This window comes from Nerophis lumbriciformis, linkage group LG28, assembly GCF_033978685.3.
Source record: "Nerophis lumbriciformis linkage group LG28, RoL_Nlum_v2.1, whole genome shotgun sequence".
Taxonomy (NCBI): Eukaryota; Metazoa; Chordata; class Actinopteri; order Syngnathiformes; family Syngnathidae; genus Nerophis; species Nerophis lumbriciformis.
Window position 1 is genome coordinate 5,817,894 of NC_084575.2, and position 144,179 is coordinate 5,962,072.

A 144,179-nucleotide genomic window follows, 5' to 3' on the forward strand; every position below is an offset into this window, starting at 1 on the left:
ATATAAGCCTGGTTGTGTTGTGGCTAATAGAGTATAAATAATTATTGTGTTTATTTACTGTTTTAGTCATTCCCAGCTGAATATCAGGTCCCACCCGCCTCTCACAGCATCTTCCCTATCTGAATCGCTCTCACTGCCCTCTAGTCCTTCACTCTCACTTTCCTCATCTACAAATCTTTCATCCTCGCTCAAATTAATGGGGCAATCGTCGCTTTCTCGGTCCGAATCGCTCACGCTGCTGGTGGCCATGATTGTAAACAATGTGCAGATGTGAGGAGCTCCACAACCTGTGACGTCACGCTACTCGTCTGCTACTTCCGGTACAGGCAAGGCTTTTTTATCAGCGACCAAAAGTTGCGAACTTCATCGTCATTGTTCTCTACTAAATCCTTTCAGCAAAAATATGGCAATATCGCGAAATGATCAAGTATGACAAATAGAATGGACCTGCTATCCCCGTTTAAATAAGAACATTTCATTTCAGTAGGCCTTTAATGTGACACTATGTGCACCTTATGTCTTATGTCTGTTCAGCACTTTGGCCAACTGAGCTTGTTTTAAATGTGACATATAAATAAATACACTCAACTCAACTCAACACATCATTGAGTGGCATTTACTTTGTTTTTACACTGGGGGGGACCAGACAAGCATTTAGTTTTTACACTGGGGGGGACCAGACAAGCATTTAGTTTTTACACTGGGGGGGACCAGACAAGCATTTTCTTTTTACACTGGGGGGGACCAGACAAGCATTTAGTTTTTACACTGGGGGGGACCAGACAAGCTCTGCTTCTTCCACTCATGTTGGACGCTTGATCACTTGAGCAAAAGTTGTGCTTGTAAAGTTTTGACATGTTCCAAATAAATACATTGAAAGTGAACATTAATAATAACATTTTAAAGTAATTTTTGGTTGTATGCCAACTTTGCGGAGCAGCTCTTCACAGCATCACCTCGCTAGTTAGCTTAACGTTAGCATCTTCCATGTTACATCATAACGATGTTGAATAAATGTGTTTGTGTGCCTTACTGTTACACCGCGGTGAGGGAAGTCTTGTCTTGGTTTTTTCTGTCTTGTGATTTACATGTTTTATTTTGAAAAGCAACTCCTCTTGTTTCAGATCACGGGTCCTTCCTCTTGTGTCACCAGTCTGACGTCATTCTGGACCCTTGATTGTTTCCACCTGTTTCCCATTACCCTCATGTTCTTTATAAACCCAAGCCTCCCCTTGTTCTGTGCCAGATTGTCTCGAGCTTTCGTGCCTGTCTTGCGTTCCATGTCCCTGTTCATGTCCATGCCTTGCCTTGTCTCATGTCTACGTCCTTGCTCCCAGAATATCCCACGCTGTAATTTTGAATTAACTTTTTTCCTCCCTCAGAGCGACTTTTGTTATCCTACCTTTTTTTACCGCAGTGGTGAGTTATAATTTTTCCTTAAAGATTTTTTCCTCAAAGTTTTTTGATTGATTTTTTGTTTACATTGATTAGAGTAGTTAAGTTTTATAGTCTTTATTTTCTTCCTCCTGTTGGAGCGTTTAGAGTTAAAGTTTTTTGATAACAGATACGGTGCTAATTATATCGTCCTTATTTTTGTATTCCCTCCCTTTTGGAGTGATTTTCGGTTTTTCCCTTTTGGAACATTTTGTCGATAGTATTTTTGTATTTCATAGTATTAGAATTTACTCGGCTCTGGAGGCTTAAAGAGTTTTTTCAAAATAAAAGCTTTATTTGGAATCACCTCTCTGCATCTGAGTCCCTTCCTACGTCCAATCCTGACACTTACAGACGGACTTGTTATTGGCTAACATATATACACATCATTTGTGGTCCATGTTTTTACTTTATTAGTACATTAACCTCCAGTCTTCACACAGTGAGCGTAGAAATGAGTTTAACATTGGGGGGACATCAATTTATATCCCAAAATAATGTTAGGACAAATAAATGATTACACAGTATCAGTATCAGTCTATGTTAAGCATTTTATGTAGCATTCCCATTTTACACTTTTTAGTCTACTCTTGTGAAATATCCACTGTCATGTTACTCTTTATAGTTTATTAATTAGTCAATTAATAAAATATTTACTGAGTCCTGCTGCTGTTTCGCTATTTTTGTGGTGTCATTTTTCTAGCTGTTAAGAGAAGTATTTGATTTTAAATATATAAATAATCCTCCATATTGGCAGCCATAGTGATTCATTTATTCAGCAGAGCATTAAAACTTGGATCTGACAAAAAGTAAACACAAATGTTGTCTTCCTTGCTGATAAAACATGATAGCAACATGCATCTGCTAGCTCATGATCGCCCCCACTTGTCAGTGTGGCGAGTTGGAGTACTACAAGAAGCACTCTCATACAGTGCTTAAATCTGTATTTTTAGTCTTATTATCAAGGAATAATGAGGTCACACTTATATTAAAACATTAATGCTAAGGTTTCGTCCAGTAGTGGCCCGGTGATGATGATGATGATGATGAAGATGTATCTGTGCAAGTGAACAATTGGATCCACAAGGGACAACAACCCTTTCCACAGACTACACACACACATCAGAAACATAAATGTTAGAAGCCTACAACAATATATGTGAAGAAGACTTTAGGATTAAAAGTGAAGATGTGAGGTGAAATAAGTACAAATGCAGCAATAAAAACAAGCAACTCCACTCACGATGGCTCTAAAGTTCAGTGATGTGTTGCTAACTTCAGCATTTTTCTTCTTTGTTGATGTTTTGCAGTAGTTAACATCCATGATGTAACAATGCTGCTAATCTACCAGAGTCCACATTTTGTTAACCATTTTATTCATTCATATTTTTAGTTGGATAATAACATCAATAAAATGCAATGGAAACAAATTGTGATTTTATTAGACACAAAAAAAACAAATTTAAATAAGATGCCATCTCTTTAAACAATGAGAAAATAGAATGAAATAGTAGCTACATATATAATATTCGATAAATGCACACAACTTAAAAAGTAAGTACAGGACAACATATAAGACTAGAAGATGAGAAGCACTACATACAACATCAAATATACATTCATATTAAACATGCTGTGTTTTTAAACTACATTTAGCACAATCACTGTTTAACTGTTTTTACATCCCTGCAGCTTCCATGACTGTTACACACTTGTGTCTACTGACCTGAAACTTAAACCTGAATGTTTTATCACACACAGTGCAACTAAACGGTTTCTTTCCAGTGTGTGTTCTCATGTGTGTGGTCATGCGTTCCTTTCTGGAGAAACTCTTCTTACAAACAGGGCAAGCAAAAGGTTTCTCACCAGTGTGTGTTCTCATGTGTGTAGTCATGTTAAGCTTTGTGGAGAAACTCTTCTTACAAACGGAGCAAGTAAAAGGTTTCTCTCCAGTATGTGTTCTCATGTGTGTGGTCATGTTAAGCTTCGTGGAAAAACTCTTCTTACAAACAGGGCAAGTAAAAGGTTTCTCACCAGTGTGTGTTCTCATGTGTGTGGTCTTTTCATTCTTTGTGTTGAATCTTTTAGCACAAGCTGAGCAAGCAAAAGGTTTCTCTCCAGTGTGTGTTCTCATGTGTGTGGTCATGTCACGCTTTGTGGAGAAACTCTTCTTACAAACAGAGCAAGTAAAAGGTTTCTCTCCAGTGTGTGTTCTCATGTGTGTGGTCATGTGATCTTTTGTGGAGAAACTCTTCTTACAAACAGAGCAAGTAAAAGGTTTCTCTCCAGTATGTATTCTCATGTGTCTTGTAAAATCACTCTTCCATCTAAATGATTTCCCACATTCAGAGCAGTCAAAGTGTTTGTTGTTAGTGTGATGTCTCGTATCACCTTTAGAGTCATTTTTACTCTCCAAAGGTTTTTGGATGTGGTCACTGTGATCAGAAGAGTGTGACATCATGTGGTCCATGTCTGACAGTGGAGCAAAGATGCTGTCTGGTTCTGACTTGATATCTTCACAATGCTCTCCATCAGCTTCTGTGATGTGTTGACTTACAAGCTCCGCCCCTCTGTTCTCCTCACTTTGACTGTGATGAAGCTGGAAGGACTGGGCTTCATCTTCATCGTTAGCCTCCTCCAACCTTTGAAGCTGCTCCCACAGTTCCTCCTCTTCCTCTTTAATGTGTGGGGGCTCCAGCTCCTTCTGTCCCACACTGGTGTGCCACTCCTCTTCTTGACTCTCTGCTGACACCCGCTGGACGTCTGCAGAACAAATGAGGTGTTACTGTATTGAAGTTTGCAGTATTCAAACTATTGACATGTGAGCTAGGCCAAATAGACAGTGATGGGCAAGCTACCTGGACAATGTAGTAAAAATAATAAATAACTTTTGTTTCATCTGACATCACATGGACAAAGATAAGACCTTCTGAAGGAAAGTTCTGTGGTCAGATAAAACAAAAGTGGAGCTGTTTGGCCACAATAACCAGCAATATGTTTGGATGAGAAAAGGTGAGGCCTTTAATCCCAGGAACACCATACCTACCGTCAAGCATGGTGATGGTAGTATTATGCTCTGGGCCTGTTTTCCTGCCAATGGAACTGCTGCTTTAAATGGGACAATGAAAAAGGAGGATTACCTCCAAATTCTTCAGGACAAGCTAAAATCATCAGCCCGGAGGTTGGGTCTTGGGCACAGTTGGGTGTTCCAACAGGACAATGACCCCAAACACACCTCAAAAGTGGTAAAGGAATGGCTAAATCAGGCTAGAATGAAGGTTTTAGAATGGCCTTCCCAAAGTCCTGACTTAAAGGTGTGGACAATGCTGAAGAAACAAGTACATGTCAGAAAAGCAACACATTTAGCTGAACTGCACCAATTTGTGGTCAAGTGGTCAAGCAGAAGCTTGTGGATGGCTACCAAAAGTGCCTTATTGCAGGTAACATGTAAGCAAATATTAACATTGCTGTATGTATACTTTTGACCCAGCACATTTGCTCACATTTTCAGTAGACCCATAATAAATTCATAAAAGAACCCGTCCATCCATCCATTTTCTTCCGCTTATCCGAGGTCGGGTCGCAGGGGCAGCAGCCTAAGCAGAGAAGCCCAGACTTCCCTTTCCCCAGCCACTTGGTCCAGCTCCTCCAGGGGAATCCCGAGGCGTTCCCAGACCAGCCGGGAGACATAGTCTTCCCAACGTGTCCTGGGTTTTCCCCGTGGCCTCCTACCGGTCGTACGTGCCCTAAACACCTCCTTAGTGAGGCGTTCGGGTGGCATCCTGACCAGATGCCCGAACCACCTCATCTGGCTCCTCTCCATGTGGAGGAGCAGCGGCTTTACTTTGAGCTCCTCCCGGATGACAGAGCTTCTCACCCTATCTCTAAGGGAGAGACCCGCCACCCGGCGGAGGAAACTCATTTGGGCCGCTTGTACCCGTGATCTTGTCCTTTCGGTCATATCCCAAAGCTCATGACCATAGGTGAGGATGGGAACATAGATCTTGTACCCGTGATCTTGTCCTTTCGGTCATAACCCAAAGCTCATGACCATAGAAGAGGATGGGAACGTAGATCGACCGGTAAATTGAGAGCTTTGCCTGCCGGCTCAGCTCCTTCTTCACCACAATGGATCGATACACCGTCCGCAATACTGAAGACGCCGCACCGATCCGCCTGACGATCTCACGATCCACTCTTCCCTCACTCGTGAACAAGACTCCCAGGTACTTGAACTCCTCCACTTGGGGCAAGATCTCCTCCCCAACTTGGAGATGGCACTCCATCATTTTCTGGGCGAGAACCATGGACTCGGACTTGGAGGTGCTGATTCTCATCCCAGTCGCTTCACACATTCGGCTGCGAACCGATCCAGCGAGAGCTGAAGATCCTGGCCAGATGAAACAATCAGGACCACATCATCTGCAAAAAGCAGAGACCTAATCCTGCAGCCACCAAACCAGATCCCCTCAACGCCTTGACTGCGCCTAGAAATTCTGTTCATAAAAGTTATGAACAGAATCGGTGACAAAGGGCAGCCTTGGCGGAGTCCAACCCTCACTGGAAACGTGTCCGACTTACTGCCGGCAATGCGGACCAAGCTCTGACACTGATCATACAGGGAGCGGACCGCAAAAATCAGACAGTCCGATACCCCATACTCTCTGAGCACTCCTCACAGGACTTCCTGAGGGACACGGTCGAATGCCTTCTCCAAGTCCACAAAGCACATGTAGACTGGTTGGGCAAACTCCCATACACCCTCAAGGACCCTGTCGAGAGTATAGAGCTGGTCCACAGTTCCACGACCAGAACAAAAACCACACTGTTCCTCCTGAATCCGAGGTTCGACTATCCGGCGTAGCCTCCTCTCCAGTACACCTGAATAGACTTTACCGGGAAGGCTGAGGAGTGTGATCCCACGATAGTTAGAACACACCCTCCGGTTCCCCTTCTTAAAGAGAGGAACCACCACCCCGGTCTGCCAATCCAGAGGTACCGCCCCCGATGTCCACGCGATGCTGCAGAGTCTTGTCAACCAAGACAGCCCCACAACATCCAGAGCCTTAAGGAACTCCGGGCGGGACTCATCCACCCCCGGGGCCCTGCCACCGAGGAGCTTTTTAACTACCTCAGCAACCTCAGCCCCAGAAATAGAAGAGTTCACCACAGACTCCCCAGGCACTGCTTCCTCATGGGAAGACGTGTTGGTGGGATTGAGGAGGTCTTCGAAGTATTCTTTCCACCGATCCACAACATCCGCAGTCGAGGTCAGCAGAACACCATCCTCACCATACACGGTGTTGATAGTGCACTGCTTCCCCTTCCTGAGGCGGCGGATGGTGGTCCAGAATCGCTTCGAAGCCGTCCGGAAGTCGTTTTCCATGGCTTCCCCAAACTCCTTCCATGTCCGAGTTTTTGCCTCCGCAACCGCTGAAGCCGCACACCGCTTGGCCTGTCGGTACCTGTCCGCTGCCTCAGGAGTCCTATGAGCCAAAAGAACCCGATAGGACTCCTTCTTCAGCTTGACGGCATCCCTCACCGCCGGTGTCCACCAACGGGTTCTAGGATTACCGCCACGACAGGCACCAACTACCTTGCGGCCACAGCTCCAATCAGCTGCCTCGACAATAGAGGTGCGGAACATGGTCCACTCGGACTCAATGTCTAGCACCTCCCTCGTGACATGTTCAAAGTTCTTCCGGAGGTGGTTATTGAATCTCTCTCTGACAGGAGACTCTGCCAGACGTTCCCAGCAAACCCTCACAATGCGTTAGGGCCTGCCAGGTCTGTCCGGCATCCTCCCCCACCATCGCAGCCAACTCACCACCAGGTGGTGATCGGTTGAAAGCTCCGCCCCTCTCTTCACCCGAGTGTCCAAAACATGAGGCCGCAAATCCGATGACACAACTACAAAGTTGATCATGGAACTGCGGCCTAGGGTGTCCTGGTGCCAAGTGCACATATGGACACCCTTATGTTTGAACATGGTGTTCATTATGGACAATCTGTGACGGGCACAAAAGTCCAATAACAAAACACCACTCGGGTTCAGATCCGAGCGGCCATTCTTCCCAATCACACCTCTCCAGGTTTCACTGTCGCTGCCAACATGAGCATTGAAGTCCCCCAGTAGAACGAGGGAATCACCCGGGGGAGCACTCTCAAGTACTCCCTCGAGCGAATCCAAAAAGGGTGGGTACTCTGAGCTGCCTTTTGGCGCGTAAGCGCAAACCACAGTCAGGACCCGTCCCCCCACCCGAAGGCGGAGGGAAGCTACCCTCTCGTCCACCGGGTTGAACTCCAACGTGCAGGCTCTGAGCCGGGGGGAAACAAGAATTGCCACCCCAGCCCGTCGCCTCTCATTGCCGGCAACGTCAGAGTGGAAGAGAGTCCAGCCCCTCTCGAGAGAACTGGTTCCAGAGCCCTTGCTGTGCGTCGAAGTGAGTCCGACTATATCTAGCCGGAACTTCTCAACCTCGCGCACTAGCTCAGGCTCCTTCTCCCCCAGCGAGGTGACGTTCCACGTCCCAAGAGCTAGCTTCTGTAGCCGAGGATCGGGCCGCCAAGTGCCCTGCCCTCGGCTTCCGCCCAGCTAACACTGCTCCCGACCTCTATGGCCCCTGCTATGGGTGGTGAGCCCATTGGAGGGGGGACCCACGTTGCCTCTTCAGGCTGTGCCCGGCCGGGCCCCATGGGGACAGGCCCGGCCACCAGGCGCTCGCCTTCGTGCCCCGCCTCCGGGCCTGGCTCCAGAGGGGGGCCCCGGTGACCCGCGTCCGGGCGAGGGAAATCTGGGTCCTTTATTTGTATTCGTCATGGAGGTCTTCGAGCTGCTCTTTGTCTGATCCCTCACCTAGGACCAGTTTGTCTTGGGAGACCCTACCAGGGGGCATAAAGCCCCCGGACAACATAGCTCCTAGGATCATTGGGACACGCAAACTCCTCTACCACAGTAAGGTGGCAGCTCAGAGAGGATATATATATATATATATATATATATATAGATAGATAGATAGATAGATAGATAGATAGATAGATAGATAGATAGATAGATAGAGAGAGAGAGAGAGAGAGAGAGAGAGAGAGAGATCGTAATAACTTGAAGTAAATATTGAAGATTGAAAACCAATTACAAAAAACTAAATCCAAAACAAATTTACAAAAAGCTTACCTTTTTATATTTGCATAGTATGTATGAATTATTATTGTTGTAAATATAAATCTTTATATATTGAAAAATGCTGGTACTCTTTCAGAGGTTGTCAAGAAGGTCACACATACAATAATGTGTGTGTGTGTGTGTGTGTGTGTGTGCGTGTGCGTGTGTGTGTTCTTGAGACATGAAGAAGGAAAAGTATCTTCCATATGAGGAGGTGTGAACAAGTGATGACAAAAATTATGGTCCCAATAACATTGCATCTATTAATCAATCAATCAATGTTTATTTATATAGCCCTAAATCGCAAAAGTCTAATACTAGAGTCCGTGAACATTGCTCCAAAGTCAGGGTTTTTTGTTGATTTAATGTGCATAAACAATGAACATTGACAGGTGCAAAGGCAGCAATATATGATAAAACAAGATGGCAGCTAAAGAAGGACTAAAGAAGGACTTCCCTATTCATCCCCTTCTGGTCAACATATGTAATAACAAGTGTGAGTAAGAAATTGAAATGTGCCTCCTTTGGCCAAAATGTATAAAATGCATATGTATATAGAGACATACTGTAATAACTTGAAGTAAATAATGAAGATTAAAAAACAATTACAAACAAAACATTTAAATGCACAACTTTATATATCTAGAAAGGGTGGTCCTAAAGAGGTAGGCACTGTCACATCTAATAGAGAGCCAAATACTAGAGTCTGTGAACATTGCTCCAAAGTCAAGATTTGTTGTTGATTTAATGTGCATACAAAAGTGAACATTGACAGGTGCAAAGGCAGCAATATATGATAAAACAAGACGGCAGCTAAAGAAGGACTTCCCTATTCATCCCCAAAAAACCTGCCAGGTGAGCAGCTGATTTGACCACTTCTGGTGCTGACGTAAGACAACCTGCGTCCCATATGTTTATTTGAATGAAATAAGTTTATTTCCATCATATAATCAACCATCAACCATTCTGTGTGACCAGTTTAACAGTACAGATGATACATATTTAACAATCATACACATTTACACACAAAAAGAAAAGAAAAAGAATGACGGGAAAAGGAATACGCTGAAGCCAAAGTTTATATTTGGGGGGGATTACCCCCAATACTTCTTAGACGGAAACACAAACAATGACAACATGAAGGAAGTAGTTGCAAGCTTCAATAATTACTTTGTAAATATTGGACCAAAATTGGAAGAAAGGATTCCAGACCCAGTTTCAATTGAGGACTATAATGATACCATAGAGCCAAATCCCAACTCCATGTTCCTCAGTAATGTGACACAGGAGGAAATAGTTATAATCCTGTAATCTAAGACTTCAACTGATTGTAATGGAATTGATATGGAAACCATAAAAAAGGTTCTAGAAGAGATCTCAGGACCATTCATGTATATTAGTAACCTATCATTTCAAATACCCAAACTAAAGGAAAATAGCTAAAGTTGCAAACACCAATTTAAAAATTATAGACCTGTTTCTTTCCTTCCACAGTTTTCTAAAATCATTGAAAAAGTGTCCAATAACAGATTACAGAGTTTCACAAACAAACATAGAATACTAGAAGAGAACCAATATGGATACACAGCTAATATTTCAAATTTGATGGCTTTAATTGAAATGACAGAAGAAATGAGCAATGCAATAGATAGTAAAAAATGTGCAGCAGCAGTGTTGTTGGATCGAACTAAAGCATTTGACACAATTAATCACAATATTTTCATCAAAAATCTAGAACGATATGGCATCAGAGGGTTGGTCTTAAACTGGATAAGAAGTTATTTAACCAACAGGAAACAATACGTGAAGCTAGGCCAACACACTTCTACAACACTAAATATATCCTGTGGTGTACCTCAGGGATCAATACTAGGACCTCAATTATTCAATCTCTATATAGATGACATTTGTAAAGTTATAAAACATTTAAAGTTAGTATTATTTGCGGATGATACAACAGTGTTTTGTTCAGGAGAGAACACACAGAAGATAATACAAATAATAACAGAAGAAATTAACAAATTAAAAGGATGGTTTGACAAAAACAGATTATCTTTGAATCTCAGTAAAAGTAAAATATTGCTATTTGGTAACAGGAGAAGAGAAAGTCAAACACAAACACAAATAGACGGAATAGAAATTGAAAGAGTAAATGAAACCAAATTTCTAGATATAATGATTGATGATAAATTGAACTGGAAATCTCATGTAATAAATATACAACATAAAGTAGCAAGAAACACGTCAATAATGAATAAAGCAAAACATGTTCTAGACCAAAAATGACTTCATATTCTCTACTGCTCACTAGTGTTACATATCTGACTTATTGTGTAGAAATATGGGAAATAACTACAAAAGTACACTTCATTCATTAACTGTGTTACAAAAAAAATCAGTTATAATAATTCATCATGTTCGATATAGAAGTTGTATGCATGCATGTGTGATGTATCATGTTGTATGCATGCATGTGTGATGTATCATGTTGTATGCATACATGTGTGATGCATCATGTTGTATGCATGCATGTGTGATGTACCATGTTGTATGCATGCATGTGTGATGTATCATGTTGTATGCATGCATGTGTGATGTATCATGTTGTATGTATGCATGTTCCAAACAAAGTCAAAGTCAACTCAACTCAACTCAACTAACACTTGGTGGACATTCAAGTATTGTTGGTGTATTTTTGATGGTTAGAGAGGACCTCCCATTGGCTCCATTGCAAGTGGACTTTTATTTACATGTATGAGTTAGAATTAGGGCTGGGTGATATATGGAATATACTGGATATATCGTGAGTTTGTCTCTGTGCGATATAGAAAATGACTATATGGTGATATTGGAGTATACGTTCTCACACAGTTGCTTTTAGCTGCAGGCATTACACTACAGGCTCTTCTCACTCTTTCTTGTCTCTCCTTCTCACAGAGACATAAAACAAGCGCACCTTCTTACATACGTCACATACTGTCACGTGTGCAACGTCATACGCTCTCACGGAGCAGACAGGTAGCGGCATGGTAATGTTAGCTGTGGTGCTAGTGGTAATACAAGAGAAAGAAGGTGCCAATCTGGTAACAAATGAAGGCAGAATTAATTACCAAAAAAAACAGCAGGGGGTCCATCGTCTGGCGGTGGTTTGGTTGGCTTCAAGTGGGTAGATAGTGAACAAGTATGCGGCAAAAGCGTTGCTACAAAAAGTAGCAGCACTGCTAATGTAGCATCATTTGAAAAGTCACCCGCTAGAGAATGAAGAGTGTTTGAAACTCTGCATGTCAACATCTCCGTTCAGTGCCACACCCACAAAATGCCCAAGCAACCATTTCCACATCAACACTGTATGAAACAAATAGTCAACAACAGAAGGAGATAACGTCCACAGGAACCTACCACATAGTGAAGGACATACACTATTTGATTTCCTATTATGCAGCTCATTTTTATTTGACACTTATTGAAATATCTTGTGTGACATCATGCACAAAAGTGCACTTTATTTGTTTTAAACTATTGTAGTGGCGTTCTGTACAAAAAGTGCACTTTAATTTAGTGTAGTTATGATATGTCATCTTAGTGACATCATGCACAAAAGTGCACTAATAGCTTGTTTAAAAATGTCTCTGACAATCTTGCACTTTCTATTTTGAAATGACATGAATGTTTGTGCCACTGCTTAATAACTGTTTAATAAATACACTTTTGCTAAATTGACTTAGTTGTGGTAAATAAGTAAATAAGATAAAAAGAGAATATAAATAGTTTTGGACTGACACTGTTAACACAATGACATTATTTGTGTTCTTCTGTGTGTAGTGTTAAAAGTGTGTAGCAAAACAACCAATAAAAATGCGGGAAATACCTCCTTTTGTCCTAGTCACTACCGTATTTTCCGCACTATAAGGCGCACCTAAAAACCACAATTTTTCTCAAAAGCTGACAGTGCGCCTTATAACCCGGTGCGCTTTATTACGATTAATTTTCATAAAGTTTCGGTCTCGCAACTTCGGTAAACAGCCGCCATCTTTTTTCCCGGTAGAACAGGAAGCGCTTCTTCTTCTACGCAAGCAACCGCCAAGGAAAGCACCCGCCCCCATAGAACAGGAAGCGCTTCACCCGCCCCCGGAAGAAGAAGAAAAAACGCGCGGATATCACCGTACGTTTCATTTCCTGTTTACATCTGTAAAGACCACAAAATGGCTCCTACTAAGCGATCCGGTTCATAAAAAGACGCAATCTCTCCATCCGCACACGGATTACTACCGTATTTCACAGCTGATATTCCTGTGAACCGCACTGTGGAACGGGAGCACGTACGGTGAATATTCGCACCACAGGGAATGAGAAGTCATCCTTCACTGTGGTTCTAGCTTGCCATGCTAACTTCCACCCATGATGATATTCAAAAGGAAGACCTTGCCAAAAGAGACCTTTCCAGCCGGCGTCATCATAAAAGCTAACTCGAAGGGATGGATGGATGAAGAAAAGATGAGCGAGTGGTTAAGGGAAGTTTACGCGAAGAGGCCGGGTGGCTTTTTTCACACAGCTCCGAAGGCGAACACACCTTCACTAAGACGGGCAGATAGCGCCGGTCGACATACGCCAACATCTGCCAGTGGATCGTAAATGCCTGGGCAGATAGTTTCGGTCACAACTGTGGTCCGAGCTTTCCGGAAGGCAGGATTCACAGAACTGCTGCACAACAACAGCGACACTGAATCTGATGACTTCGACGAGGCGGAGCCGGCCATTTTTGGATCCCACGCTTGCGCAACTTTTCAATTCGGACACCGAAGACGAAGAATTCGAAGGATTTACGAATGAAGAATAACTTCAGAAGGTGAGCGCTATGTTTATTTTGTGTGTTGTGACATTAACGTTCGAGCAACATTATGTTGCTATTTATTGCTCTACACCATTTTGAATTTTACTATGTTTGTGATTGCACATTTGCGTACATTTTGGGACAGAGTTGTTAGAACGCTGGTTTTCAATATATTATTAAAGTTTGACTGAACTATCTGACTGTTTTTTTGACATTCACTTTAGCGCAGCGTTTTTTTGACATTCACTTTAGCGCAGCGTAGGCGCGGCTTATAGTCCGGGGCGGCTTATTGGTGGACAAAATTATGAAATATGTAATTCATAGAAGGTGCGGCTAATAATCCGGTGCGCCTTATAGTGCGGAAAATACGGTACAATTAATTCAAAAGTGAGTACAAAAGCAGACTTGGAAATTAATGGGGGCAATTTGAAAAGTTTTTATAAGTACAAGGCAGCATTGATTAAGGCATTCTTAATTTTACACTTACTGATGTAAAGTGTGTAAATATTGTATTCTGTATACGGTCTATGACACCTAAACTTTATCTCTAAACTTAACCACAATCTTGTAATGGCATAGTCATTACCATCATTTCAATATCATGGAAATAAAAAATCTAATTCCAAAATCACTTAAAAAAACATTCATGGTATGTTTTTTTTATCATGCAGAATACTTTCTTGTGGTCATTCTGTTGGCTGGGCCAAAAGGAACTTTTAACAAAAACATGTTTTACTATGCGCTGTTTTATGGAGTATCTCCATCAACAATTCCTCTTTAGGAATTGGAGACCATCTACGACACGCTGAAGAAAAGTCAGTTACCTTTATGCTCTTTTAATAAATTAAGTGTTGACTACTTTGGTTATTGAAAATAAATGTTTACTTTCCCTTATTGTTGCATGTAAGTCAGAATCAGGAAGTGAAATTATAACTTTAATTAGATTTGATTACAGTATAACATGTATTTGATGAGTGTGTGAGTTTTGTGTAAACATGGTGATACAAGTTTACATCTTCTTGGGGACTGGAACACGGATATGTCCTGAAAGGATGCACCCATTTTTAAAACCTTGACTAAGCTGTGCCACCAACATTGTCTCACTTAACTCATTAAGCAAACTACCAGGGTGAGTGAATCCTTTTAAACCTTCATAGACCTCGTTGTTACATCTGACCAGTCTAAGATCACCACAAGTGGAACTACTGTATGCGGCTTAAGTGATCATTCCATCATTTTCTGTACCCATAAAAAACATAGAACCGAGGCTGACGGCCACAAAACAAGCGAAGCTACAATCCTTAAGACCTAGACTAGCAAGGCTTTCAATGACAAACTGGCAAATTAACACTCGCCTGGTACTTGCAAGTACACAGGTTTTTGGGTCAATTCCTAACCTCAGAAAAGTAGATAAATTCACAGTCAAAGTGGGTGACATTATAACAAAAAAAATGAGATTACCGTATTTTCCGCACTATAAGGCGCACTGGATTATAATGCACACCTTCAATGAATGGCCTATTTTAAAACTTTGTTCATATATAAGGCGCACCTCATTATAAGGCGCATAGAATAGACGCTACAGTAGAGGCTGGGGTTACGTTATGCATCCATTAGATGGAGCTGCGCTAAAGGGAATGTCAACAAAACAAATAGTGATTGTACTGACACTTCTACTTGCTGCTCTCTGTTCAACAACTCACTGTTCGACTTTGTCCTCCAACTGTAGCCATCTTGCTTTGTTCCCTCGGAAACTCTGTTTAGTCTTTTTTACTTGGCGCAGGTCATCATGTTGCTTACTCCTCTTACGCACCATTGATTCGTTTATGTTAAATTCTCTCGCTGCTGCTCTATTCCCGTGTTCTACTGCGTGACTGATCGCCTTGAGTTTGAACTCTGTGTCGTAAGTGTGTCTTTTAATAGGAGCCATTTTTCTTCTTCTTCTACGGTAAGCAGCCGCCAACTTCATTTTCCTCCATAGAAGAAGAAGCACTTCTTCTTCTACGGTAAGCAGCCGCCAACTTAATTTTCCTCCGTAGAAGAAGAAGCACTTCTTCTTCTACGGGGGAAAATGAAGTCGGCGGCTTCTTACCGTAGTTGCGAGACCTGTTGTGGCTCAATATTGGTCCATATATAAGGCGCACCGGATTATAGGGCGCACTGTTAGCTTTTTTTGTATTATGTTGAGAAAAAATGACATTGATTACCGTATTTTCCGCACTATTAGCCGCACCTAAAAACCACAAATTTTCTCAAAAGCTGACAGTGCGCCTTTTAACCCGGTGCGCTTTATATATGGATAAATATTAAGATTCATTTTCATAAAGTTTCGATCTCGCAACTTCGGTAAACAGCCGCCATCTTTTTTCCCGGTAGAACAGGAAGCGCTTCTTCTTCTACGCAAGCAACCACCCGCCCGCGTAGAAGAAGAAAAAGCGCGCGGATATCACCGTACGTTTCATTTCCTTTGTGTGTTTACATCTGTAAAGACCACAAAATGGCTCCTACTAAGCGTCAGGGATCCGGTTCATGAAAAGACGCAATCTCTCCATCCACACACGGATTACTATTTCACTGCAACTGATATTCCTGTGAAACGCACTGTGGATACAACGGGAGCACGTACGGTGAATATTCGCACCACAGGGAATGAGAAGTCATCCTTCACTGTGGTTCTAGCTTGCCATGCTAATGGCCAGAAACTTCCACCCATGATGATATTCAAAAGGAAGACCTTGCCAAAAGAGACCTTTCCAGCCGGCGTCATCATAAAAAGCTAACTCGAAGGGATGGATGAAGAAAAGATGAGCGAGTGGTTAAGGTAAGTTTAAGTTTACGCGAAGAGGCCGGGTGGCTTTTTTTACGCAGCTCTGTCCATGTTGATATACGTATGTTTGTGATTGCACATTTGCGTACATTTTGGGAGTGAACAGAGTTGTTAGAACGCTGGTTTTTAATATATTATTAAAGTTTGACTGACCTATCTGACTGTTTTTTTGACATTCCTTTAGCGCAGTTAGATGCGGCTTACAACACCGGGCGGCTTATAGGTGGACAAAGTTTTGAAATATGCCGTTCATTGAAGGCGCGGCTTTTAACCCAGGGCGCCTTATGGTGCGGAAAATACGGTATGTTGCGGGTCACTTTGACCCGTACTGTGTAAATGCACTCAAAACAGTCAAGAAAACAGGTTAAACCAATAACAACTTTATTTTAGGTTATATAAACATTTAGAAAAGTGACATACAATACATTTTTAATTCCAACACTATATTTAAGAAATACTTTAACTTCAACTTTCACTTCATCCCAGCGAACTTCAACATTTTCAATGTTCTCCAAATCTTATTCAACATTTTCAATGCTCTCCACATGATGGACAGAATGTTACTGTGTGCTTTCTGCAGATGTCATTCTTGCATTTCACACAAGAGGTACTTGTTTTACTGTCCTCTCGGGAGGGACATACCTGGCATCTTTTCCTTTTCTTTCCACCTGTGTCCACTGGATGTTGGTTGGGTGAGGTTGGGTTGGGTGACCTGAGTTTAACCTTTTCAATGACAGCTGCAGCTGCTGGGGATCGAGCTGGCCTGGCTCGCGTCTGGATCTTGGGAGTGACAAGTGCTTTGCCGAGTTCTTCCAGGAAAAGCCGACATCTGTACAATTTGCCAGCATTCCATTTCTGGTCGATTGCAGTCCACAGGACATAGGCATTGTAAGCAGACACGCCCACAATGTTGTAGAAAATCACCAAAGGCCAACGGGCTGTCTTGCGCTGGCAGCTGTATGTTGCTGTGACTTTGTCCAGATTGTCAACTCCTCCTTTGGTGGAGTTATAATCCAGGATCATTTGTGGCTTCATGTCTTCTCTTGTGCTCAGAGATGCATCTGTGTGCATTGTACTCATTACAAGAACATTATTGTTTCTCTTTAGGCAGTATGAAACAACTGTTGCTTTCTCAGTGAAAGCAAATATTGAGGAATGCAGAGGTCTGCCCTGCATCTTCAGAATTTCGGTGGGAAGTTCTGGCTTATTTCTTCTGACTGTTCCCAACATGGTCAGCTTTCTCTTCTGAAGTTCATCTCCAAGGCGGTAGGATGTAAAGAAATTGTCACATGTGATGTTATGACCTTGCAGCCCTTCACTCATTTCCAGCACCACACGCATCCCGATTCTTCTCAGATACACTCCAGCTAATAACAGAACTCCAATGTAAGCATGCAAGTCAGTCTGATCCAGTGGCTTCCATTTCTCTTGAAACACACGTCTCCCCTCCAAGTTGGTCATTTCCAGTATAATCCTCTCTATTGGTGGGGATATAAAGAGCTGAAATGCTGATTGAATCTCATCAACTCGTGTGACAGCAAATCTTGTAGGACAAGGAGTCATTTTGATCACATTGGAAGATGATAGTCTGCCTCGGCTTGGGTGTGGTGATGTTGACCATTTTATATTACCGTCCTTAGATGCCCATGTCCCCTCTGTGGATGATGATTGCTGCATTCCTTGGTTTTCATCTGTTGGAGGAACAACGGCAGACTCGTCCTCTGAATCCTCCTCATCGTAGGAAAATTGACAATCTGGATCAGCAATAACATTGTCCTCTGTCTCTGAAAAATCCTCTGTTTCTGAAATCTCTTCCTCTACATCACTATCCCAGTTAAAAATCAGTGATAAAGCCTCCTCAGATGTCATTATTCTGGAGCTCATTTTTGGTGAGTTTGTCAAAGAGATGACATGAGAACAGTGACAAGGACAAGTGTGAGAAAGTTCCCTCTCTTCACACACCTAGCTCTGGTCTCACAGGCAATCAAACTACAAACAATTGTACATCAAAGTAAAAAGTACATCATAGAGACATGTTTATTTTGGATCTGAACAACTGTTTACCCACATCAAAGCGTCTGGGTCAAAATGACCCGCAACATCATCTTTGTATACAACTCTAGACAGACATTCCACTACACATCAAAGTGTCCAGATTTTACACACCAGTTCATGACCCTAAATGAGGAAAAGTCACCAAATTTCAGCAAGAAAAAGAAAGGATAACCAGTACTTTGATCAACACAAAAACTGAAATGGGTCAAATTGACCCTTAACATAATACAAGGGTTAAGGAAATTGGAGGTTTTTAGGTGAGCCTTACAGTGCGGAAAATACGGTACCTATCTTGGCTGCATCGTAGAGACTAATCTCTCCAGTGAAAAAATGACTACTAAGGCAGTCAAATAATCAACTAACGAATTCTGTTCTTACTAGTGTTGTCCTGATACCAATATTTTGGTACCGGGACCTGTATCAAAATGTATTTCGATACTTTTTGATACTTTTCTAAATAGAAAGGACCACAAAAAGTGCATTAATGGCTTCATTTTAACAAAAAAATCTTAGGGTACATTAAACATAAGTTTCTTATTGAAAGTTTGTCCTAAAATAAAATAGTGAACATACTAGACAACTTGTCTTTTAGTAGTAAGTAAACAAACAAAGGCTCCTATTTTAGTCTGCTGACGTATGCAGTAACATATTGTGTCATTTATCTACCTATTATTTTGTCTACATTATTAAGGACAAGTGGTAGAAAATGTATTATTAATCTACTTCTTCATTTACTGTTAATATCTGCTTATTTTCTATTTTAACATGTGCTATCTACACTTCTGTTAAAATGTAATAATCACTTATTCATCTGTTGTTTGATACTTCACATTAGTTTTGGATGATACCACAAATTTGGGTGTCAGTCTGATACCAAGTAGTTACAGGATCATACATTGGTCATATTCAAAGTCCTCGTGTGTCCAGGGACATATTTCCTGACTTTATAAACATAATATAATTTTTTTTAAACAAAAGAAGATGTTGTGATGCCAAAAAATATTGATATAATCATAGAAGTAGTATATTTTACAGGCGGTATAGTACCAAATAGGATTCATTAGTATCGTGGTACTATACGAATGCTGGTATACCGTACAACCCTAGTTCTTACATAGTAGGATCACCCCGCTGGTGGGTAGAAATACACGTAAGACTAACACAAGCACTCATTTAACCCCACTTTGACTACAGAGTTCATGTTTGGTACCGTGATGCCTTAAAAGCCCTGAAAAACAAACTCCAGACAGCCAAAACAAAATGATTGGGCTTCTACTCAACCGTCCATCTCAGGCTCACCTTTCCACCAACCATTTCAGAGTACAGCTACTTGCAGTTGGTCTGGTGTACAAGATACACCATACCACTAAAATACCCATGTATTGCAACTACCCAGAGGTAGTTGTACAAATGACATTCAACCCAGATTTCATAACGAAAAAGGTTCTAAATCCTTTTCCTGCCATCCCACCAAAATGTGGAACTCCCTATCAAAAAGAGAAGATATTACAGGTTGCGGCTACTCATAACTGGGACTATACAAAGCCTTTTGCTTTTTGTAAATTATAATTTCATTTATTTTCTTGCAGTATATTTGTATTTTAAATGCTAATTTCTACATAGTAATGTGAGTTAAAAAAGATTTCAACTGAAACCATCTCAGGCTTTTTTGTAGCAGCAGGTTTTCCCGCAGCGTTTTGTTGTTAAGGCGACCGCCTTAACAACAAAGAGCCACTGCCAAAACTAACGTCTTAACAGGATCTCCAGCCACACGTGAGCATTTAAAGAAACTATTACTGGCCCCAAGCAAACGCATACACTGAGTGTCATACACATGCCAAAATACTGGGGGCGCTGTAGCCTAGGACTTAAGACCATTTTAGCCAATCAGAAACATCCAAAACGTCATTTCTGGAGGCGGCATATAGAAAAAATGGCGGGTCACGGCAACAAAGAATTATATATGTGGACTGACAGAGAAGTAGAGCTACTTTTAAGCATCGTCTTGGAGCTTAAAGTTAACAAAAGTCAACAAAGTGTTGACTGGTAAACTTGCCAGTCCAAGTCTGGTGACATTATTACCCTATTTTGGAACGGTACGGACTTGGAGGGACATCTGAGGAATTTCCTCATCGGAAAGAGGACATGACAAAAACTATCGACACTAAACTGAAAGTGATTTGTAGAAAGTACAGACAAGCAGTGGACGCAGGTGGAAGAAATGGTTACGCTAGAGTTGTTTTGCTGTACTTCCAACTATGCCAGCAGACCTGGGGTGGTTCTCCATCAACTACACCCATTCCATTTGGAATAGAAACATCACATATTGACACAAGCTTTCACAGGAGTTGGGATTCTCCATTCACCCTTGACAGCCTGGTCACAGACAAAGATATGCCCAACGATGTACAAGAGCAGCAAGATTCCAATAGGAGAAATCCACAATCTTCTGTGGTGAAAGAGAGAAGAGCTCTACTTCAGGTATGTGGGCGCTAACTTCATTGCTAGTAAGTAATATTGTTAAAAGGCAGATAGATGTGGCATCAAAACATTTTTATATGAACTGCACTGCAATTCCAAATGCTCTCAGATGACCACTTTCAACAATGTGGAATCATATTTGTTTGAATATGATCATTGTTTGACAACAGTGTGACAAAAATACTTGCTTTGGAATCAGAAGTCAAGATGGCAAGCATAAATTAAAGTTCAGCTGTTTTACATGTATTTAAATAGGCTTGTATTAAAAATGCTGTGAGTAGTTTCTTGTAATAAATAATATTGAGTTAAGTAAAACTGCAGTTGCATTAAATGTTTTTTTTCTGTCAAAATTAAAATACCTCAAAGTGTTTTATTGACACACATTGTTTCCCGACGATGTTGACGGCCATTTGAAATGTTGTAAATAACATGTCACTATCATACACCTGTGCTAAAGTGGCTTTATCTCAAATAATGCATTCATGATTGTTGAAAGTAATTTTGTAAAAATCCTCGTAATTTCTTTTTTTTTTCACTAGGCAAAACTCAACAGCCACAAGCAGGACAGACTAAAAGGAAAACTTCCAATGGAGACAAAGTTGCTGAATGCAGTAGAAGACGACGTCCAGATAAAGAAGAGACTTCTGGACATGATGCAGACATCAGAGAAGCAATCGTCTGACAATTTAGACAAACTAACCTCAAATTACTAAGTCAAAATATTGACTTACTAAGTCATAATAATGACATAATTAATATCTCAGGTAACTAGGATTGTTTTGTGTTTTGTTTGTACTTTACGGAAAAAATATGGAGGTATATATCGTATATCGCCATTCTGCAAATGGAGCGGAAAACACAACCAAAAATTGTAGGCTTCTTTATTTCTCTAATATTTTTAGTTAATATAAGATATTGTTATTTGGTTATTTTTTAATAAACAATGTGTTCAATGTAATCGGAGTCTGTAGTCTGACCCATCACCCTTGATCACCCCCTGGGAGGTGAGGGGAGCAGTGAGCAGCAGTGGTGGCCGCGCCCGGGAATAATTTTGGGTGATTCAACCCCAAATTCCAACCCTTAATGCTGAGTGCCAAGCAGGGAGGTAATGGCTCACATTTTTATAGTCTTTGGTATGACTCGGCCGGGGTTTGAACTCACAACCTACCCATCTCAGGGCGGACACTCTAACCACTAGGCCACTGTTTGACCATCTATTGAAGAAAGGTGTTAATAATCATATATAAAGTTAGTAAAGATGTGAGAGTAAGAAATCGGGGCGGTATAGCTCGGTTGGTAGAGCGGCCGTGCCAGCAACTTGAGGGTTCCAGGTTCGATCCCCGCTTCTGCCATCCTAGTCACTGCCGTTGTGTCCTTGGGCAAGACACTTTACCCACCTGCTCCCAGTGCCACCCACACTGGTTTAAATGTAACTTAGATATTGGGTTTCACTATGTAAAGCGCTTTGAGTCACTAGAGAAAAGCGCTATATAAATATAATTCAATTCAATTCAATTCAAAAAAAAAATCAACAAACCTGTTCTGTGTAACACAACTTGATGTTTCTTGAAAACAGCGTCCAGTAGTCGATTGTTCTCCTCCTTTGTTCTAGAAAGTTCCGCCTCGTATTCTGCTATCGTTCTTTCTAACACTACAAATATTTCTTCAACGGCAGCAGTTAGTCGCTGATCCACCAACGCTCTCAACATGTGTAATGTAGACATTTTCACACAATCACAACACTTTACTCTCACACTTGATCTCTACTTAGCGATGTGTTGATAACTTCTCTTAGCAGCTAACAAGCTAAGCTAACTAGCGAGCTAAGCTAACTAACAATAAACGAGCACGAGAAGCAGCAAAGTGCTTCTAGCGCATCGAGACCATTTTATCGTTAAAATAAAGAATCAAAGATGTATTTTATACGACGTAAATATTTCAAACTGAAGAACAAATAATAAGACTGACTTATTAGCGTCCTTCTGGCTTCTTTCTGCGTCAATGTGCTTTCACGACAGTTGGCACGCTTGACGTTACAAGACGGTTCTGCTCTCGTCTATGACTGCTCTGCTCTCGCGAGATGTGTCATGCGCAGAAGACTCAAAGCTTTGTAGTAAAACAGGAGCGTGATCACTTTTTGATTTTCTACATTTATTTTGCATTATTGACTTTGTTAAAACTGTTGTTTGTAATAAAATCATTAATTGTATTATTTTGTTGAAATTGTTTCACTAACTAAAATGATGATGTATATATTGTTGTATTACTCACCAATAAGTCCATACATTTTGGTCCTGTGTTTTATTCTGATGATAATGAAAAATGAGGTAAAAGGCAAAGTGAAAGTGAAACTAAGCTACTGCCTCTCGCCTACATGTCAATTTATCGTGCGGTAGCCAAAAGTCACCAGTAGATGGCAGTGCAGTATTGTAAAGTCCTACATATAGTACCATTGAAATGTTGCTGCTCATATTAATAAAACGCTAAATCCTTTATTTTTGACAAAATACCTCTAGTAGTGATACAAATGTGCTCTGGCAAAATAATCTTATTTCCTTTGTTTGGCTTGAAAGAAGCTATGAAAATAAACATGACAAAAAATGAGTAAATCTCCGCCATTTAGGTTTTTTTTATAAGTTCTCAGGAAGAAAAACAAGGTTGTAGATGATGTGAAAGGACCAAATCCTCTGTTTAAGAATAATATGAATAATAATAATCAATGTTATTTATAAGGTGCCTTTCTAGAGACGATACAAACATTACAACATTGAACAATATAAAACATAAAACGTCAGTTTAGACAAGAAACTAGAAATAGCTGAAATGAAAGTGAATAAGCATTCTGGAATAAGTGTGTTCTTGATTTGAAAAGGCTAAATGAGTCCATACTGTGGAAGTCTTGCTGTTCCAAAAATATGGAGGGTCAAATGGGACAAAATTAAACAAATAAATACATCTTTAAATAATTACTTAAATGTGATAATTCATTACAAATGGATTTAAATACATAAATGTATTTTATCTTTCAAACTCAGCCATCAAAGTCAGTGGGCGGGTCCTAACATCTGATTGGTTCCACCGACCAGAGAGAATAGCGGTTGATATCTTCGTCCGAAAGTGAGGAAATTGTTACATCTTTGTAACTGTTTTAGACGTAAGTTTGCTTGTTATCTGTATGTGGTATATAAGTTCCTGCCATGTGCCCATATTTGGTGTTTTTCACTTCCTCGTGCTGTTCACAGGCTTCCACACCAGCTGCCTGATATGCAAACGGGACACACCTGTACTATGTTGGCAATCAGTCTCCTATTTCAGTCCAGATTGTCAACCAGACAGCGTTGGATCATTGCTTCGCGTACGTGTGATGTTTCCGGTACAAAATTAGTTCCGTCTCTTGTGCATTTACTTCTGCACTCGCCTTCTTTTGTTTTTCTTCACTCCTATTGTGGTTGAGTTTTCTGTTCTTTCCTCCCCTCCATGTGAGTATTTTCTCTGCATCCTTGGGGTCACGTCGATAAGCTGCATTCCAGCTCCTGACAGAAATAACTGTATTAAATTCCTCTACTTTATTTGATACATGCAGGTCAGCATAGGTCTTACTTCTACATGTTGCACATCTACAAGCAACTCCCAAAAAGTATTTAAAAGTTTGTCCTTCAAAGACGTCATGTTTTCAAATACTTTTAAAGTTCCAAAGATATGAAGATATGACGGGGCGAGGTTGTGGATAATCTTGAAAGTAAGAATGATCTTAAATTGGCTACGGTCTTTGACGAGGAGCCAGTGGAGTTGCTGCAAGACCAGGGTGATGTACTGGACTAAGGGGGTTCTGGTGAGTATCCGGCTGGGGGAGTTGAAAGATTCAAGGAACTTTGTTTAAGACACATAAGATGGCAGGAAAACTAATAACCAAGGTTCTGGATTTAACCCAATGAGTACCACATAAAAGTATAGGCATGGGTTATTAAAGCATCATTTAATACAGCCAAACTTCCCTCTCCCACCAGCTTGGACCCAGAATTGGATTCAAAAGGACCCCTTACAGCCAGTACACCAGACAAATGGACCCACTTCAGGGACGTAGTAACAGCGACTGCACAAGCTGTGTTTGGCAAGAAGCAGATAATTAATCAAGACTTGTTTGATCAGTACAACATGGCTGTACAGGCGCAATTTGATGAAAAAAGAAGGGCCTATATTGACCTGTGGATCCCAACATGACAGATTCAAGTTTCAAGTTTTATTCACAATACCATATAACAAATACAATAGTAGTAAAATATCATCATTTAAAGATGTTGGTATGTGAAAGGGTCCCCCAAATAAGCTAGAAGAAGCTTTTGACAGGGGGTCCAGAGGATAGAATATACATGAAATGATGGAATGATGGAACATGGTAGCAAGTACAACAACAAAAAACAAAACAAAAAACAACGCTATATGATTAACACAAGATAATAGTACTAAAGCAAGCATACACATACATACATACATTCATTCAACCATGCAAATCCCAACAGTAGTCTACCCTACATGAGGCATTAAATATAGGTGGTTAATAGATAAGTTTTTAGTTTATTTTTGAAGTTGGAGAATGGATACAGCATCTTGAGGCTCTCATTAAGCCGGTTCCAAATCTTTGGTCCCCTGCATACAACACTTCGAGCGGTACAATCCAGTAAACGATGTTTCCCTGATATCAAATCTAAGTTACGAGTGTTGTGGGCATGCTGGGGATGGTAGATAGGAACCAAGCTACAGAGCCTTAAATTCAGCCTGTAAATGACTTGATAGGTTAAACAAGCATTTTGATAAATATTGAACTCTGTCAGTCTTAAGAGATGATAATTATGGAATAGATGTCGAGTGGGGGCATTAAACTTGGACCATGACAGGGCCCGTATAATTTTCTTTTGCATAGATTCTAATTTGTGGAGGTAGGTAGGGAAGGTGTTACACCAGATGACATTACAGTAGTTTAGATGTGGTTCAAAGAGAGTTTTATATAGTGTGAGTAGAGCATAAAGAGGAAGATAATGACGAAGGTGAAAGAACAGGCCAACATATTTGGATAATTTGTTTAACAGATGGCTAATGTGACATTTGAAATTGAGGTATTCGTCAATGATGACCCCCAGGAATTTTGTGGAGTACACTCTCTGTATTTCCTGCCCATTGATGTTGATATGGCAGTGCTCAGTATTTGTCCGGTTTTTATTAGAACGAAATAGAATAAAATTTGTTTTATTTACATTAAGTGAGAGCTTATTGCATTTGAACCAGGAATCTACTTTCACAAGCTCTGAATTGACAGTTACTTGTAGATCGTGTAGGCTCCTGTGTGAGGTAAACAAATTTGTATCGTCAGCAAAAATTATTTTATGAAAAGTTTCGGAGGAGTTTACAAAATCATTTATGTATAGGATAAAAAGGAGAGGCCCCAAGATGGATCCCTGGGGAACCCCATAATTTATGGTCATACAGGGTGAATTGTGATCATTGACGCATACACATTGCTGCCTTCCGTATAGGTAAGAGCGGAACCAATCGAGAGGTACCCCTCTGACACCATAGTGATATAGTTTATACAATAAGATCTCAAAGTCTATTGTGTCAAAGGCCTTGGATAGATCCAAAAAAATGCCAATACCGCATTTTCCTTCTTCAATACAGTCATTGACCTTTTCCAAAAGGTCGAGTATAGCCATACAGGTGGTGCTTTTTTTACGAAAACCATATTGGGAGGGGACAAGGATATTTAGTTTTTCCAGAAAGCCATTCAGTCGGTTATAGACCACTTTCTCAAATATTTTTGAAAATGTTGGTAAAATTGAAATTGGCCTATAATTGTTCATATTATTTTTATCACCTGATTTAAAAATTGGGATTATTTTTGCCACTTTGGACATTTTGGGTACAATGCCAGCACTAAGTGACAGGTTTATACAGTGACAGAGAGGATTTATGATCACATTTGCTATGGCTTTCAAGATTTTGCTACATATCCCGTCCACTCCAGCTGTATGTGATGACTTTAGGTCCATAATGATCGTATAAAGCTCATTTGATGATTCAAAGACTGTCAAGCCAAAGTCCAAAGAGAGCTTTGCTCTATGCAATACATTTGGTGGGAGTCAAAAACTGAGGAAATCCAGCGTTACGCAGACTCTATCTATTTCAAAATGCTCTTCAGCCGTCTCAAAGTCATCTTCGGTCCAGCCAAAGGGGAAACTGCATACCCTCTCTCTGTTGATGCATCCACCAAATTAAAGAGCAAATCTTGGATCAGTGGGCGTTGGGAAGAAATCTTTAGTCAGTTCCTCAACAGACCACCTTCTGTTGACCAAGAGGCATTACAACAGATACCACAGAAGCCAACTAAGGTGTGCCTGTACCTCCCTCCTACTGGGGGAAAGTGAGAACTGCCATGGACCAGACACGCTGTGGTAAAGCAGCACTTCAGAATGGTATACCTGCTGAAGTGTACAAAGCCTTGGGACCCACAGCCTTCAAGGAATTTCACAACATCCTGTTGACCATTTGGGACAAAGGAAATACGTAGCCTGACCTTGGAGATGCCACCATTGTCATATTATGTTTAAAAAAATGACAGAAATTCAGACTGTGGTAACTACAGAGGTATATCGCTTCTCTCTATCGATGGAAAGATTCAAGCTTGTGTCCTGCTAAAATAGACTAACAGATGGTATTCATGAGAATCACAATGTGGTTTCTGTCCGGGCAGAAGCACTGTTGACCTGGTATTTGTGATATGCCAACAAGTGTATTGAGCAACAGATGGACCTGTAGGTCTTTGTTGAACTAACCAAGGATTTTGACACAGTGAATGGTGAAGCACTCTGGTCTATGTTGGCAAAATTGGGTGGCCCAGAAAAGTTCACAATAATGATAAGTCTCTTTCACGATGACATGATTGGTCAGGTCCTCTCAAACGGGGACTATACTGGCAGCTTTGGGATCAGTAATGGTGTCAACCGTCAACCTCTTCTTCATGTAAGTCATCCCCCATTCTGTGCAAGGACCTTGGCATTGGCGTCTACTTCAGATACCAAGATGAATCCGTGTTTGATCTGAGATGTTTCGCTGCAAAGACACAAGAAAAAATCATCTTCAAGGCTCTTTCGCTGATGACAATGCACTTCATGACTCACAAGGAGGACCATCTCCAAGTCACTAACGACCGTTGTGAGACATGACATCAGACCAGTGATGTTCTTGTGGGTCATGCAGCCCTTCGAGGCATCTGTGCTTAAAGTCTTTATCAATGAATCTGTATACAATAGGGGCCTAGATCTTCTTGCAAAATAACACATTTCGAGTCCTCAGTGTCAGCCAATCTGGGTCAAGGCACCAATTGAAAGAATAGACTTTTATTTTTGTTAAAACACCACAAAGAATCAGACCATTAGTCCTAAAAAACAGACATTTTATTCTACAAGGTCACATGCAAAGGATACAGCGCTGGTTTGAATCTGCTAGTACAAACAAAAATGTCTATCTTACAAAAGGTGTGCATACCGTATTTTCCGCACCATAAGGCGCCCTGGGTTATAAGCCGCGCCTTCAATGAACGGCATATTTCAAAACTTTGTCCACCTATAAGCCGCCCCGTGTTATAAGCCGCATCTAACTGCGCTAAAGGAATGTCAAAAAAACAGTCAGATAGGTCAGTCAAACTTTAATAATATATTAAAACCAGCGTGATGTGGGCGCGCATGGAATCGTATATCAACATGGACGGAGCTGCGTGAAAAAAGCCACCCGGCCTCTTCGCGTAAACTTAAACTTACCTTAACCACTCGCTCATCTTTTCTTCATCCATCCCTTCGAGTTAGCTTTTATGATGACGCCGGCTGGAAAGGTCTCTTTTGGCAAGGTCTTCCTTTTGAATATCACCATGGGTGGAAGTTTCTGGCCATTAGCATGGCAAGCTAGAACCACAGTGAAGGATGACTTCTCATTCCCTGTGGTGCGAATATTCACCGTACGTGCTCCCGTTGTATCCACAGTGCGGTTCACAGGAATATCAGTTGCTGTGAAATAGTAATCCGTGTGCGGATGGAGAGATTGCGTCTTTTCATGAACCGTATCCCTGTCGCTTAGTAGGAGCCATTTTGTGGTCTTTACAGATGTAAACACACAAAGGAAATGAAACGTACGGTAATATCCGCGCGCTTTTTCTTCTTCTACGCGGGCGGGTGGTTGCTTACAGTAGAAGAAGAAGCGCTTCCTGTTCTATGGGGGCGGGTGCTTACCTTGGCGGTTGCTTGCGTAGAAGAAGAAGCGCTTCCTGTTCTACCGGGAAAAAAGATGGCGGCTGTTTACCGAAGTTGCGAGACCGAAACTTTATGAAAATGAATCTTAATATTAATCCATATATAAAGCGCACCGGGTTATAAGGCGCACTGTCAGCTTTTGAGAAAATGTGTGGTTTTTAGGTGCGCCTTATAGTGCGGAAAATACGGTAATTATATTGTACAAGTAGTATGACGGCTGGCACCACCATGGTGGAGACTTGTTTTGGAGACAGCAAGCCTGTGAAAGGGCACACTGAACCATCATATCATCATCACTTCTTAAATGTTAGCAGAAGTACAAAGTGATGTGTTAGTACACAATTAAAAATATTAGTAAGAATGGATAATAAATATAAACTGTTGTGTGGATGTTGTTTTCCAGGATGTGTAACTAGGAAACATATTTACATGTTTGCTATTGAAGTAATTGAAAAGTAACTAAAAGAAATGTTGGGGTTTGTTTGATTGTCATTTAGTTGGAATCAAAACAAAAAAAAGTATAGTCAGATGTTAATGAAACTTTCAGGACATGTCAGAAATGGGATAAGGAACAAGTGATTAGATTTTGATGTTGATCCTGATCATCATTTGGATTCTGCCTTCTTTTGAGGGATTATTTACTACTGGGAGATTTGGCCTGGTGGAGGTCTGCGGAGCACTTTTTGGAGGTAGCGGGGGTGTATATTGTAGCGTCCCAGAAGAGTTAGTGCTGCATGGGATTCTGGGTATTTGTTCTGTTGTGTTTATGTTGTGTTACTGTGCGGATGTTCTGCCGAAATGTGTTTGTCATTCTTGTTTGGTGTGGATTCACAGCGTGGTGTATATTTCTAACAATGTTAAAGTTGCTATACGGCCACTCGCAGTGTAAACTGTATCGCTGTTGATGAAGTATGCTTTGCATTTACATGTGTGTGTGTACTGAAGCTGCTCACATCTTGTAACTGCGCGGGCACAATGTTCGAAGGGATGAAAAGCGGACGTGACATCAGCTCGTAGAGGACGTTAAAAGCAGTGCCTGCAAGGCATGCCCCCAAAACTGTGGAATACGAGATATAATGACTGATGAACAACTTTGTTCGATAATGAGGGTTGCCTCAGCTCAAAGCCTGAGCCCCGACATTAATGAACTAGCATCCAAGAAAAGATGCCAGGTATCTGGCTTGGGCACATCAAATTAGATCAGTGTGTTGCAAATTGAGCAGTTTAAAGTCCTGAATGGTTGGTTTATTCATTATTTTACCGGTATTTTCAAATTTATTAGCCTGTGGAAAAAGTTAATGTATATATGTACCTCAGAAGGCTGCAAATAGAAAAGAAGCATTACATTTTTATTTAAATTGTATTTGATATGCCATTGATATTTTTTAATTATTATTATTATTATTTGAAACTGGATTTTGCATGTCACTATAAAGTTATATAAGCCTTGCTTGTTCAATATACAATGCAAAACTTTTTTGGGTCCCTATTAACAGGTTAATTTGTTCAACCTTGGCCCGCGGCTTTGTTCACTTTTACATTTTGGCCCACTCTATATTTGAGTTTGACACCCCTGGTTTACATGTACTTAAAATAACAAGTTAGTATATGAATTGGCCTGAAAACAAACACACTGCTGTTTACAACATTATTCACAGGAAAAGAAAATCACTTTTTACAAGGGGTGGGCAAAATGACCTAAAATCTATATTGCCATAAATTCCCTACTGCCCGAGTGCAGCTGGGATAGGCTTCAGCGCCCCCTGTGATTTTATTGTCAGTTACTGATGTATAAACTTGGAAAAATATGAGGTTGTTTACAGTGTAAATCTGTATTCTGTATCGTTGTCTCTGCTATGGCGCCATCTTGTGGTCAAGTTTGCTCACTGCGAGTGCTGTGGGTTGAAAGTGTATTTCCTTTTGCTTCGTGTCTTGAACCCCAAGTATGGTTACGTCATTTATCTCGCCAAGCAACGTTTGTAAGTGTAACCGGGGATTTCCACTGGATGTGGAATGGCGGTGCCACGGCGACAGACTCATTCCGTTTTTTGTTTTGAAGTCAACATGTCAGTTTCCACCGCCTGACTTCTATATTTAGTGGTCGACACAACAAGACGGTTCAATTGAGCTAAAATCTGCTCGTGTGGGACAAGAAGTCATGCATAAACACAAAATAAATGATCCAGTTTACTTTCAAAGTAGAATATTCTGTTTAAGGCGGATGGTATTCTACACTTTGAAAATACCTAATGGACATGAAGTCCACTTGTCAAAAGGTTTTCAGACCTAATTTCACCTCCTTGACACAAATAGACAAAGACATGCTGATTCTAAAAGGCCCAAAATGAAAGAATCATACAACAGGCATATCCCCCGGCAGCCATATGGGGGCATGTGTCAAATACCAGCTGATACGAGGACTTGAATAAAAATCATTCTCCTACAGTTTCAAAGCAATGTGTACATTAAAATTCAGCGTTGTATTAAAATGACTAGTTCCACCTCCAACATGAACACTAACACTACTAATACTACTGTACACAGGAAAACGTGTGGAGGAGAATTGCAAGTAGCCGAAACAAAGATTGAAAATGACTGACAAAAGGCTCACTTTGTTCATGTACCGTATTTTTCAGACTATAAGGCGCACTTAAAATACTTTCATTTTCTCAAAACTCGACTGTGCGCCTTATAGCCCGGTGCGCCTAATGTACGGCATAATTCTGGTTGTGCTTACCGACCTCGAAGCAATTTTATTTAGTACAAGGTTAATGATAAGTGTGACCAGTAGATGGTAGTCACACATAAGAGATACCTGTAGACTGCAATATGACGCCATTAAACAACAAAACTTTTTATGTTCCATTGAAAATAAAGAACGTTACACACACAAAAATCTGTCAAAATGTCCTTGCACGCTACACCGCTACAACAGATGACGGGGAGAAGACGCTGTCGAAGGTGAGCTACGTAAATAAGACCGCCCCCAAAATGACGCATCCGGAAGCGACTGTCAGATAGTGTAGGTATACAGGTAAAAGTCAGTATATTAGAATATTTTGAAAAACTTGATTTATTTCAGTAATTGCATTCAAAAGGTGTAACTTGTACATTATATTTATTCATTGCACACAGACTGATGCATTCAAATGTTTATTTCATTTAATTTTGATGATTTGAAGTGGCAACAAATGAAAATCCAAAATTCCGTGTGTCACAAAATTAGAATATTACTTAAGGCTAATACAAAAAAGGGATTTTTAGAAATGTTGGCCAACTGAAAAGTATGAAAATGAAAAATATGAGCATGTACAATACTCAATACTTGGTTGGAGCTCCTTTTGCCTCAATTACTGCGTTAATGCGGCGTGGCATGGAGTCGATGAGTTTCTGGCACTGCTCAGGTGTTATGAGAGCCCAGGTTGCTCTGATAGTGGCCTTCAACTCTTCTGCGTTTTTGGGTCTGGCATTCGGCATCTTCCTTTTCACAATACCCCACAGATTTTCTATGGGGCTAAGGTCAGGGGAGTTGGCGGGCCAATTTAGAACAGAAATACCATGGTCCGTAAACCAGGCACGGGTAGATTTTGCGCTGTGTGCAGGCGCCAAGTCCTGTTGGAACTTGAAATCTCCATCTCCATAGAGCAGGTCAGCAGCAGGAAGCATGAAGTGCTCTAAAACTTGCTGGTAGACGGCTGCGTTGACCCTGGATCTCAGGAAACAGAGTGGACCGACACCAGCAGATGACATGGCACCCCAAACCATCACCCAACCATGCAAATTTTGCATTTCCTTTGGAAATCGAGGTCCCAGAGTCTGGAGGAAGACAGGAGAGGCACAGGATCCACATTGCCTGAAGTCTAGTGTAAAGTTTCCACCATCAGTGATGGTTTGGGGTGCCATGTCATCTGCTGGTGTCGGTCCACTCTGTTTCCTGAGATCCAGGGTCAACGCAGCCGTCTACCAGCAAGTTTTAGAGCACTTCATGCTTCCTGCTGCTGACCTGCTCTATGGAGATGGAGATTTCAAGTTCCAACAGGACTTGGCGCCTGCACACAGCGCAAAATCTACACGTGCCTGGTTTACGGACCATGGTATTTCTGTTCTAAATTGGCCCGCCAACTCCCCTGACCTTAGCCCCATAGAAAATCTGTGGGGTATTGTGAAAAGGAAGATGCAGAATGCCAGACCCAAAAACGCAGAAGAGTTGAAGGCCACTATCAGAGCAACCTGGGCTCTCATAACACCTGAGCAGTGCCAGAAACTCATCGACTCCATGCCACGCCGCATTAACGCAGTAATTGAGGCAAAAGGAGCTCCAACCAAGTATTGAGTATTGTACATGCTCATATTTTTCATTTTCATACTTTTCAGTTGGCCAACATTTCTAAAAATCCCTTTTTTGTATTAGCCTTAAGTAATATTCTAATTTTGTGACACACGGAATTTTGGATTTTCATTTGTTGCCACTTCAAATCATCAAAATTAAATGAAATAAACATTTGAATGCATCAGTCTGTGTGCAATGAATAAATATAATGTACAAGTTACACCTTTTGAATGCAATTACTGAAATAAATCAAGTTTTTCCAAAATATTCTAATTTACTGGCTTTTACTTGTATATGTATTTACATATTTTTGCTCATTAGCGCATTAATTTCAAAAACACATCACAAAGTTCGTTTTTGTTTAACAAGATTACTGAATATTACACACTACAGAATTCATGAGAGCCAACAAACAAACAAAAAACATCACTTACTGTACAAGGTCTGCTGTGACTATGACACAGACTGATATAATCTTGTTATATTCCCATTTAGATAAACAATGATTCATAATCGTCGCACAGAAGAGAGGGGTGAAACCAAGCATCTTTTTGTGTCGTTCGCCATTGCCGGGTCTAAATTGGCTGTCAAACGGTACCAACTTGTCAAAGTACATCTTCATCCTTCTACTATCCAGGTGAGAGGCATAATTCATGATTTGGAATAATCTTTCACCAGCACCGAGGCGAGGAAGGAGCTCACCAGCCGGTGACGTCAACATAGACCCACAAGCTATAAATAGTTTGTCTGCGTTAGCACTTATAATAACAATATCATTAATACTTGGTTGGTATTCAAGCCACGAAATGCAAATGGAGTATGGTTGGCACTTTTTGGATGGTTATAGAGGACCTCCCATTGGCTCCATTGCAAGTGGACTTTTTTTTACAAACCCCGTTTCCATATGATTTGGGAAATTGTGTTAGATATAAATATAAACGGAATACAATGATTTGCAAATCATTTTCAACCCATATTCAGTTGAATATGCTACAAAGACAACATATTTGATGTTCAAACTGATAAACTTTTTTTTTTTTTTGCAAATAATCATTAACTTTAGAATTTGATGCCAGTAACACGTGACAAAGAAGTTGGGAAAGGTGGCAATAAATATTGATAAAGTTGAGGAATGCTCATCAAACACTTATTTGGAACATCCCACAGGTGTGCAGGCTAATTGGGAACAGGTGGGTGCCATGATTGGGTATAAAAACAGCTTCCCAAAAAATGGTCAGTCTTTCACAAGAAAGGATGGGGCGAGGTACACCCCTTTGTCCACAACTGCGTGAGCAAATAGTCAAACAGTTTAAGAACAACGTTTCTCAAAGTGCAATTGCAAGAAATTTAGGGATTTCCACATCTACGGTCCATATTATCATCGAAAGGTTCAGAGAATCTGGAGAAATCACTGCACGTATGTGACATGGCCGGAAACCAACATTGAATGACCGTGACCTTCGATCCCTCAGACGGCACTGTATCAAAAACCGACATCAATCTCTAAAGGATATCACCACATGGGCTCAGGAACACTTCAGAAAACCACTTTCACTAAATACAGTTGGTCGCTACATCTGTAAGTGCAAGTTAAAGCTCTACTATGCAAAGCGAAAGCTATTTATCAACAACATCCAGAAACGCCGCCGGCTTCTCTGGGCCCGAGATAATCTAAGATGGACTCATGCAAAGTGGAAAAGTGTTCTGTGGTCTGACGGGTCCACATTTCAAATTGTTTTTGGAAATATTCGACATAGTGTCATCCGGACCAAAGGGAAAGCGAACCACCCAGACTGTTATCAAGGCAAAGTTCAAAAGCCAGCATCTGTGATGGTATGGGGGTGCATTAGTGCCCAAGACATGGGTAACTTACACATCTGAGAAGGCACCATTAATGCTGAAAGGTACATACAGGTTTTGGAACAACATATGCTGCCATCTAAGCGCCGTCTTTTTCATGGACGCCCCTGCTTATTTCAGCAAGACAATGCCAAGCCACATTCAGCACGTGTTACAACAGCATGGCTTCGTAAAAAAAAGAGTGCGGGTACTTTCCTGGTCCGCCTGCAGTCCAGACCTGTCTCCCATCAAAAATGTGTGGCGTATTATGAAGCGTAAAATACGACAGCGGAGACCCCGGACTGTTGAACGACTGAAGCTTTACATAAAACAATAGAAAACAATTCCACTTTCAAAGCTTCAACAATTAGTTTCCTCAGTTCCCAATCGTTTATTGACTGTTGTTAAAAGAAAAGGTGATGTAACACAGTGGTGAACATGCCCTTTCCCAACTACTTTGGGACGTGTTGCAGCCATGAATTTCTAAGTTAATTATTATTTGCAAAAAAAAAAAAAAAAAAAATGTATGAGTTTGAACATCAATTATCTTGTCTTTGTAGTGCATTCAACTAAATATGGGTTGAAAAGGATTTGCAAATCATTGTATTCCGTTTGTATTTACATCTAACACAATTTCCCAACTCATATGGAAACGGGGTTTGTAGATTTATGAGTTAGAGTGTAAAATATATATATATCCATTGTCAGGTCTTTTATAATGATTGTGAACAACAGAAAACATTCCCCCAAAAAGGAGCAGTTCCCCTCTAAATTCCAATGATTAGATTTAAGACTTTGAAGTATATGAGCATGAAGTGATGAAGCCTACTTGGATGAGTCTTCTAAGACAAAGTGAACAGTCCAGTTGTGATGGATTGAATGCCCTGAGAATAAAATGATATGTGCTTACTTGGACTGTGATGAAGCTGTGAGGACTCAGGTGCTTTGTCTTCATGCTCTTCAGTCTTCACAGAGACAACAGTCAGTGGAAACTTGCTGACATCATCCTCCTCCTGCCCTACAACACACTCTCCCTCCTGAGTGATCCACACTTCCTCCTCTTCCTCTTTAATGTGTGTGTGTGGGGGGTGGGGACTTTGGATCCTCCTCTTCCTCTTTAATGTGAGGGGGCTGCTGGATGTCTGTAGTGTAAATAAGTAAATAAGATAAAGAGAGAATATACTGTAAATAGCGACTGAGCATTTTTTGGGAAGCTATTTTTATCCCCAAGTGAAGTGAAGTGAATTATATTTATGTAATACTTCCATATTTCAAACTATCTAATCTATAAATGAATGAATGAATGAATGAATTAATTAAATAAGTTTATTTCGGTCATATAATCAACCATCAACCATTAACCATTGTGTGTGACCAGTTTAAGAGTACAGACTATACATTTATAAAAAATTATACACATTTACACACAAAAGGAAAAGAAAAGAAAAAGTGTGACCATGACCGAAAAAAGAATAGGCTGAAGCCAAAGCTTATATTTGGCTATCCTAAACCTTCACTGAAAATAAGATTACCTGGAACATCAACGTTAAAAAAAAATGTAGGAGAATATTAACAAGATAGTTACACAAACAACAATGTCACACATGTTATATGTGCTGATGTTGTCAGAAAGTCAACATTAAAGTCTTGACAGTTTATTTCAAATCCTGCAGTTTCATTTGCTGCTGCTGTTCTCACCAGCACACTTGTGTTTCTTACACTGGTAGTTATAAGAGAATCTTTCACCACACACACTGCAACTCAACACTTTCTCTCCTGGGTGTGTTCTCATGTGTCTTTTCAAATGTTGACTTAGTGTAAAACCTTTACCACAGGTTGAACAGGAAAAAGTTTTTTCACCAGTGTGTGTTCTCATGTGTACTTTCAAATATTGACTTTGTGTAAAACCTTTACCACAGGTTGAACAGGAAAAAGGTTTTTCACCAGTGTGTGCTCTCATGTGTACTTTCAAATCTTGACTTTGTGTAAAACCTTTACCACAGGTTGAACAGGAAAATGGTTTTTCACCAGTGTGTACTCTCAAGTGTGTTTTCAAATTTTGACTTTGTGTAAAACCTTTACCACAGGTTGAACAGGAAAAGGGTGTTTCACCAGTGTGTGTTCTCATGTGTACTTTCAAATGTTGACTTAGTGTAAAACCTTTACCACAGTTTGAACAGGAAAAAGGTTTTTCACCAGTGTGTGTTCTCATGTGTACTTTCAAATATTGACTTTGTGTAAAACCTTTACCACAGGTTGAACAGGAAAAAGGTTTTTCACCAGTGTGTGCTCTCATGTGTCCTTTGAAATCTTGACTATGTGTAAAACCTTTACCACAGGTTGAACAGGAAAAGGGTTTTTCACCAGTGTGTACTCTCAAGTGTGTTTTCAAATGTTGACTTTGTGTAAAACCTTTACCACAGGTTGAACAGGGAAAGGGTGTTTCACCAGTGTGTACTCTCAAGTGTGTTTTCAAATTTTGGCTTTGTGTAAAACCTTTACCACAGGTTGAACAGGAAAAGGGTTTTTCACCAGTGTGTACTCTCAAGTGTGTTTTCAAATGTTGACTTAGTGTAAAACCTTTACCACAGGTTGAACAGGAAAAGGGTTTTTCACCAGTGTGTATTCTCATGTGCACTTTCAAATATTGACTTCCTGTAAAACTTTTACCACAGATTGAACAAGAAAAAGGTTTTTCACCAGTGTGTGTTTTCATGTGTACTTTCAATTTGTGACTTTCTACAAAATCTTTACTACAGATTGAACAGATAAAAGTTTTTTCTCCAGTGTGTGTTCTCATGTGTCTTTTCAGATGACTAGGATATTTGAAAGTTTTGTGACAGTGAGAACACTTCAAGTGAGTGTTGTCAGTGTGACATGTCTTATCATCTTTAGAGTGTTCATCATCAGTGTCAGGAGAGTGTGACGTTGTGTCCTCACTATCTGATAGTGGAGCTAAGATCTTGTCTGCTTGTGATCCTCCACAGTGGTCTCCATCAGCTTCTGTTGTCATGTGTTGTGTTGAGCTGCTGCTTGGAGGCTCCGCCTCTCTCTTCTCCTCACTTTCACCTTTGACCTCATCATCTTCACTCTTCACAGGGACACCAGTCACTGGGAACTCCACCAGTCCTTCAATATGATCTCCCTCCTGACTGATGCTGTGTTCCTCCTCTTCCTCTTTAATGTGGGGGGTCAGTAAGTCTTCCTCTTCCTTTTTACAGGGCAGGGTCTGTGTCAAAGAGGAAAAGGAGAAGCCAGAGGGTCCGTGGTGCCTGGTCTTCCTCTTTGGTGGATCCTCCTTCAACATCCTGAAGCTACTCTCCTGTTTTTCAGGCAGAAGTTGTTCTTCACAGACGTCTGCAGGACACAAAATGACAAACATGCTTGAGAAATGTCCAGATTTGCTCAGTCACATGAGGCATTCAGTAAGTTTACATGTACTTAAAATAACAAGTTAATGTACAAATTGGCCTGAAAACAAACACACTGCTGTTTACAACATCATTCACAGGAAAAGAAGACCACTTTTTACGAGGGGTGGGCAATATGGCCTAAAATCTGTATTGCCATAAATTCCCTTATGCCTTAGGTATGATGTATAAAGTTGGAGAAAAGATTAGGTCGTTTACATTGTAAATCTGTATTCCGTATTGTTAGCTCTGCTATGGCGCTATCTTGTGGTCGAGTTCGCTCACTGCGAGTGCAGTGGGTTGAAAGTGCATTTCCTTTTGCTACGTGCCATAAACACGAAGTATGGTTTCTTCATTTATTTCGCCAAGCAACGTTTGTAAGTGTAACCGGGGATTTCCACTGGATGTGGAACGGCGGCGCCACGGCGACAGACTCGTTCCGTTTTTTGTTTTCAAGTCAATGTGTCAGTTTCCACCGCCTGGCTTCTATATTTAGTGGTCGCCACAACAAGGCGGTTCAATTGAGCTAAAATCTGCTCGTGTGGGACAAGAAGTCATGCTTATACACAAAATAAATGATCCAGTTTACTTTCAAAGTAGAATATCCTGTTTAAGGCGGATGGTATTCTGCACTTTGAAAAGACCTAATGGACATGAAGTCCACTTGTCAAAGGTTTTCAGACCTAATTTCACCTCCTTGACACAAATAGACGAAGACATGCTGATTCTAAAAGGCCCAAAATTAAAGAATCATATAACAGGCATATCCCGGTCAGCTATATGGGGGCCTGTACTTCAGCATTGTATTAAAATGACCATCTCTAACATTAAAGTGAGTGTCATCCAACACTAGGAAAATGTGTAGAGGAGAATTGCAAGTAGCCGAACCAAAGGTTCGGTAAGTCTGCTGTGGAATTAACATGCTCAGGTGCTGAGAGCCATGCACAGAGTGAGACCTCTTAGTCCAGTTTAAAATCCAGAGACCAAGAAGGAAACACACGGACAAAGCAATGTATTGATGACGGCAACAATGAAGTTATTAGGTTTATTTTCATTTATATCGGTCCCGGCCTACGATTACATGAATATTTTAATGCCTCTGAACATCGTATTTAATGCTTTTTAATACCATTTAAGGCCTTAATTTATGCAAAGTCCATTCAATGCCTTTAATGACCCACAGAAACCCTCTTAAATTTAAAAAAATGTGGTCCGATCGACACAAAAATTTACAGTAACAATACCAAGTATAATATCAGTATAAGGTCGATACAGTGGTTTGATCGATATTTTGTATTATATATAGTTTGATGATTTTGTGATTGTTTACAGGAAATAAGTCTTTAAGGGCATAAACCAAATTATTTTATTCAGAGCCATCCTGTTTTTTTTTCTTATTCGGGTTATTCAAGTCATGCAACCACATGCTACTTGGATATCTTGCACTTCCGCCCACTACAGTTTCTATAGCTTAGGCGCCGATCTACATTTCTGCCAGTGGGTGCTCGGACGGGCGGTAAATCTGACGCTACTTTTCTGAGCATGCGCGGGTTTTGCTTGGTGGTGACTCACCACTGGTTTCACATTTCAAATGCAGTATTAAAGGCACTACCTAATCCACTTTTTATTTTTGATATAATGAAAACTGTTCTTATTGTTTTAGATAGATGGATAGTACTTTATTGATTCCTTCAGGAGAGTTCCCTCAGGAAAATTTAAATTTTAATGTATTTAAATAAATAAATAAATACATTTTAATTTTATTTATGATGCTAAGAATATAGTTTTATTCTAACTTTCTCATGTTAATTTTGAAATAATTAAATATATATATATATATATATATATATATATATATATATATATATATGTGTGTGTGTTTTTATCTCAAACATGTTATGATGGCAAAATGAACATTGATTACTATTATGCATGCAAATAATGCAATGAACTGTATTGCATTCTTAAAATGTAAAACTGTTGTCGTCATTATTAAGTGGTTTGTCTTTTTGTATTGTTTATGTATTGTTGGCAGGTTGAAAACAGCTCAGCGGATTTGCGTGGAGAAACCACCATTTAAACGGCACCGTATAATAATCATCAAAAACGCACAAGAGACAATTACTTTTTTTATGTGATCACACCACACAGCACATAGGGCTGTGAGCGCACCTGTTTTTATTAGCACACACAAATTGGCATGCATTTCAGCTGTGCATGTCAGCCTTCAATAATGAAAACAGGTGTTTAGGAAATAAGACAATTAGGACAAACGCAATAATAGAGGGCACATCTTAACATGTATAATTAAACCTTAATTCAGCAAAAATATTGCTCCGGCAGGGCTGCACCAAATGATAATATAAATCCATTTAATCAAGTCAAAATACAAATAAGGCAACAAGAGAAGTATCCCACACTTCTCTTTTGTAAAGTAAAATTGTACAGCCGACATCAGCATCTACATCAACAATATGATTTGCCTGAGAAGCTGGACCGGACAAAATATATATATATTTTTTTAAGCAAAAATATCCATCCATCCGGCGGAGGAAACTCATTTTGGCCGCTTGTACCCGTGATCTTGTCCTTTCGGTCATAAACCAAAGTTCATGACCATCGGTGAGGGTGGGAACGTAGATCGACCGGTAAATTGAGAGCTTTGCTTTTCGGCTCAGATCCTTCTTCACCACAACGGATCGATACAGTGTCCGCATTACTGAAGACGCCGCACCAATCCACCTGTCGATCTCACGATCCACTCTTCCCCCACTCGTGAGCAACACTCCTAGGTACTTGAACTCCTTGGGGCAAGATCTCCTCCCCAACCTGGAGATGGAACTCCACTCTTTCCCGGGCGAGAACCATGGACTCGGACTTGGAGGTGCTGATTTCCATCCCAGTCGCTTCGCACTCGGCTGCGAACCGATCCAGTGAGGGCTGAAGATCCTGGCCAGTTGAAGCCATCAGGACCACATCATCTGCAAAAAGCAGAGACCTAATCCTGCAGCCGCCAAACCGGATCCCCTCAACGCCCTGACTGCGCCTAGAAATTCTGCCCATAAAAGTTATGAACAGAATCAGTGACAAAGTGCAGCCTTGGCGGAGTCCAACCCTCACTGGAAACGTGTCCGACTTACTGCCAGCAATGCGGACCAAGCTGTGACACTGATCATACAGGGAGCGGACCGCCACAATCAGACAGTCTGATACCCCATACTCTCTGAGCACTCCCCACAAGACTTCCCGGGGGACACGGTCGAATGCCTTCTCCAAGTCCACAAAGCAAACTCCCATGCACCCTCAAGGACCCTGCCGAGAGTATAGAGCTGGTCCACAGTTCCACGACCAGGACGAAAACCACACTGTTCCTCCTGAATCCGAGGTTCGACTATCCGGCGTAGCCTCCTCTCCAGTACACCTGAATAGACCTTACCGGGAAGGCTGAGGAGTGTGATCCCACGATAGTTGGAACACACCCTCCGGTTCCCCTTCTTAAAGAGAGGAACCACCACCCCAGCGATGTTGCAGAGTCTTGTCAACCAAGACAGCCCCACAGTATCCAGAGCCTTAAGGAACTCTGGGCGGGTCTCATCCATCCCCGGGGCCTTGCCACTGAGGAGCTTTTTAACTACCTCGGCAACCTCAGCCCCAGAAATAGGAGAGCCCACCACAGATTCCTCAGGCACTGCTTCCTCATAGGAAGATGTGTTGGTGGGATTGAGGAGGTCTTCGAGGTATTCCCTCCACCGATCCACAACAGCCGCATTAGAGGTCAGCAGTACACCATCCTCACCATACACGGTGTTGACAGTGCACTGCTTCACCCCCCCCCCCGAGGCGGCGGATGGTGGACCAGAATAGCTTCGAAGCCGTCCGGAAGTCGTTTTCCATGGCTTCCCAAAACTCCTCCCATGTCCGAGTTTTTGCCTCCGCGACTGCTGAAGCCGCACTTTGCTTGGCCTGTCGGTACCTGTGTGCTGCCTCTGGAGTCCCATGAGCCAAAAGGACCCGATAGGACACTTTCTTCAGCTTGACGGCATCCCTCACTGCTGGCGTCTACCAGCGGGTTCTAGGATTACCGCCACAACAGGCACCGACCACCTTGAGGCCACAGCTCCAATCAGCCGCCTCGACAATAGAGGCACGGAACATGGTCCACTCGGACTCAATATCCAGTGCCTCCCTCGTGACATGTTCAAAGTTCTTCCGTAGGTGGAAATTGAAACTCTTTCTGACAGGAGATTCTGCTGGACGTTCGAGCAGACCCTCACAATGCGTTTGGGCCTGTCAGGTCCGTCTGGCATCCTCCCCATCCATCGGAGCCAGCTCACCATCAGGTGGTGATTGGTAGAAAGCTCCGTCCCTCTCTTCACTCGAGTGTCCAAAACATGAGGCCGCAAATCCGATGACACAACTACTAAGTCAATAATAGAACTGCGGCTGCACCAAATAATAAGATAAATCCATTTAATAAAGTCAAAATACAAATAAGGCAACAAGAGAAGTATCCCACACTTCTCTTTTGTAAAGTAAATTTGTACAGCCGATATGGGCATCTACATCTACTATATGATTTGCCTGAGAAGCTGGACAGGACAAAACATATATCTTTTTAAGCGGCATGGTAACATTAGCTGTGGTGCTAGTGGTAATACGAGAGAAAGAAGGTGCCAATCTGGTAACAAACGAAGGAATAATTCATTCCTAAGACAAACAGCAGGGGGTCCATCGTCTGGCAGTGGCTTGGCTTCAAGCGGGTAGATGGTGAACAAGTATGCGGCAAAAGCGTTGCTACAAAAAGTAGCAGCACTGCTAATGTAGCATCATTTGAAAAGTCACCCGCTAGAGAATGAGGAGTGCTTGAAACTCTGCATGTCAACACCTCCGTTCAGTGCCACACCCACAAAATGCCCAAGCAACCATTTCCACATCAACACCGTATGAAACAAATAGTCAACAACAGAAGGAGATAACGTCCGCAGGAACCTACCACATAGCGAAGGACATACAAACCCTGTTTCCATATGAGTTGGGAAATTGTGTTAGATGTAAATATAAACGGAATACAATGATTTGCAAATCATTTTCAACCCATATTCAATTAAATGCACTAAAAAGACAAGATATTTGATGTTCAAACTGCGTGGGTTCCCTCCGGGTACTCCGGCTTCCTCCCACCTCCAAAGACATGCACCTGGGGATAAGTTGATTGGCAACACTAAATTGGCCCTAGTGTGTGGGTGTGAGTGTGAATGTTGTCTGTCTATCTGTGTTGGCCCTGCGATGAGGTGGCGACTTGTCCAGGGTGTACCCCGCCTTCCGCCCGATTGTAGCTGAGATAGGCTCCAGCGCCCCCCGCGACCCCATAGGGAATAAGCGGTAGAAAATGGAATGGATGAATGGAAACTCATAAACTATTTTTTTTTTGCAAATAATAATTAACTTAGAATTTCTTGGCTGCAACACGTGACAAAGTAGTTGGGAAAGGGCATGTTCACCACTGTGTTAAATGGCCTTTCCTTTTAACAACACTCAGTAAACGTTTGGGAACTGAGGAGACACATTTTTTAAGTTTCTCAGGTGGAAATCTTTCCCATTCTTGCTTGATGTACAGCTTAAGATGTTCAACAGTCCGGGGGTCTCCGTTGTGCTATTTTAGGCTTCATAATGCGCCACACATTTTCAATGTCTGGACTACAGGCAGGTCTAGTACCCGCACTCTTTTACTATGAAGCCATGTTGATGTAACACGTGGCTTGGCATTGTCTTGCTGAAATAAGCAGGGGCGTCCATGGTAACGTTGCTTGGATGGCAACATATGTTGCTCCAAAACTTGTATGTACCGTTCAGCATTAATGGCGCCTTCACAGATGTGTAAGTTACCCATGTCTTGGGCACTAATACACCCCCATACCATCACAGATGCTTGCTTTTCAACGTTGCGCCTATAACAATCCGGATGGTTCTTTTCCTCTTTGGTCCGGAGGACACGACGTCCAGTTTCCAAAAACAATTTGAAATGTGGACTCGTCAGACCACAGAACACTTTTCCACTTTGTATCAGTCCATCTTAGATGAGCTCAGGCCCAGCGAAGCCGACGGCATTTCTGGGTGTTGCTGATAAACGGTTTTTGCCTTGCATAGGAGAGTTTTAACTTGCACTTACAGATGTAGCGACCAACTGTAGTTACTGACAGTGGGTTTCTGAAGTGTTCCTGAGCCCATGTGGTGATATCCTTTACACACTGATGTCGCTTGTTGATGCAGTACAGCCTAAGGGATCGAAGGTCACGGGCTTAGCTGCTTACGTGCAGTGAAGTGTAGTGAATGATATTTATATAGCGCTTTTCTCTAGTGACTCAAAGCGCTTTACATAGTGAAACCCAATATCTAAGCTACATTTAAACCAGTGTGGGTGGCACTGGGAGCAGGTGGGTAAAGTGTCTTGCCCAAGGACACAACAGCAGTGACTAAGATGGCGGAAGCGGGGATCAAACCTGCAACCCTCAAGTTGTTGGCATGGCCGCTCTACCAACCGAGCTATACCGCCCACAGTGATTTCTCCAGATTATCTGAATCCTTTGATGATATTACGGATCGTAGATGGTGAAATCCCTAAATTCAAACAGCTGGTTGAGAAAGGTTTTTCTTAAACTGTTCAACAATTTGCTCACGCATTTGTTGACAAAGTGGTGACCCTCGCCCCATCCTTGTTTGTGAATGACTGAGCATTTCATGGAATCTACTTTTATACCCCATCATGGCACCCACCTGTTCCCAATTTGCCTGTTCACCTGTGGGATGTTCCAAATAAGTGTTTGATGAGCATTCCTCAACTTTATCAGTATTTATTGCCACCTTTCCCAACTTCTTTGTCACGTGTTGCTGGCATCAAATTCTAAAGTTAATGATTATTTGCAAAAAAAAAAAGTTTATGAGTTTGAACATCAAATATGTTGTCTTTGTAGCATATTCAACTGAATATGGGTTGAAAATGATTTGCAAATCATTGTATTCCGTTTATATTTACATCTAACACAATTTCCCAACTCATATGGAAACGGGGTTTGTACACTATTTGATTTCCTATTATGCAGCTCATTTTTATTTGACAGTTATTGAAATATCTTAGTGACATCATGCACAAAAGTGCACTTTATTTGTTTCAAACTATTGTAGTGGTGTTCTGTACAAAAAGTGCACTTTAATTTAGTGTTGTTTTGATATGTCATCTTAGTGACATCATGCACAAAAGTGCACTAATAGCTTGTTTTAAAATGTCTCTGACAATCTTGCACTTTCTGTTTGGAAATGACATGAATGTTTGTACCACTGCTTAATAACTGTTTAATAAATACACTTTTGCGTAATTGACTTAGTTGTGGTTTCCCTCTCTGCATGAAAGTTTAAAAGTAGCATATATTAATGCAGTATGAAGAAGAATGTTTTAATGTAGACACATAGAATCATCATACTGCCGTGATTATATGCATCAAGTGTTCATTCAAGGCTAAGGCAACATATCCACATATATATGGTGTATCGTGACATGGCCTAAACATATCCACATATATATGGTGTATCGTGACATGGCCTAAACATATCCACATATATATGGTGTATCGTGACATGGACTAAACATATCCACATATATATGGTGTATCGTGACATGGACTAAACATATCCACATATATATGGTGTATCGTGACATGGACTAAACATATCCACATATATATGGTGTATCGTGACACGGACTAAACATATCCACATATATATGGTGTATCGTGACATGGACTAAACATATCCACATATATATGGTGTATCGTGACACGGACTAAACATATCCACATATATATGGTGTATCGTGACACGGACTAAACATATCCACATATATATGGTGTATCGTGACATGGACTAAACATATCCACATATATATGGTGTATCGTGACATGGACTAAACATATCCACATATATATGGTGTATCGTGACATGGCCTAAACATATCCACATATATATGGTGTATCGCGACACGGCCTAAACATATCCACATATATATGGTGTATCGTGACTAGGGATGTCCCGATCCAGGTTTTTGTACTTCCGATCCGATACCGATAATGTTTTTGCATTTCCGATCCGATACCGATACTGACCGATACCGATACTGGCCTATCCGAGCATGTATTAAAGTTTAGCGTTATTTAGCCGTTGTTTAGTTGTTTAGTTGTCAGAATCATGTTGAAAAGGGTTTTAGTACTCTTGATAACAACTAGCCAGCTGAATTAGGTGAGTTTGAATAACACACAATGGTTGGTAACAAGAAACTGACCTGTTTATTCAAGGATAAACACAAAATAGACAAAATTATACATGACAAACAGAAATGGCATCATTGAAACAAGGGCTGGGCGATATGGCCTTCTTTTAATATTGCGATATTTTAAGGCCATATTGGGATACACGATATATATATGTGCATATTTTGCCTTAGCCTTGAATGAACACTTGATGCATATAATCACATCAGTATGATGATTCTATGTGTTTTGATTGATTGATTGAGACTTTTATTAGTAGGTTGCACAGTGAAGTACATATTCCGTACAATTGACCACTAAATGGTAACATCCCAATAAGTTTGTCAACTTGTTTAAGTCGGGGTCCACTTAAATTGATTCATGATACAGATATATACTATCAGATATATACTATCATCATAATACAGTCATCACACAAGATAATCACATTGAATTATTTACATTATTTATAATCCAGGGTGTGGAGGGGGGCGCCGGATGTAAGTGTCAAAAAGACAGCCAAAAGAGTTTGATATGAGAATACATCTAAAGTTAAAATATAGGGTAGAAATGCACCCATTTGCAGGAAATGTAGTCTTGATTTTCCAAATTTTCTTTCAAGGCTTGCATGTCTACATTAAAACATTCTTCTTCATACTGCATTAATATATGCTACTTTTAAACTTTCATGCAGAGAAGGAAATCACAACTAAAAAAATCACTAATCTTTTCATACGGTGTTGATGTGGAAATTTTTGCCTCAGCGTTTTGATGGTGTGGACGTGTGGCACCGAATGGAGATAAGCGTCTCGACAGACGTCACAATATTTGAACATAGATGACGAAAACGGTTTTCTCTGTCGTGTCCGTGTGTCGAAAATTGTTATGCGCTTATTTTTTTATTAGATTTTGTGCGTGGCATAGATTTGCTATGCACAGAGGACGTTTAAACAGTGCGCAATTGCACAGGCGAGCACCTTAGAGAGAGCGTTGCTCGCACGGCTGCGCTAGCATCACAGCTAACGTTAGCCATGCTGCTACCTCTCTGCTCGGGGAGGACGTATACGTATGTGACGTATGACGTGACAGTATGTGACGTATGACGTGACAGTATGTGACGTATGACGTGACAGTATGTGACGTATGACGTGACAGTATGTGACGTATGACGTGACAGTATGTGACGTATGACGTGACAGTATGTGACGTGTGTAAGGTGCGCTCGCTGTCTGTGAGAGGGAGACACAGGAAAGAGTGAGAAGAGCCTGTCGTGTAATGCCAGCAGCTAAAAGCAACTGCGTGAGAATTCAAAGACGTGTGGATGTGTTGAAGGTGTGCTGGAAAATGCGGAACGGAAATTACGGAGCAGCAGAAAAGTGGAATGTATTATTTAAATAAGTGCGTTGGAAAACACGGACCGGAGTTTTTTTTAACTGGATCTGGATCGGCATTTTCCCATGCCTTGCCGATACGCAATTTTTGGCAAATATCGGCAGCTGATCCGATCCAAATATCGGATCGGGACATCCCTAATCGTGACATGGCCTAAACATATCCACATATGTATGGTGTATCGTGACATGGCCTAAACATATCCACATATGTATGGTGTATCGTGACATGGACTAAACATATCCACATATATAAGGTGTATCGTGACATGGCCCAAACATATCCACATATATATGGTGTATCGCGACATGGCCTAAACATATCCATATATATATGGTGTATGGTGACATGGACTAAACATATCCACATATATATGGTGTATCGTGACATGGCCTAAACATATCCACATATATATGGTGTATCGCGACATGGCCTAAACAAATCCACATATATATGGTGTATTGTGACATGGACTAAAAATAGAGATATTAATAAAAGGCCATATTGCCCAGCCCTACTTAGAATGCAATTTTTATATATATATATATATATATATATATATATATATATATATATATATATATATATACATATATATATATATACATATATATATATATATATATATTGTGGAGTCTCGCTCAAGCACCGCCTGACAGGTAGGCACCTCACAGGGGAGGAGCCAGGGAATGGAGGCAGAGTGGAACACGGAAGACAACGCCCCAGCCTTGGCCGCATCATCGAGGGGCGGTACATTCCCCTGTACCTACTCAATCAACCTGAAGTGACACCAGCTGTGCGGCAAGGTGGGGCCCAGCTACAAACCATACTTAACTCTGCCTCATTCAGGTCTGGCTCTCCTCTGTGTCAAGGCAGGTGCATCAGGCGGTGAGTGAGACATCCACTATTTCCCCACTAAAGACATTACTGGTGAAATGTTTTACTTATATTGTGTTTCTCTTGTTTTATAGGCAATAACCTTTGACCTTTAGAGAAGTGTGCTGTGTGAAGGACTGAGAGCCCCAGATGGGAGATATTTATGTTTATTAATGGACACTTTAAGTTTGCTACTTCCACACCCCGCCCTTCCTAAAAAGACTTGTACAATAAATGCCCTTTTCGGCTTGCTACAAACCCAATCCTGTGTCTTGGTGAGAATCAGGTACCACATATGGTGGAGAATGCGGGTACTCTGATTCACGTCAACCTCTGATGATGTCACACACGGAAGCACTGAGTGCTTTGTTAAAAAGCCAAGCTGAATTTCAAGGTGCGGTACAAGAATTAGTAAAAAAAAATTGCTAAAGATGTTGCTAGTACACGGCCACCCGCTGCAGTCCTAACTAAGTTATCGAGTGAGGATGATGTGGAAGTCTACTTGGAGCTTTTCGAGCGCACTGTGGCCCGGGAGAAGTGGCCGATAGCTGAATGGGGATCCATTCTGGCATCTTTTCTCACTGGAGAAGCCCAGCGGGTGTGTAGCGACCTGGCCTTGGCTCAAGACTTTAAGAAACTAAAGAAAGCCATTCTCGACAGCCAAGGGTGCAGTCTGCCTGCCAGGGCCCAGCGATATCACAACTGGACCTTCCAGCCCACACAACCCCCGCGACAGCAGGTAGCCGCACTGCTCCGCCTAACACACCGCTGGCTAACAAGCGAAGGGAATCCCCCCTCTGTAGATAGACTGGTGATAGACCGCTGTATCCGAGCCTTGCCGCCTGATGCCCAGAAGTATGCCGCACAAGTAAGCCCTTTAACTGTGGAGCAGTTGGTGGCATTATTAGAGAACCACCAAGTGAGCATGGAAATGCTGAGAGCCACCCGTATGGAAACGGCCAGAGCCACCGGGGAAGAGAAGCTAGGGCGCGACCGCCGAAGAGCGCCACCGCCAGCTCCGTCCCCACCCCGACATCAGGGCGCTGCCCCCGAGAGACCCAGTCGGCCCCCACATCGGAAATGTTATGTGTGTGGACACCCGGACCACATGTCTTGGGCGTGCCCGGAACGCGACCGTGATGTCTCCATGGCCACAGCCCCCAGCTCAGATGCAGGCAAACCATGCCTCCACACGGGGAGTGGACGACGACAACATGCCAGCCTCCCAGTAAAGATCGGAGGGACCGATGCACATGCATTGCTGGACAGTGGGAGCGCTGTGACCTTGGTACACGCTGACTTTGCCGGACCCCTCAGCAAAGACACCGTCCCAGTGACGTGTGTACATGGAGATGTCCGCCAGTATCCGGTGAGCCACATACACATTCAGACACCCCAAGGTGATGCACTGGTACCAGCTGGAGTGGTATCAAACCTGCCTGTCCCACTACTCATCGGGTCCGACTGCGTACTCTTTGGCCGTTACTGGACCCCGGGATTCATCCCAGGTGCCGTTCCACGGCAGCGTCGCCGCTGCAACAATGGACTCAAAAGTATGAGACCGCTTGCAGCCTGCCCCGCGTTTAGGCCCTCGTCAGGGGCCCCACAGAGTGACAGTTCGGCTGAAGAGGAGCGACGGGATAGTAGGAAGGAGGAGAAGGCAGAAGAGGAAGGGGACCCCTTTGTGGAGTTCCCCGTACCAGAAGAGAGCGTCAACCCAAAAACGGGCGAGTTTGCCACTGCCCAGTGGAATGATCAGAACCTCAGCTGGGCCCGACAGCAAGTCGTGGAAATTGACGGACAGAAATGTGAAGGGGTGAGTACACTTAATTCACCGTATTTTCTGATTAAAAATGGCCTGTTGTATAGAGGGGTGCTAACTAAGAGCGGGGACATAATTGAGCAACTGCTGGTGCCTAAGTCTCATATCTCCCGAGTGCTCTATCTTGCCCACACTCATCAGCTGGGAGCGCACCTAGGTGTACAAAAGACGTATGACCGCATAATAACCCGCTTCTATTGGCCCGGTGTGAAACGAGCCATAGAAGACTTTTGCAAGGGCTGTCCCGAATGCCAAAAGAATGCACCGAGACCCACCTATCGAAACCCCTTGGTCCCGCTCCCCATCATCAGCACCCCGTTCTCACGTCTGGCAATGGACATCGTTGGACCACTCCCAAAGTCAGCCAGAGGACATCGCTACATACTGGTAATACTGGACTATGCCACCCGATATCCTGAGGCTGTACCATTACGCACAGCCTCAGCCAAAGCTATAGCACATGAACTATTTATGATGTTTAGCCGAGTGGGAATTGCAGATGAGATTTTAACGGACCAGGGCACATGTTTCATGTCACAAGTGCTAACCATGCTCTACAAATGGTTAAAAGTAAAACGCATACGAACATCTGTTTATCATCCTCAGACAGATGGCCTGGTGGAACGTTTCAACTATACGTTGAAAAAGATGCTAAAAAAAGTAGCCGACGAAGATGGGAAAGACTGGGATCATCTTATTCCATATGTCCTCTTTGCCATCAGAGAGGTGCCCCAGGCGTCCACTGGCTTCTCTCCATTTGAGCTAGTTTATGGCCGACGTCCTCGAGGCGTGCTGGACATTGCAAAAGAAACCTGGGAGAACCAAACCTCGCCACACCGCAGTGTGATTGACCATATCGCCCAACTGCAAGCCCGTGCTCGCAAAATCTGGCCCATGGTAAGAGAACATATGGAAAAAGCCCAAAGAGAACAGGCAAGAACGTACAACCGAGGTACCACACTCCGAGAGTTCCAGGTGGGGGAAAAAGTGCTGGTATTAGTACCGTCCAGCGAATGCAAGTTTTTGGCCAGATGGCAGGGGCCATACGAGATAATTGAGAGAATGGGGCCCGTCAACTACAAGGTAAACCAGCCAGGCCGGCGGAAAGGTCACCAAGTTTACCATGTGAATATTTTGAAAAAATGGCACGCGGCCGAGCCGCTGCCATCTGCTGCTTTTTTAACTGCACCCTCTCCCCAGACCACTACTATAGGAGAGGACCTCTCCCCGTCACAAAAGCAGGATGTGAAGGAACTTCTGGGACGGAACCAGGACCGCCTCTCTGAACTGCCAGGAAGGACCAAGATGATCAACCATGACATTGAGACCAAACCAGGAAAGGTGATACGACAAAGACCCTACCGAATTCCCGAAGCCAGGCGGGCGGCTATAAAAGAGGAGGTAAAGAAAATGTTGGACCTGGGAGTAATAGAGGAATCCCATAGTCCATGGTCAAGCCCAATTGTCATTGTTCCTAAACCCGACGGGTCCCTAAGATTCTGTAATGACTTTCGTAAATTGAATGAGATATCACTGTGTGACGCTTATCCCATGCCCAGAGTAGACGAGCTGATAGAGCGGCTTGGCCCTGCTCGCTTCGTCAGCACCCTGGACCTGACCAAGGGCTACTGGCAGGTGCCATTGACGGAAAGGGCGAAACCTAAAACGGCCTTCTCCACACCAGAGGGGCTGTTCCAATATACCGTCTTGCCTTTCGGGATCCACGGGGCCCCGGCCACATTCCAGAGGATGATGGACAGAATTCTACGACCCCACCAAGAATATGCAGGCGCCTACTTGGACGACATTGTGATTCATAGCACCAGCTGGTCTCTCCATCTCTAGCATCTCGACGCGGTCCCAGGAGCCCTTAGACGTGCAGGACTGACTGTCAACGCTAAAAAGTGCCGAGTGGGTCTGACTGAGACGGATTATCTTGGTTATACTATAGGAAGAGGCTGCGTGAAACCCCAGGCCCGCAAAGTGGAGTGCATCAAGGAATGGCCCCGCCCCTTGACGAAAAAGCAAGTAAAATCCTTTATTGGCCTGGTATCCTATTATCAAAAGTTTATTAAAAATGTCTCCACGATTGCAACGCCACTGTATGAATTGACAAGGAACAAACTGCCCCAGCATGTCACCTGGACGGCTGAGGCCGAGACTGCCTTCCAGATGTTGAAGAAAGCCCTGTGTGAAGAACCGGTGTTGAAAGCCCCCGACTTCAGCCAGCCATTCATCCTCCACACTGACGCCTCAGGCACGGGCATTGGAGCCGTGCTCGCCCAGCTCGTGGACGGAGAAGAGCACCCAGTGACATTTATTAGTAGGAAGCTCCAGAGCCATGAGCGAAATTATGCCACAGTAGAAAAGGAGTGCTTGGCAGTCAAGTGGGCCATACACCACCTCCGCTACTACCTATGGGGTAGGACCTTCACCTTGGTGACAGACCATGCCCCCTTGAAGTGGATGTCCACAAATAAGGACCGAAACGATCGCGTCACACGCTGGTTCCTGGAACTCCAAAATTACCACTTCACCGTGGAATATCGGCCTGGGAAGGCGATCCCACATGCAGACGCCATGTCCCGCCTCTATGAAGAGGACAAAGAAGCTCCCGGACCGATCGACGAGCTTAGGGGGGGGATATGTGGAGTCTCGCTCAAGCACCGCCTGACAGGTAGGCACCTCACAGGGGAGGAGCCAGGGAATGGAGGCAGAGTGGAACACGGAAGACAACGCCCCAGCCTTGGCCGCATCATCGAGGGGCGGTACATTCCCCTGTACCTACTCAATCAGCCTGAATTGACACCAGCTGTGCGGCCAGGTGGGGCCCAGCTACAAACCATACTTAACTCTGCCTCATTCAGGTCTGGCTCTCCTCTGTGTCAAGGCAGGTGCATCAGGCGGTGAGTGAGACATCCACTATTTCCCCACTAAAGACATTACTGGTGAAATGTTTTACTTATATTGTGTTTCTCTTGTTTTATAGGCAATAACCTTTGACCTTTAGAGAAGTGTGCTGTGTGAAGGACTGAGAGCCCCAGATGGGAGATATTTATGTTTATTAATGGACACTTTAAGTTTGCTACTTCCACACCCCGCCCTTCCTAAAAAGACTTGTACAATAAATGCCCTTTTCGGCTTGCTACAAACCCAATCCTGTGTCTTGGTGAGAATCAGGTACCACAATATATATATATATATATATATATATATACGGTGGCAGAGGGGTTAGTGCATCTGCCTCACAATACGAAGGTCCTGAGTAGTCTTGGGTTCAATCCCGGGCTCGGGATCTTTCTGTGTGGAGTTTGCATGTCCTCCCCGTGACTGCGTGGGTTCCCTTCGGGTACTCCGGCTTCCTCCCACCTCCAAAGACATGCACCTGGGGATAAGTTGATTGGCAACACTAAATTGGCCCTAGTGTGTGGATGTGAGTGTGAATGTTGTCTGTCTATCTGCGTTGGCCCTGCGATGAGGTGGCGACTTGTCCAGGGTGTACCCCGCCTTCCGCCCGATTGTAGCTGAGATAGGCTCCAGCGCCCCCCGCGACCCCAAAAGGGAATAAGCGGTAGAAAATGGATGGATGGATATATATATATATCCACCATCATGTCTTTTATAAAGATTGTGAACGATAGAAAAATTCCCAAAAAGTGCAGTTCTCCTCTAAATTCCAATGATTAGATTTAAGACTTGAAGTGTATGAGCATGAAGTGATGAAGCCTACTTGGATGAGTCTTCTAAGACAAAGTGAACAGTTCAGTTGTGATGGATTGAATGCCCTGAGAATAAAATGATATGTGCTTACTTGGACTGTGATGAAGCTGTGAGGACTCAGGTGCTTTGTCTTCATGCTCTTCAGTCTTCACAGAGACAACGGTCAGTGGAAACTTGCTGACATCATCCTCCTCCTGCCCTACAACACACTCTCCCTCCTCTTCCTCTTTCATGTGTAGATCCTCCTCTTCCTCTTTCATGTGGGTGGGCTGTGGATCCTCCTCTTCCTCTTTAATGTAGGTGGGCAGTGGATCATCCTCTTCCTCTTTAATGTGGGGGGGCTGCTGGACGTCTGTTGGGTAAATAAGTAAATAAGATAAAGAGAGAATAGAAATAGTTTCGGACTGACACTGTTAACACAATGACATTATTTGTGTTCTTTCGTGTGTTGTGTTAAAAGAGTGTAGCAAAACAACCAATAAAAACACGGGAAATACTTCCTTTTGTCCCAGCCACTACAATTCATTCAAAAGTGAGTACAAAAACAGACTTGGAAATTTGATGAGGAGCAAGTTTTTTTATAAGTACAAGGCAGCATTGATTGAGGCATTCTTAACTTTACACTCACTGATATAAAGTGTGTAAATATTTTATTCTGTATACGGTCTATGACACCTAAACTTTATCTCTAAACTTAACCATAATTTGTGGTGTAGAATGATGTCTGGACCTCAAGATAGTTCCACATGTCTGGGAACGCCACCGACGAATAATCCTTGATTTTACTCAACAAATCTTTAGGGATTTATTCCGATTTTTTTCTCGTATCTGCTTTTCGCAGAAAGATCCAGGCCAGAGGTGTTTAAACTCATTTTAAATGGGGGGCCACATGGAGGAAGATCTACTCCAAGTTGGCCGGACTGGTAAAATGACGGCAAGATAACGTAAAAATAAAGATAACTGCAGATTGTTTTCTTTGTTTAAAAATAGAACAAACACATTCTGAAAATGTACAAATCATGTTTGGTTTTTTTTACATACAATAGTATTCTATCTTTAGTTGTCCTTTTTTACACTTTCAGAATCAATTATGTGATAATGTTCATCAGTCAACTCATTGGTGTTCATTTTCAATCTATCAAGATAAATAAATAATATCAAAATCAAATTACAGGATGTTATTGATGTAGTTTGCTCATTTTCCCCGACTGGTGCGCTAACATCATGTGTTTTAGCTGTGTTTTACATATGTAGCATCATCTACAAAGATACAAAGAATTGCTATTGCAACATCTAGAGACACATTTAGAACAGCAATTTCTTTCATTCAAAAATGTCAACTCATTTTTGTACTTAGCAAACTCATCCCGTCTCATTCACTCATTCACACACTAATGGCGAGATCTGCCATGCAAGGCGCTTACCACGACCCATCAGGAGCAAGGGTGAGGTGTCCTGCTCAAGGACACAACAGACGTGACTAGGTTGGTAGAAGGTGGGGATTGAACCAGGAACCCTCAGGCACGGCCACTCTACCAACCGCGCCACTAGCCTTCCACCATCGACCTACCTACTAGCCTTCCACCATTGACCTGCCTACTAGCCTTCCACCATCGACCTGCCTACTAGCCTTCCACCATCGACCTGCCTGCTAGCCTTCCACCATTGACCTGCCTGCTAGCCTTCCACCATCAACCTGCCTACCAGCCTTCCACCATCGGCCTGCCTGCTGGCTTTCCACCATCGACCTGCCTGCTAGCCTTCCACCATCGACCTGCCTGCTAGCCTTCCACCATCGACCTGCCTACTAGCCTTTCATCGGCCTGCTGTTTACCTCCAGCCATTGGCTTCTTCTACGGGGTTCCACCCATCGGCCTTGGTTGCTAGTCTTTAGCCCTGTCTGCTAACATCTTCAAAAGTGGTGAAACAAGTGGAACTTCTCCTCTCACTATGTCACAAATTATTATATTGTGTGTTATACTTTTGTGTGGTTTTACTGGTGTCCTAAATGGGTCTGGTCACCCCCACTCACGAGCTATGCTACTTCAAGATGCACAGTTTGACATATTTGATAATTTGACATTTCATCATAGTGGCAGCTACAAACTAACCTCGGCCTTATCTCAGTTGAAGATTTCTGTGACTTTGGACAAAACAAAATGGCTGCATACTATGGTAGAGTCCATTCATTCTTATTGTTTCCTTGTTTTGAGAGATCACGTCAACATTACTGCATCCTCCCCTATGGTGAGCACTTACCTTGACAGATTAAAGACCGACTCAAAAGATGGTAACTTTAAGCGCAAATGTTTAGTTATATTATTGTTATTGCTCTCAGGAAATGTTGAGACTAATCCAGGCCCTGATACACCTACACAATGTTTTACACCTGCGTATTTTAAAACAGGATCTGGTCTTGGGATTATTCATATCAATGTTCGGAGTTTACTCCCTAAACTGGATATGATAAAGATCTGGATAAACTCAACAAATGCTGATATTGTAGTCTTATCTGAAACTTGGCTTAAACAATCTGTGCTTGATAAAGATATTTACATTCATGGCTATAATGTATATCGTACTGACCGACAAAGAAAAGGTGGTAGAGTGGCCACATATATTAAGCAGAGGTTTGATGTTAAATTAGTGCTCTCTGAATCAGTAAGTAAAGAACTTGAACTGTTAGCACTTGAAATTGAATTAGCTAGAAATCACCACATTATGGTAGCGGGGTGTTATAGGCCTCCATCTGCCCCTAGTAATTCCGTATATTCTTCTGTGAAGCTTCGGTCTCAACTGAAATACAATGAAATAGTGATTTGAACTGGGACTCGCTCACATCTGTGTCGGACTTTTTGAAAGCAGTGTCAATCTCTAAATTTAACACAATTAATTAACTCAGCTACAAGACCTAATCCTAAATGCCCTCAAAAAGCTACACTCATTGACTTAATTCTAACAAATATACCCTTCAAATGTGTTGCATCTGGTGTTTTCCCTAATGATGTGAGTGATCATTGTGTGATTGCAGTAGTGCGAGACACAAGGATTCCTAAAAGCAAGCCTCGTCTTCTTGAAAAACATAATATGAAATTATTTGAGACGCAAGCTTTTTTACATGACTTGCATCTTTTTAATTGGGATACAATTGCTCTTTTTGATAATGTTGAACTGGCTTGGAAATATTTTCACGAAAACTTCTTAAATATAGTGAACAAACATGCCCCTTTTAGAAAATGTAGGGTTAAAGGACGTGACAATCAGTGGTTTACATCGGACCTGTCAGATGTATTGCATGAGCGTAATGCTGCTTGGGCCAGGGCACGCAAGTCAGGGTTAGGAACAGATTGGTTGAATTTTAGACAATTAAGAAATTAATTTACCTCTCTCCTTCGGAAAGTCAAATCAGAATTTTATTTCTCCACAACAACTGAAAACCTCAAACACCCAAAGAAGTTTTGGAAAATCATCAAATCTTTGTCCGCCTGCTGTAATTCAGTCAATCTCCCACCTAGTATACTTGTTGATGGTGTCAGAGTAAGTGACAGAAGAGAAATGGGTAGTCAATATAATAATCATTTTATTTCCTCTGGTTTTCTCCTTAATTCTGACAACTTTACTCAAGTTCTGCTAACTCCGGAAAGAACCGTTGAAAATACCCAGGTTATTAACGTTACGCCCTTTACCACAACAGAGGACATGAGGGCTCGAAAACAACTTAAACCTAGAAAGTCAGCTGGCTCAGATAAGTTGGAGCCGCTCTTCCTAAAGTTGGCAGCTGAAATTATAGCTGGACCACTGATTTACATTTTTAACCTGACTCTAATTTCAAATGAAATCCCCTTGGATTGGAAATCTGCCCTTGTAATCCGCCTATTAAAAGGAGGTGACCCTAGTAATCTAAATAATTACAGACCGATCTCTAATCTCTCTGTTCTGGCAAAAGTGCTTGAATCCCTTATCAGTGAACAGATAAAAGACTTTTTGGACACCAACTTTATTCTCTCACCATTTCAGTCAGGTTTTGGCAGAAATCTCAGTACTGTTACTGCTGCTATGAAGTTTATAAATGATGTAACTGAAGCTCTTGACAAGAGGCAGTGCTGTCTGTCCCTCTTTATTGACTTTTCAAAGGCATTTGATACTGTTGATCATGTCATTTAAATCAAACGTCTTTCAGCTATTGGTTTTTCTCAGCAAGCAGTTGGATGGTTTGCAAATGACCTCACAAGCAGAACTCAGGCTGTTCAGATAGAAAGTTCCTTCTCGTACGTACTGCAAGTGAAAAGGGGTGTCCCTCAAGGTTCTGTGTTGGGCCCATTATTAATTAATAATTAATAATCTTGGACAGAATATTCCGAACTCAACTTTCCATTCCTACGCTAATGATACTGTCATATACTGCACAGCACCCACTCCTGCTGAGGCCTTTAAATATCTACAACATGCATTTGACAAAGTACAAGAACAACTTTGCTATCTTCAACTGCTTTAAATGCAGAGAAAACAAAGTGTATGTTCTTTACCACGTCAAAAACTGTAAGATCAGCACTGTGTGAGAACATTTGAACAAGAAATGGGCAACAAATTGTGTTAGTATCTGCTTTTAAATATTTCGGATTTTTAATTGACCACTTGAGTTTTAAGGAGCACATTCAGTATGTTGTAAAAAAACTGAAACTTTTACTGGGATTTTATTATAGAAACAAGTCTTGCTTTTCTTTTACTGTGAAACAGAAATTGGTGGAAACAACCTTTTTACCTGTTATTGACTATGGAGATGTGTTGTACATGAATGCTACTGCTGGTTGTCTCCACAAGCTGGATAGTGTGTACCACGGGGCACTGAGATTCATCACCAACTTACTCACCATTGTGTGTTATACTCAATGGTTAACTTACTCACCATTTGGGGATTATACTCAATGGTTAACTTACTCACCATTGTGTGTTATACTCAAAGGTTAACTTACTCACCATTGTGTGTTATACTCAATAATTAACTGGACATCTTTATGTGCTCGACGCCTCAATCATTGGTACGTGTTCATCTACAAAACCATTCTGGGTATCACCCCATCTTAGCTGTCTTGTATTTTTACAAAGAAACAAGGAAGTCACAATCTTCGTTCAATGAATGTTCTGCAATTTGTCGTCCCCAAAGTAAGAACTGAACTGGGCAAGAAAGCATTTAGGTTTTCAGCAGTGAAGGCTTGGAATAACCTACAATCCAATATTAAACTTCAAACCCTTGTTACATTGAATGAGTTTAAAGCTTCTGTGAAAGGATTGCAGTCTACCTTGTCTATATGTACATGTGTTATGTGAAGTGAAGTGAATTATATTTATATAGCGCTTTTCTCTAGTGACTCAAAGCGCTTTACATAGTGAAACCCAATATCTAAGTTACATTTAAACCAGTGTGGGTGGCACTGGGAGCAGGTGGGTAAAGTGTCTTGCCCAAGGACACAACGGCAGTGACTAGGATGGCGGAAGCGGGGATCGAACCTGCAACCCTCAAGTTGCTGGCACGGCCGCTCTACCAACCGAGCTATACCGCCCCATGTCAGTAAGTTTTAATGTTGTATATTTAATGTTTTATGTGTTGTTTACTGTTTTAATGTAACCTTGCTGCTGCCCTCTTGGCCATGTCTCCCTTAGAAAAGAGACCTTTGATCTCAATGGGATTTTTACCTGGTTAAATAAAGAAAAAAAAAACAAGAAAAAAAAAACAGCTGTTTATTTGAAATCTTAAAGAAGTCAACTATGTGTGCAGTGCAAGGTGAAATGCAGTTATGTCATCTTCTTGTCAATAACACACACATCAAACTTCTGCGTGTTGTTGCTTCCTTATTTGTCATTATTCAAAGCTGATTTTAATGTGTAGCAGCGGCAGCTGAACTCAATGTGACAACGTGTCATAGTTACGTCAGTCAGCTGGAATTAAAAATACCAATAGTTGCGTCATTAGTCCAGAATCTTCACGGTCCTCATGGACGACATAATTAGAAACCAGTACTGAAAAAATGGTACTTGGTACACATCCCTAATCTTCACCACTAAACCTTTGAAATATGCTGACATGTGTGCTGCTAAAGGTAAATAAACAGTAGCCATATTGAATGTTTGCCTTCATTTGACCACGTGAGGTAAGGAGGACGGCCTCTAGGTCACATGGTTACACCCCAGCAATTACACTGTTGATGATTGATGAGCATTCATTTTTAAATGGTGGTGTTAAAAAGCAAGTATATCTCCATCTTTAGTCATAAATGTGGCCCCCGGATGAACATGTGTCACAAACATTGTATTAGATGATATGTGGATGTTGTGCTTACTTGGACTGTGATGAAGCTGTGAGGACTCAGGTGCTTTGTCTTCATGCTCTTCAGTCTTCACAGAGACAACAGTCAGTGGAAACTTGCTGACATCATCCTCCTCCTGCCCTACAACACACTCTCCCTCCTCTTCCTCTTTCATGTGTGAGGGCTGTGGATCCTCCGAAGTGAAACTGTCCCCCTGCAGATGAGGGAGACATTCTTCTTGGCGTCCAATCAGCTGATGGATGTCTACAGGACACAAACAAAACACATTTTAACTCCTACATGCTAAATATTAAATAATACATGAAATATAGGGCTGTGGCTATTGAAAATGTTATTAATCAAGTGTTCTACTGGAAATGTTTTCGATTAATCGAGTAACTGGATAAAACTTAATGTTGCCTGGTTAAAGACAAATTTAAGCGACTTTAAGACATTTCACTTAATAATGAACGGCCAATTGGTTTGAGATGGTATGAGATCAAGATGTCATCTTTAGATCAGGCTTTGTTTTTTCCACAATCACTGCCACATTAAAAAGTTAAAGTGCCAATGATTGTCACACACACACTAGGTGTGGCCAGATTGTTCTCTGCATTTGACCCATTAACCTTGATCACCCCCTGGGAGGTGAGGAGAGCAGTGAGCAGCAGCGGTGGCTGCGCCCGGGAATCATTTTTATGGTGATTTAACCCCCAATTCCAACCCTTGATGGGGGAAGTAATGGCTCCCATTTTAATAGTCTTTGGTATGACTCAGTCGGGGTTTGAACTCAAAATCTACTGATCTCAGGGCGGACACTCTAACCACTAGGCCACTGAGTAGGTGGATGTAGCAGGTGTTGTAGTAGGTTAATGGCTGCACCAATATGAAGGAAATAACAGGTCAGTATAGCTTTTACACACATAAATAACTTGTCAAACCTGCCAGCTAGCAGGCTAGGTTTACAGCGTCAGTTACCATGGTAACTGACTTTGTCTTACTTCTCTATATTTGGAGGTAAAACTTTCGAGGAGTTTGCACTTAACCTGCTCTCTGGAATATTCCCCCGGTGACTGTGTGAGTTTTGTGTAAACATGTTGATACACTTTGTTACAAACTGAGAGGAACATCAACCTCTCATAAATATTGTGTGTCTGAACATCCTCACATGACAATTCATCTTTCTATAGACAATCTATTGAAGAAAAGTGTTCATAATAAATATAAAGTTAGTAAAGATGTGAGAGTAAGAAGTAAACAAACCTGTTGTGTGTAACACAACTTGATGTTTTTCATGTTGTCGCTCCTTCTCCTCTTTTGTTGGACAAAGTTCCTCCTCGTACTCTGCTATGGTTCTTTCGCACATTTTCACACAATCACAACACTTTACACTCACACTTGATCTCTGCTTAGCGATGTGTTTTCATCTCTCTTTGTTAGCAGCTAACAAGCTAAGCTAACTAGCAAGCTAAGCTAGCTGGAGAAGTGCGCTCAGACTAATATACAAACAGTTATTATGACTCTATTTAATAGAGTGTAATAAAGGACATATATGTGTACATGGACGCACAGATTAAGAACACTGAACTGTGACGACTGCAATAACGTCTTCACCGTCAGACGCCATCTTGCTTTATCCTCGCCCTGTTTGCTTCGCGCGCAGTCTTGTCAGATCTCGCGAGAGAAACAAGTACAAACCAGCTCTTTTCCAGATCTCGCGAGAGAAAGAAGTAACAGCTCTTCCCCCCCACCCCCGGTACAACTATTTCAACATTCCGAAAATAAAAATAAACTTTTACATTTTCAAAACAAAGACATACAACTTATTTTGGTAAATAAACAGTAGCTTATATGACCCCTTTAAATCATAAGTTGCCTGATCAGAGCGAGACGAGTCGTGGCTCCTCAGCTTCATGCAGGACGGAGTGGTAGGAGGCGTGGGCGAGGTAAGGGACAAGCGGTAGAAAAATGGATGGATGGATGTCTCTCACCCCGTCTGTGAGAGTTTCATTTAAAAAGGTTGTTTTCGCCGCGTCTTTCGGCTTACGGCCATACTACCCTGAACATGTCCGATCTCGGAAGCTAAGCAGGGTCGGGCCTGGTTAGTACTTGGATGGGAGACCGCCTGGGAATACCAGGTGCTGTAAGCTTTTACACTCACGCCAGAGGGCGCTGTTTCTCATTTCTTGCAAAAGAAAACCAATTTCACTTTCAGTTTTACAAAAACACATGTCATTTTATAAGTTCACCAGTCACGGATAGTCCGTCAATATGTTCAACACCAGTTTGGCTGTTACTGCAATATAACAATATAACAATGTATCATAATTAATACACAATATGAGAATGTGTGCTGTATAAATGAATGAATTAATTACTTAATTTAATTATAACACAACATGAGCAAAATCATGACAGTAAATATGCAGAGATTACCTAAACTGATGTGTTGTGTTAATTTAGTAATGTTAAAGTGTAGTTGTTGTTGATTAATTTCATTTATAATGAATTGAACATGAATAGAAGACCACATGTGACAGATGTTGCTAATGTATTGTGTTAATTAAGCAATATAAAACATTTGACAATGATTTACGTCAATTGCTTTATTTCATCTTTAAAAGTTTAGAGCCAAAATGAAAAGGCATACAAGAGCCCAGGTATTTAAAAAGTATTAGTTTGCATTTCTCTTGAAGGATGAGTAAAGGCAGATAGAACAAGTTCAAATCATGTTTTTCAGACTGCTCGCCTGAAAAATGTGTCTGTACCTGGACCTGAAAAATACTCCTGACATAAAAATACTCATAAAAAAGAAAAAAAGAAAGTGTAATAAAAGAGCAAACAGGTGAAATGTAATAAGAAAAAGTTGCAATGTTGACTCTTATAACAGAAAGCTGTCAGGCAGGCTGTTTTTAGCTGCATAAAACAAAAACAAAAATAAACAAATATAAAAACTTATAATTGACAATCGTCGATTGCTTTATTTTATTTATAAAAGCTCAAAATAATGAATCAAAATCAAAATAATGTTATCGACCTATAGAAGGCTCCAATTACTACACATCAAATATTTCAGTTTAAACTATTTTTTTGGGGAAAAAATATTAATTTTTTTGTATACATATATATATATATATATATAATAGTTGCAGGCTTTCATTACGATACTTTGTCTTTTTTTGTTTTTGTTTTTTTTATTTATTCTATAAACCTTTATTTATAAACTGCAACATTTACAAACAATCAAGAAATAATAATAATCAAAACTACAAAGTACAAAAACAGTACAAATCAGCGCCAGGGGGTAAACTCCATAAAGTAACTAAAATAGAAAGCAAAAATAAATAAATAAATATATATATATATATATATATATATATATATATATATATATATAACAAAGTGCAAAGCCATAGGCTCACACAAGTTCAGTAAATAACTTAAATGTGGAACACAGCATCATCTTTTTGCTTGTTAGAGGTAGAGAGTGTTTTAAAGTCGAGTTCTAATTCTTTTTTAAAGGCACAAAAAACTGGTCGGGTATTGAGAAACTTGCTTTTATGAATATAAAACTTAGCCAATAGTATCATGACGTTGCAAAGGTCAAATTAATTTTCAAATTGTATTCATACAGTGTAAATCCAAATAGCACATCTTTAAAACAAAGCACACATTTGTCATGAATATTGTCCAGGATGAAGCCACAGATGGCTGCCATAGTGATGGAGTGCTTTCACAAGTCCAAAACAGCTGCTAAACTGTCTCTGGATGCATGGGACATAAGGTGCAACATGCATGGTACATAAGGTGCAGGTAACATAAGGTGCAACATGCATGGTACATAAGGTGCAGGTAACATAAGGTGCAACATGCATGGTACATAAGGTGCAGGTAACATAAGGTGCAACATGCATGGTACATAAGGTGCAGGTAACATAAGGTGCAACATGCATGGTACATAAGGTGCAGGTAACATAAGGTGCAACATGCATGGTACATAAGGTGCAGGTAACATAAGGTGCAACATGCATGGTACATAAGGTGCAGGTAACATAAGGTGCAACATGCATGGTACATAAGGTGCAGGTAACATAAGGTGCAACATGCATGGTACATAAGGTGCAGGTAACATCAATGTCCTTCTTGTATCTAAACATCACAGTCTTTACAGGGTAATAACTATAGACATCTTATAAGTAGACGCAGCATTGGCTGCTGTGACGCGAGAAATTCGGCCGCCATCTTGAAGAGGTGATGAGGAGCCGGCGAGCAGCCTAAACTGACAGTTGACAGGTAGAAAACAAAGATGCTAAACTGACAGTTGACAGGTAGAAAACAAAGATGCTAAACTGACAGTTGACAGGTAGAAAACAAAGATGCTAAACTGACAGTTGACAGGGAGAAAACAAAGATGCTAAAGTGACAGTTGACAGGTAGAAAACAAAGATGCTAAACTGACAGTTGACAGGTAGAAAACAAAGATGCGGACTGTTGAAGATAGGTATCGGGGGATTACTTTTCACAAGTAAGATTTAACATTAACGTACTATTGGTTGTATTTGTACTACAAAGACATGCACCTGGGGATAGGCCCCTCCCACCTCCAAAGACATGCACCTGGGGATAGGCCCCTCCCACCTCCAAAGACATGCACCTGGGGATAGGCCCCTCCCACCTCCAAAGACATGCACCTGGGGATAGGCCCCTCCTACCTCCAAAGACATGCACCTGGGGATAGGCCCCTCCCACCTCCAAAGACATGCACCTGGGGATAGGCCCCTCCTACCTCCAAAGACATGCACCTGGGGATAGACCCCTCCCACCTCCAAAGACATGCACCTGGGGATAGGCCCCTCCCACCTCCAAAGACATGCACCTGGGGATAGGTTGATTGGCAACATTAAATGGTCCCTAGTGTGTGAATGTGAGTGTGAATGTTGTCTGTCTATCTGTGTTGACACTGTGATGAGGTGGCGACTTGTCCGGGGTAGTACACCGCCTTCCGGCCGAATGCAGCTGGGATAGGCTCCAGCGACCCCAAAAGGGACAAGCGGTAGAAAATGGATGGATGGATGGATGGTTGTATTTAGTGAAAAGAATATTAGCACAGAGTTGAGAAGGAGCAAAGATCTTCAATAGCACTGAAATGGTAGCCGCTAGCAAACAAGAGTATGACCATAATAGAATTGCTTGTCAATGAAATTAATTAAATTAAAGAATGTCATACTTGAATAACATAAAGTTGAAATAAATGATGAAGATAAAGATTGTAAAAGCCAACAGGGGTAAAAGTTAGGACCACAGTCCAGATTGTGTAGGACATACATGCCAACCTTGAAACCTCCGAATTCGGGAGATTCGAACTGTCCTGGATAAACTGAAATTCTTGATTCCATTTGTTTTGGAACTTACAAGCGTATTTGTTCATCTTACTCGTCGTCGGCGTCGCCAACTCGCCATGGCTGTATCTTCCTTGTTCTTCTGCTTCGTCTCCTCGTTGTGTGCGCAGTTGTGCACTCTCTAAAAGCCCTAGATGTTATAACGTGATTGGGCAGGCACGCTGTTTATATTGTGGAAAAGCGGACGTGAGAACAGGCTGTCGACTCGTCACTCAGGTCCACGCCCCCTCCAGCTCCGGCTAAAAATCGGGAGAAAATCGGGAGAATATTTGTCCCGGGAGGTTTTCGGGAGAGGCGCTGAAATTCGGGAGTCTCCCGGGAATATCGTGAGGGTTGGCAAGTATGGTGTAGGGGGGGATAATATATGTTAGCTAGCTAGACAATCAGATGGACAGTGGCTGTACAGTATTATACAAGTCTACATTTAGTCTAGCTTCAAGTAACAATATTCAAATACTAACATTGTTGGGTAAAACAGAATTTGCTTTTATTCTGAATCCAGTGAAACAGATTGGTGGTTTTAGCTGATATAAAGACTTTCAGGTGTTTATATTTGTTTATGTTGAAGTATTTGGCAGACACTTTTATCCAAAGCGACATACATCAAAAATACATATAAAACAATAACTGTAAACATGATCATTTAAGGGAAGAATGTAATAGAAAATATCAATACAAAATGTCAAGAGAGAATAAACTCTGTGCTGCTGCAGCAACAGAGATACAGTCTATAAGATATATAGATATCTAATGTATTCATACATTGTTTATGTAGCATGTATATATAACCTCATCATATTCTTTCTTCAACTTCAAAATAGCTGACCCTTCTCTGGGATTATATTCCCAGTTTTGATCTGGGAGGTCTGCTCACTTATAGCATATAAGAATATTCTATTACTGTTAAGCAAACTATGAATAATAAAACATGTGTCCTTTATCATAGCTGCATGTATGACAAAAAAGCGTGTGAAAATCAGTGGTATTCAGTGAGGTAAGATGAATGAAATGTTCATTGCTCCTGCCAAATGAATTGCACTGATCACCACTCCAAGATGGCGGCCCCGCGTCTCGTCAGCGCCAGTAGGCAGTAGCGCTCCATGCTGCCTACCCTTAGAACATGTCTATGCTCCCCGGTACAACTATTTTATTATATACTATTTACTTATTCTGAAAATAAAAGTAAACTTGTCCATTTTACATTTTCAAAACAAAGACAAAGAACTTATTTTCGTAAAAATAATCAAATATTTAGCAATGTATTGAAACAACAGTAGCATTAGGAAAGAGAAAAATAACAAAATAAATATTACACTCATGATACTTTCCCATGTTTTCTGAGATTGATAATGTTTGAGGGATTCTAAAAAAGGGGGGAAAAAACAACTTTAAAAAACAATTGTCATGTGTAGTTTTTTAATTAGAAATGTAGATGATTAAAAACAAAACTATCCTTCATAACCTTCCACATATAATGTTGCCATTTTCTCTAATCTACATATTGCATAAAGGGGACATACATATAAAACAATATTCATATTACAAAAGAGAGTAATAAAGGTAATTAAAAGAATGGATTATTGAGACCCAACAAATGATTCATAAATTCACACATTTTAAAATTGTATAAAACACAACTGCTCAAATGATGTATAAAGTAAATAATAATATGCTTCCAGAAGATGTTTCACATGTGAACCAGTAAATATGAACTAAGAGGGATTTACGTGTACTCAAAAGCAAAGGTATGAACACATGTAAAACAAATATGTACATCATATAAAGGAGTTCATCTATAACATCATTAATAGTTAAAAAATATTTCTGAATATCTCCATACACATAAAAAGTATTTGTAACATGTTTTGTCCTGTTTATTCTCACCTTTACAGTCAAAGTGTTGTGTTCATTTTTAAATGAAAGTACACAATGTTCTATATTAAAACGTGTACTTGACTGAAAAAAAGCAATAATCTACAATATCTAATCTATAAATGTTAGAATATATGTGCTGATGTTGTTAGAAGGTCAAAGTTAAAGTTTAGACAGTTTATTTCAAATCCTGCAGTTTCATTTGCTGCTGCTGTTCTCACCAGCACACTTGTGTTTCTTACACTGGTACTTAGAAGACAATCTTTCACCACACACACTGCAACTACACACTTTCTCTCCAGTGTGTGTTCTCATGTGTCTTTTCAAATGCGGACTTTGTACAAAACTTTTACCACATACTGAACATGTATGAGGTTTTTCTCCAGTGTGTGTACTCATGTGTCTTTTCAAATGCGGACTTTGTGCAAAACTTTTACAACATACTGAACATGTATAAGGTTTTTCTCCAGTGTGTGTACTCATGTGTGTTTTGAAATAGTCCCTGCGAGTAAAATCTTTACAGCAGATTGAACATGAAAAAGGTTTTTCTCCAGTGTGTGTTTTCATGTGTGTTTTGAAATGCTCCCTTTGAGTAAAATCTTTATGGCAGATTGAACATGAAAAAGGTTTTTCTCCAGTGTGTGTTCTCATGTGTACTTTCAAATGTGGCCTATGTGTAAAATCTTTACCACAGATTGAACATGAAAAAGGTTTTTCTCCAGTGTGTGTTCTCATGTGTGCTTTTAAACTTTGATTTATTATAAAACTTTTACCACATTCTGAGCAGGAAAAAGGTTTTTCTCCAGTGTGTATTCTCATGTGTACTTTCAAATGTTGCCTATGAGTTAAACCTTTACTACAGATTGAACATGAAAAAGGTTTTTCTCCAGTGTGTGTTCCCATGTGTGCTTTTAAACTTTGATTTGTTACAAAACTTTTACTACATTTTGAGCAGGAAAAAGGTTTTTCTCCAGTGTGTATTCTCATGTGTATTTTTAAATGTTGCCTATGAGTTAAACCTTTACCGCAGATTGAACATGAAAAAGGTTTTTCTCCAGTGTGTGTTCCCATGTGTGCTTTTAAACTTTGATTTGTTACAAAACTTTTACCACATTCTGAGCAGGAAAAAGGTTTTTCTCCAGTGTGTATTCTCATGTGTATTTTCAAATCGTGCCTATGAGTAAAATCTTTACCGCAGAATGAACATGAAAACGTTTTTTCTCCAGTGTGTGTTCTCATGTGTCTTTTCAGCGAACTATGGTATTTAAAAGTTTTGTGACAGTGAGAACATGTGAAGTGAGTGTTGTCAGTGTGACATGTTGCATCATCTTTAGAGTGTTCATCATCAGTGTCAGGAGAGTGTGACGTTGTGTCCTCACTATCTGATAGTGGAGCTAAGATCTTGTCTGCTTGTGATCCTCCACAGTGGTCTCCATCAGCTTCTGTTGTCATGTGTTGTGTTGAGCTGCTGCTTGGAGGCTCCGCCTCTCTCTTCTCCTCACTTTCACCTTTGACCTCATCATCTTCACTCTTCACAGGGACACCAGTCACTGGCATCTTGGTGACATCAACCTCCTCCAGTCCTTCAATATGATCTCCCTGCTGACTGATGCTGTGTTCCTCCTCTTCCTCTTTAATGTGAGGGGTCAGTGGGTCTTCCTCTTCTTCTTTAATGTGAGGGGTCGGTGGGTACTCCTCTTTGTCCTTAACGTGAGGGGTCAGTGGGTCCTCCTCTTCCTCTTTAAAATGGGGTGTCAGAGGATCCTCCTCTTCGTCCTTAACGTGAGGAGTCAGTGGATCCACCACTTCCTCTTTAAAATGGGGTGTCAGTGGGTTCTCCTCTTCCTCTTTAAAATGGGGGATCAGTGGGTATTCCTCTTCCTTCTTAATGTGGGAGGGCTGTGGCTCCATCCTGAAGCTCCACTGCTGTTGCTCAGGGTGAAGATGTTCTACACAGACGTCTGCAAGACAAACACACCATCTCTGCTCAGTCACACAATGCATTCAGTACTTTTACATGCACTTAGGAAAAACAAGTTCTCGTATGAACTGTCTTGAAATCTCAGTGACGCACAAACACGCTGCTCTTTACAACATTATGCACAGGACAATAAAAACAAACCAGGACGACAGGACTTTTTACTATGGATAGACGATATGGTTTAAAATTGATTTTGCGATATATTATTTCATATAGAATTACTAATAGAACCATTTTAAAACAGGCTACACAGGCTCCTAATTTAGTTGCTGAAATATGCAGTAAAATATTACATCATTTGCAGTATTATTTTCTCAAAGAAAGTAACCAGATATTAACAGTAAATAAACAAGTACATTAATAATAATTGTTTTAACACAATAATACAATTAGAAATGACACAATATGTTACTGCATATGTCAGCTGCCAAATTAGGAGCCTTTGTAACCCGCTTTGAAATTCTTCTATTATCAATCATATACCAAATGATATATGGTGACATATATTGTTATTAGGATATAGATTTTAGGTCATATCGCCCAAACCAAACATTGGTTCGCCGAGTCATTTTGTTTGGCCCACCAAATATATTTATTTTTTACATTCTTCAGATGTGTGTGTACTTTTAAAATGTGGTACTCCTGTTCTATATCACGTGGAAGTGTCATGTCATGGGGTTGGTGTGCTATTAAACTAGGGGTGTGACGATACGGTCAGCTCACCAAAGGATATTCGATATTGGCTTTAGGAGAACGAGACGATATTCTGGTGGTTAACATGATTCTTACACATATGTGTACTTCATGTGTATATGAATGTACTTTCCCTTGTGTGCTTAGTTTTACTGTAACTTCATTGTGGATAATATCTATAAACAACCTTTTTCATCTTTAATTTGAAGGACTGTTTACTTATCTGACAAATTCAAAGGAAACTGCACTTTTTTAAAATGTCGCCTATCATTCACAATCCTTATATAAGACATATGTTTTTCATTTTCATGAATTATAATTAGTAAAAAAACGTAAGCAAAAATCAGCTAACATTGGAGTCAATGGGAGCTCCTCTATTAGACCCACAAAGTCCTCCAAATAACCATCCAAAAACTGCCAACAATACTCCATTTACATTTTGTGACCTGAATAATAACCAAGTATTAGCGATATAGTTATTATAAGCGCTAACGTTAAGGACCTACTTTTAGCGGTGCATTGATCACAGAAGTAACTAGCTTATGCTGCTATATTGACATACTGAGCTGCTTTATCGCCTCTAAGATGGTGAAAGCTAATTCTAGATTATAAATCATTCTTCTCATTTATGTAGTAGAAGGTTGTGGACATAAACCAAGAACTTGGTCAACTTTGACATCCAACTTAGACCTGAAGATGGCAAGAAAGACACGAAAATATGCTCTTTTGCACCCACCCTTTTTTAACCCTTTGTGAGGATTAATTCTTCATCTAAACGGGAAGATATGAACATCCCATCAGTCGGCATCCCAGTGAGAGCAGACATTGTATGCTTAAAATGAGCAAGATATGTAAATATGACATGTTATTAAGAATGTTACTACATTACATACTGTATATATGTACAGTGTGTATTTAAAATGTTGATGAAGGTTTTAGGATGTTATTTAGAGCACTTTATAGGCAGAATAGAGCGGCTACCAATGACTCAATTGTTAGCTAACTTTTGCTAAGGTTTATTTTCTATTGAGGATGCATTAACCATCGACCTGCTCAGTGGCCTTGTGGTTAGAGTGTCTGCCCTGACACTGGAAAGTTGTGAGTTCAAATCCTGGCCAAGTCATACCAAAGACTATAAAAACGGGACCCATTGCCTCCTTGCTTGGCACTCAGCATCAAGGGTTGGGGGTTAAATCACCAAATGATTTCCGAGCGCGGCCTCCGCTGCCCTCACCTCCCAGGGGGTGAACTTGGGGATGGGTCAAATGCAGAGGATCATTTCACCACACCTAGTGTGGGACTACCGTTGGGACCTGAACTTTAACTTACAAAGGGACTGTGAATGATTCCAAAAAGTGCAGTTCCCCTTGAAATGAGAAAATAGAACAACAAGATATCATGTGAAGTGAATTATATTTATATAGCGCTTTTCTCTAGTGACTCAAAGCGCTTTACATAGTGAAACCCAATACCTAAGTTACATTTAAACCAATGTTAACTGGGAGCAGGTGAGTAAAATGTCTTGCCCAAGGACACAACAGCTACGATGGCAGAAGCTGGGATCGAACCTGGAACCCTCAAGTTGCTGGCACGGCCACCCTAGCAACCGAGCTATACTGCCCCAAGTAACAAGAACAAAATTGTTATGATCCGCTGCCCGGATCATATTTTTTGTTTATGTTTTCAAGAGACTTGTGTTTTTGGTTAGTTTTGGACTCCTTGAGTACCTGTTTTGTACACCTGAGTTTGTTTTCATGCAACAGTTGACGACTTTTGTTCTGGCTCGGTACCTGTTAGCTTCCACGCTTATCTTCCTTAGTTTTGACCTTCTAGCTCCCATGCTAGCTCTTTTAGTTTTTGCCTTATGTGCTATGAGCACCCTTTTCTTTGTTCCAGTATAACTTATTTATTAAATAAATACCTTCTTACCTGCACGCTGTGTCTGACGCCCGTCTGCATTCCTGAGAGAACGAACCCCGCATCACAATGCGCCCCGGTCGTCACAGTACGAGGCAAGCAAAGAGTTCTTTCGCATCGGGCATGACTGAGGTGGATGAAGAAGGTGCGTGGATGGTCCTCCGAGCGATGGAGGCAGAGACGCTCCGCTGCAATCCAGATGACGAGATGATATGGGGACCTGGAGGTGTTCTGGTCCCGATCAACTCCATCTGGCCCGGGGAGGTCCGCTCTCAGCCCGCTCGCACGCGTCAGCGAAGGCGGAAGTCGCACAAAACGGCTTCAGCTCGGGACAGAGACGCGCCACCCCCGCAATTCTTCCCTCCGGAACACAGCCAAGCAGCCCAGGATTCCCCTCCGCCGATGTTTGGTAATCCCATCACTCACTTTGCCAAACAGTTCACTGATTGGGCTGTCAGTCAGCTGGAGACCCGCGCGGATGATGTCATCCTGTCCACTGGTGATGACGTCATAGACGAAGACATTTTTTTTAATTCAGTCAATTCTTTCTGTCAGCCGCCTCCAAATGACTTTAATTCAACAATTAAATACTATCAGGACATTTTTGTTAATTATAAGTCTAGTCAGTACCAGTCACATTCTGGTTTTCAAGCCCCACCCCCTATGGCTCAAGCTCCGCCCACTCCTCTGTTTTCTCCCTCCTGGTCGTCCCTACAGTCCACTATTGAATAGCAGAATAGTCAATTTGGACAATCAAAAGGGGAGGAGCCTACCCACCTCCTCACCTCCTCCCTCCCACCCCTAAAGACTTTTCCAGACTGCACAAGACGCGTCTGGGATCCACTTCTTGAGGGGGGGGCTAGTACTGGGTGCTTTGCTAGTGGGCGGGCACAGCTGCGCCCAGCCAAGCCCAAAACTCCATGCCGGCCTCCGCCACCAGACCTTCGGCATGCTAAGCCGCAACCCCCGGCCAGGCCACCTCCGCCAAAGTCACGCCCAGCACCTGCTCCAAGGCTGGTTCTCGCACCAGCACTGAATCCAAGTCTGGTTTCCGCACCAGCACCTGTTTCCACGACAACGACAGCCCGGACGCCTGCCACTCTGACGCCACCATCAACCCTGGTGGTCCTGCAAACACCATCCTCTCCACCTCCTGCTCCATCGCTGCAAAGCACACGAGACCCCGCAGTGACTGACCAAGTAAAAAGGGCATTGCACCAACAGGCCAAACAACTTGGACAACAGGAGGAACAGTTTGGCGTTCTTGGGGCTTGCGTCAATGCCATGGCGGAACGCCAAGACGCCCGCCTTGATATTTTGGAGAGACAGCTGGGCAGTATACTCTCCGCGCTGCAGGTGATGATTCCCCCTACGGCCAACCCAGCAGTCCAGCTGAGACATCCACCACCCGCAGATACTCCGTTGCCTGCTCCGCCTCTGGCTCCGCCCACGCCGACAGACGAGCCGCCTGCTCCGCCTCTGGCTCTGCCCACGCCGACGGAGGAGCCGCCTGCTCCGCCTCTGGCTCCGCCCACGCCGACAGACGAGCCGCCTGCTCCGCCTCTGGCTCCGCCCACGCCGACAGACGAGCCGCCTGCTCCGCCTCTGGCTCCGCCTCTGGCTCCGCCTCTGGCTCCGCCCACGCCGACAGACGAGCCGCCTGCTCTGCCCACGCGGACAGCGACGACGCCTTCTGTTTCCACGGCGACGATGCCTTCTGTTTCCACGGCGACGACGCCTCCTGTTTCCACGGCGACGACGCCTCCTGTTTCCACGGCGACGACGACGCTTCCTGTTTCCACGGTGACGACGACGCTTCCTGTTTCCACGGCGACGACGCTTCCTGTTTCCACGGCGGCGACGACGCTTCCTGTTTCCACGGCGACGACGACGCTTCCTGTTTCCACGACGACGACGACGCTTCCTGTTTCCACGGCGACGACGACGCTTCCTCTTTCCACGGCGACGACGACGCTTCCTCCTGTTTCCACGGCGACGACGACGCTTCCTCCTGCTTCCACGGCGACGACGACGCTTCCTCCTGCTTCCACGGCGAGGTCTGCTCTCTCCTCGTCGTCTCAGCGACCTCGGGTGTTCTGGCGGCGCAAGCGGCGCTCTCGGACGTTAGAGTATGGACGCCAGTGGCGCAAACAGCAGCGACACCCGAGACGTAGTCGCAGAACTCTCCGGCTGCTGAACTTCTGGCGCCACTCACGCCCACCTTCTCGGCAGCCACAAATGTGGCCTTTCCGTGGTCGACCGCCTCGCCTCCGGCAGCGGCGTTCCATTCGCCGCCGCCACCTGACTCGTCCCCGGTGGATTCGGGGACATGTGACCTGGCGACCCTCCGCCAAATCCTCCCTCCACCTTCCCTTGACTCTTGAACTTTGTTATAGTTGGGGGGGTTTTAGTTTTTCTAGGGGACATCTGGAATCTGTCCCTTAAGGGGGGGGTACTGTTATGAGCCGCTGCCCGGATCATATTTTTTGTTTACGTTTTCAAGAGACTTGTGTTTTTGGTTAGTTTTGGACTCCTTGAGTACCTGTTTTGTACACCTGAGTTTGTTTTCATGCAACAGTTGACGACTTTTGTTCTGGCTCGGTACCTGTTAGCTTCCACGCTTATCTTCCTTAGTTTTGACCTTCTAGCTCCCATGCTAGCTCTTTTAGTTTTTGCCTTATGTGCTATGAGCACCCTTTTCTTTGTTCCAGGATAAGTTATTTATTAAATAAATACCTTCTTACCTGCACGCTGTGTCTGACGCCCGTCTGCATTCCTGAGAGAACGAACCCCGCATCACAATGCGCCCCGGTCGTCACAAAAATACATTAATAATAAAATGCCTAATAGCAAATGTGATGAATTTATCTTATTACTGTCCTTTTTCGGGCTTTCCCTTTTAAAGGGCAAAGTCCTCGCAGGGTCTTTTGTCCTAATGACTGTCTGGTTAAAGTGAGGAGACTATAATTTAGGAAAACTATTTATTTACAAATGGACTAGAATAAGTCACTCATTTTTACAGGTAGCTAAAGTTGGGATATAATTAAGATAATGAAGGATGAAGTGATTAAGAAATGTTTAATATAGATTAGAATAGGCCGTGCAACTAATCATATGTCCTGAGTTCCAGTTGAAACTGGGTGCAAGTTCATGCCCACGCACATACACTCTTATCGCCCACATTCTTGCCACGGTTTACGTGGCTTCTTGGCCCAGGTCTGAAGGACAACACCAGATATGAAGTCAGAGTCCAGGGAGAAAAAAGCAGAAGGAACCTTCCTGGTGTTACCTGATGACACGACCACCAAGCTGCGACACCACTACAAAGGCTCCTCCATGCTCGTGCTCGTACCACCTGGCTTGGTAGGCTCGTACCCGCCTACCAAGCCAAAGACTTAGGTCCAATGACGAAACAGGGCGTAGCTGCCGCTGATTGGACCGACACGCAAACACCACATTTTCAACACTCCCAGTTGTCGGTTAAAAACATAGCTATGGGCTGCACTTTGGACACACCTGCTGTAGGAACTAGCAGCTACACAACAGCTAAGCTAAAACAGCACATTTAAGCATATCAAATAATTATAGTTGCTTAATACGTACACAAATTCTCCAAAACAGAAGTCGGATAGAAAGTATCCAGTAACAAAGGTGTCCGCATAGTTCAACTTTCTACGCCATGAGCTTGACTAATGAATTATTGTGGCCACTAGGTGTTGTGAAAGATCAAATCGAACAATTGCAAAAGCATCCGTCCTAAGGTTAGTGTTTTTATTATATTTGTGTCAATATGTATAAGCATCCTCAGCCTTCCCGGTAAGGTCTATTCAGGTGTACTGGAGAGGAGTTTAGACCGGATAGTCGAACCTCGGATTCAGGAGGAACAGTGTGGTTTTCATCCTGGTCGTGGAACTGTGGACCGGGTCTATACTCTCGGCAGGGTCCTTGAGGGTGCATGGGAGGTTGCCCAACCAGTCTACATGTGCTTTGTGGACTTGGAGAAGGCATTAGACCGTGTCCCTCGGGAAGTCCTGTGGGGAGTGCTCACAGAGTATGGGGTATCGGACTGTCTGATTGTGGTGGTCTGCTCCCTGTATGATCAGTGTCAGAGCTTGGTCCGCATTGCCGGCAGTAAGTCGGACACGTTTCCAGTCAGGGTTGGACTCCGCCAAGGCACCGATTCTGTTCATAACTTTTATGGACATAATTTCTAGGCGCAGTCAAGGCGTTGAGGGGATCCAGTTTGGCGGCTGCAGGATTAGGTCTCTGCTTTTTGCAGATGATGTGGTCCTGATGGCTTCATCTGGCCAGGATCTTCAGGGGGATGAGAATCAGCACCTCCAAGTCCGAGTCCAAGATTCTCGCCCGGGAAAAGGGTGGAGTGCCATCTCCGGGTTGGGGAGGAGACCCTGCCCCAAGAGGAAGAGTTCAAGTACCTTGGAGTCTTGTTCACGAGTGAGGGAAGAGTAGATCGTGAGATCGACAGGCGGATCAGTGCAGCGTCTTCAGTAATGCGGACGCTGTATCGATCCGTTGTGGTGAAGAAGGAGCTGAGCCGGAACGCAAAGCTCTCAATTTACCGGTTGATCTACGTTCCCATCCTCACCTATGGTCATGAGCTTTGGGTCATGACCGAAAGGACAAGATCACGGGTACAAGCGGCCGAAATGAGTTTCCTCCGCCGGGTGGCGGGGCTCTCCCTTAGAGATAGGGTGAGAAGCTCTGTCATCCGGGAGGAGCTCAAAGTAAAGCCGCTGCTCCTCCACATGGAGAAGAGCCAGATGAGGTGGTTCGGGCATCTGGTCCAGATGCCACCCGAACGCCTCCCTAGGGAGGTGTTTAGGGCACGTCCGACCGGTAGGAGGCCACGGGGATGACCCAGGACACGTTGGGAAGACTATGTCTCCCGGCTGGCCTGGGAACGCCTCGGGATCCCCCGGGAAGAGCTGGAGGAAGCGGCTGGGGAGAGGAAAGTCTGGGCTTCCCTGCTTAGGCTGCTGCCCCCGCGACCCAACCTCGGATAAGCAGGAGAAAATGGATGGATGGATGGATGGATGGATGGATTTGTAACACAACTTGATGTTTCTTGAAAAAAGCGTCCAGTAGTTGATGTTGTCGCTCCTTCTCCTCTTTTTTTGGACAAAGTTCCTCCTCATACTCTGCTATTGTCTTTTGTTTTTTCCTAACATTACAAATATTTCTTCAACGGCAGCAGTTAGTCGCTGATTCACCAACACTCACATCATTTGTAATGTAGACATGTTCACACAATAATAACACTTTACACTTACATTGGATCTCTGCTTAATGTAGACATGTTCACACAATAATAACACTTTACACTTACATTGGATCTCTGCTTAATGTAGACATGTTCACACAATAATAACACTTTACACTTACATTGGATCTCTACTTAATGTAGACATGTTCACACAATAATAACACTTTACACTTACATTGGATATCTGCTTAATGTAGACATGTTCACACAATAATAACACTTTACACTTACATTGGATCTCTGCTTTGATGTGTCGATCACTTCCGCTTCTCTTTGTTAGCAGCTAACAAGCTAAGCTAAGCAGCAGGCTAGGCTAGCACGTCAAAGTGCACTCAGACTAATGTATCCGCATACAAACAATTACCGTAATAAGGACGTTTACTCTGTTAAACGACATACATGTGCACATGGACGTTGTAATTAAGACCAAGAAACCATAATAACCAAAACAAGGTATTCTCCGTCAGACGCCATCTTGTTTTGTTCATCCTCCTGTGTGACGTCATCGAGGTGTTCTCAACCGCGGAACAAATGTTGTCCAAACACGTGTTTCACTGGGACAATAGTGAGTGGTGCACACTTCCTTCGCCCAGCCACAGAACAAGAGAAAGTGCCATTTAAGAGTTGCTGGTGTAACAATAAGAAGAATATATTCCACTCCTCTCTTGTACATGCGGCTTATGAGGTAATATACATTATATATGTTTATATTATTTACCTGATATGTTGTTCGAAGCTAACGTGCTAGCGTTAGCCAGCTAGCAGGCCTTTGTAGCAAATGCGAGCGTCTGAGGAGTGTATTTTATATGTTCTCTATGACAATTATATTGACTTATTTAATTCCTTAACTGTTTTTTTGCTGTATAGTACAGTCACGCTTAACATCATTAAATATTTGTTACTAGAAAGGAACGAACGTCTCGTAATTTAAGTCTGGAATAAGTCACATGGTATAATAATAATAATAAAACATTTTATTTGGTATAGCGCTTTTCAGTGTACTCAAAGACGCTTTACAGGATAACAATTTAAATTATTGGCAACACTAAATTGGCCCTAGTGTGTGAATGTGAGTGTGAATGTTGTCTGTCTATCTGTGTTGGCCCTGCGATGAGGTGGCGACTTGTCCAGGGTGTACCCCGCCTTCCGCCCGATTGTAGCTGAGATAGGCTCCAGCACCCCCCGCGACCCCGAAAGGGACAAGCGGTAGAAAATGGATGGATGGATTATTATGACAGTGTAATATAATGTATTACACATACATTGCAGTAGTCTACTTTGTGTTGGTGCTAACTTTATTAGCAATAAATACAAATGATGTTGTTTGCACGCACTTATATTACCTTGATAACATCCACCTATCCATTTTCCGACCGCTTGTCTTTTTTCGGGATTGGGGGGGGTGCTGGAGCCTATCTCAGCTGCATTCGGGCGGACATATGAAAATTCAATTAACTGATGCTTGTTATTACGAATACACTATTTGCACAATTGTAAATGATTATATATATATTATATATGTAAGTAAATATTTAATGAAATAAATGTTAAATAATAAAAATGGCTTTAATATACTGTACACAAATTGAACATGCATCAATATTTTGTTTGTAATCGAATCATGAGGTACCCAAATATTCTCAAAAAAATATATATATTTATATATTTATATACACTATCTTTCAAAAAGTATTTGGCCACCTGCCTTTACTCACATAAGAACTTGAAGTGCCATCCCATGGAATTGTCCAACATGTTTTGGTATCCTGGAGCATTCAAAGTTCCTCTCACTGGAACTAAGGGGCCAAGCCCAACTCCTGAAAAACCAACCCCACACCATAATTCCTCCTCCACCAAATTCCACACTCGGCACAATGCAGTACGAAATATAGCGTTCTCCTGGCAACCTCCAAACCCAGACTGGTCCATCAGGTTGCCAGATGGAAAAGCGTGATTCATCAGTCCAGGCGTCTCCACTGTTCTAGAGTCCAGTGGTGACATGCTTTACACCACTGCATCCCACTCTTTGCATTGTACTTAGTGATGTATGGCTTAGATGCAGCTGATCGGCCATGGAAAGCCATTCCATGAAGCTCTCTGCGTTCTGTACGTGGGCTAATTGGAAGGTCACATGAAGTTTGGAGCTCTGTAGCAACTGACTGTTCAGAGAGTCTTTGCACTATGCTGACCTCTCTATCAGTTTACGTGGCCCACCACTTGGTGGCTGACTTGCTGTTGTTCCCAAACTCTTCACTTTTCTTATAATAAAGCCGACAGTTGACTTTGGAATATTTAGGAGCGAGGAAATTTCACGACTGGATTTGTTGCACAGGTGGCATCCTATGACAGTTCCACACTGGAAATCACTGAGAGCGGCCCATTCTTTCACAAAATGTTTGTAGAAACAGTCTCCATGCCGCCTAAGTGCTTGGTTTTATAAGTGATTAGGACACTTGATTGTCATCATTTGGATGAATGGCCAAATACTTTTGGCAATATAGTGTATATATATTCTCACGCCAGCACATTTCTTAAGGTGTGAGTGAGGTTCAACCAACATACTATCGCACGGCCACACTCGCTGGCACTTGTTACACGTGCTTCGCTGCACTTCTGTTGTTTTTTTTGTTGGGTTTAAGAATGTTGCTTTCGCAGAAGGAAGAACGAGGAGAGGATATTGCGCGTAAAAGTAAAGCCAACCGATCACAGCTCTGCAGTCCTGGTCACCGTTGACGTGAGGTCGGACTATTTTGGAGGTGCACGTGACACGTCAAGGTTGGCTGGTAGGTTGGTAGTGGGAGGAGCGAGTTGGCGTCACTCGATGCTGCAGCACAATGAAACTTTTATACGTGCAGACTGACTTAATGCAGTCATGACGGTATTAAAATCCCAGCAGGAGGTTTTCTATAAGTTGTTACTTTTTATTAATAATTTATGCAAATGCAAAAAACAAGATCAATTACACAATTCATAATAATCAATAACTGATGATTATTCCATGTGTAGAGGAACATCACCAGAAAGTGGTGTCTGTCCACTTGGAAAATATTATGTTTGATAGACTAAAAAATATTTGACACATCTGAGCTGAAGTTTGTTTGTGTTGTCTTGCGGACGTCCAACAGATGAACGCTCGTCAAGAAGAACGTCCCCTTCAGCAGCAGGAGGATGCACAGCCCCCCCACATTAAAGAAGAAGAGGAGGATCTCTGGGTTACTCAGGAGGAAGAGTTTCTTCCAGGGCAGGAGGAGACTGATCTCAGCAAGTTTCCACTGACTGTTGTCTCTGTGAAGACTGAAGAGCATGAAGACAAAGCACCTGAGTCCTCACAGCTTTATCACAGTCCAAGTAAGCACATATCATTTTATTCTCAGGGCATTCAATCCATCACAACTGGACTGTTCACTTTGTCTTAGAAGACTCATGCAAGTAGGCTTCATCACTTCATGCTCATACACTTCAAGTCTTAAATCTAATCATTGGAATTTAGAGGGGAACTGCACTTTTTTGGGGAATTTTTTCTATCGTTCACAATCATTATAAAAAACATGAGGGTGGATATATAAAAATAAATAAATCACATTCTAACTAGGGCTGGGCGATATGGCCTTTTATTAATATGTGGATATGTTTAGTCCATGTCACGATACACCATATATATGTGGATATGTTTAGTCCATGTCACCATACACCATATATATGTGGATATGTTTAGTCCATGTCACCATACACCATATATATGTGGATATGTTTAGTCCATGTCACCATACACCATATATATGTGGATATGTTTAGGCCATGTCACCATACACCATATATATGTGGATATGTTTAGGCCATGTCACAATACACCATATATATGTGGATATGTTTAGGCCATGTCACCATACACCATATATATGTGGATATTTTGCCTTAGCCTTGAATGAACACTTGATGCATATAATCACAGCAGTATGATGATTCTATGTGTCTACTTTAAAACATTATTCTTCATACTGCATTAATATATGCTACTTTTAAACTTTCATGCAGAAAGGGAAATCACAAATAAGTCAATTTAGCAAAAGTGTATTTATTAAACAGTTATTAAGCAGTGGCACAAACATTCATGTCATTTCAAAACAGAAAATGCAAGATTGTCAGAGACATTTTAAAACAAGCTATTAATGCACTTTTGTGCATGATGTCACTAAGATGACATATAAAAACAACACTAAATTAAAGTGCACTTTTTGTACCGAACGCCACTACAGTAGTTAAAAACAAATAAAATGCACTTTTGTGCATGATGTCACACAAGATATTTCATTAAGTGTCAAATAAAAATTAGCTGCATAAAAGGAAATCAAATAGTGTATGTCCTTCACTATGTGGTAGGTTCTTGCGGACGTTATCTCCTTCTGTTGTTGACTATTTGTTTCATACGGTGTTGATCTAGAAATGGTTGCTTAGATATTTTGTGGGTGTGGCACCGGCCGAGATGTTGACATGCAGAGTTTCAAGCACTCCTCATTAGCAGTGCTGCTACTTTTTGTAGCAACGCTTTTGCCGCATACTTGACATATAACGGTTGTCTGTTCAACATCTTCCCGCTTGAAGTCAAACCACCGCCAGACGATGGACCCCCTGCTGTTTTTCGTGGGAATTATTTCTTCCTTCATTTGTTACCAGATTGGCACCTTCTTTCTCTCGTATTACCACTAGCACCACAGCTAACGTTACCATGCCGCTATCTGTCTACTCCGTGAGAGCGTATGACGTTGCACACGTGACAGTATGTGACGTATGTAAGAAGGTGCACTTGTTTTATGTCTCTGTGAGAAGGAGAGACAAGAAAGAGTGAGAAGAGCCTGCAGTGTAATGCCTGCAGCTAAAAGCAACTGTGTGAGAACGTATACTCCAATATCACCATATAGTCATTTTCTATATCGCACAGAGACAAACCCACGATATATCCAGTATATTCCATACATCACCCAGCCCTAATTCTAACTCATAAATGTAAATAAAAGTCCACTTGCAATGGAGCCAATGGGAGGTCCTCTATAACCATCCAAAATACACCAACAATACTCCATTTGCATTTTGTGGCTTGAATGTCCACCAAGTGTTAGTTGAGTTGAGTTTATTTGGAACATGCAAGCATACAACATGATACATCACACATGCATGCATACAACATGATACATCACACATGCATGCATACAACATGATACATCACACATGTATGCATACAACACATGATACATCACACATGCATGCATACAACATGATACATCACACATGCATGCATACAACATGATACATCACACATGCATGCATACAACATGATACATCACACATGCATGCATACAATATGATACATCACACATGCATGCATACAATATGATACGTCACACATGCATGCATACAACATGATACATCACACATGCATGCATACAACATGATACATCACACATGCATGCATACAACATGATACATCACACATGCATGCATACAATATGATACATCACACATGCATGCATACAATATGATACGTCACACATGCATGCATACAACATGATACATCACACATGCAAGCATACAACATGATACATCACACATGCATGCATACAACATGATACATCACACATGCATGCATACAACATGATACATCACACATGCATGCATACAACATGATACATCACACATGCATGCATACAACATGATACATCACACATGCATGCATACAACATGATACATCACACATGCATGCATACAACATGATACATCACACATGCATGCATACAACATGATACATCACACATGCATGCATACAACATGATACATCACACATGCATGCATACAACATGATACATCACACATGCATGTATACAACATGATACATCACAATTTCCAGTTTGTCTTTTCAACATGTTGGAAAAGGAGTAGGAAGAAGCAGAGCTTATTTAATCCTACCACTTTTCTTTTACATAACACTTGCTAAAACTTTTGTTCACTTCCTGTTCTCAATGTATTCACAATATACTCCATAAGTAATCACAATAAAAATAGATGCATAATAATGAGTGAAGTAAGTTATATTTCATATGGTGAGATGAGTAAGATGATGTAGAAAATGAATGATGGATGAAATAAATTGAGAATGTTTATCTTCTTCTTTGTACTTTGTAAACACTTTAAGTGTGAAGAGTTTCTTGAAGTGGATCATATTAGTACATTGTTTGATTGCTTTGCTTCATCCATTCCATCATTTAATTCCACATACTGATATACTGAAGGTCTTAAGTGTTGTACGTGCATACAAATGTTTTAAATTACATTTTTCTCTGAGATTATATTTCTCCTCTTTTGTTGAGAATTGTTGTACATTCTTGGCTAGCAGGTTATAGTTTGCTTTGTGTATCATTTTAGCTGTTTGCAAATTCACTATGTGGTGGAATTTCAGTATTTTTGATTCAATAAATAAAGTGTTTGTATGTTGTCTATATCCAACATGATGTATTATTATAACTGATCTTTTTTGTAACACAGTTAATGAATGAAGTGTACTTTTGTAGTTATTTCCCATATTTTTACACAATAAGTCAGATATGTAACACTAGTGAGCAGTAGAGAATATGAAGTCATTTTTGGTCTAGAACATGTTTTGCTGTATTCATTATTGACGTGTTTCTTGCTACTTTATGTTGTATATTTTTTACATGAGATTTCCAGTTCAATTTATCATCAATTATTATACCTAGACATTTGGTTTCATTTACCGTATTTTTTGGAGTATAAGTCGCACCGGCTGAAAATGCATAATAAAGAAGGAAAAAAACATATATAAGTCGCACTGGAGTATAAGTCGTATTTTTTGGGGAAATGTATTTGATAAAAGCCAACACCAAGAATAGACATTTGAAAGGCAATTTAAAATAAATAAAGAATAGTGAACAACAGGCTGAATAAGTGTACGTTATATGAGGCATAAATAACCAACTGGTATGTTAACGTAACATATTATGGTAAGAGTCATTCAAATAACTATAACATATAGAACATGCTATACGTTTACCAAACAATCTGTCACTCCTAATCGCTAAATTCCATGAAATCTTATACGTCTAGTCTCTTACATGAATGAGATAAATAATATTATTTGATATTTTACAGTAATGTGTTAATAATTTCACACATAAGTCGATCCTGAGTATAAGTCGCACCCCCGGACAAACTATGAAAAAAACTGCGACTTATAGTCCGAAAAATACGGTACTCTTTCAATTTATATTCCGTCTATTTGTGTCTGACTTTCTCTTCTGCTGTTACCAATTAGCATTATTTTACTTTTACTGAGATTCAAAGATAGTCTGTTTTTGTCAAAGCATCTTTTTAATGTGTTCATTTCTTCTGTTATTATTTGTATTATCTTCTGTGTGTTCTCTCCTGAACAAAACACTGTTGTATCATCTGCAAATAATACCAACTTTAAATCTTTTGTAACTTTACAAATGTCATTTATATAGAGATTGAATAATTGAGGTCCTAGTATCGATCCCTGAGGTACACCACAGGATATATTTAGTGTTGTAGAAGTGTGTTGGCCTAGCTTCTCGTATTGTTTCCTGTTGGTTAAATAACTTCTTATCCAGTTTAAAGGGGAACATTATCACAATTTCAGAAGGGTTAAAACCATTAAAAATCAGTTCCCAGTGGCTTATTTTATTTTTCGTAGTTTTTTTAAAAATTTTACCCATCACGCAATATACCTAAAAAAAGCTTCAAAGTGCCTGATTTTAACCAACGTTATATACACCCGTCCATTTTCCTGTGACGTCACACAGTGAAGCCAACACAAACAAACATGGCGGAAAGAACAGCAAGCTATAGCGACATTAGCTCGGATTCAGACTCGGATTTCAGCGGCTTAAGCGATTCAACAGATTACGCATGTATTGAAACGGATGGTTGTAGTGTGGAGGCAGGTAGCGAAAACGAAATTGAAGAAGAAACTGAAGCTATTGAGCCATATCGGTTTGAACCGTATGCAAGCGAAACCGACGAAAACGACACGACAGCCAGCGACACGGGAGAAAGCGAGGACGAAATCGGCGATCGCCTTCTAACCAACGATTGGTATGTGTTTGTTTGGCATTAAAGGAAACTAACAACTATGAACTAGGTTTACAGCATATGAAATACATTTGGCAACAACATGCACTTTGAGAGTGCAGACAGCCCAGTTTTCATCAATTAATATATTCTGTAGACATACCCTCATCCACTCTCTTTTCCTGAAAGCTGATCTGTCCAGTTCAGTTGAAAATGCATCTGCTTTGAGTGTCGCAGGATATCCACACATTCTTGCCATCTCTGTCGTAGCATAGCTTTCGTGGGTAAAGTGTGCGGAACAAACGTCCAATTTCTTGCCACTTTGGCATCTTTGGGCCACTGGTGCAACTTGAATCCGTCCGTCCCTGTTCGTGTTGTTACACCCTCCGACAACACACCGACGAGGCATGATGTCTCCAAGGTACGGAAAACAGTCGAAAAAACGGAAAATAACAGAGCTGATTTGACTCGGTGTTTGAGAAAATGGTGGATTGCTTCCCGATGTGACGTCACAACGAGAGAGCGAATATTAGAAAGGCGTTTAATTCGCCAAAATTCACCCATTTAGAGTTCGGAAATTGGCTAAAAAAATATATGGTCTTTTTTCTGCAACATCAAGGTATATATTGACGCTTACATAGGTCTGGTGATAATGTTCCCCTTTAAGAAACATGGAATTGGGATTTCTGTCTATGAGCTCACTCAAGTCCTCAACTGATCCATCATCTGCATTTGGAAATCTTTGTTCCACATTTTTTCCGATATTAACAAAGTAATCATTAAAACGTTCAACTATTTGGTTCATATTGTCATTTTTTGTATTTCCATGTAGAAAGTACTGGGGGTAATCTTTCTTAGCAGCATTTTTAATGATGCTATTTAGGATGCCCCATGTTGCTCTCATGTTGTTTCTGTTCTTCTTTAATAATTGTCTGTAGTATTCCTTCTTACATGTTCCTAGTATACCAATTAGCTTCTTTTTATATTTATTATACTTATTTTCTGCCTCTATAGATGTCTGTGTTATTAACATTCCATATAATGTCTTTTTTTTGTGACAAGCATTTTTCAGTCCTTTTGTCATCCATGGTTGGTTGTTTTTCTTTTGCTTCTTACTAACTTCTTTCCATGGACAACATAACCATTGATATTATACATGTGGGCCAATATATATATATATATATATATATATATATATATATATATATATATATATATATTTGATGTGGCAAGCTACTTTTGCAGTGTAGCTTGTAGTGTAGCGTGCTCCAATTCTCTGAGGATAGCTTAGCTCCATTTAATTGAGAGTAACTTGTAGCTTAGCTTACTACATTGTCCAGGTAGCTTGCCCATCACTGTCTATTTGGCCTAGCTCACATGTCAATAGTTTGAATACTGCAAACTTCAATACAGTAACACCTCATTTGTTCTGCAGACGTCCAGCGGGTGTCAGCGGGGAGTCATGAAGAGGAGTGGCACACCAGTGTGGGACAGAAGGAGCTACAGGCCCCCTCCCACATTAAAGAGGAGCAGCTTCATGATGAAGATGAAGCTCAGTCCTTACAGCTTCATCACAGTCAAAGTGAGGAGAACAGAGGGGCGGAGCTTGTAAGTCAACACATCACAGAAGCTGATGGAGAGCATTGTGAAGATATCAAGTCAGAACCAGACAGCATCTTTGCTCCACTGTCAGACATGGACCACATGATGTCACACTCTTCTGATCACAGTGACCACATCCAAAAACCTTTGGAGAGTAAAAATGACTCTAAAGGTGATACGAGACATCACACTAACAACAAACACTTTGACTGCTCTGAATGTGGGAAATCATTTAGACACAAGGGTCATTTTACAGTACACATGAGAATACATACTGGAGAGAAACCTTTTACTTGCTCTGTTTGTAAGAAGAGTTTCTCCACAAAACCTAACATGACCACACACATGAGAACACACACTGGAGAGAAACCTTTTACTTGCTCTGTTTGTAAGAAGAGTTTCTCCACAAAGCCACACTTGACCACACACATGAGAACACACACTGGAGAGAAACCTTTTACTTGCTCTGTTTGTAAGAAGAGTTTCTCCACAAAGCCACACTTGACCAGACATATGAGAACACACACTGGAGAGAAACCTTTTACTTGCTCTGTTTGTAAGAAGAGTTTCTCCACAAAGCCACACATGACCACACACATGAGAACACACACTAGAGAGAAACCTTTTACTTGCTCTGTTTGTAAGAAGAGTTTCGCCACAAAACAATGCATGACCAGACACATAAGAACACATTCTGGAGAGAAACCTTTTACTTGCTCTGTTTGTAAGAAGAGTTTCTCCAGTAAGCGAAATATGACCACACACATGAGAACACATACTGGAGAGAAACATTTTGCTCGCTCAGCTTGTGCTAAAAGATTCTACTCAAAGAATGACTTGATATTACACATGAGAACACATACTGGAGAGAAACCTTTTACTTGCTCTGTTTGTAAGAAGAGTTTCTCCAGCAAGCATCACATGGCCACACACATGAGAACACACACTGGAGAGAACCCGTTTAGTTGCTCTGCGTGTGTTAAAAGGTTCAGGTTTAAGAGGCAGGTGAGTAAACACAAGTGTGTAACAGTCATGGAAGCTGCAGGGATGTAAAAACACTTAAACAGTGATTGTGCTAAATGTAGTTTAAAAACACAGCATGTTTAATAAGAATGTATATTTGATGTTGTATGTAGTGCTTCTCATCTTCTAGTCTTATATGTTGTCCTGTACTTACTTTTTAAGTTGTGTGCATGTATTGAGTGTTATATATTTAGCTACTGTTAAGTTCCACTCTTCTACTCCAAAAAGGACCCAAGGACAACTCACGATTTCCAATTGATCAACTTTTTATTTTCCAACTTGAAGCATTGTTGGTTTAATATCCATTGATCTTCAAAATCATCAGTAGGTTGTAAACCTTTAAACCACAAAAACAGAGATGTTAACAATGTGATTACACAGCTATTTTCAAACAATGTTTTACAAATGCTTTTAAACCGTTGAATAATGTTTTAAACTTTGAACATTAAACCATAAGCTTTGACTTTTAACCTTTTGACTTTAACCATTTGCTATTTTAACTTAAGCTTCAAACCTTTTAACATTTTAACTTCAGCTTTAAACTTTTACATGAGCTTTAAAGTGGTCAAACACAGTATGCAATCAATGCTCAAATGTAATGCAGTCATTTAAGTTGAAGGCAAACAAAGTAGGATAGTTCAGTAAGCAATTTAACAAGCTTGCAGGTTGAAGTTAAGCATATCACACAAACATTTCCATGGTCATCAAATGAAGCATATTCACCGACCATTGGTGTGTTTGGAGAAACTTGTTGAGTGGATCTTGCGGTTGTGGCTGCTAGCTGTTCTTCCTTCCATGTAGTTTGTTTGGTGATTGAGTCTGACTGACCTCCTTCCTTTTCACCTGCATTCAATTAGTCATTTGGCGGCCATTTTACCCCGGCATTCTGGGAATTGTAGTTTTCACTGATTTTGACCACGTAGGGCTTGGATTACTGCCACTTCTGAGTTTTTAACTCCACAGCTACTATTTTATTGTATTTTGTCATTGTCAAAGAGAGGACGTCTTATTTTTTTCATTTGGGTATTTTTTCACACATTTTTTCCATTGCATTTTATTGATGTTATTATCCAACTAAAAGTATGAATGAATACAATGGTTAACAAAATGTGGACTCTGGTAGATTAGCAGCATTGTTACATCATGGATGTTAACTACTGCAAAACATCAACAAAGAAGAAAAATGCTGAAGTTAGCAACACATCACTGAACTTTAGAGCCATCGTGAGTGGAGTTGCTTGTTTTTATTGCTGCATTTGTACTTATTTCACCTCACATCTTCACTTTTAATCCTAAAGTCTTCTTCACATATATTGTTGTAGGCTTCTAACATGTATGTTTCTGATGTGTGTGTGTAGTCTGTGGAAAGGGTTGTTGTCCCTTGTGGATCCAATTGTTCACTTGCACAGATACATCTTCATCATCATCATCATCAGACGTTACCGGTCCACTACTGGACGAAACCTTAACATTAATGTTTTAATATAAGTGTGACCTCATTATTCCTTGATAATAAGACTAAAAATACAGCTTTAAGCACTGTATTAGAGTGCCTCTTGTAGTACTCCAACTCGCCACACTGAGAAGTGGGGGCGATCATGAGCTAGCAGATGCATGTTGCTATCATGTTTTATCAGCGAGGAAGACAGCATTTGTGTTTACTTTTTGTCAGATCCAAGTTTTAATGCTCTGCTGAATAAATGAATCACTATGGCTGCCAATATGGAGGATTATTTATATATTTAAGATTAAATACTTTCCTTAACAGGTAACAAAATGACACCACAAAAAGTGAACAAGCAGCAGGACTCAGTAAATATTTTCTTAATTTACTAATTAATTAACTATAAAGAGTAACATGACAGTGGAAATTTCACAAGAATTCACCAAAAAGTGGAAATTAGGAATGCTACATAAAATCCTTTAGTGATGTTTAAGATGCAGATGAAGGAGGTGGCACCGTGCAGTAAAAAAAAGGATATTTATTGATAAAAGAACAAAAAGCGAGAGCAACAGGGAACTATGAAGAAAACAAAACAAACTGCTGAAACCCAGCAAAACACTCACAGGAAATGTGGAGCAGACGGCGTCCACAAAGTATGTGCGTACTAGAGATTGTTATCAAAAAGTATAGTCGATGGTCACCCGTGAACAAAGAATAATGTCCCGATAACGAAGGTAGCAAAAGGATCAATTTAAATAGTCTTGATTGCAAACAGAAAGAAGGTGAGGGGAAATGCTCGGGGACAGAAGTGAAGCAGCCACAGGAAAACACCAACAAAACCGGAAGAGCCACCAAAATAAAAGCACAGGACAGGAAGTAAAACACTAACAAAAGGCAAACATAAAGCACGGCCTGGATAATGAGGGATAAGCAATCTAGTGTCATGTCAGCACACTGTGACTGGAAGGCAGGATTGGTGTCTTTTATGTGGAGGCTACAGTCTGCATCAGAGAAGTGAGTACTACTTCTATCAATACAACTACTGCAACTTCATTTAGATTCATTTTTTACTTACAAAATATATATTTTTTAATTTTTTACTGACATCCAGCATCAGACATTCTTATCCATTACATCATGTTTGCATACATCATACATCTATTGTCTGCCCTAAAGGTCAAAATATTATTTTTGTTTATATCCCAAAGATGACACCTCTCACCCCCACAAAAAGAGAAAAACAGCCAAAAAACAAAACAAACTAAAGTAATAATAATATTATCAAATAAATAAATAAAAAACAATAATGATATTAATAAAAAATTTGAAGACTCGAAGACTTCTATGGAAATGCAAAAACCGAGACTCCGATATCCCTCGCCCGGACGCGGGTCACTGGGGCCCCCCTCTGGAGCCAGGCCCGGAGTTGGGGCACGATGGCGAGCACCTGGTGGCCGGGCCTGTCCCCATGGGGCCCGGCCGGGCACAGCCCGAAGAGGCAACATGGGTCCCCGCTCCAATGGTCTCACCACCCATAGCAGGGACCATAAAGGTCGGGTGTGTTGTGAGCTGGGCGGCAGCCGAAGGCAGGGCACTTGGCAGTTCGATCCTCGACTACATAAGCTGGCTCTTGGGAAGTGGAATGTCACCTCACTGTGGGGGAAGGAGCCTGAACTAGTGCCCGAGGTGGAGAAGTTCCGGCTGGATATAGTCGGACTCACTTCGACGCACAGCAAGGGCTCTGGAACCAGTTCTCTCGAGAGGGGCTGGACTCTCTTCCACACTGGCGTTGCAAGCAGTGAGAGGCAACGGGCTGGGGTAGCAATTCTTGTTGCCCCCCGGCTCAAAGCCTGCACGTTGGAGTTCAACCCAGTGGACGAGAGGGTAGCTTCCCTCCGCCTTCGGGTGGGGGGACGGGTCCTGACTGTTGTTTGTGCTTACGCACCAAACGGCAGTTCAGAGTACCCACCCTTTTTGGATACACTCGAGGGAGTACTGGAAAGTGCTCCCCCGGGTGATTCCCTTGTCCTACTGGGGGACTTCAATGCTCATGTTGGCAACGACAGTGAAACCTGGAGAGGCGTGATTGGGAAGAATGGCCGCCCGGATCTGAACCCGAGTGGTATTTTGTTATTGGACTTTTGTGCTCGTCACAGATTGTCCATAACAAACACCATGTTCAAACATAAGGGTGTCCATATGTGTACTTGGCACCAGGGCACCCTAGGCCGCAGTTCCATGATCGACTTTGTAGTTGTGTCATCGGATTTGCGGCCTCATGTTTTGGACACTCGGCTGAAGAGAGGGGCGGAGATTTCTACATATCACCACCTGGTGGGGAGCTGGCTGCGATGGTGGGGGAGGATGCCGCACAGACCTGGCAGGCCCAAACGCATTGTGAGGGTTTGCTGGGAACATCGAGCAGAGTCTCCTGTCAGAGAGAGTTTCAATTCCCACCTACGGAAGAACTTGGAACATGTCACGAGGGAGGTGCTGGGCATTGAGTCCGAGTGGACGATGTTCCGCACCTCTATTGTCGAGGCGGCTGATTGGAGCTGTGGCCGCAAGGTAGTTGGTGCCTGTCGTGGCGGTAATCCTAGAACCTGTTGGTGGACACTGGCGGTAAGGGATACCGTCAAGCTGAAGAAAGAGTCCTATCGGGTTCTTTTGGCTCATAGGACTCCGGAGGCAGTGGACAGGTACCGACAGGCCAAGCGGTGTGCGGCTTCAGCGGTCGCGGAGGCAAAAACTCGGACATATGAGGAGTTTGGGGAAGCGACTTCCGGACGGCTTCGAAGCGATTCTGGAACACCATCCGCCGCCTCAGGAAGGGGAAGCAGTGCACTGTTAACACCGTGTATGGTGAGGATGGATGAGATCCGCCCGGAGTTCCTTAAAGGCCTACTGAAATGATTTTTTTTTTATTTAAACGGGGATAGCAGATCCATTCTGTGTCATACTTGATCATTTCGTGATATTGCCATATTTTTACTGAAAGGATTTAGTAGAGAACATCGACGATAAAGTTCGCAAATTTTGGTCGCTGATAAAAAAGCCTTGCCTGTACCGGAAGTAGCGTGACGTCACAAGTTGAAAGTCTCCTCTCATTTACCCGTTGTTTACAATGATGGCCGCCAGCAGCGAGAGCGATTCGGACCGAGAAAGCGACGATTTCCCCATTAATTGGAGCAAGGATGAAAGATTTGTGGATGAGGAAAGTGCGAGTGAAGGACTAGTGGGGAGTGGAAGCGATTCAGATAGAGAAGAAGCTGTGAGAGGGATGGAGCCATACCGCTTTGAACCCGACGCTGATGGTGACGGTCAGGAGGACGCTGCTGATATTGATGCTGGAGTAGCACACAACATAGATCTTCAGAATACAGAATGGTAAAATGTTATTTATTTATAGACTAGTTTTAGCTTGTGGCCTAGTCTTGCACTGTTACTGTTAGTGTTACAACTTACACCCTAAGCTCAGGCCTATCTATAGACTAAGTATCTATCTTTGACACAATGTCAAACCTAATTAATTACCCATTATTTCTATGGGCCACAGCTCCATATACCGGCAATACTAAAAATATGCATGTAGATTAATAAGATCCACAACAAGACAATGATAATATTAAGAGGTGGAGGAGAAAAAAAAAGAAACGGCAGATCAACTGGTCTAAAAAGGGGGGTTATTTAAAGGCTAGAGTATACAAATGAGTTTTAAGATGGGACTTAAATGCTTCTACTGAGGTAGCATCTCTAACTGTTACCGGGAGGGCATTTAACACTTACCGAAGCGACTCCTGTGCTTGGCGATGGCTTCCTCCTTGTCTGGCTTCTCCAGTTCATCGCAGAGGAAGGGAGGCACATCCACAGTGACACTGACTGGTGTTCTCTCGTCAGGGGTCTGTCTGCAGCCAGCAACAAACTCCCTGATCAAGTCATCTACGTAGCCTGCAAAATACAATTGTACATGTTCCTGCTCACAACATAATATACTCATGGAGAGTGAAACCTGACAATATTATTATCATGATACAAAGTGTTAAGTGTACATGTTTTGTGTCCTTTACACTTATGGTATGTTGGCTCTGTCGCCATTTTCTTGACCACATGACCCCCTGCTTTATACTTAGGGTAGCGTACTGCATAGCGCTCAGCACCCGCTTGTGTAGTGGCTATAGGGCGGCTCGAGTTTTCATTCCAGTGCAGCCCAGCAAGCAGGTTCCTAGGTGTGGTAACAGAATAATGTAATAATTAGTACTAAAGTATGGCACACACTAGTGACACTGAGATTAGTGTGGAAACATACCTGCACAGCATTCCGATGTATGAGAAGACATACATTTTTGGTGCGAACTGTATAAGATAAAAGACACTTTATTCAGTCATGCGTCCATACAATGTGTGTGTAAATGTATAAATTGTTTGTAAATTTGAATACAAATGTTTGTGTATTAAACTGTTTATAGTCAGCTATTAAAGCTTGATCTCCTGCAATAATGAAGCTGTTTTGTTTTTAATTTTAACACCACGCCAGAATTGTTTGCAATCTTTCTCACCAAGATGCCTAGCCACTATGTTGGACCTCTAACATTCTCTTGCTTACACTGACTGTATCAAGGCTACATTTAGTATGCTCTAGTATTTTGCTCCCTGGCCCCCAAAGTCCTAGTGGCAGGTGGTAACCACCGACGCCACTGGTCCTTGATGCTGGTCCTTCATCAAACAATGCAGGAGGTGGTCGTAGCTTGGCTTGCATTCCAGACGCACCTGGAGTTGCTATGCTAGTCTGCATCTCAAGGCTTTCAAATGGAGCTGCTACACTTGACGATGGGACTTCACTAACCCTGGTCGGCCGAGCTCTAACCCTCTCGAGGATCTCTGGGGTCACCTGGTGTCCTAGCAATAAAATAAAACACAAGTTGTTTTATATAATCTGTTAAAATTAAACTAGGATCACATACTAATTATTGTCTTTGAATCACCTAATTTATCTGTCTACTCTGCACAGGCAGCTGTGCAATGTGTACTGTGATGTGCAGAATCATGTTCATCACCGAAATAGACATACCCTTTGATCTATGATGTATTTTCCCTGTTTGGGTGCTCTTGCTACTAGTCATTGCCGTTGGTGCTGTCCTAATCGGTACCCAATCGGTCTGGCATCCTTGTTCTCTTGTATTTCCCTGGAAATGGAGAAACAGCTACATGTAATATGGATACCTCATTTACATAAATTATGAATACTTTCTCTATTGGGCTTGAACTGTAATCCATTTGAACATTGATTTGGAAAACAAATCGAACCTGATCTTGATCGCCCTCCTCATCAGGCAAATCTAGTGCCATTGCCATTGGTTCATTCACCGCATCTGCCACTGATGCCGTAGTCATACTGGCCATGATCTGATCTATTGTCTGTAAATGTACAAATGTACAATACTTTATATTATTGTCTATTGTAGTCTATTGACAGTATTGACACTATTGACAGTAATGTCAGTAAATGTACGATACTTTATACTGCAGAATAACTTGACCAGAACTTGAAGCAATAATTATCCATCCATTTTCTACCGCTTATTCCCTTTGGGGTCGCGGGGGGCGCTGGAGCCTATCTCAGCTACAATCGGGCGGAAGGCGGTGTACACCCTGGACAAGTCGCCACCTCATCGCAGGGCCAACACAGATAGACAGACAACATTCACACTCACATCCACACACTAGGGCCAACTTTTAGTGTTGCCAATCAACTTATCCCCAGGTGCATGTCTTTGGAAGTGGGAGGAAGCCGGAGGGAACCCACGCAGTCACGGGGAGAACATGCAAACTCCACACAGAAAGATCCCGAGCCCGGGATTGAACCCAAGACTACTCAGGACCTTCGTATTGTGAGGCAGATGCACTAACCCCTCTACCACCGTGAAGCCCGCAATAATTATATGTAGACTATTTTATTGTTAATTTATTTTGTTAATCATGGGGTAGTCCAAATGGGGGTACGCGTACCCCTGGGGGTACTTGAAGGTATGCCAAGGGGTGCGTGAGATTTTTTTTTGAATGTTCTAAAAATAGCAACAATTCAAAAATCCTTTATAAATATATTTATTGAATAATACTTCAACAAAGTAAATGTTTAGAATTAAGTTCATGAATCCAGATGGATCTCTATTACAATCCCCAAAGAGGGCACTTTAAGTTGATGATTACTTCTATGTGTAGAAATATTTATTTATAATTGAATCACTTGTTTATTTTACAACAAGTTTTTAGTTTTTTTTGTTTTTTTTCCCCAAATAGTTCAAGAAAGACCACTACAAATAAGCAATATTTTGCACTGTTATACAATTTAATAAATCAGAAACTGATGACATAGTGCTGTATTTTACTTCTTTATCTCTTTTTTTCAACCAAAAATGCTTTGCTCTGATTAGGGGGTACTTGAATTTAAAAAATGTTCACAGGGGGTACATCACTGAAAAAAGGTTGAGAACCACTGGAGTAGTCTATGACTTAGTGTGTGAGTATGACTATGGAAACTGGAAATCAAGATCCTTACCCTCTTCCTTTCCCTTTTGGCAAATGCAGACCTCATGTGCACAGTCTGTCCACTTGTGGAGGGGGTGGGGTGGTCTGAACGTGTCGAACTTGCACTGGGAGCACTAACAGTGACACTGCCACTGATGCCTGGCCGTGGTCTGTTGAAAATAGTTGGCCCCGCACCAGTCGACGGGTGGTGGCGATGCCCATCTCTGCCCTTCGCAAGGGACCCTATTCAAAACACCATCTTTCGATAAATGATCGCTGCATAATACACTGTACTTTGTGTGTGTGGTCCAATCCAACCGTGTTCGCTTGACTTTTCTGTTCCATAGTAAAGCTTGACCGCCATCTTTCGGGAATGTAAACAATGAAACCCCGGTTGTGTTTGTGTTGCTGCATCCGGCGGCAACACACCGCTTCCCACCTACAGCTTTCTTCTTTGCAGTCTCCATTGTTAATTGAACAAATTGCAAATGATTCACCAACACAGATGTCCAGAATACTGTGGAATTTTGCGCTGAAAACAGACGACTTAAGCTGGCCACTGTGCTGTTCCAAAATGTCTGCTACAATCCGTGACGTCACGCGCAGACGTCATCATACCGAGACGTTTTCAGCAGGATATTTCGCGGGAAATTTAAAATTGCACTTTATAAGTTAACCCGGCCGTATTGGCATGTGTTGCAATGTTAAGATTTCATCATTGATCTATAAACTATCAGACTGCGTGGTCGGTAGTAGTGGCTTTCAGTAGGCCTTTAAGGCCTTTGGAAATGTTCCAGTCTGAAGTGAGACGTTAACTAGATGAAGGACAAACTGCTCAGCACAGACTTTAGAAATCTAGTGGGTAAGTCATCAAGGTGTGTATGTTAATGTTACATATGGTGCCGTCTCCAAGCAGAAGAAAACTTTGACCTTGGCTCTTGGCACACTTGTTCTGTCCATCTGACGCTTTGTGCTGACTTCACCCATTTTATAGTTTTATTTCTGTTCGGGATAGTCAGTCACATTTGGCAGTTCTGCCTTGCATGAGTTAGATTCCAAGCCAGGGTTGGATCAGGAAGTAAAAACTAAAGCTGAAACAAATCATGTGACCCACTTGGGAGTAGATTTTTCTCCATGTGGCCCCATCTAAAATGACTTTGACACCCCTGGACTTTGACCTAACCTCCTCCATGTCCTGCAACCCTGAATAATGACGCTCGCTTGTAATAACGCAACTTTTGGCTCAGTAAAGTTAAAGTTAAAGTTAAAGTACCAATGATAGTCACACACACACACACAATGTAGTGAAATTTGTCCTCTGCATTCGACCCATCCCCTTGTTCACCCCCTGGGAGGTGAGAAAAATCATTTTTGGTGATTTAACCCCCAAATCCAACCCTTGATGCTGAATGCCAAGCAGGGAGGAAATGGCTCCCATTTTTATAGTTTTTGGTATGACTCGGCTGGGGTTTGAACTCACGACCTTCCAGTCTCAGGGCGGACACTCTAACCACTAGACCACATGACTTCTGTCACACTTCTGCTGTGTAAGAGTTATTAACTTGACTTAAATATGCTATATATGCTATATATTGTATGTATATATATATATATATATATACATATATATATATATATATATACATATATATATATATATATATATATATATATATATATATATATATATATATATATATATATATATATATATATATATATACAAAAGCCAAAAGCAGTGAAGTTGTGTAAATGGTAAATAAAAAGAGAATACAAAGATTTGCAAATCTTTTTCAACTTATATTCAATTGAATAGACTGCAAAGACAAGATATTTAACGTTCGAACTGGAAAACATTATTTTTTTGCAAATATTAGCTCATTTGGAATTTGATGCCTGCAACATGTTTCAAAAAAGCTGGCACAAGTGGCAAAAAAGAGTGAGAAAGTTGTGGAATGCTCATCAAAGACTTATTTGGAACATCCCACAGGTGAACAGGCTAATTGGGAACAGGTGGGTGCCATGATTGGGTATAAAAGCAGCTTCCATGAAATGCTCAGTCATTCACAAACAAGGACGGGGCGAGGGTCACCACTTTGTCAACAAATGCCTGAGCAAATTGTTTAAGAACAACATTTCTCAAGCAGCTATTGCAAGGAATTTAGGGATTTCACCATATACGTTCCGTAATATGGTAAATGGTAAATGGGTTGTACTTGCATAGTGCTTTTCTACCTTTTTTTTAAGGAACTCAAAGCGCTTTGACACTATTTCCACATTCACCCGTTCACACACACAAACACACACTGATGGCGGGAGCTACCATGCACGGCGCTAACCAGGCCCATCAGGAGCAAGGGTGAAGTGTCTTGCTCAAGGACACAACGGATGTGACGAGGATGGTAGAAGGTGGGGATTGAACCAGTAACCCTCAGATTGCTGGCACGGCCACTCTCCCAACTTCGCCACGCCGTCCCCATATCATCAAAAGGTTCAGAGAATCTGGAGAAATCACTGCACGTAAGCCATGATATTACGCTTCTTGGATCCCTCAGGCGCTACTGCATCAAAAAGCCACATCAGTGTGTTAAGGATATCACCACATAGGCTCAGGAACACTTCAGAAACACTGTCAGTAACAACAGTTGGTCGCTACATCTGTCAGTGCAAGTTAAAACTCTACTATGCAAAGCGAAAGCCATTTATCAACAACACCCAGAAACGCCACCGGCTTCGCTTGGCCTGACCTCATCTAAGATGGACTGATGCAAAGTGGAAAAGTGTTCTGTGGTCTGACGAGTCCACATTTCAAATTGTTTTTGGAAACTGTGGACGTGGTGTCCTCCGGACCAAAGAGGAAAAGAACCATCCGGATTGTTCTAGGGTGAAAGTGTAAAAGGCAGCATGTGTGATGGTATGGGGGTGTATTAGTGCCCAAGACATGTGTAACTTACACATCTGTGAAGGCACCATTAATGCTGAAAGGTACATACAGCTTTTGGAGCAACATATGTTGCCACCCAAGCAACGTTATCATGGACGCCCCTGCTTATTTCAGCAAGACAATGCCAAGCCAGGTGTTACAACAGCGTGGCTTCATAGTAAAAGAGTGTGGGTACTAGACTGGCCTGCCTGTAGTCCAGACATTGAAAATGTGTGGTGCAATATGAAGGCTAAAATATGAGAAGGGAGACTGTTGAACAACTTAAGCTGTACATCAAGCAAGAATGGGAAAGAATTTCACTTCAAAAATGTGTCTCCTCAGTTCCCAAACGTTTACTGAGTGTTGTTAAAAGGAAAGGCCATGTAACACAGTGGTAAAAACTTTTTTGCAATGTGTTGCTGCCATTAAATTTTAAGTTAATGATTATTTGCAAACAAATATATATGTTTCTCAGTGTGAACATGAAATATCTTGTCTTTGCAGTCTATTCAATTGAATATAAGTTGAAAAGGATTTGTTGTATTCTCTTTTTATTTACCATTTACACAACGCGACAACTTCACTGCTTTTGGCTTTTGTATATGTAAACATTTTTTTCAGTTTATTCTCATACACAACGTAATATTATTAAAATAGTTTGGTATTGATTTTTTCGTTATTATTATCTACCATTCTGTTTTAATATGCAAACAAACAGCAAGTTGTAATGATAGTGCACACTCTGCCACACTATGTATTTATTTTGCTATGAAAAGCAGCATTTTAATGTTGAATCAAAATATGTTGCATGATAATTACGTGTCTGACATTTAAATTCAAGCAAACGGCCTGAAAATCAGTTTAACATTCAGTGAGTTACGCTGATTTTAATCACTGATAGACCTCTGTATCCATCCATCCATTTTATACCGCTTGTCCCTGTAATGCAGTGGTCCCCAACCTTTATGTAACTGCGGAACCGGTCAACGCTTGAAAATTTGTTCCACGGACCGGGGTGTTATTATTATTATTTTTATATATATATATATATATATATATATTTTTTGTCATAAAAAAATACAATCATGTGTGCTAACGGACTGTATCCCTGCAGACTGTATTGATATATATTGATATATAATGTAGGAACCAGAATATTAATAACAGAAAGAAACAACCCTTTTACTCAGTGGCCAAGTGGTTAGAGTGTCCACCCTGAGATGGGTAGGTTGTGAGTTCAAACCCCGGCCGAGTCATACCAAAGACTATAAAAATGGGAGCCATTACCTCCCTGCTTGGCACTCAGCATCAAGGGTTGGAATTGGGGGTTAAATCACCAAAAATGATTTACGGACGCGGCACCGCTGCTGCCCACTGCTCCCCTCACCTCCCAGGTGGTGAACAAAAGGATGGGTCAAATGCAGAGGACACATTTCACCACACCTAGTGTGTGTGTGACTATCATTGCTACTTTAAATTAACTTGTGTGAATGAGTGTGAATGAGTGCAGGTTTTTTTGGGTAAGTGTACTAATTGTAAGTGTTTTTTTTTTTTGTTTTTTTTGGTACCGGTACCGGGCTGCACAAGAATTAGGTTGTTTTTTTTTTTTTTTTAGTTCTTGTGCGGCCCGGTACCAATCGATCCACGGACCGGTACCGGGCCGCGGTCCGGTGGTTGGGGACCACTGCTGTAGTGCACTAAATACGCAGTCAATGATTCAAAAGGTGGCCGTGATGACGCATCGTTTCTTTGGCTCTCCTGCGCATGACACATCTCGCGAGAGCAGAGTGGTACCGTCTTGTAACGTCAAGTGTGCGAACTGTCGTGAAAGCACATCGACGGAGAAAGACGTGAGAAGGACGCTAATAAGTCAGTCTTAATATTTGTTCTCCAGTTTGAAATATTTACGTCCTATAAAATACATCTTTGATTCTTTATTCAATGATAAAATGATCTCGATGTGCTAGAAGCACTTTGCTGCTTCTCGTGCTCGTTTATTGTTAGTTAGCCTAGCTCGCTAGTTAGCTTAGCTTGTTAGCTGCTAGCAGAAGTTATCAACACATCGCTAAGTAGAGATCAAGTGTGAGAGTAAAGTGTTGTGATTGTGTGAAAATGTCTACATTACACATGTTGAGAGCGTTGGTGGATCAGCGACTAACTGCTGCCGTTGAAGAAATATTTGTAGTGTTAGAAAGAACGATAGCAGAATACGAGGCGGAACTTTCTAGAACAAAGGAGCAGAACAATCTACTATTGGACGCTGTTTTCAAGAAACATCAAGTTGTGTTACACAGAACAGGTTTGTTGACTTCTTACTCTCACATGTTTACTAACTTTATATTGACTAATAACAAGAAAATGACATTTTAATGTATAATATAATCACAATGACCGCAAACATTTAAGTGTCTTGTTTGCAACTTGCTTAAAGTCAAAATCAATAACTAGCTTGTTACTATTTGTATACACACATATACAGGCCTCCAATTGGAACTTTTTAAGGTTAAGGAAAGTGTTACCTTAAAGGAGGCTAGCTAGCTTCAGGTTCAAAATGAACGTGCAACATCAAATATTGTTCTCCTCCAACAGCATTGTGCTCTTAATCGCACACCGACACTCCATGGAAGTAGAAGCCATTGAAATGAAGTGAAACGAAGAGATCGGCTCCGTTAGCTTGGAGGGAACATTTTCAAAATAAAGTGCATGAAGTCACCGCCATGTCTCCCGAGCCGTACGACTCTAGTGAGCATGAGCAGACGCTGCGGCGCTTCAGTGTTCAGGAAGTAAGCAGTTGCGTAAAATGCATTGATAAATGACGGTTTTTCGGTCATTAAAAATGTAAACGTGTTACTAAACATCTGGAATTTCACCGCTGTGTATCATTATACCGTTTATTGTTACATCCATAGTCCATTAACAAGTAAAAAGTCAAGGGCGGTCACGGCATGTTCTTGCCTTAAATGCCGGTCAATTTTTTCGGGCATTACGGCAAGTCACAAGGGTGGTCACGGAAAATGCCGTGGTTGCCGTGGTTAAATTTGAGGCCTGCATATATATATATACACATATATAAAGGGACAAGCGGTAGAAAATGTATATATATATATATATATATATACCGTATTTTCCGCACTATAAGGCGCACCGGATTATTAGCCGCACCTTCTATGAATTACATATTTCATAATTTTGTCCACCAATAAGCCGCCCCGGACTAAAAGCCGCGCCTACGCTGCGCTAAAGTGAATGTCAAAAAAACGCTGCGCTAAAGTGAATGTCAAAAAAACAGTCAGATAGTTCAGTCAAACTTTAATAATATATTGAAAACCAGCGTTCTAACAACTCTGTCCCAAAATGTACGCAAATGTGCAATCACAAACATAGTAAAATTCAAAATGGTGTAGAGCAATAAATAGCAACATAATGTTGCTCGAACGTTAATATCACAACACACAAAATAAACATAGCGCTCACCTTCTGAAGTTATTCTTCATTCGTAAATCCTTCGAATTCTTCGTCTTCGGTGTCCGAATTGAAAAGTTGCGCAAGCGTGGGATCCAAAAATGGCCGGCTCCGCCTCGTCGAAGTCATCGGATTCAGTGTCGCTGTTGTTGTGCAGCAGTTCTGTGAATCCTGCCTTCCGGAAAGCTCGGACCACAGTTGTGACCGAAACTATCTGCCCAGGCATTTACGATCCACTGGCAGATGTTGGCGTATGTCGACCGGCGCTATCTGCCCGTCTTAGTGAAGGTGTGTTCGCCTTCGGAGCTGTGTGAAAAAAGCCACCCGGCCTCTTCGCGTAAACTTCCCTTAACCACTCGCTCATCTTTTCTTCATCCATCCATCCCTTCGAGTTAGCTTTTATGATGACGCCGGCTGGAAAGGTCTCTTTTGGCAAGGTCTTCCTTTTGAATATCACCCTGGGTGGAAGTTAGCATGGCAAGCTAGAACCACAGTGAAGGATGACTTCTCATTCTCTGTGGTGCGAATATTCACCGTACGTGCTCCCGTTCCACAGTGCAGTTCACAGGAATATCAGCTGTGAAATACGGTAGTAATCCGTGTGCGGATGGAGAGATTGCGTCTTTTTATGAACCGGATCCTTGTCCTTTGTAGGAGCCATTTTGTGGTCTTTACAGATGTAAACAGGAAATGAAACGTACGGTGATATCCGCGCGTTTTTTCTTCTTCTTCCGGGGGCGGGTGAAGCGCTTCCTGTTCTATGGGGGCGGGTGCTTTCCTTGGCGGTTGCTTGCGTAGAAGAAGAAGCGCTTCCTGTTCTACCGGGAAAAAAGATGGCGGCTGTTTACCGAAGTTGCGAGACCGAAACTTTATGAAAATGAATCGTAATAAAGCGCACCGGGTTATTAGGCGCACTGTCAGCTTTTGAGAAAAATTGTGGTTTTTAGATGCGCCTTATAGTGCGGAAAATACGGTATATATATATATTCATATATATATTCATATATATATATATATACATATATATACATATATATATATATATATATATATATATATATATATATGTATGTTCTGCCATTGAACAGTCAGAGGCCAGGACTTCCTTAAAAGATTTGACAAAATTAATTTAGCAAAGGTCACAGGCAAAGTCATGCCCTGTCTATATTAAGCCGGATAACTCCTTAAACAAACAATTATTCAGCTTAAGCCCAGTGTCAGCCACACTAACCCATCGTTTAAGGTTCCCCTCCTTGGATCATTTGTTACACGGTTAAGTGCGTCGTGTATTTCTTGAATGTCCACAACCTCACCCCGTCATATCTTCATATCTTTGGAACTTTAAAAGTATTTGAAAACATGACGTCTTAGAAGGACATACTTTTTAATACTTTTTGGGGAGTTGCTGGTAGATGTGGAACATGTGCAAGTAAGACCTATGCTGACTCACAGCATGTAGCAAATAAAGTAGAGGAATTTAATACAGTTATTTCTGTCTGGAGCTGGAATGCAGCTTAGTGACGAGACCCCAAGGATGCAGAGACGGGAGGCAGACGCTGAGTAAAATAATATTATTTAATACAAACAAAAGGTGCACTCACATGAAGGGAAGAAAAGAACAGAAAACTCAACCACAAAAGGAGTGGGGGAAAACAAAAGAAGGCGAGTGCAGAAGTAAATGCGCAAGAGACGGAACTAATTTTGTGCCGGAAAGAAGACGCGTACGCGAAGCAAAGATCCGAAGCTGTCAGGTTGAAAATCTGGACTGAAATAAGAGACTGATTGGCAACATGGTACAGGTGTGTCCCGTTTGCATATCAGGCAGCTGGTGTGGAAGTCTGTGAACAGCACGAGGAAGTGAAAAATACCAAATATGGGCACAGAACAGGAACTTATATACCACATACAGATAACAAGCACACTTAAGTCCAAAACAGTTACAAAGATGTAACAATTTCCTCACTTTCGGAAGAATATATCAACCGCTATTCTTTCTGGTCGGTGGAACCAATCAGATGTTAGGACCCGCCCACTGACTTTAATGACTGAGTTTGAAAGATAAAATACATTTATGTATTTAATTCCATTTGTAATGAATTATCAAATTTTTAAGTAATTATTTAAAGATGTATTTTTTTCAATCAATCAATTATTTAATTTTGTCCAATTAGACCCTCCATATTTTTGGAACAGCAAGACTTCCGCAATATACTCATTTAGCCTTTTCAAATCAAGAACACACTTATTCCAGAATGCTTATTCACTTTCATTTCAGCTATTTCTAGTTTCTTGTCTAAACTGACATTTTCTGTTTTATATTGTTCAATGTTGTAATGTTTGTATCGTCTCTGGAAAGGCACCTTATAAATAACATTGATTATTATTATTTGTATTATTCTTAAACAGAGGATTTGGTCCTTTCACATCATCTACAACCTTTTTTTCTTCCTGAGAACTACTCTTTTTTTGTCATGCTTATTTTCATAGCTTCTTTCAAGCCAAACAAAGGAAATACGATTATTTTGCCAGAGCACATTGGTATCACTACTAGAGGTATTTTGTCAAAAATAAAGGATTTAGCGTTTTATTAATATGACCAGCAACATTTCAATGGTACTATATCAGTGGTTCTTAACCTGGGTTCGATCGAACCCTAGGGGTTCGGTAAGTCGGCCTCGGGGGTTCGGCGGAGCCTCTGCCGCGGAGGTCAAGACACACCCGACTCATCGTGTAAATAAAAGCTTATTATGGATACATCCCAAACAATGTTCCCTCTAATTTTCCATCTGATTCGCAGGTGTGTAATTTGTTGTGAGTTCATGCACTGTGTTGGTTTTGTTCTTTGAACAAGATGATGTTCATGCACGGTTCATTTTGAGCACCAGTAAAAAAAACACATACCGTATTTTTCGGAGTATAAGTCGCACCTGCCGAAAATGCATAATAAAAAAGTAAAAAAAACATATATAAGTCGCACTGGAGCCCGGCCAAACTATGAAAAAAACTGCGACTTATAGTCCGAAAAATATGGTAACTTTGTCTTGAATTTGAGAAAAAAATATATTTATTTTTCACTGAAGAAGGGTTCTGTGAATGCGCATATGAAACTGGTGCGGTTCAGTATCTCCAACAAGGTTAAGAACCACTGTGCTATATGTTGGACTTTACAATACTGTACTGCCATCTATTGGTGACTTTTGGCTACCGCACGATAAATTGATGTGCAGGCGAGAGGCAGTACCGTATTTTCCGCACCATAAGGCGCCCTGGGTTATAAGCCGCGCCTTCAATGAACGGCATATTTCAAAACTTTGTCCACCTATAAGCCGCCCCGTGTTGTAAGCCGCATCTAACTGCGCTAAAGGAATGTCAAAAAAACAGTCAGATAGGTCAGTCGAACTTTAATAATATATTAAAACCAGCGTGATGTGGGCGCGCATGGAGTCGTATATCAACATGGACGAAGCTGCGTGAAAAAAGCCACCCGGCCTCTTCGCGTAAACTTAAACTTACCTTAACCACTCGCTCATCTTTTCTTCATCCATCCCTTCGAGTTAGCTTTTATGATGACGCCGGCTGGAAAGGTCTCTTTTGGCAAGGTCTTCCTTTTGAATATCACCATGGGTGGAAGTTTCTGGCCATTAGCATGGCAAGCTAGAACCACAGTGAAGGGTGACTTCTCATTCCCTGTGGTGCGAATATTCACCGTACGTGCTCCCGTTGTATCCACAGTGCGGTTCACAGGAATATCAGTTGCTGTGAAATAGTAATCCGTGTGCGGATGGAGAGATTGCGTCTTTTCATGAACCGGATCCCTGTCGTTTAGTAGGAGCCATTTTGTGGTCTTTACAGATGTAAACACACAAAGGAAATGAAACGTACGGTAATATCCGCGCGCTTTTTCTTCTTCTACGCGGGCGGGTGGTTGCTTACAGTAGAAGAAGAAGCGCTTCCTGTTCTATGGGGGCGGGTGCTTACCTTGGCGGTTGCTTGCGTAGAAGAAGAAGCGCTTCCTGTTCTACCGGGAAAAAAGATGGCGGCTGTTTACCGTAGTTACGAGACCGAAACTTTATGAAAATGAATCTTAATATTAATCCATATATAAAGCGCACCGGGTTATAAGGCGCACTGTCAGCTTTTGAGAAAATTTGTGGCTTTTAGGTGCGCCTTATAGTGCGGAAAATACGGTAGCTTAGTTTCACTTTCACATTGCCTATTACCGGTACCTCATTTTTCATTATCACCAGAATAAAACACAGGACCAAATTGTATCAACTTATTGGTGAATAGTACAACAGTATATACATCATTTTAGTTACCGTATTTTCCGCACTATTAGCCGCACTTAAAAACCACAAATTTACTCAAAAGCTGACAGTGCGCTTTATATATGGATTAATATTACGATTCATTTTCATAAAGTTTCGATCTCGCAACTTCGGTAAACAGCCGCCATCTTTTTTCCCGGTAGAACAGGAAGCGCTTCTTCTTCTACGCAAGCAACCGCCAAGGTAAGCACCCGCCCCCATAGAACAGGAAGCGCTTCTTCTTCTACTGTAAGCAACCACCCGCCCGCGTAGAAGGAGAAAAAGCGTGCGGATATCACCGTACGTTTCATTTCCTTTGTGTGTTTACATCTGTAAAGACCACAAAATGGCTCCTACTAAGCGTCAGGGATCCGGTTCATGAAAAGACGCAATCTCTCCATCCGCACACGGATTACCGGTACTATTCCACAGCAACTGATATTCCTGTGAACTGCACTGGATACAACGGGAGCACGTACGGTGAATATTCGCACCACAGGGAATGAGAAGTCATCCTTCACTGTGGTTCTAGCTTGCCATGCTAATGGCCAGAAACTTCCACCCATGGTGATATTCAAAAGGAAGACCTGGCCAAAAGAGACCTTTCCAGCCGGCGTCATCATAAAAGCTAACTCGAAGGGATGGATGAAGAAAAGATGAGCGAGTGGTTAAGGTAAGTTTAAGTTTACCCGAAGAGGCCGGGTGGCTTTTTTCACGCAGCTCTGTCCATGTTGATATACGTATGTTTGTGATTACACATTTGCGTACATTTTGGGAGTGAACAGAGTTGTTAGAACGCTGGTTTTTAATATATTATTAAAGTTTGACTGACCTATCTGACTGTTTTTTTGACATTCCTTTAGCGCAGTTAGATGCGGCTTACAACACGGGGCGGCTTATAGGTGGACAAAGTTTTGAAATATGCCGTTCATTGAAGGCGCGGCTTTTAACCCAGGGCGCCTTATGGTGCGGAAAATACGGTAATGTAACAATTACAACACAGTTAATCATTTTATTACAAACAACAGTTTTAACAAAGTCAATAATGCAAAATAAATGTAGAAAATGAAAAAGTGATCACGCTCCTGATTTACTACAAAGCTTTGAGTCTTCTGCGCATGACACATCTCGCGAGAGCAGAGCAGTCATAGACGAGAGCAGAACCGTCTTGTAACGTCAAGCGTGCCAACTGTCGTGAAAGCACATTGACGCAGAAAGAAGCAAGAAGGACGCTAATAAGTCAGTCTTATTTGTTCTCCAGTTTGTAAAAATGTATGTCGTATAAAATACATCTTTGAGTCTTTAATTCAGGAAAAAAACGGTGAGCGAGAACCTTATCGTGCGAGCCAGTTTAGCTAGCTTAGCTTGTTAGCTGCTAACAAAGAGACGCGGACATTATCAACACATCGCTAAGTAGAGATCAAATGTATGTGTAAAGTGTTGTGATTGTGTGAACATGTGAGTGTAAAGTGTTGTGATTGTGTGAAAATGTGCGAAAGAACGATAGCAGATTACCAGACGGAACTTTCTAGAACGAAAGAGAACAATCAACTACTGGACGCTGTTTTCAAGAAACATCAAGTTGTGTTACACACAACAGAATTGTTTACTTCTTACTCTCAAATCTTTACTAACATTATATATAATATTATTAACACTTTTCTTCAATAGATGTTTGTCTTGTGGGGATGATGCAATGCTTTCATTTAGATTCTTCATGAAAACGAGACAGTTTGAGGTTGATGTTCCTCTCAGTTTGTAACAATGTGTGATTGATTGATTGAAGGAGTTATGAGAAGTTTGCATAGGAAAGGCTACATTTTCATCACGGTACACATTCACTGCTACAAGAAAGCCTGAGATGGTTTCAGTTGAAATATTTGTTCACTCACACATATAGAACACAAAGTATGCAGAAAGTAGCAAAAAGACAACAATACTGCAAGAAAATTGCAGCAAAAGGCTTTGTATATTCCCAGTTACGAGTAGCCACAACCTGTAATGTCTTGTCAAAACTGCTTTGAAGGAAGTAAGGGATTTACACTCCTTTGTGGCTATTGATAGGAAGATCCACATGTTGGTGGTATAGCAGGCAAACTAATTAGAACATTTTTTGGAGTGAGATCTGGGTTGAATGTGACTTGTACAACTACCTCTGGTGTTATAATGGTCAATATATTTTGAAGTATCTAGACAGGCACATGGTATTTTAGTGGTATGGTGTATCTTGTAAACCAGACCAACTGCAAGAAGATGTACTCTGTCACCTACCAAGAGCCTCCCCACTTTAAGGAAATGGTTGGCGAAAAGGTGAGCCCGAGATGGACGGTTGAGTAGAAGCCCAATCATTTTGTTTTGGGCTGTCTGGAGTTTGTTTTTCAGGGCTTTTAAGGCGTCACGGTACCAAACATGAACTCTGTAGTCAAAGTGGGGTTAAATGAGTGCTTGTGTTAGAGTCTTAAGTGTATTTCTACCCACCAGCGGGGTGATCCTACTATGTAAGAACTAGGGTTGTACGGTATACCAGCATTCGTATAGTATCACAATACTAATTAATCATATTCGGTACTATACCGCCTCTAAAAAGTACTACTTCTATGATTACATCTATATTTTTTGGCATTACACCATCTTCTTTCGTTTAAAAAAAAAAATATTATGTTTATAAAGTCAGTAAATATGTCCCTGGACACATGAGGACTTTGAATATGACCAATGTATGATCCTGTAGCTACTTGGTATCAGATTGATACCCAAATTTGTGGTATCATCCAAAACTAATGTTAAGTATCAAACAACAGAAGAATAAGTGATTATTACATTTTAACAGAAGTGTAGATAGAACATGTTGAAACAGAAAATAAGCAGATATTAACAGTAAATGAACAAGTAGATTAATAATCAATTTTCGACCACTTGTCCTTAATAACAGGGGACGGCGTGGCGAAGTTGTGAGAGTGGCCGTGCCAGCATTCTGAGGTTTACTGGTTCAATCCCCACCTTCTACCATTCTAGTCACGTCCATTGTGTCCTTGAGCAAGACACTTCACCCTTGCTCCTGATGGGTCCTGGTTAGCACCGTGCATGGCAGCTCCCGCCATCAGTGTGTGAATGTGTGTGTGAATGGGTGAATGTGGAAATAGTGTCAAAGCGCTTTGAGTTCCTTAAAAAGGTAGAACAGCGCTATAAAAGTACAATCAATCAATCAATCAATCAATGTTTATTTATATAGCCCTAAATCACAAGTGTCTCAAAGGGCTGCACAAGCCACAACGACATCCTCGGTACAAAGCCCACATAAGGGCAAGGAAAAACTCACCCCAGTGGGGGTTTAAGTACAACCCATTTACCATTTAATAATATTGACAAAATAATATAATATAAATGACACAATATGTTACTGCATATGTCAGCAGACTAAACTGGGAGCTTTTGTTTGTTAACTTCCTAATAAAAGACAAGTTGTCTAGTCCGTTCACTATTTTATTTAAGGACTAAATTGCAATAATAAACATATGTTTAATGTACCCTAAGATTTTTTGTTAAAATAAAGCCAATAAGGCACTTTTTTGTGGTCCTTTCTATTTAGAAAAGTATCAAAAAGTTCGGAAAAGTATTGAAATACATTTTGGTACAGGTCCCGGTACCAAAATATTGGTATTGGGACAACACTAGTAAGAACATAATTTGTCGGTTGATTCTTTGACTACCTTGGTAGTCATTTTTTCACTGGAGAGATTAGTCTCTACGATGCAGCCAAGATAGGTAATCTCATTGTTGTTTGTTATAATATTGTCACCCACTTTGACTGTGAAGTTATCTACTTTTCTGAGGTTAGGAATTGACCCAAAAACCTGTGTACTTGCAAGTACCAGGTGAGTCTTAATTTGCCAGTTTGTCATTGAAAGCCTTGCTAGTCTAGGTCTTGAGGATTGTTGCTTCGCTTGTTTTGTGGTCGTCAGCCTCAGTTCTATGTTCTATATGGGTACAGAAAATCATTGAATGATCACTTAAGCTGCATACAGTAGTTCCACTTGTGCTGATCTTAGACTGGTCAGAAGTAACAACGAGGACTATGAAGGTTTAAAAGGACTCACTCACCCTGGTAGTTTGCTTAATGAGCTAAGTGAGACAATGTTGGTGGCACAGCTTAGTGAAGGTTTTAAAAATGGGTGCATTCTTTCAGGACATATCTGTGTTCCAGTCCCCAAGAAGATGTAAACCTGTATCAACATGTTTACACAAAACTCACACACTCACCAAATACATTTTACACTGTAATCGCATCTAATTAGTTATCATTTCACTTCCTGATTCTGATTTACATGTAACAATAAGTGAAAGTAAACATTTATTTTCAATATCCAAAGTAGTCAACACTTGATTTATTAAAAGAACATAAAGAACATAAAGGTGACTGACTTTCCTTCAGCGTGTTGTAGATAGTCTCCAATTCCTAAAGAGGAATTTTTGATGGAGATACTCCATAAAACACCACATACTACCATGAATTGATTTAAGTGGACCCCGACTTAAACAAGTTGAAAAACTTATACGGGTGTTACCATTTAGTGGTCAATTGTACGGAATATGTACTGTACTGTGCAATCTACTAATACAAGTCTCAATCAATCTCTCAAAAGTAAAACATGTTTTTGGTAAAAGTTTCTTTTGGTCCAGCCAACAAAATGACCACAAAAAAGTATTCTGCATGATGACAAAATACTTACCATGAATGTTTTTTTTAAGTGATTTTGGAATTATTATTTTTTTATTTTCATGATATTGAAGTTATGGTAATGACTTTGTCATTAAAAGATTATGGTTAAGTTTAGAGATAAAGAGTAGGTGTAATGGACCGTATACAGAATAAAATATTTACACTATTTACACCAGTGAAGTTCAAAATGCCTCAATCAGTGCTGCCTCGTAGTTATAAAAACTTTTCAAATTGCCCCTTATCCTATTTCCAAGTCTGTTTTGGTACTCACTGTGCCACTTTTGAATTGATTTTAGGAAAAAAGGAGGTATTTCCCTTGTTTTTATTAGTTATTTTGCTACACACTTTTAACCCAACACACGGAAGAACACAAATAATGTCATTGTGTTAACAGTGTCAGTCCTAAACTATTTCTCTTCTCTCTTTATCTTATTTACATTTACCCAACAGACATCCAGCAGCCCCCTCACATGAAAGAGGAAGAGGAGGATCCACAGCCCACCCACATGAAAGAGGAAGAGGAGGATCCACTCATGAAAGAGGAAGAGGAGGGAGAGTGTGTTGTAGGGCAGGAGGAGGATTATGTCAGCAAGTTTCCACTGACTGTTGTCTCTGTGAAGACTGAAGAGCATGAAGACAAAGCACCTGAGTCCTCACAGCTTCATCACAGTCCAAGTAAGCACATATTATTTTATTCTCAGTGCATTCAATCCATCACAACTGGACTGTTCACTTTGTCTTAGAAGATTCATCCAAGTAGGCTTCATCACTTCATGCTCATACACTTCAAGTCTTAAATCTAATCCTTGGAATTTAGAGGGGAAGTGCACTTTTTTGGGGAATTTTTTCTATCGTTCACAATCATTATAAAAGACACAACGGTGGATATATTAAAAAAAATAAAAAAATCACATTCTAACTAGGGCTGGGCGATATGGCTTTTTATTAATATGTGGATATGTTTAGGCCATGTCACGATACACCATATATATGTGGATATGTTTAGGCCATGTCACGATACACCATATATATGTGGATATGTTTAGGCCATGTCACGATACACCATATATATGTGGATATGTTTAGGCCATGGCACGATACACCATATATATGTGGATATGTTTAGGCTATGTCACGATACACCATATATATGTGGATATGTTTAGGCCATGTCAGGATACACCATATATATATGTGGATATGTTTAGTCCATGTCACAATACACCTTTATATGTGGATATGTTTAGGCCATGTCACGATACACCATATATATGTGGATATGTTTAGGCCATGTCACGATACACCATATATATGTGGATATGTTTAGGCCATGTCACGATACACCATATACAAACCCTGTTTCCATATGAGTTGGGAAATTTTGTTAGATGTAAATATAAACGGAATACAATGATTTGCAAATGATTTTCAACCCATATTCAGTTGAATATGCTACAAAGACAACATATTTGATGTTCAAACTGATAAACCTTTTTTTTTTTTTTGCAAATAATCATTAACTTTAGAATTTGATGCCAGCAACACGTGACAAAGAAGTTGGGAAAGGTGGCAATAAATACTGATAAAGTTGAGGAATGCTCATCAAACACTTATTTGGAATATCCCACAGGTTTGCAGGCTAATTGGGAACAGGTGGGTGCCATGATTGGGTATAAAAACAGCTTCCCAAAAAATGCTCAGTCTTTCACAAGAAAGGATGGGGCGAGGTACACCCTTTTGTCCACAACTGCGTGAGCAAATAGTCAAACAGTTTAATAACAACGTTTCTCAAAGTGCAATTGCAAGAAATTTAGGGATTTCAACATCTACACTCCATAATATCATCAAAAGGTTCAGAGAATCTGGAGAAATCACTCCACGTAAGCGACATGGCCGGAAACCAACATTGAATGACCGTGACCTTCGATCCCTCAGACGGCACTGGATCAACAAGCGACATCAATCTCTAAAGGATATCACCACATAGGCTCAGGAACACTTCAGAAAACCACTGTCACTAAATACAGTTGGTCGCTACATCTGTAAGTGCAAGTTAAAGCTCTTGTCATGATCCGTGGTCCGGATCATGTTTTGTTTGGTTATGTTTGGTTAGTTTTGGACTCCTTTTGCTGTTACTCGTGCACCTGCGAGTTTGTTTCGTCACCATGGTTACTTGATTTTCACCTGCCTTGCACGTGCACCTGTTGCTCATCAGAGACTCTATTTAAGCCTACCTTTGTTTGTCACTCATTCTGCCTTCGTTGTGTTTGCTCCATGCAAATTGTCACGTAAATTTTTGAGTTCCCTGTCTTTTGCCTGTGCTAAGTTTAGCCTTAGCTTCCCGTGCGTTCGGCACACTTTTCTTTTGCTTGTTTTCTGTTTTTTGTTGAGAAATAAATCACTTCCTACCTTTACGCTGTCGCCCGGAGCCGTTCTTGCGTTGGAAGAACAACCCCGCAGCAAGCTGCGACCCCCATGTGACAGAACGAAGGCAGCTTACGTTCTTTCGCAGACCAGCCACGACGAGGAGATGGAGACGCGCCGGCGAGGACGGAAGCCAGCCAAAAAGACTTCGTTCCGCCGCCAAAATGCGTCGCTCCCCCAAACTCCTCCTCCGGACAGCAACATTCCTCAATCAAACCAGTATTCCTCGCCGCCGAACTTTGGTAATCCAATTCATCACTTTGCCAAACAGTTCACTACATGGGCGGTCGAAAGAATGCACTCTTACTCTGATGACGTCATTGAACCGGCGCTTGGCGATGACATCATTCCGCCGGCGTCTTCAGAGGAAGTCACTGATCAGGAATTTTTTTTTGCCTTCTGTCAGCCGTTGTCAGCCACCTCCTACAGACTTTATTTCAAAAATAAAGTATTATCAGGACATTTTGTTGAAAGCTAGAGTTAGTCAACCTCAGTCACCTCCGTCCCCAGTGACTCTGACTCCGCCCCTATGGACCATAGCCCCGCCCACGTCACAGACTTTGTCTTCCCTGTCTCCTCGTCACTCTCCTGTTGGAAGGAGAGATGAACATTTTGGACAATTTAAAGGGGAGAATTCTGCCCCCCTCCTAACCTCCCGCCACTCCCCTTTAAAGACTGTTCCAGACCGCAAGGAGCGCGTCTGGTATCCGCCCCTTGAGGGGGGGGGGGGGGGCTGGGGCCGGGAGCTGTGCTGGTGGGGCTGCTCAGCTGCGCCCAGCCAGGCAGCAACCTCCATCCCGGCCGCCACCACCAGTTTTTCGACCTGCCAAGCCGCAACCTCCAGTTCGTCCTCCACCACCAATCCGTCGGCATGTCAAGCCGCAACCCCCAGCTAGACCGCCTCCGCCATGCTCATGGCTAACTTCATCTCCGGTGGGCTTGCAGACGCAACCATCATCTCCAGTGGGCTTGCAGACGCCACTATCATCTCTGGTGGGCTTGCAGACGCCACCATCATCTCCGGTGGGCCTGCAAACGCCACCAGCTCCAGTTCCTGTTCCTCGGCTAGCACCTGCTCCAGTTCCTGTTCCTCGGCTAGCACCTGCTCCAGTTCCTGTTCCTCGGCTAGCACCTGCTCCAGTTCCTGTTCCTCGGCTAGCACCTGCTCCAGTTCCTGCTCCTCGGCTAGCACCTGCTCCAGTTCCTGCTCCTCGGCTAGCACCTGCTCCAATTCCTGCTCCTCGGCTAGCACCTGCTCCAGTTCCTGCTCCTCGGCTAGCACCTCCTCCAGTTCCTGCTCCTCGGCTAGCACCTGCTCCAGTTCCTGCACCTCGGCTGACACCTGTTCCTGCACCTCGGCTGACACCTGTTCCTGCTCCTCGGCTAGCACCTGTTCCTGCTCCTCGGCTAGCACCTGTTCCTGCTCCTCGGCTAGCACCTGCTCCAGTTCCTGCACCCCGGCTAGCACCTGCTCCAGTTCCTGCACCCCGGCTAGCACCTGCTCCAGTTCCTGCACCCCGGCTAGCACCTGCTCCAGTTCCTGCACTCCGGCTAGCTTCGCCGCCCGTGCCCGCACCACGCCAAGCTTCGCCGCCCGTGCCCGCACCACGCCAAGCTTCGCCACGCCAAGCTTCGCCGCCTGCACCTGCGTCCACACCTGACTCGTCTGCTGCTGCGTCCACGCCTAACTCGTCTGCTGCTGCGTACACGCCTGACTCGTCTGCTGCTGCGTCCAAGCCTGCCATGAAGGCGCCAACGCGCCCACCTCCCTGTCGACCACGGATGTGGCCGCTCCCTGGTCGTCCGCATCGCCAAGTGCGCCCACCTCCCAGTCGGCCACGGATGTGGCCATTCCCTGGGCGCCCGCCTCTCCTGCTGCAGCCTCTCCACTCGCCGCCGCCACTTGACTTTGCCTCGATGGATTCGGGGACACTTGGCCTGGCGACCCACCACCAAGTCCTCCCTCCGCCCTCCCGTGACTTTTGACCCTGCTTGGTTTTTTTTGTGTGTTTTCTATATGGACATCTAGGATCTGTCCTTGAGGAAGGGGTTCTGTCATGATCCGTGGTCCGGATCATGTTTTGTTTGGTTATGTTTGGTTAGTTTTGGACTCCTTTTGTTGTTACTCGTGCACCTGTGAGTTTGTTTCGTCACCATGGTTACTTGATTTTCACCTGCCTTGCACGCGCAACTGTTGCTCATCAGAGACTCTATTTAAGCCTACCTTTGTTTGTCACTCATTCTGCCTTCGTTGTGTTTGCTCCATGCAAATTGTCACGTAAGTTTTTGAGTTCCCTGTCTTTTGCCTGTGCTAAGTTTAGCCTTAGCTTCCCGTGCGTTCGGCACGCTTTTCTTTTGCTTGTTTTCTGTTTTTTGTTGAGAAATAAATCACTTACTACCTTTACGCTGTCGTCCGGAGCCGTTCTTGCGTTGGAAGAACAACCCCGCAGCAAGCTGCGACCCCCATGTGACAGCTCTACTCTGCAAAGCGAAAGCCATTTATCAACAACATCCAGAAACGCCGCCGACTTCTCTGGGCCCGAGATCATCTAAGATGGATTGATGCAAAGTGGAAAAGTGTTCTGTGGTCTGACGAGTCCACATTTCAAATTGTTTTCTGAAATATTCGACATCGTGTCATCCGGACCAAAGGGGAAGCGAACCATTCAGACTGTTATCGACGCAAAGTTCAAAAGCCAGCATCTGTGATGGTATGGGGGTGTATTAGTGCCCAAGACATGGGTAACTTACACATATGTGAAGGCACCATTAATGCTGAAAGGTACATACAGGTTTTGGAACAACATATGCTGCCATTTAAGCGCCGTCTTTTTCATGGACGCCCCTGCTTATTTCAGCAAGACAATGCCAAGCCACATTCAGCACGTGTTACAACAGCGTGGCTTCGTAAAAAAAAAAGAGTGCGGGTAATTTCCTGGCCCGCCTGCAGTCCAGACCTGTCTCCCAAAATGTGTGGCGCATTATGAAGCGTAAAATACGACAGCGGAGACCCCGGACTGTTGAACGACTGAAGCTCTACATAAAACAAGAATGGGAAATAATTCCACTTTCAAAGCTTCAAAAATTAGTTTCCTCAGTTCCCAATCGTTTGAGTGTTGTTAAAAGAAAAGGTGATGTAACACAGTGGTGAACATGCCCTTTCCCAACTAATTTGGTACGTGTTGCAGCCATGAAATTCTAAGTTAATTATTGTTTGCAAAAAATAAAAATAAAGTTTATTAGTTTGAACATCAAATATGTTGTCTTTGTAGTGCATTCGATTGAATATGGGTTGAAAAGGATTTGCAAATCATTGTATTCCGTTTATATTTACATCTAACACAATTTCCCAACTCATATGGAAACGGGGTTTCTATATGTGGATTTGTTTAGTCCATGTCACGATACACCATATATATGTGGATATGTTTAGGCCATGTCACGATATGTTTAGGCCATGTCACGATACACCATATATATGTGGATATGTTTAGTCCATGTCACGATACACCATATATATTTGGATATGTTTAGGCCATGTCACGATACACCATATATATGTGGATGTGTTTAGGCCATGTCACGATACACCATATATATGTGGATATGTTTATTCCATGTCACGATACACCATATATATGTGGATATGTTTAGTCCATGTCACGATACACCATATATATGTGGATATGTTTAGTCCATGTCACCATACACCATATATATGTGGATATGTTTATTCCATGTCACGATACACCATATATATGTGGATATGTTTAGTCCATGTCACCATACACCATATATATGTGGATATGTTTATTCCATGTCACGATACACCATATATATGTGGATATGTTTAGTCCATGTCACCATACACCATATATATGTGGATATGTTTAGTCCATGTCACCATACACCATATATATGTGGATATTTTGCCTTAGCCTTGAATGAACACTTGATGCATATAATGACAGCAGTATGATGATTCTATGTGTCTACATTAAAACATTGTTCTTCATACTGCATTAATATATGCTACTTTTAAACTTTCATGCAGAGAGGGAAATCACAACTAAGTCAATTTAGCAAAAGTGTATTTATTAAAGAGTTATTAAGCAGTGGCACAAACATTCATGTCATTTCAAAACAGAAAATGCAGGATTGTCAGAGACATTTTAAAACAAGCTATTAGTGCACTTTTGTGCATGGTGACACTAAGATGACATATTTAGACGTAGACTTAGACTTCCTTTTTATTGTCATTCAAATGTGAACTTTACAGCACAGATAAGAACGAAATTTCGCTACATAAGCTCATGGTAGTGCAGGATAAAAAAGCAATACGGTGCATATATAAATAAATAAATAGATTACTGTATAGATAAACATATTGCACTTTTTCACATCCGTCCACGGGGAGTGGACTTATGTTGAGGGGATAATTTAATTACGATGCGTTCAAGAGTCTTACGGCCTGATGGAAGAAGCTGTTACAGAACCTGGAGGTTCTGCTTCGGAGGCTGCGGACCCTCTTTCTAGAGTCCAGCAGTGAAAACAGTCCTTGGTGGGGGTGGGAGGAGTCTTTGCAGATTTTCTGAGCCCTGGTCAGGCAGCGGATTTTTGCGATCTCCTGGGTAGGGTCCTCACCACTCTCTGGAGAGACTTCAAGTCTGTGGCATTGCAGGCTCCAGTCCAGACAGAGATGCTGTTGGTCAGCAGGCTCTCTATAGTGCCTCTGTAGAATGTGCTGAGAATGGGGGGGGGGGGTGCTCTTTTCGTCCGACGCAAAAAGTGCATGCGCTGCTGAGCTCTTTTTACAAGTCACATAGTCACATATCACATATTAAAACAACACTAAATTAAAGTGCACTTTTTGTACCGAATGCCACTACAGTAGTTTAAAACAAATAAAGTGCACGTTGGTGCATGATGTCACACAAGATATTTCAATATGTGTCAAATAAAAATGAGCTGCATAATAGGAAATCAAATAGTGTATGTCCTTCACTATGTGGTAGGTTCCTGCGGACGTTATCTCCTTCTGTTGTTGACTATTTGTTTCATACGGTGTTGATGTGGAAATGGTTGCTTGGGCATTTTGTGGGTGTGGCACCAAACGGAGATGTTGACATGCGGAGTTTCAAGCACTCTTCATTCTCTAGCGGGTGACTTTTCAAATGATGCTACATTAGCAGTGCTGCTACTTTTTGTAGCAACGCTTTTGCCGCATACTTGTTCACCGTCTACCCGCTTGAAGCCAAACCACCGCCAGACGATGGACCCCCTGCTGTTTGTCTTGGGAATGAATTATTCCTTCATTTGTTACCAGATTGGCACCTTCTGTGTCTCGTATTACCACTAGCACCACAGCTAACGTTACCATGCCGCACCTGTCTGCTCCGTGAGAGCGTATGACGTTGCACACGTGACAGTATGTGACGTATGTAAGAAGGTACGCTTGTTTTATGTCTCTGTAAGAAGGAGAGACAAGAAAGAGTGAGAAGAGCCTGTAGTGTAATGCCTGCAGCTAAAAGCAACTGTGTGAGAACGTATACTCCAATATCACCATATAGTCATTTTCTATATCGCACAGAGACAAACCCACGATATATCCAGTATATTCCATACATCACACAGCCCTAATTCTAACTCATAAATGTAAATAAAAGTCCACTTGCAATGGAGCCAATGGGAGGTCCTCTATAACCATCCAAAATACACCAACAATACTCCATTTGCATTTTGTGGCTTGAATGTCCACCAAGTGTTAGTTGAGTTGGGTTTATTTGGAACATGCAAGCATACAACATGATACATCACACATGCATGCATACAACATGATACATCACACATGTATGCATACAACACGATACATCACACATGCATGCATACAACATGATACATCACACATGCAAGCATACAACATGATACATCACACATGCATGCATACAACATGATACATCACACATGCATGCATACAACATGATACATCACACATGCATGCATACAAGCTCTATATCCAACATGATGTATTATTATAACTGATCTTTTTTGTAACACAGTTAATGAATGAAGTGTACTTTTGTAGTTATTTCCCATATTTCTACACAATAAGTCAGATATGTAACACTAGTGAGCAGTAGAGAATATGAAGTGATTATTCATCAATTATTATACCTAGACATGTGGTTTCATTTACTCTTTGAATTTATATTCCGTCTATTTGTGTTTGTGTTTGACTTTCTCTTCTACTGTTACCAAATAGCATTATTTTACTTTTACTGAGATTCAAAGATTGTCAAAGCATCTTTTTAATGTGTTCATTTCTTCTGTTATTATTTGTATTATCTTCTGTGTGTTCTCTCCTGAACAAAACACTGTTGTATCATCTGCAAATAATACTAACTTTAAATCTTTTGTAACTTTACAAATGTCATTTATATAGAGATTGAATAATTTATGTCCTAGTATTGATCCCTGAGGTACACCACAGGATATATTTAGTGTTGTAGAAGTGTGTTGGCCTAGCTTCACGTATTGTTTCCTGTTGGTTAAATAACTTCTTATCCAGTTTAAGACCAACCCTCTGATGCCATATCCTTCTAGTTTTTTGATGAAAATATTGTGATTAATTGTGTCAAATGCTTTAGTTAGATCCAACAACACTGCTGCTGAACATATTTTACTATCTATTGCATTGCTCATTTCTTCTGTCATTTCAATGAAAGCCATCAAAGTTGAAATATTAGCTGTGTATCCATATTGCTTCTCTTCTAGTATTCTATGTTTGTTTGTGAAACTCTGTAATCTGTTATTGGACACCTTTTCAATGATTTTAGAAAACTGTGGAAGTAAAGAAACAGGTCTATAATTTGTAAATTGGTGTTTGTCTCCAGTCTTATAAATTGGTGCAATTTTAGCTATTTTCATTTAGTTTGGGTATTTGAAATGATAGGTTTCTAATATACATGAATGGTCCTGAGATCTCTTCTAGAACCTTTTTTATGGTTTCCATATCAATTCCATTACAATCAGTTGAAGTCTTAGATTACAGGATTATAACTATTTCCTCCTGTGTCACATTACTGAGGAACATGGAGTAGGGATTTGGCTCTATGGTATCATTATAGTCCTCAATTGAAACTGGGTCTGGAATCCTTTCCTCCAATTTTGGTCCAATATTTATTATAAGTAATTATTGAAGCTTTCAACTACTTCCTTTATGTTGTCATTATTTGTGTTTCCGTCTAAGAAGTATTGGGGGTAATCCCCCCAAATATAAGCTTTGGCTTCAGCCTATTCCTTTTTCCGTCATTCTTTTTCTTTTCTTTTTGTGTGTAAATGTGTATGATTGTTAAATATGTATCATCTGTACTGTTAAACTGGTCACACAGAATGGTTGATGGTTGATTATATGATGGAAATAAACGTATTTCATTAAAATAAACATATGGGACGCAGGTTGTCTTACGTCAGCACCAGAAGTGGTCAAATCAGCTGCTCACCTGGCAGGTTTTTTGGGGATGAATAGGGAAGTCCTTCTTTAGCTGCCGTCTTGTTTTATCATATATTGCTGCCTTTGCACCTGTCAATGTTCACTTTTGTATGCACATTAAATCAACAACAAATCTTGACTTTGGAGCAATGTTCACAGACTCTAGTATTTGTCTCTCTATTAGATGTGACAGTGCCTACCTCTTTAGGACCACCCTTTCTAGATATATAAAGATGTGTATTTACAACATTAATATATACATACTATGCAAACATAAAAAAGGTAAGCTTTTAGTTGTGTTTAAAATGTTTTGTTTGTAATTGTTTTTTAATCTTCTTTATTTACTTCAAGTTATTACAGTATGTCTCTATAAACATATTTATTTTATAAATTTTGGCCAAAGGAGGCACATTTCAATTTCTGACTCACACTTGTTGTTACATATGTTGACCAGAGGGGGATGAATAGGGAAGTCCTTCTTTAGCTGCCGTCTTGTTTTATCATATATTGCTACCTTTGCACCTGTCAATGTTCATTGTTTATGCACATTAAATCAACAAAAAACCCTGACTTTGGAGCAATGTTCACGGACTCTAGTATTTGGCTCGTTATTAGAGGCAATGTTATTGGGACCATGATTTATGTCATCACTTGTGCACACCTCCTCATATGGAAGATACTTTTCCTTCTTCATGTCTCAAGAAGGGTAGAAATACAAGAAGAAATACATGAATGCATACAGTGGAGTGCGGGGAGCCCTAGAGGTAGTTGTAAGGTGTCCCCATCTAAATGACAGATAGTTAACAGCAATGGACCCTCACTGGGACCATTTGTACACTCTCAGTTACATTCTTTCTTTCTTTCTTTAGTTGATTTGGAACATGAACACACTTACAGCATAATACATCACACACTTTCATATCGTTTCACTTTTCATCATGTCCGAAAAGGAGTAGGAAGAAGCAGAGCTTATTTAATCCTACCCTTTTCCCACTTCAGAGCGTTTACAAATATATACATCATTTACTGACCTTTTTATAGTAAAATGACATCCGTGAATGAGTAATACAACAGTTTTGTAATATATAATTAATAAAGTCAGTCATTATTAACATACTGAGATGAAGAATATCTTCATTTCAATAAGGTTGAAAGTATTTCTCATAATTCTTCTTCTTTGGACTTTGTAAGCACTATTCATGTGAACAACCTCTTAAAGTGGATCATATCAGTACAATGTTTCACTTCTTTGCTTCATCCATTCCATCATTTAATTCCACATACTGATATGCTAAAGGTTCTAAGTGTTGTACGTGCATACAAATGTTTTACATTTTATTTTCCTCTAAGATTATATTTCTCCTCTTTAGTTGAGAAGAATTGTTGTACATTCTTTGGTAGCAGGTTATAGTTTGCTTTGTACATCAATTTAGCTGTTTGCAATTTTACCAATTCATTGAACTTTAATATTTTTGATTCAATAAATAAAGTGTTTGTATGTTGTCTATATCCAACATTATGTATCAGTCTAATTGATCTTTTTTGTAACACGGTTAGTGAGTGTAGCGCACATTTGTAGTTGTTTCCCATATTTCTGCACAATAACTCAGATATGTAACACTAGTGAGCAGTAGAGAATATGAAGTCATTTTTGACCCAGGACGTGTTTTGCTTTATTATTATTTATTATTTGTATTATCTAACTTTAAGTCCTTTGTAACTTTACAAATGTGGTTTATATAAAGATGAAACAATCTTGGTCCCAGTATTGATCCCTGGGGTACACCACAACATATATCTAGCTGTGTTGACATATTTTCACCCATCTTCACATTTTGCTTCCTGTTGGTTAAAAAGCTTCTTACCCAGTTCAAGACCAACCCTCTGATGCCATATCGTTCTAGTTTTGTTATTAAAATATCATGATTAATTGTGTCAAATGCTTTAGTTAAGTCCATGAATGTGCTATTGCATTGCTCATTTCCTCTGTTATTTGGATTAATGCTATTCTTGTTGAGATATTTGCTGTGAATTCTGGTGTGTAGTTAGTAAACTGGTGTATGTCTCCATTCTTATAAATTGGTACGACTTTTGCAATTTTCATTTTGTCAGGGAATTTGCGGGTTATAAATGATACGTTGCTGATATATGTCAGAGGTTCTGAAATGTCTTCTATAACCTTTTTTATGGTTACCATATCTATTCCATGACAGTCGGTTGAGGTCTTGGATTTACAATGTTTTACAATTTTGATTATTTCTTCTTTTGTCACGTTCTTAAGAAACATGGAATTGGGATTTCTGTCTATGAGCTCACTCAAGTCCTCAACTGATCCATCATCTGCATTTGGAAATCTTTGTTCCACATTGTTTCCGATATTAACAAAGTAATCCTTAAAACGTTCAACTATTTGGTTCATATTGTCATTTTTTGTATTTCCATGTAGAAAGTACTGGGGGTAATCTTTCTTAGCAGCATTTTTAATGATCCTATTTAATAAGGTCTTAATAAGTCTTAATAAGGTTATCCAAAAAATAGTGCTCGATACCGTAGTAGAGCGCAATATATGTATGTGTGGGAAAAAAAATCACAAGACTATTTCATCTCTACAGGCCTGTTTCATGAGGGGGGGTACCCTCAATCGTCAGGAGATTTTAATGGGAGCATTCGCATACCATGGTTTATATAGGGCACAGAGTGGGTGGGTACAGGCTGGCCTAGGGGCGTGGTGATTGGCTCATGTGTTACCTAGGAGGTGTTTCCGTCTATGGCGGCATGTTGTTACAATTACGCTGCGCTTGTTGAGGGATGACAGGTCTGGACGGTAAATAATAAACAGCTTCTCTTTCAAGCATAGGTTGCATCTTTTATTACCACTATTGTAAGGTGTGCTGGATGCAAGAATTTGCCATGTTATTGAATATTCAACATTATTGTCTTTGAGGTCCCAAATGTGTTTGCTGAGTTCTGTGGTATTTCGCAGGTTTTTGTTCCTGAAAGAAGCCTTGTGATTGTTCCATCTGGTTTTGAATTCACCCTCGGTTAATCCTACATATGTGTCGGATGTGTTAATGTCCTTGCGTATTACCTTAGATTGGTAGACAACTGATGTTTGTAAGCACCCCCCGTTGAGGGGGCAATCAGGTTTCTTTCGACAGTTACATGCTTTGTTGGTTTTGGAGTCGCTCTGACTGGGGGTCGACGGCTCATTTGCAATTGTTTTGTTGTGGTTTGAGATGATTTGTCGTATATTGTTCATACAGCTGTAGCTCTATGTAATGTTGTTCTTGTTGAATACTTTTCTTAGGTTGTTGTCTTTGGGAAAGTGTTTGTCAATCAGATTGAGGAATTTGTGTCCAATGTTCGTTGAGACGTTTTTGCTGTATGGGGGGTTGTACCAGATGATGTCGTTTCGTTTTCTGTTCTTTTTTGGCTGGTTTCCTGGCGTGGGTTCATAGGTGAGGGTGAAGTTGTATCCGCTTTCATTAAGGGCTTTTTTGTACGGGGGGGTTGCTTGGTCAAATTCAGCTTTGCTAGATGACAGCATCGATAGCCTTTTATTGATTCCGGTAGGTAATTCTTTTCGTGGTGGTGGGTGGGTGGTTGCTGTCATGGTGCACGTATTGGAGTGTTGTGTTGGGTTTCGTGAATGGTTGGTAGCTGTTATTTCTCAGGTTGAAAGTGACGTCAAGGAAGTTGACGGTTTGCTTGTTGGCTTCAATCGTGATCCGTAGGCCGTTCTCTTTGAAAATTTGGCATATGCGCTTCTTGGTATTCTCGCTGCTCTTCGCCAAGGAGCAGCAAGAATACCAAGAAGCGCATATGCTCGCTGCTCCTCGCCAACAAGCAAACCGTCAACTTCCTTGACGTCACTTTCAACCTGAGAAATAACAGCTACCAACCATTCACGAAACCTAACACAACACTCCAATACGTGCACCATGACAGCAACCACCCGCCCACCACCACGAAAAGAATACCTACCGGAATCAATAAAAGGCTATCGATGCTGTCATCTAGCAAAGCTGAATTTGACCAAGCAACCCCCCCGTACAAAAAAGCCCTTGATGAAAGGGAATACAACTTCACCCTCACCTATGAACCCACGCCAGGAAACCAGCCAAAAAAGAACAGAAAACGAAACGACATCATCTGGTACAACCCCCCATACAGCAAAAACGTCTCAACGAACATTGGACACAAATTCCTCAATCTGATTGACAAACACTTTCCCAAAGACAACACCCTAAGAAAAGTATTCAACAAGAACAACATTAAATTGAGCTACAGCTGCATGAACAATATACGACAAATCATCTCAAACCACAACAAAACAATTGCAAATGAGCCGTCGACCCCCAGTCAGAGCGACTCCAAAACCAACAAAGCATGTAACTGTCGAAAGAAACCTGATTGCCCCCTCAACGGGGGGTGCTTACAAACATCAGTTGTCTACCAATCTAAGGTAATACGCAAGGACATTAACACATCCGACACATATGTAGGATTAACCGAGGGTGAATTCAAAACCAGATGGAACAATCACAAGGCTTCTTTCAGGAACAAAAACCTGTGAAATACCACAGAACTCAGCAAACACATTTGGGACCTCAAAGACAATAATGTTGAATATTCAATAACATGGCAAATTCTTGCATCCAGCACACCTTACAATAGTGGTAATAAAAGATGCAACCTATGCTTGAAAGAGAAGCTGTTTATTATTTACCGTCCAGACCTGTCATCCCTCAACAAGCGCAGCGTAATTGTAACAACATGCCGCCATAGACGGAAACACCTCCTAGGTAACACATGAGCCAATCACCACGCCCCTAGGCCAGCCTGTACCCACCCACTCTGTGCCCTATATAAACCATGGTATGCGAATGCTCCCATTAAAATCTCCTGACGATTGAGGGTACCCCCCCTCATGAAACAGGCCTGTAGAGATGAAATAGTCTTGTGATTTTTTTCCCCACACATACATATATATATATATATATATATATATATATATATATATTTGATGTGGCAAGCTACTTTTGCAGTGTAGCTTGTAGTGTAGCGTGCTACAATTCTCTGAGGATAGCTTAGCTCCATTTAATTGAGAGTAACTTGTAGCTTAGCTTACTACATTGTCCAGGTAGTTTGCCCATCACTGTCTATTTGGCCTAGCTCACATGTCAATAGTTTGAATACTGCAAACTTCAATACAGTAACACCTCATTTGTTCTGCAGACGTCCAGCGGGTGTCAGCGGGGAGTCATGAAGAGGAGTGGCACACCAGTGTGGGACAGAAGGAGCTACAGGCCCCCTCCCACATTAAAGAGGAGCAGCTTCATGATGAAGATGAAGCTCAGTCCTTACAGCTTCATCACAGTCAAAGTGAGGAGAACAGAGGGGCGGAGCTTGTAAGTCAACACATCACAGAAGCTGATGGAGAGCATTGTGAAGATATCAAGTCAGAACCAGACAGCATCTTTGCTCCACTGTCAGACATGGACCACATGATGTCACACTCTTCTGATCACAGTGACCACATCCAAAAACCTTTGGAGAGTAAAAATGACTCTAAAGGTGATACGAGACATCACACTAACAACAAACACTTTGACTGCTCTGAATGTGGGAAATCATTTAGACAGAAGAGTCATTTTACAGTACACATGAGAACACATACTGGAGAGAAACCTTTTGCTTGCTCAGCTTGTGCTAAAAGATTCAACACTAATAAGGAACTTATATTACACGTGAGAACACACACAGGTGAGAAACCTTTTACGTGCTCCGTTTGTAAGAAGAGTTTCTCCACAAAACAGTACATGACCACACACATGAGAATACATACTGGAGAGAAACCTTTTGCTTGCTCAGCTTGTGCTAAAAGATTCAACACTAAGAAGGAACTTATATTACATGTGAGAACACACACAGGTGAGAAACCTTTTACTTGCTCCGTTTGTAAGAAGAGTTTCTCCAAAAAGGAACACATGACCAGACACATGAGAACACACACAGGTGAGAAACCTTTTGCTTGCTCTGTTTGTAAGAAGAGTTTCTCCAGAAAGGCACACATGACCACACACATGAGAACACACACTGGAGAGAAACCTTTTGTTTGCTCAGCTTGTGCTAAAAGATTCAAATCTAAGAGGGAAATGATATTACACATGAGAACACACACAGGTGAGAAACCTTTTACTTGCTCTGTGTGTAAGACGAGTTTCTCCAGAAAGGAACAAATGACCACACACATGAGAACACACACTGGAGAGAAACCGTATAGTTGCACTGTGTGTGATAAGATGTTCAGGTTTAAGAATCAGGACAGTAAACACAAGTGTGTAACAGTCATGGAAGCTGCAGGGATTTAAAAACACTTAAACAGTGATTGTGCTAAATGTAGTTTAAAAACACAGCATGTATAATATGAATGTATATTTGATGTTGTATGTAGTGCTGCTCAGTCCGAATGAGACTAACCCTAACCCCTAACCCTAATAATATCAAATAAATAAATAAAAAACAATAATGATAATAATAAAACATGTGATTACTCGAAGGCTTCGATGGACATGCAAGTACCGAGACTACGATTTCCCTCGCCCGGACGCGGGTCACTGGGGCCCCCCTCTAAAGCCAGGCCCGCAGTTAGGGCACAATGGCGAGCGCCTGGTGGCCGGGCCTGTCCCCATGGGGCCCGGGAGGGCACAGCCCGAAGAGGCGATGTGGGTCCCCCCCTCCAATGGGCTCACCACACATAGCAGGGCCCATAGAGGTCGGGTGCGCTGTGAGCTGGGCGGCAGCCGAAGGCAGGGCACTTGGCGGTCCGATCCTCGGCTACATAAGCTAGCTCTTGGGACGTAAAATGTCACCTCGCTGGGGGAAAAGGAGCCTCAGCTAGTGCGCGAGGTGGAGAAGTTCCGGCTGGATATAGTCAGACTCACTTCGACGCACAGCAAGGGCTCTGGAACCAGTTCTCTCGAGAGGGGTTGGACTCTCTTCCACACTGGCGTTGCACGCAGTGAGAGGCGATGAGCTGGGGTAGCAATTCTTGTTGCCCCCCCGCTCAAAGCCTGCACGTTGGAGTTCAACCCAGTGGACGAAAGGGCAGCTTTCCTCCGCCTTCGGGTGGGGGGACGGGTCCTGACTGTTGTTTGTGCTTAAGCACCAAACGTTAGTTCAGAGTACCCACCCTTTTTGGATACACTCGAGGGAGTACTGGAAAGTGCTCCCCCGGGTGATTCCCTTGTCCTACTGGGGGACTTCAACGCTCATGTTGGCAACGACAGTGAAACCTGGAGAGGCGTGATTGGGAAGAATGGCCTCCCGGATCTGAACCCGAGTGGTGCTTTGTTATTGGACTTTTGTGCTCGTCACAGATTGTCCATAACGAACACCATGTTCAAACATAAGGGTGTCCATATGTGCACTTGGCACCAGGATACCCTAGGCCGCAGTTCCATGATCGACTTTGTCGTTGTGTCATCGTATTTGCTACCTTATGTTTTGGACACTCGGGTGAAGAGAGGGGCGGAGCTTTCTACCGATCACCACTTGGTGGTGAGCTGGCTGCGATGGTGGGGGAGGATGCTGTACAGACCTGGCAGGCCCAAACGCATTGTGAGGGTCTGCTGGGAACGTCTAGCAGAGTCTCCTGTCAGAGAGAGTTTCAATTCCCACCTCCAGAAGAACTTTGAACATGTCACGAGGGAGGTGCTGGACATTGAGTCCGAGTAGACGATGTTCCGTGCCTCTATTGTCGAGGCGGCTGATTGGAGCTGTGGCCGCAAAGTGGTTAGTGCCTGTCGTGGCAGTAATCCCAAAACCCGTTGGTGGACACCGGCGGTGAGGGATGCTGTCAAGCTGAAGAAGGAATCCTATCGGGTTCTTTTGGCACAAAGGACTCCGGAGGCAGCGGAAAGGTACCGACAGGCCAAGCGGTGTGCGGCTTCAGCGGTCGCGGAAGCAAAAACTCGGACATGGGAGGAGTTTGGAGAAGCCATGGAAAACGACTTCCGGACAGCTTCAAAGCGATTCTGGACCATCATCTGCCGCCTCAGGAAGGTGAAGCAGTGCACTATCAATACTGTGTATGGTGAGGATGGTGTTCTGCTGACCTCAACTGCGGATGTTGTGGATGAGGATGCCACCCGAACGCCTCCCTATGGAGGTGTTTCGGGAACGTCCGACTGGTAGGACGCTGCGGGGAAGACCCAGGACACGTTGGGAAGACTATCTCTCCCGGCTGGCCTGGGAACGCCTCGGGATCCTCCGGAAGTAGCTGGACGAAGTTGCTGGGGAGAGGGAATTCTGGGCTTCCCTGCTTAGGCTGCTGCCCCCGCGTCCCAACCTCGGATAAGCGGAAGAAGATGGATGGATGGATGGAAGTTGAATATGATTTTAGATTCAACAGACCTTATACAAGCATGAAACAGTTCTTTCAATAGTTTCTGAATTATAGGCTTTTGTAAACATTTCAATTAAACATATGCTTGTCTTTGTTTTATGTTTCACCTTCATATTAAAAAAATGCTACAACTGCAAATATTGCTATAAGTCTTGGTTTTCTAATAAATGTGTCCTTTTAATACTTACAAAACTGAGCATTTTTTTTTTTATCTTTCATTACACTACATAAAGCTGTTATACTCTTAGATATACAGTCCTTGAATCTTGAGTCAATCAATCAATCAATCAATGTTTATTAATATAGCCCTAAATCACAAGTGTCTCAAAGGGCTGCACAAGCCACAACGACATCATCGGTTCAGATCCCACATCAGGGCAAGGAAAAACTCAACCCAGTGGGATGACAATGAGAAACCTAAGAGAGGACCGCAGATGTGGGTGACCCCCCACCCCCCACACCCCCTCTAGAGGAGACCGGTGCAATGGACGTTGAGTGGGTCTAGCATAATATTGTGAAAATCCAGTCCATAGTGGATCTAACATAATAGTGTGAGGGTCCAGTCCATAGTGGATCTAACATAATAGTAAGAGTCCAGTCCATAGTGGGTCTAACATAATAGTGTGAGGGTCCAGTCCATAGTGGATCTAACATAATAGTAAGAGTCCAGTCCATAGTGGGGTCAGCAGGCATCCCGAGCGGAGACGGGTCAGCAGCACAGAGATGTCCCCAACCGATGCACAGGCGAGCGGTCCACCCCGGGTCCCGACTCTGGACAGCCAGCACTTCATCCATGGCCACCGGACCTGTGCCCCACCTCCACAAAGGAGAGGGGGACAGAGCATAAAATAAAGTAAATGGCAGATTAACTGGTCTAAAAAGGGGGTTTAGTTAAAGGCTACAGTATACAAATGAGTTTTAAGATGGGACTTAAATGCTTCTACTGAGGTAGCATCTCTAATTGTTACCGGGAGGGCATTCCATAGTACTGGAGCCCCAATAGAAAACGCTCTATAGCCCGCAGACTTTTTTTGGGCTCTGGGAATCACTAATAGGCCGGAGTTTTTTGAAGGCAGATTTCTTGCCGGGACATATGGTACAATACAATCGGCAAGATAGGCTGGAGCTAGACCGCGTAGTATTTTATACCTCAGTAGTAAAACCTTAAAGTCACATCTTAAGTGCACAGGAAATCAGTGCAGGTGAGCCAGTATAGGTATATATATACTGTATATATATATGTGTATATATGTATATAAAGGTGTATACATTATAGGCGTAATATGATCAAACTTTCTTGTTCTTGTCAAAAGTCTAGCAGCCGCATTTTGTACCAACTGTAATCTTTTAATGCTAGACATAGGGAGACCCCAAAATAATACGTAACAGTGTGGTGGAATTTCTGACCTATTGAACCATATTTTGTGTCTGTCACAGTCCGAAAAGAGAGCGAGGTCGAAAAGCATTAAGAATGTCTGCTCGGTTTTCTTTTTTCTATTCTGAACCATTGAAGGAGCATATGTAGGTTATAGTTGAACGAGTGGTCAGCCTGACCATTCTACAAAATGTTTTCATTGTTTATTATGGCCAAAGGATTCAAGGAGGTTGCAGAATAAACAGGTCCAAAACAACGGTACCTTGACACATGAGAGAAACACATAAATGGCCAAGTAGACCAAGTCTATGCATGATTCGCATGATTCTCCATTCATCCAACTTCTGCGGAGGACGTTGTCTGTTTGCATTGGCAATTCAATCCAACCTTGTACCAGTTGATTATGGGTAAATAAAACTTTTGTACTAAATTCACTTTTGTTGCTGTTTAAGATTCGGACCTTCCACCACATAAAATTGGCGTCACGAACAGGATGGTCTAGAACGGTTGATATCAGGACTCCCGGTATCTCAAGGCAGACAGAGTTGCATGTGCGCATCTAAAGTTAAGCAATTTCCCTTAATGTGTAAACGCTGTCTGTCTGGAGATGGTCGGGACTGGTAAGACTAAATGATGAACCTGTTTTTGATAACAGATAGGTCTAGCCAGGTTCTCCAAAAACAACCTGGAATGGGGTATGTTATGGTTGGATTGGGTTGTTATATATGTGATTATATTGTCTGTGTGTTTGTTTGAAAACTTGTGATTTCTTGTTGTAACAATTGTCAATACGTGGACTTTGGCGTGGTTTGTTTTCCCATGGTGCAAAGGATTTGGACCGGACACGGCGTGAAGGTGAATACATATTTTAATTATACTAATAAAGTGTAAACAAAAAGCGTGTTCAAGGCGGAGATAAACTTGGCTAAGAAAACAAAACTTGCACAAAGGCAGAAACTATGGACATAAAACAAATAAACACTTACTGTGATGTGAACAGGGCAGCATGGACTATGAACATGAAACAGAGTGTCAGGAGTGTGTCAATAGTGTGATGTTTCCAGGCTGACAATGGGCTTAAATAATACAGACATGATTAGTGACAGGTGCGTGAGTGCAAAACGTGAGACAGGTGAAAACTAAAGGGTTGGCATGGAAACAAACACAATGGAGCGTAAACAGAAACTGAAGAGTCCAACAACCAAACAAAACAAAACATGACTAAAACAAAACATGATCACACAGACATGACAACAATAAGGGGAACTGTTAATAGAATTGTGGTGGTTCAGGAGTGTCAAGCACAAACGATTTGAGGCAAATACATTTTTTAACTTCTTCCCCCCTCTGGCGTTGTCGGCAGAGGGGGCCTTCTTCTGCAAGTACACCAGATTAGCACAGTTTGGATACAGCTAAAGTGAAGGCCTTTTTAACTAACCGGTGGTATATTTGACTATAAAAAATTGTTGAAAGTTTGTGAATGTGCGACGCATCTGTCTTTGTGGAACTGCAGGGGTGAAAAGGCCTCATTTTAAGTGACCTTTTCAGTGACTCCGGTAAAAGAGATCGACTGAGCTGATGTTTGTCACGACGTTCTGATTAGTGTGCTGCAGTTAGACCAGGGGTCGGCAACCTTTACCACTCAAAGAGCCATTTTGACCAGTTTCACAAATTAAAGAAAACAATGGGAGCCACAAAACTCTTTTGAAATTTAAAATGAAATAACACTGCGTACAAAGTTTTTTTTTGCTTTGTGCTATGTATAAACCAGGGGTCTCAGACAGGCGGTCTGCACCTTCATATGAAAATGTAATGTTAGTGCGGCCCGCAAGTTTTATATGGACGGCACTTGACAGCGTCATACTTGCCAACCCTCCCGATTTTTCCGGGAGACTCCCGAAATTCAGGGCTACTATTCTCTCCAACGTCCGCTGATTTTCACCCAAGCAACAATAATAAGGGCTTGCCGTGATGGCACAGCATTTCACACTCTCTCCCACCTGTACAAACTGCGTGCTAGTTTATTCACATTTTGTATGCACGCCCTTATTTTTGTTGTTAGGGTGAAATTGTTAGGGTGAAAATAAATAATAAAAAAGATCGGAGAATATATACTCCAGGAGATTTCTGGGAGTGGCACTGAAATTCTGAAGTCTCCTGGGAAAATCGGGAGGGTCGGCAAGTACAAGTGATGGGATCGGCAGTTCTTTTGACTGTACTGAATCACTAGAATCAGTTCCTTTAATTGAGTCGTTCAAAAATTTTTTCACCGAATCCCCCCCCCAAAAAAATAAAAAATAAAAATAGGAGGGGGCGGGGCGTGCGTAGTACAGTACAGTGCAGACATTCGCAGGAGAAGCAGCAAATAGGGTGAACGCGAGTCCCTACACAGCTCTGTGCATGCAGTACACCAGGCAGTGAGTGACACAGTCAGCACAGTTCAGTACGTGAACCTGAATCACTTCTGCAGCAGCAGTTCTGTGTGCAGGTCGGCGAATCATGAGTCAGTCAGTAACAGCTTCCCCAGCGGCAGATCTCGGTGTGTGTCAGTTCGCCAACGACACAAGCCCTCAGCACCCAATGAACGACGCGCACAGTGACTGAACGAGAGCCTCAATGTGACGTCGTCCTCCGCGACACAGTCAGTTCTCTGTGTCAGTAGGTTCGCCAGTTCTCTTTCTGAATGAGTGACTGAGTGATTCATGTCGTTAATCCGCGGTGAACGAATCGTTTGCTCAGTCCCTCCCCCCGCCCCCATGATGAGTAGCTGGCTGCGTCGTTCGCTGTCGTCGAGGGTTCAGTGAGTCACAGAATGCGCCAGTTCCACTCATACCGGCATGGTCGCGGCGGAGCTCAATTGAACTGAGAAAGGAACGAATCAGTTCATGAAGTGATTCGGTACAGTACGTTCACTCAAAAGATTTGTTCGTTCCAACGAATCGTTCGCGAACGACACAACATTAGCAAGTAAGCCGCTGAGCCGCATCAGAATGGTCAAAGAGCCGCGGGTTGCCGACCCCTGAGTTAGACAGATGGAGATCGGGCTCCATAGAGTTGAAGCGTTGGTGAAACTGTATGGAATTGACCAAACATGATGGCTGTAGAATTGTTGGCTGATTACCAGTGATTCTACGGCGTCTTTAGGCTGGTTTCCGTGTTGGTCAGGGTGGTAACGCAGGGTCTGCTCCGCTGGACGGGTTAATCGCCGTTTTATGAGTAAGAAGTGACCTGCGTTCGTGTTATGAGACGGCCGTTCCACAAAAAGCACGCGTGTATAATTGTTTATATTGTCCGGACATTGGGGTGGGTTGTATTTTGTCAATGTGTGTGTGTGTTGGTGAATGTTGAAAAGTGTGTTGGATGTGTAGTGATTCAGTTTTATTGTTGGTACATTTATATATGCGTAGCTTAAAAATAATTGTGTATGCACCTGCGGGTCTGACTTTTTCATTTTCCCTGTCTTGAAAGAGTTCATCATTACTCCCACACACACCCGCATCCCCTCACATCCCTGCTAATCTGTAAAGGTCTGGAAATTGTCCAAAATGTGTGTGTGTATGAGAAGATAGACAAAGTTATGTTCGGAAATCATATGAGTGAATCCATCCATCCATTTATCTTCTTCCGCTTATCAGAGGTCGGGTCGCGGGGGCAGCAGCCTAGGCAGGGAAGCCCAGACTTCTCTCTCCCGAGCCATTTCGTCCAGCTCAGAGTGAATAATAAATGTTGTTTATTATTATTAGGTTCTGATATAATACAGCTGTGCTTCTGGGTGAGAAAAATAGTTGACTGTTGAGGTTGTTTTTGTCTGTGTGAGTCTGATTGTGACTGTGTGATATTATAGTTTTGTAAAAAAAAGTGTCTGAGATTTTGATTACACAAAAAAGGCTCGCTCGTTGTTGATTTTTTTGTGCACGTGTGACGCAGTAAGAAGAAGAGGCGGCTCTGTTAGGAGACATTTTGAGATAAGAGGTGTGTCGTTGTGACGTGCTGCACGTTAGACGTGGGCCGGAGAGGTGTGTCACTGTTAGCATAGCATAGGTTAACATAAATTAGATTAGCATAGGATTAGTTTAGCATTGAGCTAGGTTAGCAAAAATTAGCTTACTGAGGCCTAGTAAGGCTAGGTTAGCATTTAGCTTGGCATTACAAAATGTGAGTGGACAGCTTTCTCAGTCTGAAGAGAGTGCTGACAGGTTGTACTGTTATCAGTTATAGAGGTATTGGAAAAGAACATGATTTATTAACGCCTTTTGACATATCAGGGACATTTAATGATCACTTGACATGCAAATTCTACATATGACACCTTTAATATTGCTAAATTAACACAACACATCAGTTCAGGTAATCCCTGCATATTTACTGCTCCTGTTGTGTTCTAATTAAATTAAGTAATTCATTTATACAGCACACATTCTCATATTGTGTATTAATTATGATACATTGTTGTATTGTTATATTGCAGTAACAGTCAAACTGGTGTTCAACATATTGACGGACTCTCCGTGACTGGTGAATTTATAAAATGACATGTGTTTTTGTAAAACTGAAAGTGAAATAAAAACGATAGGTTTTTTTTGCAAGAAGTGAGAAACAGCGCCCTCTGGCGTGAGTGTAAGAGCTTACAGCACCTGGTATTCCCAGGCGGTCTCCCATCCAAGTACTAACCAGGCCCGACCCTGCTTAGCTTCCGAGATCGGACGAGAGCGGGCGTGTTCAGGGTAGTATGGCCGTAAGCCGAAAGACGAGGTAAAAACAACCTTTTTAAATGGAACTCTTACAGACGGGATGGGAGACAATTATTATTTATCTAAGAGCCTGGCGCGCATGCGTACACTAATGTGCTTTTTCTGGCTGTGTGAGGTGCAGCTCTCCATCCATTGTCTACCGCTTGTCTCTTTTGGGGTGGCAGGGGGTGCTGGAGCCTATCCCAGCTGCATTCAGATGCCACCTCATCACAGCTCTCAACACTGCTTTATGCTTAGGGACCGTCAATAAATCACTATTGTCTTGAAAAATGTATATCTGCTACATCAAAACACTGATTCATCTAAAAGAAGGTAAATAATTAGTCATACCTCCTTATTGTGCATGCCCATTATTTCATAATTCTAACATATATATATCCATGTTTTATATAAAAAAATAAGGATATTTTCCCAATAGTCTCCATGTCATACAATTTAGTAACCTAATTCCACTTATTAGTCATGCTAACCTTTTAGTGTAACGCACAACTTTTTATTTTAAAATAGGGTTTTATTAAATAAAAAAAGGTTTTTAATAAAGATCATGTGCGTGATATATCTTATACAGATAATTAGCAGCATTTTTATTAGCTCCAAATGAGAGTCAAGTTGGTTTTATGTTGGATAGTCGTAGTTGTTGCGGGAGCTAAAAATGAAACCATGGTTTTCAATATTACAAATTTATATAAAATCCAATTAAACTTACATTTTAAAACAAAAAAGTGTGAATCACAATATAAAAAACACTTCAAATATCAAGTGAATTTGGGATTTTAGGTCATATGACCTATGAAAGTGATCCTATTTTAAAATAAAAGGACTAATGTAAAGTGGAATTTGGTTACTAAGTTGCATGATGACATGGAGACTTTTAAAACAAATAATTATTGTTTACATTAAAAAAAAATATTTAAATGATAAAATCAGGAACGATATTAAAAATGTATGACTATTTATTTGACCTCCTTTTAGATGAATCAGTGTTTTGATGTAGCAGATATACATCTTCGAAGACAATAGTAATGTATTGACGGTCCCTAAGCATAAAGTAGTGTTGAGAGCGGCACCTCTCCTGCAATCTCCCCGCAGCATGAGAGAGCAGTGTGGGCACAGTGAGGGGGAGCTTCCGCTGGAGCTCCGGAGGCAAATATCCACCGTGAAAGCAACTTGACCGCCGTAGCAAAGGAAGACAATCACACAGACAGAAAAAGCACATTTGTGTACGCATGCGCGACAGACTCTTAGATAATTAGTCATTTTCTCCCATCCCGTCTGTAAGACTTCCATTTAAAAAGGTTGATTTTACCTCGTCTTTCGGCTTACGGCCATACTACCCTGAACACGCCCGATCTCGTCCGATCTCGGAAGCTAAGCAGGGTCGGGCCTGGTTAGTACTTGGATGGGAGACCGCCTGGGAATACCAGGTGCTGTAAGCTTTTACACTCACGCCAGAGGGCGCTACAAAGTGCTGAGACTACAGCTGTTGTGATTCATGTATTGCTTTAATTGCAACTATTCCAAAATAAGTGAATATATTCGGTTATTATAATAAAATTCCACTTAATATTTACAACTACAGTTGAAAGTACAAACCTTTACAACAGGATTTAAAACACAAATACCAACTAGAGCAATATTTAGATTGATTTAAAAATAATGGTGTGGTCTTTTGCAGTCAGTCAACCTCGCCCACGCCTCCTACCACTCCGTCCTGCATGAAGCTGAGGAGCCACGACTCGTCTCGCTCTGATCAGGCAACTTATCATTTAAAGGGGTCATATAAGCTACTGTTTATTTACCAAAATAAGTTGTATGTTTTTGTTTTGAAAATGTACAAGTTTATTTTTATTTTCAGAATGTTTGAAATAGTTGTACCGGGGGTGGAGGGGAAAGCGCTGGTTACTTGTTTCTCTCGCGAGATCTGACAAGACTGCGCGCGAAGCAAACAGGGCGAGGATAAAGCAAGATGGCGTCTGACGGTGAAGACGTTATTGCAGTCGTCACAGTTCAGTGTTCTTAATCTGTGCGTCCATGTACACATATATGTCCTTTATTACACTCTATTAAATAGAGTCATAATAACTGTTTGTATATTAGTCTGAGCGCACTTTGATGCTTCTCGAGCTAGCTTAGCTTGCTAGTTAGCTTAGCTTGTTAGCTGCTAACAAAGAGAGATGAAAACACATCGCTAAGCAGAGATCAAGTGTGAGTGTAAAGTGTTGTGATTGTGTGAAAATGTGCGAAAGAACCATAGCAGAGTACGAGGAGGAACTTTGTCCAACAAAAGAGGAGAAGGAGCGACAACATAAAAAACATCAAGTTGTGTTACACACAACAGGTTTGTTTACTTCTTACTCTCACATCTTTACTAACTTTAGATTTATTATTAACACTTTTCTTCAATAGATTGTCTATAGGAAGATGAATTGTCATGTGAGGATGTTCAGACACACAATATTTATGAGAGGTTGATGTTCCTCTCAGTTTGTAACAAAGTGTATCAACATGTTTACACAAAACTCACACAGTCACCGGGGGAATATTCCAGAGAGCAGGTTAAGTGCAAACTCCTGAGTATGTAAAGCTCCAGAGTTTGACCTCCAAAAATAAAAGAGAGGTAAGACAAAGTCAGAGTCAGTTACCATGGTAACTGACGCTGTAAACCTAGCCTGCTAGCTGGCAGGTTTGACAAGTTATTTATGTGTGTAAAAGCTATACTGACCTGTTATTTCCTTCATATTGGTGCAGCCATTAACCTACTACAACACCTGCTACATCCACCTACTCAGTGGCCTAGTGGTTAGAGTGTCCGCCCTGAGATCAGTAGCTTGTGTCATACCAAAGACTATAAAAATGGGAGCCATTACCTCCCTGCTTGGCACTCAGCATCAAGAGTTGGAATTGGGGGTTAAATCACCGTAAAAATGATTCCCGGGCGCGGCCACCGCTGCTGCTCACTGCTCCCCTCACCTCCCAGTGGGTGATCAAGGTTAATGGGTCAAATGCAGAGAACAATCCGGCCACACCTAGTGTGTGTGTGACAATCATTGGTACTTTAACTTTTTAATGTGGCAGTGATTGTGGAAAAAACAAAGTCTGATCTAAAGATGACATCTTGATCTCATACCATCTCAAACCAATTGACCGTTCATTATTAAGTGAATTGTCTTAAAGTCGCTTAAATTTGTCTTTAACCAAGCAACACTATTTTATCCAGTTACTCGATTAATAGAAAACATTTCCAGTAGAACACTTGATTAATGACATTTTCAATAGCCACAGTCCTATATTTCATGTATTATTTAATATTTAGCATGTAGGAGTTCAAATGTGATTTGTTTGTGTCCTGTAGACATCCATCAGCTGATTGGACACCAAGAAGAATGTCTCCCTCATCTGCAGGGGGACAGTTTCACTTCAGAGGATCCACAGCCCTCACACATGAAAGAGGAAGAGGAGGGAGAGTGTCCTGTAGGGCAGGAGGAGGATGATGTCAGCAAGTTTCCACTGACTGTTGTCTCTGTGAAGACTGAAGAGCATGAAGACAAAGCACCTGAGTCCTCACAGCTTCATCACAGTCCAAGTAAGCACAACATCCACATATCATCTAATACAATGTTTGTGACACATGTTCAACCGGGGACCACATTTATGACTAAAGATGGAGATATACTTGCTTTTTAACACCACCATTTAAAAATGAATGCTCATCAATCATCAAAAGTGTAATTGCTGGGGTGTAACCATGTGACCTAGAGGCCGTCCTCCTTACCTCACGTGGTCAAATGAAGGCAAACATTCAATATGGCTACTGTTTATTTACCTTCAGCAGCACATATTTCAGCATATTTCAAAGGTTTAGTGGTGAAGATTAGGGATGTTTACCAAGTACCATTTTTTTAGTACTGGTTCCTAATTATGTCGTCCATGAGGACCGTGAAGATTCTGGACTAGCGACACAACTATTTGTATTTTTAATTCCAGCTGACTGACGTAACTATGACACGTTGTCACATTGAGTTCAGCTGCCGCTGCTACACATTAACATCAGCTTTGAATAATGACAAATAAGGAAGCAACCACACGCAAAAGTGTGATGTGTGTGTTATTGACAAGAAGATGACATAACTGCATTTCACCTTGCACTGCGCACATATTTGACTTCTGTAAGACTTCAAATAAACAGCTGGTTTTTTTTTCTTGTTTTTTTTTCTTTATTTAACCAGGTAAAAATCCCATTGAGATCAAAGATCTCTTTTCTAAGGGAGACCTGGCCAAGAGGGCAGCAGCAAGGTTACATTAAAACAGTAAACAACACTTAAAACATTAAATGTACAACATTAAAACTTGCTGACATAACACATGTGCATACAGACAAGGTAGACTGCAATCCTTTCACAGAAGCTTTAAACTCATTCAATGTAACAAGGGTTTGAAGTTGAATATTGGATTGTAGGTTATTCCAAGCCTTCACTGCTGAAAACCTAAATGCTTTCTTGCCCAGTTCAGTTCTCACTTTGGGGACGACAAATTGCAGAACAATCATTGAAAGAAGATTGTGACTTCCTTGTTTCTTTGTTAAAAGCCAAGACAGATAAGATGGGGTCATACCCAGAATGGTTTTGTAGATGGACACGTACCAATGATTGAGGCGTCGAGCACATAAAGATGTCCAGTTAACCATTGAGTATAACACACAATGGTGAGTAAGTTAACCATTGAGTATAACACACAATGGTGAGTAAGTTAACCATTAAGAATAACACACAATGGTGAGTAAGTTAACCATTGAGTATAACACACAATGGTGAGTAAGTTAACCATTGAGTATAACACACAATGGTGAGTAAGTTAACCATTGAGTATAACACACAATGGTAAGTAGGTTAACCATTGAGTATAACACACAATGGTGAGTAAGTTAACCATTGAGTATAACACACAATGGTGAGTAAGTTGGTGATGAATCTCAGTGCCCCGTGGTACACACTATCCAGCTTGTGGAGACAACCAGCAGTAGCATTCATGTACAACACATCTCCATAGTCAATAACAGGTAAAAAGGTTGTTTCCACCAATTTCTGTTTCACAGTAAAAGAAAAGCAAGACTTGTTTCTATAATAAAATCCCAGTAAAAGTTTCAGGTTTTTTTGCAACATACTGAATGTGAATGGTCATCAATTAAAATCCTAAATATTTAAAAGCAGATACTAACACAATTTGTTGCCCATTTCTTGTTCAAATGTTCTCACACAGTGCTGATCTTACAGTTTTTGACGTGGTAAAGAACATACACTTTGTTTTCTCTGCATTTAAAAGCAGTTGAAGATAGCAAAGTTGTTCTTGTACTCTGTCAAATGCTTGTTGTAGACATTTAAAGGCCTCAGCTGGAGTGGGTGCTGTGCAGTATATGACAGTATCATCAGCGTAGGAATGGAAAGTGGAGTTCAAAATATTTTGTCCCAAGATTATTAATTAATAATGGGCCCAACACAGAACCTTGAGGGACACCCTTTTCCACTTGCAGTACGTCCGAGAAGGAACCTTCTATCTGAACAGCCTGAGTTCTACTTGTGAGGTCATTTGCAAACCATGTAACTGCTTGCTAAGAAAAACCAATAGCTGAAAGATGTTTGATTAAAATGACATGATCAACAGTATCAAATGCCTTTGAAAAGTCAATAAAGAGGGACAGACAGCACTGCTTCTTGTCAAGAGCTTCAGTTACATCATTTATAAACTTCATAGCAGCAGTAACAGTACTGTGATTTCTGCCAAAACCTGACTGAAATGGTGACAGAATAAAGTTGGTGTCCAAAAAGTATTTTATCTGTTCACTGATAAGGGATTCAAGCACTTTTGCCAGAACAGAGAGTTTAGAGATCGGTCTGTAATCATTTAGATTACAAGGGTCACCTCTTTTTAATAGGCGGATTACAAGGGCATATTGCCAATCCAAGGGGATTTCATTTGAAATTCGAGTAAAGTTAAAAATGTGAGTCAGTGGTCCAGCTATAATTTCAGCTGCCAACTTTAAAAAGAGCGGCTCCAACTTATCTGAGCCAGCTGGCTTTCTAGGTTTAAGTCGTTTTAGAGCCCTCATGACCTCTGTTGTGGTTAAGGGCATAATGTTAAAAACCTGGGTATTTTTAACGGTTCTTTCCGGAGTTAGCGGAACTTCAGTAAAGTTGTCAGAATTATAGAGAAAACCAGAGTTAATAAAATGATTATTACAATGACTACCTATTTCTCTTCTGTCACTTACTCTGACACCATCAACAAGTATACTAGGTGGGAGATTGACTGAATTACAGCAGGCGGACAAAGATTTGATGATTTTCCAAAACTTCTTTGGGTGTTTGAGGTTTTCAGTTGTTGTGGAGAAATGCAATTCTAATTTTGACTTTCCGAAGGAGAGAGGTAAATGGTTTTCTTAATTTTCTAAAATTCAACCAATCTGCTTCTAACCCTGACTTGCGTGCCCTGGCCCAAGCAGCATTACGCTCATGCAATACATCTGACAGGTCCGATGTAAACCACTGATTGTCACGTCCTTTAACTCTACATTTTCTAAAAGGGGAATGTTTGTTCACTATACTCAAGAAGTTTTCGTGAAAATATTTGCAAGCCAGTTCAACATTATCAAAAAGAGCAATTCTATCCCAATTAAAAAGATGCAAGTCGTGTAAAAATGCTTGCGTCTCAAATAATTTCATATTATGTTTTTCAAGAAGACGAGGCTTGTTTTTAGGGATCCTTGTGTCTCGCACTACTGCAATCACACAATGATCACTCACATCATTAGGGAAAACACCAGATGCAACACATTTAAAGGGCATATTTGTTAGAATTAAGTCAATGAGTGTAGCTTTTTGAGGGCATTTAGGATTAGGTCTTGTAGCTGAGTTAATTAATTGTGTTAAATTTAGAGATTCACACTGTGCTTTCAAAGAGTCAGACACAGATGTGAGCCAGTCCCAGTTCAAATCACTATTTCCTTGTATTTCAGTTGAGACAGAAGCTTCACAAAAGTAGATAGGTAATTATTAGGGGCAGATGGAGGCCTATAACAACCCACTACCATAATGTGGTGATTTCTAGCTAATTCAATTTCAAGTGCTAACAGTTCATGTTCTTTACTTACTGATTCAGAGAGCACTAATTTAACATCAAACCTCTGCTTAATATATATGGCCACTTTACCACCTTTTCTTTGTCGGTCAGTACGATAGACATTATAGCCATGAATGTAAATATCTTTATCAAGCACAGATTGTATAAGCCAAGTTTCAGATAAGACTACAATATCAACATTTGTTGAGTTTATCCAGATCTTTATCATATCCAGTTCAGGGAGTAAACTCCGAACATTGATTTGAATAATCCCAAGACCA

At 41.5% G+C, this 144,179-nt stretch overlaps 4 protein-coding genes, 2 non-coding genes and 1 pseudogene across 9 annotated transcripts in view; 4 read left to right on the top strand and 3 right to left on the bottom strand.

Annotated features, from left to right (window-relative positions):
* Positions 1-2,943: 2,943 nt before the first annotated feature.
* LOC133570634 (uncharacterized) lies at positions 2,944-70,292 on the bottom strand. 4 transcript variants are annotated; one of them, XM_072916486.1, is made up of 3 exons: positions 37,153-38,596; positions 23,143-23,153; positions 2,944-3,754 (listed from the first exon to the last, which is right to left on the bottom strand). In XM_072916486.1, the coding sequence occupies exons 1-3, from the start codon at positions 38,561-38,563 to the stop codon at positions 3,113-3,115; spliced, it is 2,064 nt and encodes a 687-aa protein (XP_072772587.1). In that variant the 5' UTR covers positions 38,564-38,596; the 3' UTR covers positions 2,944-3,112. The 4 variants fall into 4 exon arrangements, with proteins under 4 accessions (XP_072772587.1, XP_072772584.1, XP_072772585.1 ...); XM_072916483.1 differs by lacking the exons at positions 23,143-23,153; positions 37,153-38,596 and adding an exon at positions 22,328-22,673 and having other exon boundaries at positions 2,944-4,197; XM_072916484.1 differs by lacking the exons at positions 2,944-3,754; positions 23,143-23,153 and adding an exon at positions 69,023-70,292 and having other exon boundaries at positions 36,726-37,991.
* On the bottom strand, positions 54,455-62,726 carry LOC140680133 (uncharacterized). The gene is made up of 3 exons (XM_072916502.1): positions 62,345-62,726; positions 61,115-61,345; positions 54,455-55,128 (listed from the first exon to the last, which is right to left on the bottom strand). The coding sequence occupies exons 1-3, from the start codon at positions 62,445-62,447 to the stop codon at positions 54,800-54,802; spliced, it is 663 nt and encodes a 220-aa protein (XP_072772603.1). The 5' UTR covers positions 62,448-62,726; the 3' UTR covers positions 54,455-54,799.
* Positions 63,123-63,231, top strand: LOC133571248 (5S ribosomal RNA; annotated as a pseudogene).
* Positions 70,293-87,772: 17,480 nt separating the features above from the next.
* On the top strand, positions 87,773-90,665 carry LOC133570597 (uncharacterized). Its single transcript, XM_061923280.2, has one exon. It carries the CDS (start codon positions 88,023-88,025, stop codon positions 88,980-88,982), a length of 960 nt encoding a protein of 319 aa, XP_061779264.1. The 5' UTR covers positions 87,773-88,022; the 3' UTR covers positions 88,983-90,665.
* A 36,831-nt stretch (positions 90,666-127,496) lies between these two features.
* Positions 127,497-144,179, top strand: part of LOC133570667 (uncharacterized) — a 26,951-nt gene continuing 10,268 nt past the window's right edge. Inside the window, exons 1-2 of the mRNA XM_072916493.1 lie at positions 127,497-128,542; positions 137,885-137,897. Of these exons, the coding sequence (XP_072772594.1) occupies positions 127,748-128,542; positions 137,885-137,897 (808 nt within the window). The 5' untranslated portion in view covers positions 127,497-127,747. The remainder of the gene's footprint in view (positions 128,543-137,884; positions 137,898-144,179) is intronic.
* LOC133571189 (5S ribosomal RNA) lies at positions 136,657-136,775 on the bottom strand. The gene has a single exon (XR_009810345.1). It is a non-coding gene; the product is annotated as a 5S ribosomal RNA (ribosomal RNA).
* On the top strand, positions 138,103-138,221 carry LOC133571147 (5S ribosomal RNA). The gene has a single exon (XR_009810304.1). It is a non-coding gene; the product is annotated as a 5S ribosomal RNA (ribosomal RNA).

Bases quoted from the DNA above. Each gene is read 5' to 3' on its own strand.
- LOC140680133 (XM_072916502.1), bottom strand. From the start codon at position 62,447: ATGTGCGAAAGAACCATAGCAGAGTACGAGGAGGAACTTTGTCCAACA. The intron at 61,346-62,344 runs GTTTGTTTACTT...TGTGTCCTGTAG, and splicing joins AGTTGTGTTACACACAACAG to ACATCCATCAGCTGATTGGA. The intron at 55,129-61,114 runs GTAAGCACAACA...TTTACCCAACAG, and splicing joins ACAGCTTCATCACAGTCCAA to ACGTCCAGCAGCCCCCCCAC.
- LOC133570597 (XM_061923280.2), top strand. From the start codon at position 88,023: ATGGACCACATGATGTCACACTCTTCTGATCACAGTGACCACATCCAA.
- LOC133570634 (XM_072916485.1), bottom strand. From the start codon at position 70,263: ATGGAGCCACAGCCCTCCCACATTAAGAAGGAAGAGGAATACCCACTG. The intron at 38,005-68,699 runs GTTTTGTACAAA...TCTGTAGTAAAG, and splicing joins ATGTTCAGTATGTGGTAAAA to ATTTTGTAGAAAGTCACAAA.